This window comes from Homo sapiens, chromosome X, assembly GCF_000001405.40.
Source record: "Homo sapiens chromosome X, GRCh38.p14 Primary Assembly".
NCBI classification, from domain to species: domain Eukaryota; kingdom Metazoa; phylum Chordata; class Mammalia; order Primates; family Hominidae; genus Homo; species Homo sapiens.
The window spans coordinates 43625140-43761454 of NC_000023.11; the positions used below are offsets into that span (position 1 = coordinate 43625140).

The 136315-nt window shown below is 40.6% G+C and overlaps 1 protein-coding gene across 2 annotated transcripts, besides 2 other annotated features; it reads left to right on the forward strand.

Moving 5' to 3' along the window:
• Positions 29668–30062: a silencer, noted in NCBI's record as "fragment chrX:43514055-43514449 (GRCh37/hg19 assembly coordinates)". NCBI's record gives its function as "represses an EF-1alpha promoter that drives an FKBP-Casp9 reporter gene in an ReSE screen in HepG2 liver carcinoma cells {active_cell/tissue: HepG2}" and the evidence as "EXISTENCE:reporter gene assay evidence [ECO:0000049][PMID:32094911]".
• On the forward strand, positions 29867–121678 carry MAOA (monoamine oxidase A). 2 transcript variants are annotated; one of them, NM_001270458.2, is made up of 16 exons: positions 29867–31275; positions 32723–32830; positions 58374–58468; positions 68152–68289; positions 86733–86837; positions 87566–87657; positions 103034–103175; positions 106102–106251; positions 106555–106714; positions 107560–107656; positions 111088–111141; positions 115542–115599; positions 116811–116908; positions 118655–118766; positions 118970–119032; positions 119228–121678. In NM_001270458.2, exons 5-16 carry the CDS (start codon positions 86826–86828, stop codon positions 119372–119374), a joined length of 1185 nt encoding a protein of 394 aa, NP_001257387.1. In that variant the 5' UTR covers positions 29867–31275; positions 32723–32830; positions 58374–58468; positions 68152–68289; positions 86733–86825; the 3' UTR covers positions 119375–121678. The 2 variants fall into 2 exon arrangements, with proteins under 2 accessions (NP_001257387.1, NP_000231.1); NM_000240.4 differs by lacking the exon at positions 32723–32830 and having other exon boundaries at positions 31160–31275.
• Positions 29994–30053: an enhancer, noted in NCBI's record as "active region_29564". NCBI's record gives its function as "activates an Ori minimal core promoter by ATAC-STARR-seq in GM12878 lymphoblastoid cells {active_cell/tissue: GM12878}" and the evidence as "EXISTENCE:reporter gene assay evidence [ECO:0000049][PMID:35858748]".

Here is a 136315-nt window from a genome sequence, read left to right on the forward strand (position 1 = left end):
AAAACTCCAAGAAAAGGGGAGTTGTAAAGCAAAATAAACTAGATCTCAACCAAATTTTGGGAGATCTGGGATTCTCTGGAGGGGGACCTCAGACCTCAGCAAATTGTCCTATTGGTTTGAGCCATAAAGTTAGCTCATGCTGGTCCCAAACACTGATAGGAGATTTGTCAAAGGTCGGGGCACCCCCACTCAGAATCCCCCCATGGTTACCAAAATGTGAACCCCAAATATCTGAGACAGGTCTCAGTTAATTTAGAAAGTTTATTTTGCCAAGGTTGAGGGCACGTGCCCGTGACACAGCCTCAGGTGTTCCTGATGACATGTGCCCAAGGTGGCAGGGGCACAGTTTGGTTTTACACATTTTAGGGAGACATGAGACATCAATCAGTATGATGTGTAAGATGTACATTGGTTTAGTCTCGAAAGGTGGGACAACTTGAGGCAAAGGTGGGACAACTTGAAGCGAGGAGGGGGTTTCCAAGTTATAGGTAGATAAGGACAAATGGTTGCATTCTTTTGAGTTTCTGATTCACCAGTCCAAATAAGCCAATCAGATATGCATTTATCTCAGTGAGCAGAGGGGTGACTTTGAATAGAATGGGAGGCAGGTTGGCCCTAAGAAGTTCCCACCTGGACTTTTCCCTTTAACTTAGTGATTTGGGGACCCCAAGATTTATTTTCCTTTCACAGTTTACTTTTATTGTCTGTCTTCCCCTCTGGAATGTAAATTCTATGAGGGCAGAAACTACATCTGTCTTATCTCTACTTCCTGAAAAAGTACCTGACATATAGCAGGTATTCAAAAAGGTAGCTTGAATAAATGAACTAATCAAAACCAATTGAACAATAAACAAGGCAGAATGAAAGTGTATTTAATTACACATAAGATAAAAGCTATGAGAATACATAAGAAGGGATGATTAATTACCATTGTTAAATGATAATAGTTACAGTGAGATAAGGTTTAAGGCAAAACTAATCTATGCTGTCAGAATTTAGAATGATGTTTTGTTTTGCAGGGGGCTGCAGGTAATGACTAAAAGGGAATGTGAGTCAGGCTTCTAAAGTGCTGGTAGTATTTTGTTTCTTTATTTGTTTACTGGTTACCCAGGTATGTTCAGTTTGTGACTATAAACTTATGTGCACTTTTCTGGATGTATAATGTTCTTCAATAAAAGATTAAAGTTGGGGAAAAACATAGTTATATGGACCATATTACATCAAAGTACTATAACTGATGTTCATAATGATGGTCTAATTCATCAAAAAGATTAAGTTTAGTGTGACTATTTTCAAAAACGTCAAGTGTATAATGTAGTTTTAAAAAGATTTCCATGAAAAATAGTTAACATTATGCCACGATGTTGTGTCTATAACATGCTGACTTAGATGGAACACCTTATGTTTCAATGACACTCAAGAAGTAAGGTATTAACACATTAATATCTTTAGAACAACCACAAACACCATGCTGGCATTATTGCCCCTGATTTTGCAGAAGTACCTGAGGGAGGTAACTCGATTTCTTCAGTTGCACATAAAGAAAGTGGTTGCTCCAAGACCAAGATTCCATTTACTCTGACTTCAGGAGCAGGACAGTATGCTTCTTTCAATACATGGTAATATGGAAAAGGAGAGGCAGATCCAATGGCATTGAGCCATCTCAAGGAGAAGGGTCTGCTAAGAAGATGATCTGTGAGTGGCCCCCACCTTCAAGACTCTTCTTGAGTCTTCAAGTTTTGAACATCTCCCATGCCTCCTCCTCACTTCCTTTGAGTGGTACTTGGCATTCTTTTGAGCAGTGAAACCATGATTTTTCAACAGATATTCATGAACTCTTACCATGGTTATACCTTGGTTTAGTAGAGCCATCTTTTATTTCTAGGGGCCATTGTGCATCTATTCTCTGGTTGTAAAGAGCAACAAACATATGCAGAAATGACTCTGAAAAATGACTATATTCTGTTGAGGTCTAAAAATTTTACCCTAAAGCATGGGTAACCACTTCAGCATTCAAGTTCTACAGCTGATTGACTTTGACTCAATCAAGGACTATCAGGTCCCAATTGAGTGAGGAAGTGGAGTGTTACAGGAAAAGGAAGAAATGAGGCCCACTCTGGTATACAGTGGTTCTGAGAAGGCTAGGTTTTCCAGGCTGTCATATCTGGAGGGCTTAGTGCAGGCCTCTTCTTAAGCAAACATGGTAAGTGCATGCAGATCAGATAAAGCCCACATAGCTACAGAGCCCCATGAGCCTCAGAAAGGGCAATTCTATGGCCTGGGAAGAGCCTGAACTTGATCCAAAGCTCTGAAGTAAACTTCTAGGTAAGATCCATAATTGACATAAGACCTGAGACCAGATTAGTTGAACAAAGCCACACTTATCCTCCCAGGCCTATGAGAGACCATTGGTAGAGAGTGGGAGGCACCGTGTGGCAGAGAAAGAGTCATTGCCCCCTAAAATTCCAAGTAATGCCAGTGTTTTCAACCCTGTAGTGGATGCTATGGTTGGTCATCCCAGATTCCACCTTCAGGGCTGAGACAGTCACTCATTAGCCCAGCTGCCAGGAATGTTGGTGGCTGGTAACCATCAGCTGAGTCCCTGTCCAGGAGTTTCTGTAAGCCAAAAAGAGCCACTTGCCTCAAGGTCCTGCTGCCTGCATAGAGGTAGACATCATCCAATGACCATTTATGACAGGAGTTGAAAGCCTGGTCCCTGTGTCTCAAAGTGAGACTAAGGGGCCATCCTTGGGAGATCAGCTGAGATCTTTTCTGTGACTGTATCACAGCTCACCTCCACCCAGTCCTGCTTCCTTCACTTTCCCACTTTCAATGTTCACTTCAACACTTCCGGGTATCAATCTTTGTGTATAGGAAGATCCTTAACACACTTCCTATACACAAAGCTCTGGCTCAGAGTCAACTTCCCCAGAAACAGAGAACCTGACTTCAAACAATCCCTTATTAAAACATAAAAGGTATCGTAAGTTTAGAAATCAGAAAGGCCATGAGTATAAATAGCTAAAATATGAATGCAGCAGAAAATACCTTCCTTAGAACATTGTTTTAGAAGTGGCAAACTAGGAAACTTTGAAAAGAGGTCAGTATGAAACTGTGATTTTTTTAAAAAAGATTTCATTTTGACTTAGTTTTAAGGGTGTTTCAGCCTGCAGTTATTTCAGAACTAGAGATCTAAGCAGATGTGCTGAGTTTTCATTCGTGGAAAATTTTGCATCAATAGACCAAGGGTTGATATTTTTAATGTCTAAGAAGCTCATACACATCAATAAATAAAAACATGAATACTTCAAAAGACATAAATGTTTAATGGTGTGAGTATGCAACTCAAAAGCAGCAAATAATAACAATCTCTAGTAATAAAAAAAGTAATCAAAACTAAACAATATTTTCCCTATTAAATTAGGACACATTAAAAAATTATAAAATGTCTAACCCTGGTGAGATTTTAATGAAACATAACTGTTACTTACTGCCAATGGTGAGCAAATTGGCACAGTCTTTTTGGGAATCACTTTAACATTTGATATTAAAACTAAGAGAATAATATTACTTGTTAAAGCAATTCTATTTCTGGAAATCTATCCTAAAGAAATAATTCCAAATGTGGGAAAAGCTTTTCTCTACGTATTTTTTTTTATCACAACATTAACTCAAGTTGAAAAAAACATGAAAACAAATACATGTGAAATTTGTTTAAAAGAGTCACTATATATATATTTCATGGGCTGTTATGCAATCATAAAAAGTGATTACAATGAGTTTATGAAAATTTGAAGAATGCTTATAATTTAGTGTTAAGTGAAAGAAGACACATACTTTTTCTATTTCCTCTCTGCTGTTGAGTAGAAAGTTTCTCTTCCATTGATACCACTTTAAAACTGTTATATCCTGCATTTAAACTATGTTTTTTTATCTCAACAATTTAAGATGCTAAAAAGGTGTTTTCTGTGTCAGTTTTACTTACTTTTAAGATGATTCTTATGTTGGATATGATTCATTCACATTAGTTTTCTCTAGGAATTGGACAGAATGGTTCACTGAAACTTTGACTGGAACACAGCACAGTAGCAGGTTAAAACACTGTCCTACTGTGCAGTGGTTTACAATAATTTTAGGGCTTTTAAACACTCCTGGATCATTGCCTTAACTGTATTTGCTGTAGTAAATGCAATAAGATTTTACTTAACCACCAAAGAGATTTTGCCTCAAGGTCATTTCACCCATAAAGCCATCAACAGTAAAGCTCAAGGGCATTCTGGCAGGGATATGGCAACCTGCTGTTGTTAGCTCTGGTAGGAAGAGCTGTACTTCAAGCTGAACTTCATCATTAACTGGTCAGTCCCCACGTTATTTGAGCAGTGTCCAGCCAGAAGTGAAGGTAATGGCTTTGTATTTTGTACACATGTTCCAGAGTAAAATCCACAGTGAGGTACTGGAAACACAGAAATACTTCTACTATATTGCATTTCTCTGCATTTCTAGAACAATAGTCCTTAAGGGAAGAAATGCTCATTAGATTGCTTGGTCTGTGACTTCCTAGACCTCATTGCCCTGGATGAGTTTGACACATACAAGTCTATTCCTTTACCAGAGCAATACTTGGAAAGTCACATACATATCAGCAAGAAATGTGTCAATTTTCAAATGCTTTGAATGTTTCGGGCTTTAAAAAAATTTCAAACCCAAAAATATGGTGAGAAATATATCATCTTTCCTCATGTCATATAACTTTGCAAAAATTATTCCTAATGTGTTAAAATATCTTAGCTACTGCACATATAAAGTTAATGGTTTTCTTATTTTTCATACTTGAATGTTACTGCCTTATTCCTTCTCATTGGGTTGTAATTTTCCATAACGGGTTAATAGAAGACTGGATTTTAAGGTCAGTTAATGTTTGTTAGAACCATATTATTTGTCCCAAATACAGATAATTCATATGCACTGCTTTACCAAAAATAAAAAAATAGAAACAACAAAAAAGAGGGAGAGAAAAACTTTCCTCTTTAGGTTCAATTATAACAAATCCGTTTCACCAAAGTGACACTCTTAATAACAGAATATGCAAGGATGTGGAAGAACTGGAATTCTCATAGATTGCTGGTGGGAATGTAAAATACTGCAATCGCTTTAAAAAACAGTGTGGCCATCTCTTAAAAAGTTAAAGTTAAACATGTTTTTACATTATGATCTAGCCATTCTACTTCTAGGTATTTATTTAAGAGAAATGAAAGCGTAAGTCCATACAAGACTTGTATACGAATGTTCATGGCAGCTCTTTTTTTTTTTTTTTTTTGAGACAGAGTCTTTCTCTGTCGCCCAGGCCGGTGTGCAATGGCACGATCTCAGCTCACTGCAATCTCCACCTCCCAGGTTCAAGCTATTCTCCCGCCTCAGCTTCCCAAGTAGCTGCGATTACAAGCACTCGCCATCATGCCCGGCTAATTTTTGTATTTTTGTAGAGACAGAGTTTCACCATATTGGCCAGGCTGGTCTTGAACTCCTGGCCTCAGGTGATCCACCCACCTCGGCCTCCCAAAGTGCTAGGATTACAGGCGTGAGCCACTGCACCAGGCCAAGCAGCTCTATTTGTAATAACCAAAACCCGGAGTCATTGAAATATCCATCAGGAGGTGAATGGATAAACACATTGTGGCATATCCGCAATTGTCCAATATCCACAAATACCCAATATCAGCAATAAAAACAGAATGAACTGTTGATACACACAATGTGGATGCATTTCAAAATAATTATGCTCAGTGAAAGAAAACAGATAAAAAAGAATATGTTGTGTTTGACCTCGTGTATATAAAATTCTAGAAAATGCAAACTAGAGTGACAGCAAGCAGATCAGTGGCTGCCTAGGAGATAGGTGTAAGGGAAAGGCAGGAAAGAGAGATGACAAAGGAGCTCGAAGAAATTTGTGGGGCTGGTAAATATGTTCATTTTCTTAAATATGGTGATGGTTTCAGCCATGTATACAAATGCCAAAATGTGTCAAATTATACTCTTTAAATATGTGCAGTTCATTATATGTAAATTAGACTTTATTAAAGCTCTTAAAAAAATAATAGGCCAGGCAGGGTGGCTCACGCCTGTAATCCCAGCACTTTGGGAAGCTGAGCTGGGCGGATCACGAGGTCAGGAGTTCGAGACCAGGCTGACCAACATGGTGAAACCCCATCTCTACCAAAAATACAAAAATTAGCTGGGTGTGGTGGCGGGCACCTGTAATCCCAGCTACTAGGGAGGCTGAGGCAGGAGAATCACTTGAACCTGGGAGGCAGAGGTTGCAGTGAGCCAAGATCTTGCCATTGCACTCCAGCCTGGGCATCTCAAAAAAAAAAAGAAAAAAGAAAAAAGAATAACATTCAGTGGAACAAAGGTTGTAAAAAATGTGATAACTAAGTTTCTTTGAAAAGGGATATAAAATTTAAACATCCTGTTTTTTTTAAAGAATGGCTTGGGGGTTACATAAGGAGTAGGACTAGAACTGGAAAAACCTTGTGGAAGGGACAATCACTGAGTGACTTTCTATTCACTAACTCACCAGCTATGAGATGTAGGGGCCAAGGTCCTTGGCTCTCTGGAGGCTTGAAAGTGATATGAGGCAGACTAATAGGAGAAAAGGCATACAAATTTAGTTAATGTGCATACACAGGAGCCTTCAGAATGAAGACACAAAGATACAGGGGAAATGGTCCATTGTTATGCCTAGGTTCAACAAAGTATGGACAGCCATGTAGAAATATAATTGGAAAAGAAGGGCATTATTTCATGTTAATAAACCGTGTGGGAAGACACAGCAAGGTCTATCTTCTTGGCCTCTCTGAGCAACATTCCTTGTCTAGATTTTTCTTGGCCTCTCTGAGCAACATTCCTTCCTTCTGAGTGTGGGGCAGGGCCATCTCTGGAATGAGGGTCTTATGACTGACAAACAAGGAAGGTCAGATAATTTCTTTATGGCCAATTTTTACACAGAAAGGCAGAGGGAGCATTAGAATAATAATTTTAGGTTTTATGACAAGTTTTGTGGGGAAGGGGTTCTGGTTTCTATGACCCAGCTTGGGGAAGAGGGATTATAATTTCTATGGCTGGCCTTGAGGAGAATGGGACTGAGACATGCGGGCAGAAGGTCAGAGAGAAACTTTTGCCCTCTTTCTAACGCCTTCATTTTAGGCATTGTTTTCTGAGCCCCAACAGTAAAAATACCCCCAGAATAGATAGAAATAGTCTAGATTATTATATCAATAATTGTGTAGATTAAAATACCAATGGCCAGGCACGGTGGCTCATGTCTGTAATCCCAGCACTTTGGGAGGCCGAGGTGGGTAGATCACCTGAGGTCAGGAGTTCGAGACCAGCCTGACCAACATGGTGAAACTCTGTCTCTACAAAAATACAAAAATTAGCCAGGCATGGTGGTGCACGCCTTTAATCCCAGCTACTCAGGAGGCTGAGGCACGACAATCGCTTGAACCCAGGAGGCAGAGGTTGCAGTGAGCCAAGACCATGCCATTGCACTCCAGCCTGGGCAACAAGAGCAAAACTCCATCTCAAAAAATAAAAAAATAAATACCAATGACAACACTCAGAGATTAAGGGAGAGCAAAGTAAGATACTGAGCATATAAAATCCTGGTCCAAATATAATCCAAAGTTTCTCCACCCAAGAGAAAGGGATATAAAAAATTTAAAAGCCCTTAGAATCCACAGAAGGTATTCTCCTGACAAATTGCAGCTTATTGCATAGGCCAGAAAAGGTGTTAGGAATGCATGTGAAAACACATATTATCCTGCAAATCTCTTTTTTAAATAAAACTCTACCCATGGACCATTTTTCCAAGCATCCATTAGTATTTAAAACACAAACCCAATTGAAAAATTTTACATTTCACTTAGGGACACACCAAGGAAGGGGTTGGAGGGAGGGGGAGAACATAAAGGTTAGAGGCCTGAGGATCTGCCATTCCTGATTTAATGTGCCAAGAAACAGATACCCTAAATGAGTTAGGGTTACTGGATCTGCCTTTCCTCAAAGCAAGGAAATAATCCTATTGAATATATCTCCCCTCTGAGGCTGCTTTGGAACTGCTGTTTCACCCTAAATCTTCTCTGGATCCTCTTGGCAAATGGCTTTGAGATGACATAATGAAAATGGACTTTGGGTCTTGTTTTTAATTTCATTCATGCAAACGGAAAGATGGGTTCCATCTAAAAGTTCTGATGTGGACACTGGCAAGTGTTGGAAGTAACACAAACACAAAACAGGCAAGAAGATGAGGAGAAAAACAGAGAATACAAGAAGAGATGAAAGGAGGGAAGAAAGACCCTGTATATGATTATTTGGAGTTAGGAAAGGAAATTGGATTGCCTAGAATGGCAGACACTTGGAATAAGTGGGAACCCACAACATTTACTGATGGATACAGCTTCATTAGGAGATAATTGTTAATTTAGTCTAAAAGAATGAATAGGGAACATCCAGGTAAAAATTTATATATAGAGAGAATGAAGCCCAGGATGCAGCACAAATAAAGGTGTGACATTATGTGCTGCTATTACTAGTGCATAGAATGTGTGTATATTGAGGGTGGAGGGTGGGGCAGGTGAAGAAATGTGTAGAGGGTCAAAACCAGGAAACTGACATTGGCACAATACAATTAATTTGACTACAGATCTTATTCAGATTTACCAAATAACAGTGTTTTAAAAATTGAAGTGTTGACATTTCAACAGTGACATGTATATTAGTCAGGTATCATTACTAATGGCTTACGTGGACCGTCATTCAGAAATAACTTCAGTGATGCTGGTGAACATGTACTAACCTATATAAGTACATTTCCTGGTATGAGGCACAGATGGCCCCTGTCTTAGGGAAGTGTGCAGTCCAGTTGGGGAGCTGATGTAGGGGAGGAAAAACAATTTTCTCTTTATCCTTCGTAGTTCTTAGTTGAGATGGATCCTTGTATCAAAGGTAAATTAATAGGAGAAAAACAAAGTCTAATAACATGTATGCTTCATGTATACAAGGGATATATTCAGGGAGAATGAGTAAATCTCAAAAAGTTGGCTTTGAATTCAGGCTTAAAAAATCATCATTCTCTAAAGCAAAGAAAGAGAAGAAGACCAGTTATGGGGAGATAGCTAGGAAAAGGAAAAGCATGGTAAAGAAGGATAAGGTTTGTTACACAGATTTAAGTTGATTCCTTCTCCATTGACAAGAGTCTTTATTGATTTAGAATCATTCCTCTCCTCCTGATACAAAGAGGGAGACACCCTTATAAATGAATTATTTCCTTTATAGATGTAAATTTCCCTTACAAAAGGATAACCTCTACTCTGTTTTCAGAGTTTCCCCTGTGTCTGCCATTTCTCAAAATAATCTTTATGCCAAAAAGCTATATTTTGGGGTGGCATATTCTGGTCTCCTACAGTCACATTTTGGGGTGGTGTTGGGGTGGAGAGAACAATACCACAAAGTATAGTGCTTGGGCATGCTGAACACTTTTGAATTAAAGGAAATCGGAAGGCCTTCGAAGCTACCTCAAAACCAAGGACTTTCTAACCTTCTCTGGTTTTTCCCCGACTAGCACAGGGAGAGAATCTTTCTGGAATTTCCTCATCTGACTAAGAAATCTTCTTTCCAAATAAAATGCAATTGTCTTAAGACTCCCTCCCTAGGAATAAATAACCAAGAAAAATTAACCAGCAGGGACGAAAAAACACAAAAAGTTGTCACTATGCCCAGACAGACTTTTCATCTATTCTTCTGAGGACAGCTCCAAGAGATTACCTGGGAAACTTTATCTGCATAATAAAACAACCATTGTTCACAATGAAGTTCTGCCCCTCATCTTCCTGCTACCTCACCCAGAGCTCGGAGGAACTCTGTCACAGGTCATTGTTATTTGGGTTCATTCGTTTCCCCTGAAAATCATTTATTACCCCTCACTGCTAGGTGGGGTGTCAGAGCCCTGGCATCAGAAAGTGATCGACTCATGGGTTGGTAGGAAGAATTTACCAATGACAGTATAAGTTTGAAAAAGGAAAGTTTTATTAGAAAGAAATAATGCTGTAGACGAGTGCAACGGGGCACCTCAGAAAGACAGGACTGAGTGTGCCATGGTGGATTTTTTTCCTCAGGGGTATTTATGGACCTTAAAGCAGGAGCTTAAGGGTAATTTGGAGTATATTAGTCACAAAGGTCATGATAAATGATTACATTTGTAGACATTTTGGTGCCTTAATGTCAGCAATGGTTGCACAAGGAGTTTCAGTTTGCATGCATTCCAGGGATGTATAGAAATTCTAGTTACTTAAAAATTTGGGGGAAAGAGACCTGGAACCAGATGCCTGCTTTAGATAATAGGGAAGTCTAATTACTTCTGAATTCCTCAGATAAGGAGTTTTGTCTCTAGATGGTCTGCTTGCTGGTCACCAGGTGATCTTGCTCTCCTCATTTTCTGCCTGAAAAATATCTTGGTCAAATCTTTGACCCTTCATATTCCCCCATACTCATGTCTAGCTGCTGCCTCTTAGGGTCTCAAGAAGAAAGGGAAAATGGCACAGTGAAGAGCGGTGTCGAGTCTGGTTACCTCCTGCTGAAAGGGAGCATTGAGGGGATACATTGTGTTTTCCCCTTTCTTGCTCTCTGTCATGAAGGGAATGAAAGTCATGAAAACTTGTTCACAGGGAAGACTGGATTCCATCAAGAATCCCCTTGTAAATGGAAGTTGCTGTTGCAGGCCAGTATTGGGATTGCATAGTCATCTGTAGATGGAATCATTGTAATCAGGAAGATATAAACTTAATAAGAGCGTTTAAGAGGCAGGGACCAAATATTAAAACAAGAATGATATGGATGAAAGGTGCAAAGAACGGGGGAAGCCAAGTGATTTATGGAAACCAATCAGTAAAGGTTTTGGGCCAGTCTTGGTTACCTTGGGAAAGTGTGTGTAGCCATTTGGCTTGTTTGAAAATTTCTTGGACCTTAATTTTCACTTCTCCAGACACATTAATATAGATGCAACAGATTTTGTTGATGACAGCACAGACTTCTCCTTGCTCGGCTTGGAGGTAATCTAGAACTCATCTATTCAAAAACCATTTCTGCTAGTGAGTTTAAAGACTTTTCTAGCACCGATAGACTTGCACTAGCTTTGGCTAAGGCTATTTCAAGGGAGGCAGTAAGTTCTCGTAGTGTGATTTTATGGTAAGTAAAACCTCCCCAAGGGGCAAGAATTGCAATGCTTCCTACAACTCCAGTCACAATAAATCCTAGGGCCCTTTTTCTTCTTGAATGGAATTATAGATTGGAAGTTATGCTCAAGACAGTAATTTGGATGGGAGCTATTGTTCCCAGAGTGCAATCACCATAATGAAGAGAGAATTATCAAGGTGGTATAGTGCCAAAGCTTGAAAAGGGTTTAAATAATTCTTAGCAGTGCCACAAAGCCATAAGAGCCCAGGATGGGCAGGTAATATAGTTTCAAGCTTTTTGGACTAAGAGGTCCTCCACTGCTGAGGCTTTTAAGTGGGTGCTGGGGGGCCATCCCTAGGATACTAGGTCTAATGTTTTTGAAAAATATGCCATAGGGTCCTTAGAGAGCCCCAGATTTTGGGCTAAGAATCTTAAACCTATTCCCCTTTGTTCATGTACATACAAAAAGAAAGGCTTAGTCAAATCTGTTAGGGCCAAGGTCGGGGCTGAGATTTAAGCTTGTCTTAAAGTGTTTAGAGCATGCTTCATATCATTAGTCCAGGATAGAGGTAGTTCCTCAATTCCCTTGAGGGCTCACATAAAGGTTTTGCTATTAATCCAAAGGAAGGAATCCATATTCTGGCAAAGCTACTGTTTAGTTTCCGGAGTTGTCACATTTAAAACGAGATCTTTTCAAGCACTAGAGAAGCTCTTTGTACCAGGGGTTAAAATAAGACTGAGAGGTGCTTGTTCTTGCCCTTGCCCTTGCCCTAGTCCTTGTACTGTAGGATCCCTTTGTTGGGTAGGTTGGCAAGGTTGTGGCTGTGACAGCACAGAAGGAAGAGATGTCCCCCTTCTCATGAGGGAGAGAGGGGCACTCACTCTTCCAATGACCCTCTTGTTTGCAATGAGGACAGGGTCTAGGGGACAGCTTGTAACCCAGAGGTTTGGGACATTCTTTACTCCAGTGTCCTGGATTTCTACAGCAATGCCAGGCCCCCATTCTTTTAGTATTATAGGGACGAGCCTTGGGGTTATTAGCTAACAAAAAAGAATGTGCCAATGCTGTTGCCGTGTATTTAGCTTGGCAACAGCATTTTTTTCTCCTCTAATTGAGCCTTTTTTATTTTTGGTGTTTCCTCCTGGTTATTAAAAACCTAAAGTCTGTATTTAATAAAGTAGGAAAGGGAGTTTGTGGGTCTTGCTCTAACTTTTGGAGTTTTCGTCTGATGTGTAGGGAAGCCTGACAAAATGGATTGGCCCTCAGGGCTTTTGGAGTCTAAATTTGTATATTTATGCATGGCCTCCACCAGTCTAGCTTGGAAAAGGGCAGGATTGTCAGATGGCTCCTGAGTGATTTCTTGTAATTTAGAAAAATTAACAGATTTTATTACAGCCTTTCTCATTCCTTCCAAGAAACAATTTATCATATAGTCTCATCTGCCCCTGCCTCTGTTTGGGCTGGCATCAGCAGCCTGGTATTGCAAATTGGGTTGTGTGTTGGGGACAGCTTCTGCACCAGCTCTATCATCATTAGGATTATAAGCATGAGCGTCATCTGCCCAAGCTGGAACTAAAGACCATATGTGTGATTTTTCTTCATGGAAGCAGCAAGTAGTTAATACCACAAATATGTCTTGCCAGGTTAAATGAAAGACAATAGTTAAAGCCCCCAATTCTTGAATGAACTTAGAGGGATCCTGGCTAAATGAACCTAACTTGGATTGAATTTGCAAAAAATCAAACACTGGAAAAGGAACATAAACTCGAATTGTTCCCAAATCTTCATTTGCCACCTCGTGGAGAGACAAAACTATACTAGTGGTATATGTGACTCCTGTGTGAGTATGTGAGAGTGATAAAGTGTCTAGATATGGAAGGGGTGTTGATTAGCAGATGGAGGGGGTGTAGGTGAAGTGGGAGCAGGCTGAGGAGAGTGTGATAGGCAAAAGGAAGGATCATCTAAGACATAGAATCAGGGAGGGAGGAAGTTCCTTGGAAACATATGCGACAATTTTTATGTTATTTTGGGTTTTGGGATAAAGCCAAAAAGACCTGAACATTTGGGACCTCTGAATCCTTTCCAAGGTTCTGGCAAAATGAATCTAGTTGTAAAATAATGTTCCCGTCCAGGGTTGGTTTAATTAAGAGGCCAATTTAAATTATCGGGAAGCTTATATTGAACCCAAGCTGTATTACAAAAGAAAATCATACACTTCTTTTTGAGAGTGTGTGGGTCAAAATGGGACTAGTTTTTAAGTATGCAACCCAAGGGCGAGTCGAGTGGAATTGAAGAATGAATTGAACCCATATTGGATTTTGGTAAAGGACTACAAGATCCCTGGGGCAACCCTGAGGGATTTGGACCTCCCTTTTTCCATTGGCTTGCTCTATTCAGTGATGTTCCACCATGGATATAGGGCCTGCCCTTGCCTGGATGACCAGTCCAAGAGTGCCCTTGTTTGAGTGGTCAGCTCAAACCTAACGTGAAGGAGAACTCACCCATAACTTGGGATGAGGTGCTTGTGATGAAGGTGAATCCAAAATTGGGTCCACAACCAGTAGAGTGTGTCTGCGCAGAGTTGAGATTGCTGCTGCTCGTTTCCAAGTCACGGTTTACAGAGTGTTAAGTGAAAGTGGACTTGCCATCCTGACGGGCAATAGGGAATTCACTCTTTTGTCTTGGCCTTCCCGTAACACCAGGGAGTGCCCTCAGCCAGAAACCCTCAATTACCAAAGAATACTTAAGCTGATTAGCTGGCAGTCAGAAAACAGAAAAAATCCCTGGCCAGTCCCTCACCCCTAAAGGCAATGACAGACAGGTGTCCCTTCCCTAGGGCTTCAGGATCTCACCGAAGAGTGGCCTCCGCCAAGGATCTTCAGTTCCCGAGAGTAAAGAACCAGATCATCAAGGGAAGCAGGGAGGAAAAAAAGAAAGGAGAAATCCCAGTAAAGTCTCACTATGGGCGACCAAGATGCCGAGCAAGGTATCAGAGCCCCAGCATCAAAAAGTGGTCAGCTCATGGGTTGGTAAGAAGAATTTACCAACGACAGCATAGGTTTGAAAAAGGAAAGTTTTGTTTGTTTGTTTGTTTTGAGATGGAGTGTCACTCTGTCGCCCAGGCTGGAGTGCAATGGTACAATCTCGGCTCACTGCAACCTCCGCCTCCCGGGTTCCAGCAATTCTCCTGTCTCAGCCTCCCAAGCAGCTGGGATTACAGGGCCCTGCCACTGTGCCTGGCTAAGTTTTGTATTTTTAGTAGAGATGGGGTTTCATCATGTTAGTCTGGCTGGTCTCGAACTCCTGACCTCAGGTGATCCGACCGCCTTGACCTCCCAAAGTGCTGGGATTACAGACGTGAGCCACCATACCCACCTAGGAAAGTTTTATTAGAAAGAAAGAACACTGTAGAAGAGTGCAGCGGGGTGCCTCAGCAAGACGGGACTGACAGCGTCGTGGTGGATTTTTTCCTCAGGGATATTTATGGACCTTAAAGCAGGAGCTTAAGGGTACTTGGGAGCATATTGGCCACATAGGTCATGATAAATGATTACATCTGTAGATATTTTGGTGCCTTAATGTCAGCAATGCCTGTGATTTTTGTTGTTGACAGGTACGGCTAATACTACAGTGGTTTGTTACCTACATTCATAGTAAAAAAATATTAATTTCAGTTAGAAGTTAGCAAAAATGAGTATGTAATTTTTTTTTCCTTTTCAAGATCACAGATCCTCCTGAATTCTATTAGTTGACTTCAAGTTGAGAACTTCTGGTCTAAAAATCTGTGGTTTTATTGTATACCTCCAACACTGGATCTGCTAGTGTGTCCTGAGAAAACTCCCATTAAATAGCAAACTACATGCTCAGAGACAATTGCCAATCTTCACATATCCCTCACCTCTTCAAGTCATAGAGAACTGGTCAGGAGCATATGCAGGGCCTGGCATCTCTGCCACTTGCATAGTATCTGTTTGTGTCTTTTTATCCTTAAATCTCTCTTTTGTCCTGTCCCTGATGACCTTAGGGCATGTTCTTTTTTCTTTTTACTTTTTTTTTTTTTCAGTAATTATGGTTTCAGTTTTTATTTCCCTCTAGGGAAAACCTTTAAAAGTTTTATTTTAATGTATCACAGATGTAAACTGGAGGGATTTCCACAAACATGAGTGCTCTACACTTGTAGTAAGAGTTGTTAGCTCCAAATTTTTATTCCAAACAAACATGAAAACAATTGAAAATAATGAGACGCTAACTCATGCTCATATTTATCAATCTAAGTGGTGCTAAAGAACTTTCATCCCCATGCAAAGGACTTTGGTAACTGATAACAACTGACCGATAACAGATGTCACGTCCCACTTTATCTTTTTAAACATTCTTTTTGAGCTCAGCAAATTTACAATGGTATATTCACCATGCATATACACTGTAATTACAACTTCATTTTTAAATTTTTTTTTTTTTTGAGACATAGTCCCGTTCTGTCACCCAGGGTGGAGTGCAGTGGCGTGATCTCGGCTCACTGCTACCTCCGCCTCCCGGGTTCAAGCAATTCTCCTGCCTCAGCCTCCCTAGTAGCAGGGATTACAAGCATGTGACACCTCACCTGGCTAATTTTTTTTTTTTTTGTATTTTTAGTAGAGATGGGGTTTCACCATGTTGGCCAGGCTGGTCTCGAACTCCTGACCTCAGGTGATCCACCCGCCTCGGCCTCCCAAAGTGCTGAGATTACAGGCGTGAGCCACCACGCCCAGCCCATTTTTGAAATTTTTAAGGAACTCATTCAAAGCACAACATAGAAAGTGGACACAGATCCAGAGCCTTGCTTATCAGCTGCTGTAGTAGGTCATGTTGACATGGTCGACCATCAATCAGGATCCCAATAAGAAACACATGACAAACTCAGCTGAGATTTTTGTATAGAGTTTTAAAGATGGGAATATTCACAAAAGTATGAGCTGGGTTAAGAAAACTGACAAGGGATATTGAAGCATCCAGGGACTAGTCATGATGGGAAGCCACTACTTGACCTGACAGGATATGGGGAGGAAAAGGTGTTAGGGTATCCCAGCTGAGAGCTGGAGCTGTGGACAATGACAGGACAGAAGCTATAGTTAGAAAGGGGCAATCATGGCCATGTCTCAGCTGTGGAAGATGGGGTGAGGAAAGATGGTGACAGTGATGAAATAAATACCATGACTGTTCTCTCCTGCCCTTTAGTCTCTTGTCAATCCCCACTCCAATGCCCCAACCCAACCAGAAGCTAAAAGGCAGGGGCACCCAGGTGATGCATTCCATGGGGGTCAGAGCAGGACAGAGAAAGGTGGAAAATCAATGTGGAGGAGAGAGAAACAGAGAATAACCAGTACCTTCCCTCCACACTTTTGAACAGTGTTTTTACAAAAATAGGGTGAGGAAATTGAAGGCAGTAATCTGGTTTAAAATTCAAGTCCCTCTTAAGATGATGCTTTTAAGGAAGGTCTTGTCTGCCTAGCATTCCATATTGATCAAATTGTGTAGATAATTGTTTGTTTACCTTACCATTTTACTTTGCCTTCCTGGTCCCAGTCAGTGGGAATGCCTAGAGCTGCATCTCTTAAGTGAGTCTGATTTGAACTTAATTGCTTATCTGCTGAAAGAAGGGCACTGCCTGGTTTTTTAAAAATCATTCTTGTTCAAATTGTGTCTTGAAATATTGAAAGTTAAAAGAATGATTTAAAGAGCCTGGACTTAAAATTGCCCAGAGCTGCATGATTCAGAGGATTCTCTGACTCTTGTCTATTTAGATGGAAGGAAGAGTAAACACGTTTATAAATGTCAGACATGGCCCCTGTAGGGGCTATTGATGCAGACAGCCAGAGCCAGCGTTAAAAAAATTATCCAAAGGGCTTGATTCAATATCACTGCTGACCAGAAGTCTGGGAAAGAACTGAGGTTTAGGTGCTTGAAAGCCCTAAATTACCCTTATCCTCTGTCCCTGCACATAAGAACTTCTTTAAAGGAGCAGCAGTTCTTGTGGTATGAGCATAGAAGCTTCATCTTCAACTGTTGAGTAGCTGGGATGCTGTACCTTCCACCCCACCACAATACATCCAATACCTTGCTCTGAGCTTAAGTCACCTGTCACTTATTAAGGAACTAAACAACATACATTTATACTTCTTGAATCGGGGAGGGTCCTCTGAGGATTTAATTAGGTCCACATATATCATATCTCAGTGATACCATCACTAGTTATCACCATGATAATCAGTGAAGCCCCTTCCCATAATGGAATGGGTTATACTTCAAAGTATTATTCTGCTTGTTTTCAATGTTCTCCCCTGCTCCCTCTTCTCTCTCACTGATATACGATGGTTCAATTTCACTCTTCCAGTCTACATTGAAGTTGAAATAAAGTTACACAGAAAACATAAAAGAAACTTTTAAATTTATGTGTCAAATGGAAATTCAAATGGAAGAGGAAGGACACAAGGATGGGCGGAATGAACTTTCTGTCATGAAAACCAAAGAGCCAAATAAAAGGGATTCAGTAGGGGCTGTTGTTGAATGCAGATTCCCCTTCCTCCACCCATGCCAACTCACAGCATGTAGACAGGCCACCTTTCAATAATATTGGATATTTGTAAGTCTTCTCCACTCACACCCACCTCTGACCAAAAGGTGGAGATGGGAGGCATGAAAGGAGAACCTCAGCCCCTGGTAAGGTAGAACTGAACAGGGCCAATTGGGAGTATCCTCCTTGGGCAGGGCAACAGTAGACACACATTTACTGTTCTACATTCATTTAAAGAACTGTATCAGAAGGATTAAGTTCAGCTGCTTTTGACAGAAAACCCCAAATAATAGTGACTTCAACCAAAAGAAGCATATCTGTCATATAAAAATGTCTAGCAATGTACATACTCCTTCTAATTATTCTGCCAGCTTTCTTCTATCTCTTTGTCTCAGGTGGCAATGAAAAGAGGAAGGAAAGAAGAGAGAACAATCTTTCCCTTTAAGAAAACTTTGTGGGAGTTTCACATGACATTTCCAATTATATCTGTTGACCAGAACTTAGTCACACTTAACTGGAAGGGAGGCTAGGAAATTATGGTCTTTATTCTGAGCAGCAAAACTGTGGTTCCATTTCTAAGGAAGAAAGAGAAAACAGATACTGGGGGATAACTGTCTCTTCCACAGAGATAATCACAGTGATCTTTCATTTACAATGAAGTAGAAGATTGCGGGGAGAAAGACAGATGAAAGAACAGAAATAATGCTCAGATTCTTGGTAGTTATGCTTTTTAAGAGTAGAAGTATACTAAGAAAATTGGTGCCTCATAATGTGGCAACAGACAAATAAAAGGTAATTTTAACATATCTGTACTACATGCAATAGAAGATATAATGCCCACAGGAGGACCAGAGGCTAGACATTTATTCAGGACTGGAGACTGGACAAAAAGGGCTGCTGTCAGGGCCTGCTACATAATTTGCATGGGCCAGTGCAAAATGAAAGTTCAGAACTCCTTACTCAAAAAAAGGCATGCTGGCAGGGTGTGGTGGCACACACCTATACTCCCAGCTACTCAGCAGGCTGAGGCAGGGGGATTGCTTGAGCACAGGAATTTGAGGCCAGCCTGAGAAACATAGTGAGCCCCTTATCTCTTTTAAAAAAAAAATCCTAACACTATGCAAATAGAGCAACAATGGGATGACAAGGAACAGAGGACATGCATATTACGTGGATCTCCTCAGCTCATATGCATCCTCCATTGCCCAGTGAAGTCTCTTTGGGCTTCATTTAAAAAAAGCAAGTTCAAAGGTAAAATCATTAAGCATTTCAAGACAGAAACAGCAGGGCATTAAACCTAGGGCAAGACCCTTCTAAGAAAGGGGCCCTATATGCCCACGAAGCCAGCCCTGGGTGCTATAACAGGCATGGACATGCATCACTCATATCCTTCAAGAAGGCTCCTGCACAGATGTGAGAAGTGTGGCTAGCTGACAGCCCCTTGCTGTGATTTTCTTCAGGATCTGCCTCAGCTTTAGTGTTAACTTCACAATATTCTTGGGGAAACACAAGCCAATGACTAAACAAAACAGTCTTCATAGGAAAACCCGCAGTGAATGACTAAGCAAGGCAGTGGTATGGAGCTAGACATTTATTCCAGTTGAGTAACTCCGGGCTTCTCTGAGAAGTATCTTTCACTGGGAACTCCCACTTGGCTGGCAGAGACTTTCCAGATCTGCATCTGGATAGCCCTCTTCTGAAGTTTCCTTTCAGAAAGAGAGATAAAGTTTATTTTTTGTTTGTATGAAGATGAATTTCTTTTGCCTTCACAATTGAATAACAACTTACCTTGGTAAAGGATTTTTGGCTCAAAATAACTTTTCCTCTGAACCGTTTCTCCCCAGTGCCTAATATTGAGCAAATGTCAAGCCTAGAGAACAGTTAAAAGAATATTTTGACCAACACCAACATAGTCTTGACCTGGACTCACCAATTGTCATAGATATTACCACATTTTCATTATTTGTCTATTTTCTTTTTTTTTTTTTTTTGAGTCAGAGCTCTGCTCTTGTTGCCCAGGCGGGAGTGCAATGGCGTGACCGCAGCTCACCGCAACCTCCGCCTCCTGGGTTCAAGCAATTCTCCTACCTCAACCTCCTGAGTAGCTGGGATTACAGGCGTGAGCCACCATGCCCAGCTTATTTTTTGTGTTTTTAGTAGAGATAGGGTTTCTCCATGTTGGTCAGGCTGGTCTTGAACTCCCAACCTCAGGTGATCCACCTGCTTTGGCCCCCCAAAGTGCTGAGATTACAAGCGTGAACCACCGTGCCCAGCCTTGTGTTTTTTAATAAATTATTTAAAAATAAGTTGAAGCACTCATGACATTTCACCTCAAAGAACTTCAGCCTGCATCTTCTAGGAATAAGAACATTCTTGGCCTGATGTGGTGGCTCACACATGTAATCCCAGCACTTTGGGAGGCTGAGGTGGGCGAATCATGAGGTCAGGAGTTTGAGACCAGCCCGGCCAACATGGTGAAATCCTGTCTCTACTAAAAATACAAAAAAATTAGCTGGGTATGGTGGCGGGCACCTGTAATCCCAGCTACATGGGAGGCTGAGGCAGAAGAGTCGCTTGAACCCGGGAGTCGGAGGTTGCAGTAAACCAAGATCGCACCACTGCACTCCAGCCTGGGCGACAGTGCGAGACTCCATCTCAAAAAAAAAAAAAAATTCTCCCCATAACTATAGTACTATTATCACATGTAGTAAAATTAACACTAATCAATAATATCATCTAATATGCAGTCCATATTTAAATTTCCTCCATTGTCACAATGGCTTTCTAATTTTCCAAACCAGAATCCAGCCAAGTTTTACAAATAGTCTTTGATCATGCCTCTTTATTCTCTTAATCTTGCACAGTCCCAATACTTTTTAGTTTTTTTCACATTAACTTTTATTGAAGGATCCAGGCCAGTTGTCTTGTAAAACAGCCTGTATCTGAATTTGTTGGATTGTTCTCTCATGATTGGATTCAAGTTAAGCATTTTTTGGTAAGAATACTGCATAAGTAAGGTTGTGAACTTTTTTTTTTTTTTTGAGACGGAGTTTCACTTTTGTTGCCCAGGCTGGAGTGCGATGGCGCGATCTCAGCTCACCGCAACCTCTGCCTCCCGGGTTCCAGTGATTCTCCTGCCTCAGCCTCCTGAGTAGCTGGGATTATAGGCATGCACCACTACACCCAGCTAATTTTGTATTTTTAGTAGAGACGGGGTTTCTCCATGTTGGTCAGGCTGGTCTTGAACTCCTGACCTCAGGTGATCTGCCCGCCTCGGCCTCCCAAAGTGCTGGGATTACAGGCATGAGCCACCACGCCTGGCCAGTTGTGAACTTATTACATGACATCAAAGGACATATTATATTAGATTATTGATGATTGATTATCTTAAGTTTGATCATTTGGCTTAGGTGGTAACTGCCAGATCTCTTACCTGTAAAGGATTGTTTTTCCCTTTATAATTAATAAAATAATCTGTAGGGTGATACTTGGAGACCTTGTGAATGAACAATTTCCTAATAATCTTTCACTCCTGGTTTTTAGCATCTGCTGAGATGCTTGAATTGATTACTACAAGAGTTCAAAGTGGTCGTTTTTAATAATGCCTTCTACATTTACTACCTGATATTTTTCTGTAAAGAAAAACTTTCCTTTTTAACATCTTTCTCCTTATGTTTTATTAACTTATTTATTTTGGTATAACACAATGGGCTGATGGATTTTCTATTAATGTTTTATTATTGTCATCATTTTTTGATGCTCAAATTGTTCCAACTTCAGGCAACATTACTTATAGCAAAAAAGTGCCTCTGACTGGTAAATAGCATCTGGACTGGTAGACTTCATAAATAAACTCTAAATGCTCAATGCAAATACCATAATTTTGGGCTTCCTTTAGTGTGGTAACTGTTATAATTGGCTATGTCCCATGTGAGGGATCCTAGAAACTATGCCTGTGTAATTATTACAAAAGTTATTGGCTCCTATGGGGCATAAGGCTGCTAAATCAGGCTAAGTTCCACTGTTGTCTGAAGTGAAACTTGTTCCCTTGTACGTAAACTACCACTTGGGAAACTAATGAGAATAGCCGCAGGATAGCTAGTCTGACTGCTCTTTGATCTGCTGTAAGAACACCCATGGAAGGTAAACGCTCCATGCTGTCCTGCTGGCAAGCTGTGGTTTGTTGTATCCCTTTGAGTGTACTGATGCCAAATACAGTCCATGGTAGTTTTGTGAGTCTGAAGGTTTAGTTGGACCCATGAAGAATCCCTAATGGGAGTTGCACTATTTAAAAAAGAATACTCAGAGAAACTTCACTTCCATTCCTACTCCTTCCATCCCATTTTCATTCATTTCTCCATATATGATTTATCCTTCCTATATATTTTTGAAAATATAAGTAATATATCCTTACACAAAGATACAAATAGACATACATACATATAGACATATTCAAAGGTATGCTATATATATATTCTCTCATACCTTCATTTTACTACTTTTTTTTTTTTTTGAGATGGCGTTTCACTCTTGTTGCCCAGGCTGGAGTGCAATGGTGCGATCTCAGCTCACTGCAACCTCCGCCTCCTGGGTTCAAGCGATTCTCCTGCCTCAGCCTCCCTAGTAGCTGGGATTACAGGCATTCACCACCATGTCCGGCTAATTTTGTATTTTTAGTAGAAACAGGGTTTCTCCATGTTGGTCAGGCTGCTCTTGAACTCTCGACCTCAGGTGATCCACCCTCCTCTGCCTCCCAAAGTGCTGGGATTACAGGTGTGAGCCACCGCACCCGGCCTTCATTTTACTACTTGAAAATATATCCAGAAAATCACTCCATATTCCATACCAGTTCACAGAGATCTTCTTTCTTTTCTTTTTTGTAATGACTGAATAGTGTTTCATTGTGTAGACTTATCAGTGTTTATGCAAATGGTCCTCTATAGATGGGCATGTAAATTGTTTTGAATATTTTGCTATTCAAAATAATTCCACAATAGATAACCTTGGGCATATTTTTTCACTGTTTGTGGAAGTGTATTATTAAGGTAAATTCCTAGGAGGATTGCTGGGTCAAGGGGTAAATGCATAGGTATTTTGTTAGATATTACCAAATTCCTCACTATCAGAGGTTGTACCATTTGTACTTGAGCCAGCAATGTATGAGAATGCCATATGTGTCTATAGACCAAGAATAGCATTTTTGGCCCAGGGCAGTGGTTCACACTGTGAAATAGTGAGGAAATCATAAGGAGAAAATGCATTGAGATATACATGGCATAAATGAAAAGTGAGTTGGCTGAAATAAGAACTTAAAGTAAAAAACAAAACAAAACCTAAAATGAAATGACAGTTAAAATCTGCATTAGAAGCAGTACAAATAGAATTAGAACTTCAGAAAATTAAATCAGTAATGTGAAGGATAAATTTGATTAGCTCTCAAAATTCAGAGGAAAAGGACAAAGATGACAACAATGATAAAGGACATAGAAAGGTGATCCAACAAGATAACTATAGGTGTTTCTGAGGAAGAAACCAAATATTTAAAACAGATAAAATAATCCAAGTTATAGTAGAGAAAAACTCCTTGCCCAGGAATGAACAAAAACCCCAAATTAAAAACCCACAGATTGAAAGGATTTATGATACTACACACACGCAAATAGACACACACAGACACACACACAGACTCTTATTATCCTCACAAATTTGTTTAATTTCAGGGATAAATGAAACAATTTCTCAAGAGTATTCTGTAAACGAAGACTTATTTTAAAAGATGTGAGGGCTGCCAAATAGAAATTTTTCAAATTGATGTCTAGGAAATATCATCACAATTAAGTTAACCAGTCATTTCATTGATGAAATGATTTTGAAATTTATTTAAATATATAAGAATATATTAATAAAAGGACTATGTAAGAATATTGCTAAGAATTTGTTAAAAAAACTATTGGGAAGGGACTAATCTTTCTATCTGATAAAATCTAATAAGGCAACAATAAGTAAATCAATGTGACATTGATGGTAATGTGGCAAAAATAAGCAGGTCAATATAACACAAGAGACGGTTCAAAAGCATATCACTGTTTATGTTACATGAGGTAAAACAAATCAGTGGAGAATGGAAGGATTTTTCGACAGACAGTTCTCTTATGATTGGTTAGCTATTTGTGTGGGGGAGCAGAGAATCCATTTAGGTCCTCACCTTATAGCACATAGCAAAATACATACCAGTAGATTAGGCTTAAATAATTAAATTTTAAAATATCAGGTTGGGCATGGTGGCTCACGCCTGTAATCCTAGCACTTTGGGAGGCTGAGGTGGGCAGATCACTTGAGGTGAGGAGTTTGAGACCAGCCTGGCCAACATGGTAAAACCCCTTCTCTACTAAAAATACAAAAATTATCTGCATGTGGTGGCGCAGGCCTGTAGTCCCAGCTACTTGGGAGGCTGAGGCAGAAGAATCTCTTGAACCCAGGAGGCAGAAGTTGCAGTGAGCCGAGATTACGCCACTGCACTCCAGCCTGGGCAACAGAGCAAGACTCCGTCTCAAAAAAAGAAAAAAAGAATTTAAAATATCAAACCATCAAAAAACTATTATAAAAGAAAACAGATTTTTTCCTTCAAATCTTTGAAAGACAAAGCCCTTCCAAGTTGAAAAACAATGGAAGAAATCACTAAATAATAGATATAACCACATAAATTTATTTATTTATTTATTTATTTATTTTATTATACTTTAAGTTCTAGGGTACATATGCACAACATGCAGGTTTGTTACATATGTATACATGTGCCATGTTGGTGTGCTGCACCCATTAACTCGTCATTTACATTAGGTATATCTCCTAATGCTATCCCTCCCCCCTCCCCCCACCCCACAACTGTCCCTGGTGTGTGATGTTCCCCTTCCTGTGTCCATGTGTTCTCATTGTTCAGTTCCCACCTATGAGTGAGAACATGCGGTGTTTGGTTTTTTGCCCTTGCGATAGTTTGCTGAGAATGATGGTTTCCAGCTTCATCCATGCCCCTACAAAGGACATGAACTCATCATTTTTTAAGGCTGCATAGTATTCCACGGTGCATATGTGCCACATTTTCTTAATCCAGTCTATCATTGTTGGACATTTGGGTTGGTTCCAAGTCTTTGCTATTGTGAATAGTGCCGCAATAAACATACGTGTGCATGTGTCTTTATAGCAGCATGTTTTATAGTCCTTTGGGTATATACCCAGTAATGGGATGGCTGGGTCAAATGGTATTTCTAGTTCTAGATCCCTGAGGAATTGCCACACTGACTTCCACAATGGTTGAACTAGTTTACAGTCCCACCAACAGTGTAAAAGTGTTCCTATTTCTCCACATCCTCTCCAGCACCTGTTGTTTCCTGACTTTTTAATGATTGCCATTCTAACTGGTGTGAGATGGTACCTCATTGTGGTTTTGATTTGCATTTCTCTGATGGCCGGTGATGGTGAGCATTTTTTCATGTGTCTTTTGGCTGCATGATGTCTTCTTTTGAGAAGTGTCTGTTCATATCCTTTGCCTACTTTTTGATGGGATTGTTTGTTTTTTTCTTGTAAATTTGTTTGAGTTCATTGTAGATTCTGGATATTAGCCCTTTGTCAGATGAGTAGGTTGCAAAAATTTTCTCCCATTCTGTAGGTTGCCTGTTCACTCTGATATAACCACATAAATTTAAATATTATGCATATCTAAAATGTCATAAACAGCACTAAAATACAAATTGGAGTAAACTCTCTTCAGTGAAAATAGCAAGCAAGGGGTTACTATCTTTTATAAAGCACTTTCAGAAATCAACTGCAGAAAGGCATGAAGTGATCATTCACAACAGAAGAGATGGAAATGGCTATAATACATTTTTGAAAGATGTATTTCACCAGTAAGCAAATAAATGCTAATTTAAATAGCAACGCCATGCTGATTTTTCACCTTTCAAGTTAAGAAAGGTTAAAAGTGAACTTGTTTATTGTCGGAGTGGGTATAGTAAGAAGATAGCCATTCTTAGGCATTACTAATGAAGTATAAATTTGTATAATCTTTTGGGGAAGTAATTTGGTAACTTCAATCAAAGAGCTTAAAAATGCTCCTACTTTCTTACCTCATAATCCTGTTTTAGGATTCTATCTCAAGGAAATTGTAAAAACTACATACAATATTTTATGCACAAAATGTTCGTCTCCATGTTATGTATTATATTAAAAATTGGAAAGTACTAAACGCTTAATGTTAGAGGGTAATGATTAAGTAGACTAGAGTAGGCAATTGAACATAGAGAGTGAATATATATATATATATATATATATGGCATGAATATATAATGTAGTTTTTTAAAAATTAAAATGTGAATATGTATTGAGTAATTCTTACATGTCTGGTACTACCCTAAATGTTTTAATGCATTTGCTCACTTAACCCTCGCTTCAGCTGTGCTAGATATCTTCATTTTGCTTCTCCGGGTGCTACTACCACACTTCTCTACTCTGTTCTGGCCCCTGAAGGCTGACCTGTGTCAACTAAGGGAAAAAAATGAAGCTTTTAAAGAATTACAGTTAATTTTATACAGAAGTCTTACTGGAGACTATAGACCAAGGCTTATAGCTCGGGAGCAGTTCCATCAGACGGCTCGGGCACAGTATTTCAGCCCATTGCTTATAGACAAGCGTGGGAGTTCAGTACCTGCAAAATTGCATCAAACCTGCTTGGAAGTTACAATGAAGCAGAATCACATCTAGATTTGGGTGTAAGAGTACATCTGGCAACAGATTACGGAAGCATAATCACCAACCCCATCAGACGTTACCTTATGTGTAGGGAAAGGCAAGGACTAGGGTCATTTATCTTCTAAGGAATATAGTGACTCAGACAAGAAACATGGGGGGCCGTGTGCTCTACCCTGTTGTGTCTTCAAAGCATCCTTCTGGTGAGCTGCATATCTTCACAGAGTCAGAGGCTTTGTGAAATTATGCTGGCAAGCAGAAATGAGCAAACATGGCTTCTTGGCACTTGCTATTTTGTCTCACACCTGTATGGACTGCATCACCAAGAGTCTCCCTTGTTTTCTAGCTTCTGGTTGGGTTAGGTCTATGCAGAGGACCAGCAGGAGACTGGAGGGAGGGAGATTACGTATTTATTCTCCCAGCTTCCTACCTGCGGGTTTCCTGTGGGCTGGCTGTCTCCCTGAACTAAAGGCCACACCTTGTGTCAGGCAGCCCTTTCCTAACAGCATTGTCACTAAATTTCTGGTGACTGCTTTCTCCCCCTACCTGTTCAGAGTGATACCTTCTTGCTGTTACCAACCCAGGGTACTGCACGATTCCTTACGGCTTCTCTCCATCTTGCCCACATCTTTGAAAATAGTTCATTGATGATACGCTCTTGAAATTACTTAATTTGAGTTTGCTGTTTCCTGCTAGAACCCTGACTGATTCAACAACTTATAGGATTCTACGATTCTACGGCTGGGACAACACGCAGAGAGAAGTCTAGTAATTTGCCTAAGGTCACACAAGGGAGGAAATAATACTTATGGAATGTTTCACAGTCATTCTTTTATTTGTTTATTTAAAATGAACTTTTATTGTTTTCATACAACACAAATAAAATGAAGAGAGAAAATACTCATATTTCTACTCATCGATTTCCATCCTTTATTTAATGAAACTTCCACATTTTCATCTCCATCCAAACTCTTGCTTTGAGTCTCAGGCTTTATGTTCCGTTGCCTACTCTATAACATTCATCTGGATGTCTCAAAGGTACTTGAAACTCATCATGTCCAAAAACATGCTCATGGTCTTCCAAATTCTAGCTACAACCAAGTCCTGTCAACCTTATATGTAAATGTCTCTAAGATAGCCACATGTCTCCAGCTCCACTGCCACCACCTACCTCAGTCTAAGACACTTTCACCTCATTCTTTAAAGAATTCCTAACTTTGGTCTACCGGTACCTATCTACTCTTGCCCGATTATGCACATGGCAGGCAGATAGACCTCTCCAAGTTGCAATCTAGGTATATTGCGACTTGCCTAAAGTCTTGCAGTGGCTTTTGTTGCTCTTAGGATCGAGGCCAAGGATGCTACCTTGGCCCAGTCGGCCTCAGCAGCGTTGTCTCCCCCTTGCCCAGAGCTCCACAGAGTAACTTTTAGTTGCCTTAATGAACTATGCTTTTTTTCTACCACAGGGCCTTTGCACACATTGTTTCTTCTTTCTAAAACATTTTTACACTCTCTGTCCCAAAGTTAATCTCCAGAGGGGTCAGGACTCAGGACACCCTAACACTTTCTTATCCATGTGGATCTTTCTAATATAACATTTGTCAGAGTTTGTATTTACACATCAGATAGACAGTTGTCTATGTCCTCTATTAACTCATCCACTAGACTGTGTGTTCGATGATGATGGTCTCTGTCTTGTGTTGCCTGTGTATCCCAGTACCATGCCCTGTGCCTAGCACATACTGTGAAATCAAGTATTTGAACGAAAATAAATGAAAACAATGAGAATAAGGAGAAAGGTGGACAGAATCACATTAGAAAGAGCTGATTTCTTCATATCTAGTTTTTCTTCTCTCTATGCTCAAAGTCTACCAAGATAAAAATGATTTCAATTTAGTCATAAGTCTCAAGTCCTTTTCTAGGAAGTAAAAGTTATTGAAACAGGATGAAGAAAAGACTAAATCCATATTTCTTTACAGTTTATTCAACAAGATGTTTGATACAGAATGGGGCGAGGGGCAACAGGAGGAATGTTTATAGGTGGGAGCAGACATCATTAGCTTCCTCGAGTTCTCATCACTTTCTCTAAATTTACGTCACGATTTCACCTATTTTTTTTTTTTTTTTTGAGACGGAGTTTCGCTCTTGTTGCCCAGGCTGGAGTGCAATGGCGCGATCTTGGCTCATCATAACCTCCACCTCCTGGGTTCAAACAATTTTCCTGCCTCAGCCTCCCGAGTAGCTGGGATTACAGGCATGAACCACCACACCCGGCTAATTTTGTATTTTTAGTAGAGACGCGGTTTCTCCATGTTGGTCAGGCTGGTCGTGAACTCCCAACCTCAGTTGGTCCGCCCGCCTCGGCCTCCCAAAGTGCCGGGATTACAGGCGTGAGCCACCGCGCCCGGCCAGATTTCACCTATCTTTGAGAGTTCCAGTAATGACAAATTCAGCTTTTGATGACAAATTCAGGATAACAAAAAGTGGAAAATTAAGAAAGGGATAAAACTAGCAAACAGAAGGCTGGCTGCACAGTAAAATATGTGCACTAAATAGCACTCTTTTCAGTAGGATGGGGAAACACATGTTTTCTTATTTCATTTGTTTCTGCACCTTAGCCATCCCTTTGACCTTTTAAAATGCAGTCCCACTTAATACATGATAGGTGAGTTATTTTTCTTGCCTACTTGCTTCGATTTGGGTTAAGCGCCTCAGCTTGAAAAACCCCACAGAGAACCAACAATTGCCTGGTCTCCCCCAAGTGACGGTTCTCGCCCCGCCCCGTCCCGTCTCGCCTCGCCCCGCCCCTCCCCGCTCCTCCCCGCCCCTCCCCGCTCCTCCCCGCCCCTCCCCGCTCCTCCCCGCCCCTCCCCGCCCCTCCCCGCCCCTCCCCGCCCCTCCCCGCCCCGCCCTCAACCTAGTGAGGGCTGGAGGCTGCGCAGACCTCGACGGGCCCTACATGACGTCACAAAGGGGCCAGACCAAGTGGGGCAGCACCCTGCGACCCTGCGATCCTGCCTGGCTCAGCCGCCTTCATATATCTGCTTCCTTAAGTCCACTCTTGCCCAGATAGCTTTCAGTTAAAACTAAAGAATGAAAGCACTAGGTTGAGAGCCCACGCGGCTACACCCACGTCTACTCCCCCACTCTCGCCAGGCAACCGCGCCCCCCGCCTGCAGTGGCATCGTCCGGCCACGCCCAGTGGCAGGGTTTCCAGCGCGAGCCTGCAGGCAGGCCGGGAAGGCGGAGCCAGGCCGGCCTAGAGTCACTTCTCCCCGCCCCTGACTGGGCCGGGAGCCCGGGGCTGGTCTCTAAGAGTGGGTACCGAGAACAGCCTGACCGTGGAGAAGGGCTGCGGGAAGCAGAACACCGCCCCCAGCGCCCAGCGTGCTCCAGAAACATGAGCACAAACGCCTCAGCCTCCTTCCCCGGCGGCACCGGCACCGGCACCAGTACCCGCACCAGTACCGGCACCGGCACCAGTACCCGCACCAGTACCGGCACCGGCACCAGTACCCGCACCAGTACCGGCACCGGCACCGAGCGCAAGGCGGAGGGCCCGCCCGAAGCCGGGGGCACAACTGCCCAGGTCCCGAACCCGGACTCCAGCTTGGACGACACCTCCTACAGCCTGTCCGAATGGAGCGTCCGTTCTGAGTGGCGGTCCGTCTCGGATCCGCTAGCCAGTTCCCAGTGGAGCACGTCCTCAACTGCCGAGGCCGCCTCCTGGAGCTCCAGCATACACTCCCCAATCAGCACTACCGGTCTTAGCGAGAGTACTGACTCCGACTCCAAGAGTGGCCTCCGGGGTTTCAGCGCTTACAACCCGAGCAGTCGGATCCCCAAGTCTACCACCAGCTCGAACTCCTCCGATGGGGCCGTCACAGCCTCCAATCAGGACACCGGCATTCCCTGGGTATTAGTAACAGGACCTACCCCGCCCGTAAACTCCCCCGTAGAGTCATTGCAAGGGTCTGCCTTCTCCTCAGGGTTCAGCACCCCACGGGGTTTGGTAAAAGGACCGACCCTGCCCCCGGATTCCAACCTGACCTCAGTGTCCGACTACACTTGGATATTTGTACGGGGACCTCCTATACCCAATGACCTTTCGCAAGTGTCAATACAAGCACCTCCTACACCCAGTAACACCCCCGAGTGTCAGTACAAGGGTCTGCCGCATCCTCAGTGTCCAGCTTCCCCTGGGGTTTGGTACCAGGACCACCTCTACCCAATAACATTTCCCCAGTGTCGCCACAAGCACCTCCTGCACCCCATAACATCCCCCCAGTGTCAAGGCAGGCGTCTACCCCCACCTCAGTGCCTGACACTCCGCGGGGTTCAATACAAGAACCTCCTGCACCCAGTAATCCTTTCCAGCTGCCGACACAAGGACATTCTAAACCTAATAACTCTCGCCGAGTGTCAGTACAAGGGTCCGCCCCGCTCTCAGTGCCCAGCTCCCCCCGGGTATCAGCTGAAACATCAGCTCCGCCCCTGGGCGCTCCCGGAGTATCAGCAAAAGGGTTCGCCCCGCCCACAGTGCCCGGCTCCCCCCGGGTATCAAAAGAAGGATCGGCTCCGCCCCCGGGCTCCCCGGGGGAGTTGATAGAAGGGTCCTTCCCACCCTTTGCCGTCCCCACTCCTGTGCCTACGACCCAGGAGCGTGTCAGCCAAAGCATGGAGAATCAAGAGAAGGCGAGTATCGCGGGCCACATGTTCGACGTAGTCGTGATCGGAGGTGGCATTTCAGGTCAGTGTGGACCGTAGCGGTGGCCTGGGGGACCCTGGCCAGTGAGGGGTAGGGGAACCTACAGTAGCTCTTGTGGTGTTTGGGGGTCTCTCATGCATGCGAGAGTGTAGTGTAGCCATGGCTTGGCCCCATATCCTGCGAGGTAGGAGTGGGGGTTGTGCCAGTTTTGCTGGTGGTGTGACTGGGGGAGGCAGACACAATAATTTTACTACTACTACTATTAAATACTAATATTTAATTAGCTCTTGCTGTGCAGTTGTATTTAGCACTTTACGTGGATTTTCTCAGTCCTCAACAGTCCTGTGAGGTGGGAACTAAATTCATCCCCGTTTTGCAAAACCAAGAAACTGAGGTCTGGGGAGTTTCAATAACTCTCTTGAGGTCGAATCACCTAGCTTGTAAGTGGCTGAACGATTTTCTCCCATTTAAGACCTGCAGTACTAATTCCTGAGGTGGCTGCTTTGCCTCACTGATTTCATATCCTTTGCCCTAAACAGAACATCAGGATACAGATTTCTGTAGTATTGAGGGAGCAGTAGTGTTATTCCAGTCCTGCTCTTCTCTATTTTCCGTAGAAAATTTAGTAGGTGAAGAGGAAGGAGGTAGACTCCTTTAAGAAAAGGTTAAAAAAAAAAAGAGGAGAAGAGGGGGTGAGCTCTTAAACTATTCCTGTGTGTGTGTGTGTGTGTGTGTGTGTGTGTGTGTGTATGAACTGTGTTTATATATATATATGAACTGTGTTTATATATATATATGAACTGTGTTTATATATATATATGAACTGTGTTTATATATATATATGAACTGTGTTTATATATATATATGAACTGTGTTTATATATATATATATGAACTGTGTTTATATATATATATATATGAACTGTGTGTGTGTATATATATATATGAACTTGCAGGAAGGTGTAGGACATTTATTGTCCAAAGAGAATCCCTTTATGAAGCAGGGGCTGAGTGCCCTGTTGTATCCTCCTTCCTCCTTTCACTAAGAGCTCCCACCACCTGAATCTTGTCTTCTGATGAGCCAGTTGGTGGGCCAGGGTGCCCCTGGTCCTGGCTTGGATTTGTGGCTAACCAAGTGAGTGGTGCATGAGGCTTTCCAATATCTTCCTGGAAGCCTCATCATGATTGATATATTGTCGCCTATGTTGCCATCATTGGTAAAATGTTTGAAAATTAGGAATTTTGTTGCCTTTCATCCCTGGCTAGAATACCACACTGACCTATCCTCCCCCTACTAGGTGTTAATAATTTCTGAGTTATCCCTGCAGGATCTGATTCAGAAAGAGAAAGCTGATGGGAGGGAGTAAGTAGAGTGGCCCCACAGTAGCCATTTTTATATATAAATCTTTCGAGGAGACTCTGAACATGCTACAAATTAATGTTGGGTAGAGATAGCTTTATCTGAACCCAACATTGTTTATCCTGAACAGGCCAAGAGAAGAGATTGGCATGAACTGTTGCTTTGCCAGTTCCAGCCAGTACCAGCAAAAACATACATGTATGTTGGAGCATCAGAGGAAAGCAGCTCCTGGTGGAGAGTAAGAAAAAGGAGTATTTCAGCTTGTTTCTCTTTATTTATTTATGTATTTATTTATTCATTCAAAAAACACTTGTTGAGTACCTGCAATGAAGTGGACTGCTGTTTCCCAAAATCTGGTCCCACTAGGCAAGCCTCCTAAAAGCAATATGGTTGTAGATCACTGGAAAATAAATATGATGACAATGTGTTATATACATTGACTAGGGGTTCTGGGTCCTCTCCCATCTCCATACCATCTGTATTCTGCAATTCAGAGTTCTTTCTGGGATTTTATTCTTAGTCTTTTTCTTGTTCAGTCTCCAGAATTCCTTAAGGAGCGCGGTTTTTTTATTTTTCCTCTGCCTGATTACCTGCTCTTCCTCCCTTTCTATACTTTATGCTCCATACTTGGTCATTAGCAGAGGTGAAATTACCATGTAGCTGATAAACTTTATGCTTTATGGCCTTATAACTGTAGGTTGCTTCTGGTTCTCATTCTAAATAAATAACCAGTTTCATACTCAGTCCTGTATTTGCAATTTTGCTTTCTTATTTCTTAGAGAGGATACCCAAGTTATATATAAGTTGTAGGTCCCACAAAACCTGAATCTGTCCATAGTCACTCTTAATTATTAATTTATTTCCATTTGGGGGAAGTAGAGGGCATTTCTTGCACAGTAGTTCACACCTCTATTCCAGAGGCCAGCTTCAGTGACACTGGAAAAAGCACTTGACTTCCTCTAATGCCATCTCCATCAGTCAGATCTGAGTGATTTTAATACTCAAACTGACCAGAAACATTGCTTTCTATCTGTGGTACCTTCCCAGATGGTTCACAGCTAAAATGAAAGTAGTTGCAAGTGTGGCTCGTGTTAGATCCTGGACATAAACTGAGTGTTTCATGAGCGGGTGAGAAGCATCACTTCCCAAGCATTCTTGTGAATTCAGAAACATACCATTTTTGTGTGTGCTTGGCAGTATCCCATGAATTACTTAATAGTCCCTGTGGCAGTTTTATATGCCTTTGGATGTTCTTTATAACTTTTATTAGGACTTGTACACTTTGATAGGTTACCCACACATTCATAATACATCACCAATCCATAGCATCAGCAGTGTTATTTCTATTATATAGCACCCAGAAGAGTACATATTCTAAGTGACATTACTCAAAATTGATCCATATTAGCAACATTTTTTAAATAACTCTCTACACAGAGAATAGCAGCATCTGGATGTATCTCCTTTTTTGTCATTATAAAACATAAAATAGACTATGTCTTACAACCACAAACTCTTTTTATCTGCCTAACCACCAATTAAATAATTATATATAGTATGTTAATAGTTGAGAGGGGAAATAACCCTGCTGATTTGTTGGTCTAGTGGTATCTTTAAAATGCTCTGGTCCTTAACCATCATTCATCATCTATCACCCATTCCTTTTTGAAACTCCTTTCATGTTTTCAGCGATGCTATTGGATCCTGAATTTTTATCCCATACTGATTGCTGCTTTTCCATCCCTTTCATTGTGCTCATATTCTTGCAAACATCTGGTTTTGAAAGGTTTCACTGTTCATCACTTTGGGGCTCTTGGTACTCTCTCCCTCTCTTTCTCATTCTAGGACTTCAGCTGTCCCTTATCTATAGAAAACTCTCAAGTCTCTGATTTGAATCCTCTTCCTTCCCTGAACTCCTGTCCCATAGCTTATCTGCTCCTGGGTATTTCACGATTGAACACTTCAGGTTCAACATGTACCATAGCTACTGTGCTAGCCAATCCAGCTTCTTTTCCTCAGTTCCTTGACTCTGTTCTTAGCACCACCATCCCTTCTATAATTTTTGACATAATCTTTTCTTTTATCTTCTGCACCCTTTTAGCAGATCCTTCTCACTCTTCTTTGGGGCTATCTCTCTTCTCCTTTCTCTATGATGACCTCCCTCCCCCCATCACCAGGACAGACTCTTTTTTAAAAGTATTTTGTATAAATGTAAGGGATACGACTGCAATTTTGTTACATGGATAGATTGCATAGTGGTGAAGTCTGGGCTTTTAGTGTATTCATAACGTGAATAATGTACGTTGTACCCATTAGGTAATTTCTCATCATCCTCCTTCCTCCTGCCCCACACCCTTCCAGTCACCAATGTCTATTATTCCATACCTCTATGTCTGTGTGTGTACATTATTTAGCTCCCACTTATAAGTGAGAACATATGGTATTGGACTTTCTATTTCTGAGTTGTTTCACTTAAGATAATGGTCTCCAGTTCCATCAATGTTGTTGCAAAAGCTCTTGACCCCTGAAGCTACCTGGTTATGACCCCCTTCCCAGTGGCCACCCTTTACAATAATGGCTCTCCCTTTATGTCCATCCTGCATTCAGTGTTCTCCCAAACTTGATTTTTCTTAAACACTTCTTTCATCACCTTGCCCCTCTGCTCAGGGCCTTCAATGGTCTCCTATTAGCAGCCTCCCAAACACCTCCCTATCCCGCCCCCCATCATGACAAGTAGCATTTCCTACTATTTTCCAACATGGATCTGAGCTTTAGTCTCACCGCCTCGTGTCCTCAGGCTACACTACGTTTATTTAGTCCCTTCATGCCTTTTCTGTTTTTATCTTTCTTAACATGGAAGTGCTTTTCTCTTACATTTATATTCTATCTATCCTTCAATGCTTGGCTGAAGATCCTTTCCTTGATCACTCTGGCTCCCATTGATTTTTCTCTCCTCTTGTAGAGCTTGTAATCTGTACTTAACAAACAATTTACACTTATTTTCTATCTCTTATTTCATGATTTGATTTTAAGGATAATGGCTCAGTCACTGAATTCAGTTGTTAGTTCTTACTCATGAGCTGCCACAGATACAATAAATGACAGAAAACTAGCGGTGGAAGATTTTTAAATCTGCCCTCAACTGAGAATTTCTGAAATGGTTCTCTTTAGTAGAGAAAAAAAGGAAACAAGAAAAAAGCCCACCTCCAGGGGACAATGTATACTTCCTTCATGAGTCTGTTTGGAATTTGAGTCTTTGGGTCAAAGGGGTTTTAAAAGGCAATCTAGTCCAATCACCTAAGATTTTAATCTTCTTAACAGCACCTCGCTAGTGATTAGAGCCAGATGGCTGTAGCTTTGAACGCATTTAAGGATAGGAAATGCTCGGTCTCTCAAAGCAACTCATTACAAGTAGAGGTAGCTCTGGCTCCTTGTCTTGTTTAAGCATTTCAAGAACCTCTACCTATATACTAAGCAGTGACTGGGGATCATGGGGAAAGAAAGAGATATATAATGATGAGTAAGTAGCATCCCTGTACATAAGGTACTTCTATCTTCTGGAAGAAGTAATCAAGTGGGTGAATAATTGACATGAATACAGTGAGATAATAATTGATATGAATATAGTGAGATAAATATCAATGTGGTGAGATAAATATTAATGTTTTGAATATGAACAAAGTGCAGGGATCTTGAGAGATAAGTAGAATTTTAACAGGTAGAGATAAGAGGATGGAAAAAAAGACATACCATACAGGAGAGACTAGAGGAACACAGATACAGTCATGAGGGTATAAGCCAGATATGAGCAGTGCTTAATTTCCCAATGGTGAGAGTTCCAGGGAATGAAAATAGTTGTTTCCTATGCCTCTAGGTATGTGATCCTGGTAGCTATTGAGATGAGCCCAGTGTGCCACATCTACCCATGATTTTTGTTCCTGTGTGAGCTGTGAATGGTTAGCGAGCGCACAGTGAAAATGCCTTAGTCATAACACTGGATTGTCCTGGGTGAATAAAGTGTTTCTTCATTTTTTTTTATTTTGCAATTAAATTCCAAGTGTCACGTAGAAAGACCTCTTCATGTCCAAATAGTGTTTAAGCAATAGAACTCCTCTCTATTTTTGTCCATCAGCTGAGCTCTGCTGAAAGAATTGAGAACACTAGCTGCCCAGAATTCAGTGCTGTATAAAACCAGCAGGAATGAATTTTTCTTATCTTCTGAGAGACAGAAAAGCCATTTTGCAAGAGAAATAACTAATGTTCAGCATTCCGATGATTGAGTCCACAACATACCACAATTTCCCTTTTTGCTGAAATATATCACCTGTAAAAATTATTCTGCTAGGACCATTTTAGGCATTTTAACCCAGAACTTGGCAGCATGTACTGTGTGGTTTTGCAGTGATTAAGAAAAGCTTCCATTTAAGAAATGCCACTTATTTTTGGTGTCTTAGTTATTTAAATACTCTGAGGTTCAATGTGGGCTGAGCATTAATTTTTTGCTGTTTAGGACACTTCTCTGCCCCTAATTTATATTTTATTTTTCTAAAAAATAAACTAGGGTGTTTTTACTTCATAAACTTTTTAAATACTAAACAAAGAATACAAGAATTACATTTATTTGTGTTCTGATTTTTTTTTTTTGAAATCTTCATGGTTGAAGGAGCTTTTGGATTTATCTGGCATTAAATGGGAAATTTTAGCATTTAGTCAATACTAATTGATTTGAATTGTTACATAATCCTCAGCTATTGTGAAAAATGTATTTAACAATAGATCTAGGTATAGCATAATTGCATACATTACAGAGACCAATAATGGAGAAAAAGAAACATGGAACACCATTATTGGTGAATATTGGGTCACAATCTTTGTGCAGTTATGGCATAGAAATATTTTAACCTATGAAAAATCTTGCAGTATTTGCATTCAAGTGTACTCAGAAAGACTAAGGTTGTATTCTAGTTTTATATTACATATAGGGTGCCCAGCCCTGTGATTTAGAAAGTGTAGACACCCGATAAATAGTTGTTAAGGAATATACTTGTATGTAGGAGATGTATAGATTTCATAATGATAGGGTTTTTTTTTTCATTGTAATTAGAACTTCAAAAATTGAATCAAAACATTTTCTAAATGTTGTGAGCATTTGAGACAAATTGATTGTTGGGACTGTTTCTCCTCCTTTATCATGACAAATATTTTATATTTTTACCAGCAATTTGTATTTTCCTTCAAACAATCTATTTCTTGTTATGTTGCCATCTGTCATTGTGTATTAGGGAAATTTAAAGTCTTTGAACTATGGTTTTGTCATCCAAGAAGTTGGATTAAGTTATATGTGATATATCTTCTGGTATGGATTTTTAGTAATTAGTCAATTTCATGAAGATCCGTCTCTTTAGCTTTCTTTCTTGGACCCTCCTCAACGTTTTTTTCTTCTATGCTTTATTCTGGGAAGAGTTTGCATTATCTGTCATACTGACATTCTTCACAAACTTGAATCAGGGCCTGGGTCTCTCCACAGGTGCTCATTCACACTTTCCCCATGGCTTCTCTGAGACTTTGTTTAAAACCCTTTTCTAGTTGTTGCTAGGCAAAAGTAAACAAAGCACACTCAATAACAATATTTAATTGATTGACTAAGAGTGTTAAGAACATAAAAAACAGATGATAAGATTTAAGAGTTGAAGTAATTATATATTAACCATGTCCAAGGGTTATAGAATGGTGGCCTGTAAGAGCCCAAAGGGACTGAAACAGAGGCTCAGAGGGGTCCAGGGAATTACCAAATGCCACAAAATTCTTAGCTGTTTAACTTGTCCTTGGATGCGTAAAATACTGACTTCCAGGACAGTGCTCTTTCTGTACCTCACCTCACTGGACCTGCTTTGTCAGCTCATCCATAGATCTGCAGTAAACCTTATTATTGCTTTACTTTGAACGTTGATGCTCTAAAGCATAGTGACTACTGCTTAACAGTAATTTATATATTATAAGATATCACAAGGAATGTTATTGCTTTCTGAACATTTAAATTTAAAAATATGGGACACCCTATTAAATAAAATGACTTTCATATGACAAATCTATTTCCTTGTTGGAAAGGCCATTCCTGGTGCATTTAGGATATGTAGAGATTGTTGGGATAGTTTAGATCAGTGATTCTTGACCTTTTGGACCAAATGTCTCTTGGAAAATCTGATGAAAGCTATTGGACGTTTCACCAAAAAATGCGTATTTTTACGCATAGATGTTTTTCTCCTCTGCACCAGGCCAATGTTCTGGAAACCTCTTCTGCGTCACTGTCCTAATAGTGTAATTATTTTTAGCTGATACTGAGACTTCACGAAAGTGGTGAAAAATATTTCAGAGGATTCATTATATCATTAGACAGTTACTAGTAATGAATTTTTAAATAGACCATGATGAAGAGTCAAAACATTCAGGCTGGACACGAAGGCACCTACATTTGCTATATTAGCTCTATGATAACTAGAGAAGTGAAATTGACATGTTTTGAAAAGAAAGAATTTGGGAGAAAACATTGGTGAAGGAAATGGAAGGCTGTGGTGGTTGAGATTTCTTTTAGTAGTTTTCAAAGATTGTTTATTTAAAGTATCATTAGCCCATCGTCTATTCAGTGACTTGTGTGAGGCATAGAATCTGTGTAACCTCTGTGTCACAGGGGTTACAGAGATGAGCCTGAAATGCTCTTCAAAGTTGGTTCAGAGGTCCAATGTCAGCACAGAGGAGGGAGGAGTTAATTCCACCTGGAGGAAGTGACAAGGAAAGGATTTCATGGAGGAAGTCATACTCGACAGAAGTGTCATAGATTTTGGATAAATTCTGAAATGTAATGAAGATGACCTTTAAGGTGACCGTTTCCAGATTAAATGAGTTAGCTTGGAGCTGTGGCCTAAGTTGAAGACCATTTTCTTGCTTGTATGTATCTGTTCATTCATTCAGTAAATATTTGTCAATTGTGCATCACTGTATGCCTTGAGTAAAATTTGTGGGGTTTGCTCTCGCTTCTCTGCTTTGGGCATATTGCCTCAAAAATAAAATGCCTCTTCGAAAATCTGATGAAATCTGATTGCCTCAAAAATGAGGCAATATGAGTTGATATTTGACTATACTTTTTATTGCCCTTGGAGTGTTCAGTCCAAGAGTCCAAATGTGCAGTTATGTAAGAATTCTTTTGGCCAGAGACCACTTCACTGAATAATAGAGAATTAACAATGTATCATGCAGTGTACTCTGTGCAATTCCTAGGTGATGATGCATATCAAAGTTGAAGAAAGATGTCACTTTCGGGAATAAAGAGAAAGAACTAGGCAGGTATACACCATAGCTACACTAAAACCTTGCTCCAACATGCTCAGCTTGTGCTCTGGGCATTGTTCACCTAGGACCTTGCCTTTGGGAGTTTATTATGCTATTTGAACAATCAATCTTATGAGAGATTAAACAAGCTTTCCTAAAGTGTGTTTTCAGGTATACATTTTTTTAAAAAGCAGAGGGTGGATAAATGCTGAGTTAAATGGGTCTTTTTGCTGCAGGACTTCTCAGGACCATATGCCAGTGTGCACCAGGCATTTCCCAGAAGGAGAAACAGTATATGGTGTCTCAACTTCCATGAACATTGATACTTCTCCCCAGAGCATCTTTCTTGAGGACTCATGTTCCGTAAAACATTTAGGGAACTACAGCCCATCCTAGTGTGCAGAGTCCAAGGACAGCAATATGGAGTGTCCCTGGTGCATTTTAAGTTTCAATGAAAGATTGGGGCGAATAATGAATTAAGGGGTAATTGCATTCCCTAACTTGGGTGAGATCCTTTTATCTAAAGTGAAGATGAATGCGGAACAATAATCAAATAAATTAGGACTGTCTAGACAACCAGTCTGTTGAATTCAGGGCAAATTGAAGTTAATTGTTAGCTTTCATCTGTTTATTACTTGAGACAGCCCTATCTTTTTTAGCCTATCAAGGGGATTAGAAGATTTGGCCTTTCCTAAAGCAGAGAATTATGTATCTGAAAGGAAGTACAAAATACAGATAGGCATAGGTATAGATTAGATAGATAGATAGATAGATAGATAGATAGATAGATAGATAGATAGGAATGGTTTTATATATCAAGGGCAAGTTTGTGTGTATATTGATATTCTCTGTTGTCTTCTGCCAAAAAGCACAATGCTGGTTCAAAGATCAGAGAATGTGCTAGCAGTATTTAGAATCTGCTGACTTACTTAGGCGTAAAGGTTAAAATGACATGCCACCGTATCCTTGTCAATGTTTCTTAGTTGCTTGAGATAAATATATTCTAGGTAGCATTAGAAACTTCCCTGTTGCCCTCATCCACATAAGCATGATTTTGTTTTCTTAGTATGTGGTTCTTCTATTCATTGCAACAAGCATTTGGGCACTGCAACGTGCAGGCTCCATCCTAGGGATGCAAAGATTTGTAACACATTTCTGTTTTTTCATAACACACATATAGCTCATTTATGCATCTCAAGATTAATGCATCTAAAACAAGACACTTGATATTTCCCCATAACTCTTCTTCCCCTGGCTGTTTCCAACTTAATAAATGGTACCTCTATTTAACCAGTTGCTCAGGTTAAAAACCTTGAATCCATTCTTGGTTCCTCTCTTTTTGTCATACACCACATCCATTCCAGCAGCAAATCCTATTGGCTGTAGCCTCAAAATATGTTCTGTATCTCACGGCTTCCCACAACAACTGCAACCACAGTTATCCCCACCCAAGCCGTTGTGGTCTTTTGCCTTTGTCCAAGCCACCATGATCTCTTGGCCAGAGATCTGCCTCTTTACTAGTCTCTGTACTTCCTTCCTCTTTTGCCCCACTACAGTCTGCTTTCCTCACAGAAACCAGGATGATCTTTAAAAAAGTTAAAATAAGGTGAATCACTCCCCTACTCATAAGCCTCCAGTAGCCCCCATCATACTTAGACCAAAACCTAGAGTTTTGATGTGGTCTACAAGACACTCTGTCACTTAGTCTCTTCTTACTTTTCTAGTCTCATATTCTCCTCACTAATTTCCTTTTGGCTGTGCTAGCCTTACTGGTCTTTGAGCACATCGGCCTTTTTCCTATCTTCCCCATATACTTGCATGGCTCACTTCCTTACTTCATTAAGATCTCTGCTTTTGTTCTCACTCATAGGTGGGAATTGATCAATGAGAACACTTGGACACAGGAAGGGGAACATCACATACCAGGGTCTGTCATGGGGTGGGGGGCGGGGGGGATAGCATTAGGAGATATACCTAATGTAAATGACGAGTCAATGGGTGCAGCACACCAACCTGGTGCATGTATACATATGTAACAAACCTGCACATTGTGCACATGTACCCTAGAACTTAAAGTATATATATAAAAAAAGATCTCTGCTTTAATGTCACCTCTCAGATGCATTCACTGATGATCCTGTGTAAAAGCACTCCCCACTTCCATGGCTCACTCTCCCCTTACTCTGCTTTATTTATCTTCATAGCACTTAATATTTCCTTAATAGTTCCTAATCACTTAATCGTAATATTTATTCCTTTATTTGTCTCTCTTTCCCATAAAAGTGTAAGCTTCATGAGGACTTAGTTATATTCACCTGTATCACAGCACCTAGGATGATGCCCGGGACTCAGTAAGAGTGCAATATTATTTGATGGGTGAATAGATGAAGGAATGACTTTAGCTAGGTTTATGATACTTGTGAAGGGGTAAGTATATGTACTTGCAGAAAGATTCCATTGTTATCCATGCCTTAGATGCTTCTCATGAAGACAGCCCACATTTCATATATCTGTAGGCTGTATTTGAAACATTTTAAGGGGAAAAATAATTTGGGGTAGCAAAAAATTCTTAATGTTTGTGTGTACTAGTTTTCTCTTTGCAAACACAGTGATGTTCTACAGGAAACATATATATGCAGTACATTCAAGTGAGTGTATATTGAAAGATGACTCTTCATTCCACTTCAGCCCCAAGCACTATAACCCAAAAATAACTGCTATGATAGTTTATTGTGTATCCTTTCAGATATTTACTGTGCAAGTATGAAGTATATACATTTTTTGCTATTCTACAATGGGCCTATACTATATACAGGGAATCTCAACTTTGCTTATTTTACCTTATTTATTTCAAAGAACTTTCATACTTTTTAATAGTTGTATAGTATTTCAAAGAATGCCTCTACCACATCCTTGTATGTAGCTCTTGGAGCACATAGGTAAGTTTATATGTAAGAGAGCTTGCTAGGATTGTAATTGCTGGATCAAAGGGAGGTCCATTTACAGTTTTGATAGCTAATGACAACAAGGTTGAATCACTTTACTTTGCCACCAACAGTGTAAGACAGAATCTGTTTTTCTGCATCCATGTCAATACTATGTTTTAACTATTTTCATTCTTCAACCCAATAAGCCAAAATGGTACCTTATTTTTATATTTCTCCAGTTATGAGTGAGATTGAACAATTTTTCATTGAAAGGCATTTACATTTCTTCTGTAAAAGTTTATGTTCACATTTTTTTAACCTATTTTAAAAGCATGTCTGGTCATTTTTCCTTATTGACTTGTGAGAACTTTTTATATTTTGAAGAAATGAACTCTTTGTTGAATGTTGCAAATATTTTCTTTTTATGGCTTCTGGGTTTTGTGTCTTGCACAGAAAGCATTCTTTATTCCAAGAATATTACTTTAGAAAAATCTGCCTTACTTTATTCTAGTTTTTTAAGGTTTTTATGTTATGCATTTAAATCTTCTGAGTTTATTCTGAGTAAAGAGTTAGAGAGAGATTCTGCTTTACTTTTTAGATTTCCCCAAATCAGATGTCTCAACACAATTTATTGACTAAACCAGGATTTACCTACTGATTTGTATAATTTAGGCTATTTCTAGACCATATGCTCTTATTTCTCTGTCTCTCTAATCTTGTACCAGCACAACTCTTTCTACTGTAGCTTTGTCATACATTTTAATGAAAAGTTGAGCTAGTTATAATGCTTTTTCAGGAATTTCCTGGCAAGCTGGCCATGCTATTTTTCCATGTGAACTTTAGAATCAGGCTTTCTAATATAAAGAAAAAGTTACTAATATTTTAATTGAGATTTCATTACATTTGTAGATTTATTTGGAGGAATTAAGGTCTTTATAATACTATTTCCTTTTATCAAAAAATAAAAACTATTTTTCTGTTCAAATCTTCTATTGTGTCTTTTGGTGATTTTGAGGATATTTTTCAGGTTTATTTTTCAGAGCTCTTGTTGAGTTGATGTTGCTCTAAGAAGTGAGCTTATTTTTTTCCATCATATTCCAATTCATTGTACATAGGGTAGATATTTATCTTTTAATATTAATTTTGGCTGGGCATGGTTCTCACAGCTGTAATCCCAGCACTTTGGGAGACTGAGGCGGGCGGATCATGAGATCAGGAGTTCGAGACCAACCTGGCCAACATGGTAAAACCCCGTCTCTACTAAAAATACAAAAAAAAAAAAAAATACCCTGGCGTGGTGGTGTGCACCTGTAATCCCAGCTACTTGGGAGGCTGAGGCAAGAGAATTACTTAAACCCAGGGGGCAGAGATTGCAGTGAGCTGAGACCGTACCACTGCACTCCAGCCTGGGCAAAAGAGCAAGACTCCATCTCGAAAAAAATAATAATAATTTTTAAACTAGACACCTTATTCCTTGAATTTTCTTTTTGTTTTTCTTTCATTCATTTATTCATTCCTTCTCATCAATTTTCCAGGCTAAGTTTCCACTATCCATCCACTATGATAATTTTCTCTCTTCTCTAATTTTTATGCCTCGTTTCACCCTTATCTAATGGCATTGATTAGTACTTGCCCAATAATGTTAAATAAAATTGGTAATGGTGGAATTTCTACCTTGTTTCTGATTTTAATGCTACTGTTGTTTCACCATTAAGCATAGTGTTCAAGCCAATCACTCCAAAAGCTCTGGAAGCTCTCCTAAATCACTCCAGGCAAGCTGGCTTAAGGACCTCCATAGCACCTTTTTTTTACCTTTATTGTAATCTGGAACACAATGAACTTGAGAATGTGTTTATCTTACTGAACAATGTTGACAAATTCTGTGTACATCCTCAAAGAAGTACTTTTCCACAGATCGCCCTCTGGGAAACACAGATTTAGAGAAATACATGATCAACAATACCAACCATAGCATAAAGGAGTTTAAGGATTGAGACAAAACCATGAGGCTTAGAAAAAAGGAGGTCATCAGTGACCTTAAGGATAATGGTGATGATGATAGCTCATACTAATGGTATATTTACCAGGCATCAGTCACTTGGCTGAGTAATTATACATGTTACCTTGTTTAATCTTCACATTACCCACCAAGGCAGAACAATTATTATCTCTGTTTTATAGCTGTGGCAATAGGCTGAAGAAACTTTCTTAAGATTATCACACAGTAAATAATAAAATGTGATTTCAAATTGCACTAGCTCTATAGCAGGAGCTCTTCCACATAATACTAGGAGAATAAATCCAGAGCCTGCCCCAGGAATGTTTTGTTTGGCCAATTCATTATGGGATTTTTGTTTTGTTTTGTTTGTTTTTAAACTGTGAATGCCTTCAGTAGGCATACATACCATTGAATTTGTGAGTGTTTTTCAATTGCAGTCTCTGAAGTTTTATGTATTTAATTTTTATTTTATTATTATTATACTTTAAGTTTTAGGGTACATGTGCACAATGTGCAGGTTAGTTACATATGTATACATGTGCCATGCTGGTGTGCTGCACCCATTAACTCGTCATTTAGCATTAGGTATATCTCCTAATGCTATCCCTCCCCCCTCCCCCCACCCCACAACAGTCCCCAGAGTGTGTTGTTCCCCTTCCTGTGTCCATGTGTTCTCATTGTTCAATTCACACCTATGAGTGAGAACATGCGGTGTTTGGTTTTTTGTCCTTGCGATAGTTTACTGAGAATGATGATTTCCAATTTCATCCATGTCCCTACAAAGAACTCATCATTTTTTATGGCTGCATAGTATTCCATGGTGTATATGTGCCACATTTTCTTAATCCAGTCTATCATTGTTGGACATTTAGGTTGGTTCCAAGTCTTTGCTATTGTGAATAGTGCCACAATAAACATATGTGTGCATGTGTCTTTATAGCAGCATGATTTATAGTCCTTTGGGTATATACCCAGTAATGGGATGGCTGGGTCAAATGGTATTTCTAGTTCTAGATCCCTGAGGAATTGCCACACTGACTTCCACAAGGGTTGAACTAGTTTACAGTCCCACCAACAGTGTAAAAGTGTTCCTATTTCTCCACATCCTCTCCAGCACCTGTTGTTTCCTGACTTTTTAATGATTGCCATTCTAACTGGTGTGAGATGGTATCTCATTGTGGTTTTGATTTGCATTTCTCTGATGGCCAGTGATGGTGAGCATTTTTTCATGTGTTTTTTGGCTGCATAAATGTCTTCTTTTGAGAAGTGTCTGTTCATGTCCTTCACCCACTTTTTGATGGGGTTGTTTGTTTTTTTCTTGTAAATTTGTTTGAGTTCATTGTAGATTCTGGACATTAGCCCTTTGTCAGATGAGTAGGTTGCAAAAATTTTCTCCCATTCTGTAGGTTGCCTGTTCACTCTGACGGTAGTTTCTTTTGCTGTGCAGAAGCTCTTTAGTTTAATTAGATCCCATTTGTCAATTTTGGCTTTTGTTGCCACTGCTTTTGGTGTTTTAGACATGAAGTCCTTGTCCATGCCTATGTCCTGAATGGTAATGCCTAGGTTTTCTTCTAGGGTTTTTATGGTTTTAGGTCTAACGTTTAAGTCTTTAATCCATCTTGAATTAATTTTTGTATAAGGTGTAAGGAAGGGATCCAGTTTCAGCTTTCTACATATGGCTAGCCAGTTTTCCCAGCACCATTTATTAAATAGGGAATCCTTTCCCCATTGCTTGTTTTTGTCAGGTTTGTCAAAGATCAGATAGTTGTAGATATGCGGCATTATTTCTGAGGGCTCTGTTCTGTTCCATTGATCTATATCTCTGTTTTGGTACCAGTACCATGCTGTTTTGGTTACTGTAGCCTTGTAGTATAGTTTGAAGTCAGGTAGTGTGATGCCTCCAGCTTTGTTCTTTTGGCTTAGGATTGACTTGGCGATGCAGGCTCTTTTTTGGTTCCATATGAAGTTTAAAGTAGTTTTTTCCAATTATGTGAAGAAAGTCATTGGTAGCTTGATGGGGATGCCATTGAATCTATAAATTACCTTGGGCAGTATGGCCGGTTTCACAATATTGATTCTTCCTACCCATGAGCATGGGATGTTCTTCCATTTCTTTGTATCCTCTTTTATTTCATTGAGCAGTGGTTTGTAGTACTCCTTGAAGAGGTCCTTCACATCCCTTGTAAGTTGGATTCATAGGTATTTTATTCTCTTTGAAGCAATTGTGAATGGGAGTTCACTCGTGATTTGGCTCTCTGTTTGTCTGTTATTGGTATATAAGAATGCTTGTGATTTTTGTACATTGATTTTGTATCCTGAGACTTTGCTGAAGTTGCTTATCAGCTTAAGGAGATTTTGGGCTGAGACAATGGGGTTTTCTAGATATACAATCATGTCGTCTGCAAACAGGGACAATTTGACTTCCTCTTTTCCTAATTGAATACCCTTTATTTCCTTCTCCTGACTAATTGCCCTGGCCAGAAATTCCAACACTATGTTGAATAGGAGTGGTGAGAGAGGGCATCCCTGTCTTGTGCCAGTTTTCAAAGGGAATGCTTCCAGTTTTTGCCCATTCAGTATGATATTGGCTGTGGATTTGTCATAGATAGCTCTTATTATTTCGAGATACGTCCCATCAATACCTAATTTATTGAGAGTTTTTAGCATGAAGTGTTCTTGAATTTTGTCAAAGGCCTTTTCTGCATCTATTGAGATAATCATGTGGTTTTTGTCTTTGGTTCTGTTTATATGCTGGATTACATTTATTGATTTGAGTATATTGAACCAGCCTTGCATCCCAGGGATGAAGCCCACTTGATCATGGTGGATAAGCTTTTTGATGTGCTGCTGGATTCGGTTTGCCAGTATTGAGGATTTTTGCATCAATGTTCATCAAGGATATTGGTCTAAAATTCTCTTTTTTGGTTGTGTCTCTGCCCGGCTTTGATATCAGGATGATACGGGCCTCATAAAATGAGTTAGGGAGGATTCTCTCTTTTTCTATTGATTGGAATAGTTTCAGAAGGAATGGTACCAGTTCCTCCTTGTACCTCTGGTAGAATTTGGCTGTGAATCCATCTGGTCCTGGACTCTTTTTGGTTGGTAAGCTATTGATTATTGCCACAATTTCAGATCCTGTTATTGGTCTATTCAGAGATTCAACTTCTTCCTGGTTTAGTCTTGGGAGGGTGTATGTGTCAAGGAATTTATCCATTTCTTCTAGATTTTCTAATTTATTTGCATAGAGGTGTTTGTAGTATTCTCTGATGGTAGTTTGTATTTCTGTGGGATCAGTGGTGATATCCCCTTTATCATCTTTTATTGCATCTATTTGATTCTTCTCTCTTTTTTTCTTTATTAGCCTTGCTAGCGGTCTGTCAATTTTGTTGATCCTTTCAAAAAACCAGCTCCTGGATTCGTTAATTTTTTGAAGGGTTTTTTTTTTTGTTGTCTCTATTTCCTTCCGTTCTGCTCTGATTTTAGTTATTTCTTGCCTTCTGCTAGCTTTTGAATGTGTTTGCTCTTGCTTTTCTAGTTCTTTTAATTGTGATGTTAGGGTGTCAATTTTGGATCTTTCCTGCTTTCTCTTGTGGGCATTTAGTGCTATAAATTTCCCTCTACACACTGCTTTGAATGTGTCCCAGAGATTCTGGTATGTTGTGTCTTTGTTCTTGTTGGTTTCAAAGAACATCTTTATTTCTGCCTTCATTTTGTTATGTACCCAGTAGTCATTCAGGAGCAGGTTGTTCAGTTTCCATGTACTTGAGTGGTTTTGAGTGAATTTCTTAATCCTGAGTTCTAGTTTGAATGCACTGTGGTCTCAGAGACAGTTTGTTATAATTTCTATTCTTTTACATTTGCTGAGGAGAGCTTTACTTCCAACTATGTGGTCAATTTTGGAATAGGTGTGGTGTGGTGCTGAAAAGAATGTATATTCTGTTGATTTGGGGTGGAGAGTTCTGTAGATGTCTATTAGGTCCACTTGGTGCAGAGCTGAGTTCAATTCCTGGATATCCTTGTTAACTTTCTGTCTTGTTGATCTGTCTAATGTTGACAGTGGGGTGTTAAAGTCTCCCATTATTATTGTGTGGGAGTCTAAGTCTCTTTGTAGGTCACTCAGGACTTGCTTTATGAATCTGGGTGCTCCTGTATTGGGTGCATATATATTTAGGATAGATAGCTCTTCTTGTTGAATTGATCCCTTTACCATTATGTAATGGCCTTCTTTGTCTCTTTTGATCTTTGTTGGTTTAAAGTCTGTTTTATCAGAGACTAGGATTGCAACCCCTGCCTTTTTTTGTTTTCTATTTGCTTGGTAGATCTTCCTCCATCCTTTTATTTTGAGCCTATGTGTGTCTCTGCACGTGAGATGGGTTTACTGAATACAGCACACTGATGGGTCTTGACTCTTTATCCAATTTGCCAGTCTGTGTCTTTGAATTGGAGCATTTAGTCCATTTACATTTAAAGTTAATATTGTTATGTGTGAATTTGATCCTGTCATTATGATGTTAGCTGGTTATTTTGCTCGTTAGTTGATGCAGTTTCTTCCTAGTCTCAATGGTCTTTACATTTTGGCATGATTTTGCAGCAGCTGGTACCGGTTGTTCCTTTCCATGTTTAGTGCTTCCTTCAGGAGCTCTTTTAGGGCAGGCCTGGTGGTGACAAAATCTCTCAGCATTTGATTGTTTGTAAAGTATTTTATTTCTCCTTCACTTATGAAGCTTAGTTTGGCTGGATATGAAATTCTGGGTTGAAAATTCTTTTCTTTAAGAATGTTGAATATTGGCCCCCACTCTCTTCTGGCTTGTAGAGTTTCTGCCGAGAGATCCGCTGTTAGTCTGATGGGCTTCCCTTTGTGGGTAACCCGACCTTTCTCTCTGGCTGCCCTTAACATTTTTTCCTTCATTTCAACTTTGGTGAATCTGACAATTATGTGTCTTGGAGTTGCTCTTCTTGAGGAGTATCTTTGTGGTGTTCTCTGTATTTCCTGAATCTGAATGTTGGCCTGCCTTGCTAGATTGGGGAAGTTCTCCTGGATAATATCCTGCAGAGTGTTTTCCAACTTGGTTCCATTCTCCCCGTCACTTTCAGGTACACCAATCAGATTTGGTCTCTTCACATAGTCCCATATTTCTTGGAGGCTTTGTTCGTTTCTTTTTATGCTTTTTTCTCTAAACTTCCCTTCTCGCTTCATTTCATTCATTTCATCTTCCATCACTGATACCCTTTCTTCCAGCTGATCGCATCGGCTCCTGAGGCTTCTGCATTCTTCACGTAGTTCTCGAGCCTTGGCTTTCAGCTCCATCAGCTCCTTTAAGCACTTCTCTGTATTGGTTATTCTAGTTATACATTTGTCTAAATTTTTTTCAAAGTTTTTAACTTCTTTGCCTTTGGTTTGAATTTCCTCCTGTAGCTCGGAGTAGTTTGATCGTCCGAAGCCTTCTTCGCTCAACTCGTCAAAGTCATTCTCTGTCCAGCTTTGTTCCGTTGCTGGTGAGGAACTGCGTTCCTTTGGAGGAGGAGAGGCACTCTGCTTTTTAGAGTTTCCAGTTTTTCTGTTCTGTTATTTCCCCATCTTTGTGGTTTTATCTACTTTTGGTCTTTGATGATGGTGATGTACATATGGGTTTTTGGTGTGGATGTCCTTTCTGTTTGTTAGTTTCCCTTCTAACAGACAGGACCCTCAGCTGCAGGTCTGTTGGAGTTTGCTAGAGGTCCACTCCAGACCCTGTTTGCCTGGGTATCAGCAGCAGTGGCTGCAGAACAGCGGATTTTCGTGAACCACGAATGCTGCTGTCTGATCGTTCCTCTGGAAGTTTTGTCTCAGAGGAGTACCCGGCCTTGTGAGGTGTCAGTCTGCCTCTACTGGGGGGTGCCTCCCAGTTAGGCTGCTCGGGGGTCAGGGGTCAGGGACCCACTTTAGGAGGCAGTCTGCCCATTCTCAGATCTCCAGCTGTGTGCTGGGAGAACCCCTACTCTCTTCAAAACTGTCAGACAGGGACATTTAAGTCTGCAGAGGTTACTGCTGTCTTTTTGTTTGTCTGTGCCCTGCCCCCAGAGTTGGAGCCTACAGAGGCAGGCAGGCCTCCTTGAGCTGTGGTGGGCTCCACCCAGTTCAAGCTTCCCGGCTGCTTTGTTTACCTAAGCAAGCCTGGGCAATGGCGGGTGCCCCTCCCCCAACCTCACTGCCACCTTGCAGTTTGATCTCAGACTGCTGTGCTAGCAATCAGCAAGACGCCATGGGCGTAGGACCCTCTGAGCCAGGTGCGGGATTTAATCTCCTGGTGTGCCGTTTTTTAAGCCCGTCAGAAAAGCGCAGTATTAGGGTGGGAGTGACCCGATTTTCCAGGTGCCGTCTGTCACCCCTTTCTTTGACTAGGAAAGGGAACTCCCTGACCCCTTGCACTTCCCGAGTAAGGCAATGCTTCACCCTACTTTGGCTCGCGCACGGTGCACCGCACCCACTGTCCTGCGCCCACTGTCTGGCACTCCCTAGTGAGATGAACCCAGTACATCAGATGGAAATGCAGAAATCACCCGTCTTCTGCATCGCTCATGCTGGGAGCTGTAGACCAGAGCTGTTCCTATTCGGCCATCTTGGCTGCCCTCCAGTCTCTGAAGTTTTATAAACTCTATTCATTCATTAATAAATTATTTCAACAAATATTTCCTGAGTGTCCACTGCATGCCAGGTACTATGCTAGGCTCTGGAGATACAGCAATAAGCAAAAATGAGCAAAGACCCTATTTTCGTGTAGGCTTAATTAAATAACATACAAAAAATGTGTGTGTGTGTGTGTGTGTGTGTGTGTAGTGCCAGGTAGTAATGTGTACTAAGAAGAAAAATAAATTCAGGGTAGCAGGGACAGAGTGTGACAGATGACTATATTGATTGTCTGCATTGATGGTGGGGTCACTGGGCATTTTTTATGAGGAGTACACTACATTTCCAGGTTTATTCAAGTTAGGAAATGGAGACATCTGATCATGTGTTGTAGAAAGAAAATCAGAAATCACATAGGAGCTGAAAAGGGTGGCATGAGTCTAATTGAGGAATTTCTTACTTTTCTGTGATAGAATAATGTGAATATTCTTGAAGAAATAAGGTAAAGCAAATGGCCCTGGGAGAGGTGGAGAAGGCAGGGCTAAGTGTGGAAGCTAGGTTCCAAAGTGACAGTATGCCTGAGATTTATGCCCTGGGAAGCAAAGGGATTATTTCCTCAAAAGCTTCATTGCACAAATTAACTCCCAAGGTATGCTATGTGGATAAAATCATCTCCTATACCAGTTCTCTGGGGACAGCAACCATTTTGGGTTGTTGGAAGCATTGCAGAATTGGTGGTAACACAGTTTCTATGGGCAGTTGCTTTAAGAACCTGAAGCTTGTTTTGAGGTTGCCATGGTAACACCACTGCTGGCTGCATACAACATCTCACCCAGGCTCTCTTGATCTAATAACCAGGACCCACATTGCCTTGAACTCCCTTAAACAAAGTGTGCTTTTAGCAGACTAGCTTTTTTTTTTTAACCTCTCTGATAAATCCATCAACCTATTTTATTTTGGTTTCTGTAAATTGCAAATTACTGAGGAGAGAGAAATTAGGAGAGGAATTGTATTGTTTTAAACTCATCATCCCGATTTAGAATACTTAATGCAAACTAATTAAAGATCTGCTTGTGCTATGATCTGCTATTTTCCTGTTTTCAAGTTTTTGCATTTTGAAATCTATCATATCTCCTTGTTCACACAATAAGGCCTTAACAAACTCTTTGTGAATGTAGTTTCTCTGACCTCTCTACTCTCATAGAAAACCACAGGATACTCAGGAGTCTTGGGCTCTTTTCTTCCTAATGAGCTCTGTTTGCCATGGTTTAGGAGAGGAAGAACTCTGAGTATAGGGGATGATAGATTTTGCTAGTGTTCACTTAGACCTCTTCTCTCAAAAACATGGGTGAGAGAATCACAAATTTTTGACACTAGGATACTTGACAGTTTGGCCCAGTGGTCTTTTACCAAGATGGCTCCACATCTCCTACATCCCAATGATGATCATAAACACTTGCTGATTTAATAGACAATAATGTTAGTAGCCTGAAATCACACTAGTAGTTTGAAACCCATGATGAGGGTACAGATACACCATGGAAATCTAAATGCTGTGAAACAGTCCCCGCTTCCCACTGCTGGGCTGGTTGTTAATCATTTACTGGCATACCTGTATCAAACCCTTCCCTTATCATGCGGGTGGGGAGTGGTGAGAAACAGGCTTCTTATCACTAGATTCTATGTGGCCATTAAATGATGGAAAATAAAAGAAAGGGAGAGCTGTAATGCATAATGCTCTTCATTTTTGTTTAGTAATTTATATTACTTTGGAACAAGATGAAATAAAAGATTTAAGATGAGATTTTTCTCTTTGCATAATAAAATGTGAAAAAATATTTGATTACAAAAGCTATCTTTATAGTAGCCACATTTTATTTGGTGACTTGCCTTCAGACTTAAGAATCTTTTCTAACAATTTTATCCCATTTACAAAAAAATGCTCAATAAATATTTCGAAAGATTAGGTCAAAAGCCCTTAAACTAATCTGTAGGGTTGACAATTAAGATATCATTTTTTTTCTATAACTGATCATTGAATTTTGTAGTGATGAGGGAAGGGTAGAATGCATAGTGAGTGACACACAAGTACAAAAAAGAGTTGGTTATAATCCAAGACTTACATCTTAAAGTAGGAATAATTTTTAGGTTTTGCCATTCAAATCAGCAGATAGCCACAGTTATTACATTACAAAAGATTTCTGAGCTCCAAGTGTTTGCCTGTACTTTGACTTACTAAGCATTCAAAAATATTTTCCTAACAGCATCATACTTTTATTTTCATGTTGTATATATTTTAACCTTTAAGTTATCGTGGAAATTCCTTAACAGGGTCTTCTTCCCAGTAAACATGCAAACTGAAACATTAGCACCCATTTATTCAGCATCTTAGAAGAAATATGCTTAATATAGTAGATTTTCCTAAATAACTTAAACCTTAACCCTTCAAATTCTAAGACCTTTTAGAAACCATTTATCTGAAATCCTTTTTAAATATTTTAAACATATTTCTTATTTCTTAAACTAAGAATTTAAACTCTCCTTGCTGTGATAGGGCAATCGTTTTTCTGCAATGTAGAAACAACTACTTTCACCAGCTTTTAAATTTTATTTAGTTATATCCTTAAATGCCAAACTGCAAAATGACCTTTGTCACTGGTGTGGTCATTGTATTGGCTCAGAAGCCCTGCTCCCCCCTCCCCTTTTAGTTTCCTGAGTAGTGTTTATTTATTATTGGCACTGAAATCCATTCATAAAACTTGTTTAGAGTTACATACTAGATTCGATTTTATTAAGACTCTAAGTGAGGGTGTGAGAAGGAAAATCCTTCGCTTTTCAGAAGACTTTGTTGTGGTCATATCAGGCACTTGGAATATGGAGATAATGAAATCTACTCCAAGGGATGGTTGTGAGAGGCAACAAGGAAAGGCATATGAAATGAATCTATAGGATGCTACTGAGAGGTCCCTTTATGCACACAACTGCTACAGGCCCCACCACTGTTGTTCAAAGTTCCCCACCGCTCCATCCCCTTAGGCAGTGTGGGGAGAGCCAGTTTCCCCTCCTTACAAGAGGAGCTGCCAGAGCAATTCCAGTAGACCCTTGGGTATATTTATCTACCTAACTGGTTTTTAGTTAGGTTGATGAAAGGGAATGAGAAGAGATAAAACTTTTGCATCTGAGTTTCTCTGTTTTTAAATATGGAGTATTACTTTGAGCCTAAAAATGCTCATCACTTTCGACTTAGTAATCTCCCTTCTAGAACTTAACCCTAAAGAAATAATCAGACATAAGGAGAAAGATTTATGCATAAACATATTTTTCATCTCACTTTCATCCCATTTTTACATTAGTCAGCACAAACTTTGGCTGTGTTCCAGAAAACATATTGCGCCAAGACTGGCAGACATTGGTTTGAGTTTATTTAACTGTCAGGGGATGGCTTTTCTTTGTGAGCTGATTCCACAAATTCATTACATACTTAAATCTTTTATGGGCATCAGCAATGTAAGAGTAGTGTACTTGAAGGGCTCAAAATTGCACACAAACATTAGCAGATAGCAGTGCTGGATATTATGGTTTAGACTTAATATCTTTTAAGATATTTTAGATCTTGTAGACCCAAACTCATCCTTGATTTGGCTATGTGTATTCTATGACATTCTGTATATGAGTAAAATACTGGGTTCTGTGAGAGCAGGCATCAAGATAGAACTAGCTGTTTAAAAGATTTATTGTGGGAAAAGCCCGTGAAGGATAAAGGGGAAGGAGAGCATGAGTAGGGAATAAAAAAACAAAAAATAGGGTAGTCCTGTATAATTTCTTACAATTTGGATTTTGTTCATTTCATCCCAGTAGTATTATTTAACATGTTCCTCTGTCCCCTAAGTATCAGATACAGAGGGCTGATCACATTAGAATTTAATTTGTTCCTTCCTTCCTTCTCCCCTCTCCTCCCCTCCATCCCCTCCCATTCCCTCTCCTTTCTTCATTCTTGGAAAACTACTTCATAGGTGATGGTGTGTGCTTCCATCAAGAGTCAGATAACATTTGTCTCATCTGTTTTTCTGTGTGTGTTAGCAGCTTGATTATCATTATGCTAGATCCATTAATTCATTAGGGGTTGCAAAATGCTGACATTTGAATTATTTCTGTCTTCACTTACTAACTAGCATACTTTTATACAGAGAAACTTCCCCTCATTAGCTATTTGGTTGTTTTGAGGTTCAGCGCAAATAGGAAACATAGGATGAATACTAGATTTTTTCTTTTGCTTACCATTTTTCAAAATGGTAAGTTGATTCCTTAGCATTTTCCAAAGGTGGAAAATGAGAGTTTTTGTGTTTGTTTAGTATTATTATGAACTCATGGATTTAAGCCATTGTAGTTGTTATCTTTATTTGACACTCAAATTATTTCATCTTTGGCCAGTAGGAGTTTATATAGGTAGGCTCCTAAGTCTTTTTGACAGAATCCTAGTAGTCTCTGACAGCCTTCTTGCTTTCTGGTATGATTTAGTGTTCAGGCTCATCTTGTACATTTCCTGCCTCAGGTCTCACTAGGTCACAAGCCATAGTTCATTGTAGTGAGAATTGATTTTTTAGAAACAACACTGTAAGTGTTGGGAGTGTTCATTGCTACTGGGTAGGTTATTTTTTCTAGACCTTTTCATTGTACAAAACTAAGAAATATTTTTTTTTAAAGTTAGAGTATATCCAGAGATCATACTTATAATTCCAATTTATATCTAGGACTACAGGGTTACTACTTCATCTCATCATTTTTTACATCTGAATTTCTTTATCTCCATGCTAAAAAACCTGCTTCTCAGCAACTCAAGCCTGATTACTCACTTGTTTTATCACATACTACAAATGTAACAGCCTTGGGATAACAATGCTAATACTAGGACTAGCTAAATTGTTATTGAAAAAAAATGTGAAGTTCTTTTTTATCTTTAGGATATATACCATTAGAAATGAACTATCAAATCCGTGTATTTTAAAATCAGTTAGAATAGTTCTCCTCCTCAACCACTTGTATACATATTTAGGTATAATTTGTATCACTTTACTAATCTTGTCTCTGGTGCCATTCTTATTTCCCTCTACCCTAATATAACTAGCATTTTCTCCCTGTATTATGTTTATCTCTGTAATAATGAGAAGTCTATGAGAAGTATAATGAGAAGTATAAAGTTAACTAGGAACTAAGACAGAATTTGAAGTACAAAAATGAATGTGGATTTAAAAATAAATGTATGCACAATAGCACTATATATATATATATATTTTTTTTTTTTTTTCTTTGAGACGGAGTCTTGCTCTGTTGCCCAGGCTGGAGTGCAGTGGCACGATCTCGGCTCACTGCAAGCTCCGCCTCCCGGGTTCAAGCAATTCTCCTGCCTCAGCCTCCCGAGTAGCTGGGACTACAGGTGCCCACCACCATGCCCAGCTAATTTTTTGTATTTTTAGTAGAGATGGGGTTTCACCATTTTAGCCAGGATGGTCTCGATCTCTTGACCTCGTGATCCACCTGCCTTGGCCTCCCAAAGTGCTGGGATTACAGGCGTGAGCCACCGTGCCTGGCCTATATTTCTTTGTGAGCTGAGAGGTCTTAGAAGCAATGACACCCCAGTAGCAATGAGCACACCTAGAACCCAGATCTTGGTTTCTAATACTGTTCTCCAGTAAAAGGGACCAAAGCTCAATGAAGAAATGCCTGATTCTAAGGCTGTGGCAGAGAAAGATAAGATGAGTCGGGAGCATTGTGTAGTACTAGAAAGGAAGGAAGTGTTTAAACACACACACAAAATGATAGGGGCATGTCAAAGGGGCATAGGAGCCAACTAACAGAACTCCTAATAACCATAGCTGGAAGAATTTGAGCAACGAAATAAATGACATAGTGTTGGATTATAATCCAAAGTATAAAACAAATATCTGCGAGTCCATATTGATATATTAATAAGTAAATGATTGAAAAAGTCAGTAAGTGAGGAGAAGAGACACATCTCCAGTGCAGAATTCCAAATAATTTATATGGATACTCTACCCTCAAAAAGCTGGAACATACTTCCCACTCCTTAAGTGTAGGCTATGCATAGCCTTTTACAGTATGTTAAGATGGGAAAAAGAATAACTATAGTGGAAAAACTTGACAAACACCACCTCAGCCAGGTGATCAGATCAAGGTCAACATCAGTGATAAATCATGCTTGTAGCATGCACCCTTGATATAATGTTAATCTGCAATACTTCCTTAATTTTTCTGGTATTACTATGTTGGGTTTAAAAAATATTTTATCTATCCTGAAGGCTTTTAATTACAGGTGGAAACCTGTTCTCAGCTTTGTTTGAGCTAGTGAAAAAAGTATGAAGCATGGTTTCTACCTTATGGTAACTTAGAAACTAGTGAAGGAAACAAGATCTAGCAAGCATGTAATCAAAATATAAATCATAGGACATGATTATACAGGATTTTTAAGTTGAGAAAAGCAAAGCATAGCTATACTGAGACCTGGTGTAGCTAGAGGAAGTTTTAAAGAAAATAGTCTCTTCTGTTAATACTATCAGGATTTCTGTATGAGGGAAATGATAGGGATTGATTTAGAGGCTCAAAAATTCTCTAAATATATGATTATCACCAGAAAACAAGATATATATATTTTAAGACCATTACATTTTGTTTCTGTTGACCAACTGAAATGCAAGATGACTAAATTAGTTATTTTTGAATCCCTTATGACAGATAATAAAAATTGGTGGCTCACTTAATCACAGTGTGGTCAGAATTTATTAGAAAGACAGCAAAATCATTGGATTGTATATGATACCCTGCATTTATTTGATGTGTAGACCTGGTTAAATCTTGGATTTTAAGCATTTGAATGTTACGTTGCTCTTTTTTGTTTTTCCTTTAGGACTATCTGCTGCCAAACTCTTGACTGAATATGGCGTTAGTGTTTTGGTTTTAGAAGCTCGGGACAGGGTTGGAGGAAGAACATATACTATAAGGGTAAGTGATTTTAATACTTACATGTAATGTAATATCTCACTCAAACTACAAGTGGCACCACTGGAAATCACAGGGCTAGAGGAGGTCTTAAGAGTTCATGCAGTTAAGCCGTTTGTCCTCCATAGCCCTAAAGTACTCCCATCAAATAAGCGTCCATTCTCTTTAACATGTACGCACTGAAGACTGACAGCTTCTGAATTTCAGTGGAGTGAATTCAAAAAACATGAGCAAATAACTTCAATACAGTGTCATAATTTCCATACTAGAGACGTAAATGAAGTGTGTAGTGTCTCAGATGGGGTGATAGTTTGGCTGTACTGGAAGTGACTATACACCCGCAATACACACAGACACACACACACACACACACACACTTAGATTCCCTATTTATCCAATGACACACAACTTAATAGAAATGTGGTGGCAAAAACCCAAAAAACCAAAAACAGACAAAAAAAGAAATGTGGTGGCTGCAGTAAGCAGGAACAAATGTAGCATATTTTTGCATAACTTTTCCCTTGGCCCTTGTTCCCTAAGAAGTATGCTTCTGCCAGAGATACTCCTCAGGTCGCGTCTGGCTACATGTAAGAAGGAAGCCCAGTTCTTGCTACATCGCTGCTTTTTTTATACTTCGGCTTACATCACCATTCTGGAAAAAATGCATGCTATTATTTACTACTATTAAGGGAATGGTTGCAGGTGGTTGACTCTGTGGGTACTGATGAAAGTAGGCAGGGAGATAATGAAGAGTGGGAAGGAAATAGGGGCAAAGATGGAAGTTTTTGCACATAAAAGTGGGGGAGAAAGGGAGAAGAGTCAGAGAGAAGTAGTAGAGGCAGAAGAGGAGGACCAGACTAGACCAGCAATGGGTAAGTCAGTGGACGAAAGAGGAAGGGGTGCTCAACAGTCAACTGACACAATATGAAGGCAAACAAAACAAAACAAAACAAAACAAAACAAAACAAAAACCCTCGCATTTGACAGAAGTTCATTAATTAATGAGCCCCTTTGCTAGAGTACACAAATAGAGTGTTAAAGACTAGGGATTGAGAGTAAAGACAAAACTAGACTGTTGAAGTGACTGGAAAGAAAGGAAGCATCTATCTAACTAGAAGATGCTTCAGTTAGACTAATAACAGAATGGCGTAAGCAATGCAAACATTTGATTATTTCACAGAAGTCTGGTGGCAGATAGTCCAGGCTGGTGCTCTTGCTTTTTGCTCTTCTTTCTGCTCTGATATTCTTTCTTTTCTTTTCTTTTCTTTTCTTTTTTTTTTTTTTTTTTTTGAGACGGTGTTTTGCTCTTGTCGCCCAGGCTAGAGTGCAATGGTGCGATCTTGGCTCACTGCAACCTCTGTCTCCCAGGTTCAAGTGATTCTCCTGTCTCAGTCTCCAGAGTAGCTAGGATTACAGGCACCCCCCCCACCACGCCAGCCAATTTTGTATTTTTAGTAGAGACAGGGTTCCACCATGTTGGCCAGGCTTGTTGCGAACTCCTGACCTCAGGTGATCCACTGGCCTTGAAGCCTCCCAAAGTGCTGGGATAACAGGCATGAGCCACCGCACCCAGCCCTGCTCTGATATTCTTTGCATGTAGGTTTATTGTCTTGTGGTAACAAGATGGATGCTGAGATTCTAAGCATCAAGTTCTCATTCAAGGCTGAAAGGAGAGTGAAAGGGTGGCACTAGCCTTGTCTGCAACTAAGCTTTTCCTTCGCCAAAAGACCCCAGCAGACATTTGCTTTAGTCTCATTGGCTAGAGTTGAGTCACATGGCTACCCTCAGCTGTCAGGGATCCTGGGAAAGTAAGTATTTCACAATACTAGGCTACATAATGGAAGCAGGCATGGGAGAGGAAATATCAATGGATACTAGAATAACCTACAGACAACATTTGAATTAGGATTTCATAGCAGCGATTTCAGCCACATTGTACCATGCTACCCTTCTGTCATTTGCTTCCTACCTTTTTAGATACAGGGATGTATCTAGGCCTATTTCTGCTTTGCTCAGCTCTAAGGGTGCTGTACAGCCTTGCTATGCAAAGTGTCATCTGTGGGTCAGTAGCCCCAGAATCAACTGGGATTTTGATAGAAATGCAGAATATCAGGCCCTATCTCAGAACTGCTGAATCTGGATCTGCATTTTGACAACATCTCCAGGGGACACTATAGAAGTGCTACTCTGTGGCATTTGTTTGCTTGCTTGCCTTAAACTAATGCCAATCCGGATTAAATTTTCTGAGTGCTCCCTTAGATGTAGTCCACTGGGAAGCTATTGGTCTGGGAGTGAGGAGACTGGGATTCTAGCCTCTGTACTGACTTGACATGATGTCTTGGATAAGTCCTATTAGCACTTTACATCTCAGTTTTCTCATCTGAGTAATAAGATACTATCTAAATGTCCTCGAAGAAACTCCCTTCCATCTTCAAATTCTAATTGAAGGCAGCGTGTTATAGTGCAAATGAAGAGCTGCATCTTCTGCCTGTATGCCTTTATTAGATATGATTCTTCTGTCATTTTCTGAAAAATATTCCTCCACTTTGGAGATAGTTATTAAGTTGTCCCTTAGCTCTATTTTTCTTATCTCTAAAACCTTTTGGTTATTAAACAGGAGCATTAGTCATGTTGCGGATTTTCAGTTAAGAACAAGTTTCTTTGTATAAGGGAAATGAGAATTCCAACATACTTGTCCCCATCTGTGTTATTGGCCCCAATTACTTTGCCATGCTGTGTCATTTATATATGTCAGCACCACACAGGAACTGTTATTGTCTATTCAGCATGACATTACACCCCCCTTAGGAATGTGAGAAAGGAATCTCTGAAATGCTTGGAAATTAGGACTTAGCATTTATACTCCAAATGATGAGAAGGAGAGAAAGAGGGCTTTAAGAAACAGGCATGGAGGCCGGGCATGGTGGCTCACGCCTGTAATCCCAGCACTTTGGGAGGCCAAGGCAGGTGGATCACTTGAGCTTGGGAGTTTGAGAACAGCCTGGGAAACATGGTGAAACCCCATCTCTACTAAAAATACAAAAAGTAGCCAGGTGCAGTGGTGTACACCTGTAGTCACAGCTACTTGGGAGGCTGAGGTAGGAGAATCACTTGAGCCTGAAAGGCAGGGGTTGCGGTGAGCCGAGATTGCACCATTGCACTCCAGTCTGGGTGACAGGAGTGAAACCCTGACTCAAAAAATTAAAAATTTTAAAAAAGGAAACAGGCATGAAAATTGTATTTAATAAGAAACTGAAGCAAATATTTTTTAAATTGCTTCTAATAACATAATCAATTAGGATAATTTTGGGAGGAGATGCCATAAAAGCTACTATGGATCTCTGAGTACCAGAATGTCAAATTTGGTATTACCTGGCAAGCTGTTCAGATGCGTCTTCCATTAGTTCAGAACTTGCCCGTTTTTCCTAATGTGATTCATCCATGATTCTTCAGAGTCAAATTAATAAAGTTGAAATGCCTGCAGGGCTGCCACAGGGTTGGTGTATGTTTCCAATATTGTTGCATGTTTGTGGCCTCTTCAAAGGCTGAGTAGTGAGATCTAAATCAAGACCCCAAAGACTGAGGTGCAACACAGTAGAATACAGTGTTACCGCTTCTAGTGTCTTCATGCTGAATTTGAGGCACTTCATTTAGAACGTTCTTACTTTGTAAAGGAACATTCTGCAAAATGCCTCACTCTTTTTACTGCTTCATTTAGGATTATTTGCTTTAAAGATAGTGTCAGCATTCTAAAGACATCATGTTTGGAAACTCCCAGGAGTCCCCTTGCTGTCTTTGTTAAAGCCCAGAAATTTATTGGAGTACTAATTCCAGTTTTGTTCATTATATCTTAAAATAGTTGTTGTAGATTAGAAAAGGTTTGAAGGACAGCACTGATGGTTACTAAAAGAGAGAATAAACATTATATGAGGGCACATTAAAGAAGTCACAGAAGCACTTCATTTCTGGTATTATGGCAGAATGGAAACCCTAACTCCTCATTGAAATAAGTAAAATGCTGAATACAATATGCTGTGCTCATCTGACATGGAAGTTAGAAATTTGTAGATCTCCTGGATGTTGCATAGACATCTCAAACGTAACACATCCAACACTAGACTTCTGATCTTCCTTAAGGCCGCTGTTCCAGCTGCCCATGTTAGAAGATGGCAACTTCGAAAAAACTCAGAGTCATGCTCAACACTACCAGACCCTCATTTGTTTTGTCAGGAAATTCCGTTGGCCCTGCCTTCAAAACATATCCAGAATTCAACGCTTCCCACCACTTCCACTGCTATCCCCTGGTGGGAGCCACCATTATATCTCTAGGCCAGATTACTAGAGTAGGCTCCTGATTTTCCTGCTTTTACTCCTGCCGCCTACATTCTGTTCTTTCTTAGTGCATCAGTGAGAGTGAGCCTTTCAAATGTAACTCAGATTTTAGCATTTCCCTGCTCAAGACCTTCCAACGGCTCCCCTTCTCACTGACAGCCAAGGCCTATGTCCTTACAATGTCCTGTGAGGCTTTACGTGACCTGCTCTGCCAATAACCTCTGTAACCTCATCTTCAATTTTTTTCCTTGCTCACATTGTTCCGGCCACTTTGGCCTCCTTGCTATTTCTTGAATATACCAGCAGACTTCTGTATTACAGTCTTTAGATCCATGTTGCTAGGAGTTTTTGCTTTTTTTTTCGAGACGGAGTCTCACTCTGTTGCCCAGGCTGGAGTGCAGTGGGACGATCTCACCTCACTGCAGCCACTGTCTCCTGGGTTCCAGCAATTCTCCCGCCTCAGCCTCCTGAGTAGCTGGGATTACAGGCTCACGCCACCATGCCCGGCTCATTTTTGTATTTTCAGTAGAGATAGGTTTTCACCACATTGGCCAGGCTGGTGTGTTTTAATTTCTACACCTGGAATGTTTTTCAGTTATTTTTCGTCATCACTGCATTGTGGTCAGAGAATATTGTTTCATGGTAACAATCCTTGAGGCTCGCTTTATAACCTAGCAAGCACATGGTTAATATCCAAAGATCTTCTAATTTCTGCTTGAAAAGAACATGTAGTCTCTAAAAGCTATATGCAGTGTTTTATATATGTCCACTAGAATAAGCTTAACTGTGCTCCTTCTTTTTTGTTTGCTTAATCTATTAATCACTTTTAAAAGTATGTTAAAAATTCTCTGTTCTACTGGGCACTTATCTTTGGTTCCTGTCAAATGTTGCTTACATTTTGAAGCTATATTACTCAGTTTATGCAAGTTTAAACTTGGTTAGCCTTCTGGATCTTTTAGCATTATGTAGTGACACTTATTTCACTGAGATTTATTTTGTTTAAGGTTTTCTTTGATATTAATATAGTTATAACAGCTTACATTAGTATTTGTATATCTCTTTATCTTTCAGTTAGAGTTTTCTTTATTCTGACTTTTTTTCCTTTTTTTAAATTTTAGATTCAGGGGGTACAGGATTTTTATTTATTTATTTATTTATTTTGAGACAGAGTCTCACTGTGTTGCCCAGGCTGGAGTGCAGTGGCGCAATCTCAGCTCGCTGCAACCTCCACCTCCTGGGTTCAAGCTGTTCTCCTGCCTCAGCCTCCCCAGTAGCTGGGATCACAGGCGCTGCCACCACACCCAACTAATTTTTGCATTTTTAGTGGAGTTAATTGACAAACTTGGTCCATCTATATTTGTTATGATTTCTTTTTTAAATGTTTTAACTTTATTATATTATGGCTTTCCATTTGTCCCACTTTAACAGTTTTCCTCTTGGTTTCTTTCTTTCCTTCTTTTGGGTTAATGGTTTTCTTCTTTTTGTTTTCTTTTTAAGTTTTTTCTTCTACTTGTTCAGAAGTTATATAGTCAGACCAATGTTTTTCAGACAATTTTCCTAACTATATTAACACTCATACTTAATGTAGTCTAAAGTTTATCAACATACTATCTTTCTACTAAAAAATACAAAAGCTTTCATGCTTCAGTTGTGAGCACCCTTCTTCCAATCTGTAAACTATAAAAGTATTTCAAGTTTGTATGTTTCTCAGACATTATTAATTTTATTTTATTCTATTGTTGATGTTGCTTAATTTTCTTTAAAGTTTTGCCAGTATCTTTGTTCACTGTCCATTCTTGAATCTCAGACCTTTTATTTGTAACCATTTTCATTCTACTTGAAACACACCCTTTCCTCCAATCTGGGTCCTAAACTCTGTACACTTGTCAGCTTGACAAAAACATAGTTCTAACAGGTAACAAATTCTACTTAGAATTTCTCTTCCTCTTTTTTTTTCTCTCAGAACAGCAAAGATATTATTCCCCTATCTTCTGGCTTGTATTTTTATTGTTGAAGAGTCACTCGTAAGTCTAATTGTTGATTTTTTTCAGAGTATGTATGATTTGCCTCTTTTGTTTTCTGAAAAAGAATTGCTTTTAGGAGCTCTTTTCTTTGGTATACTGCAGTTTCTCTGTGTCTGGGTGAGAATTTCTTTTTTATTTATCATTCTTTGGACCTGTTGGGTTTCTTATCTTCCAACAATGCTGGTAAATCCTCAGCCACTATTTTTTAATACTACTTAATATTTTGACACCATCTTCCATGTCTTAACTACCTCCTCAACATATTTTCCAATTCTTTATCTTTGAACTGCATTCTAGATAATTTATTCAGATCTAGCAGTTTACTCACTCTTTAACTATGTCAAATATATGGTTTAATCCATTCACGGAGTTTTAAAAATTTTAATTAGTACATTTTTATTGCTAGCAGTTATTTTTTAATCTACTTGATAATATTTTCAGTTTCTTTTCCCCTGCTCCTAGTTTTAATGACTTATTTTATTTAAAATATATTGCATAGTACTTTTAGATTCTGTGTATAATTCAACTATTATGAAATCTTTCTGGATTATTTTTTCTGCTTATTTTCTTTTGGTGCCTTGTTTGCATGTATGTTTTGTAACTTTTGGCTGTGGGTTGCTAATTTTCCATGGAACTTTATCTGTGTGTAAATTATTTGAGGCATAGGGGAAAAGGACTTAAGTCTACTTCTACCACCGTCCTTGACACTTTAAATTTTCTGCCCAAGTTTTTTCATATCATATGGATAGCTTAAATTCAGATGGAAAACATAAATAAAGATAAGCTTTTTTTTTCCTTTTCTTTGTGACAATACTTAGAGCTGCAAAATAATGGAAAATATAAAGTCGTGGATGCAGCTAAAGCAATACTTAGAAGATGTATAGTCTAAATTCTTCCATTAGAAAAGAAAAAGGCTATATATGAATAAGCTAATCATGCAAAGAGTTAGAAAATTAAGAGCAAAATAAATCCAAAGAAGGGGTAAAAAGGGAATAAATCAATGATGTAGAAAATAGACACCCAACAAAGAGGATCAATAAAATAAAAGTTGATTCTTTGAAGAGACCTATTAAAGATACACAAGAAGTGTCTGATAAGATTTTTCCAGAAAAAGAAACACCCCAAATAAATACGAGATCAGAGCCAGATGTGGGGCTCACGCCTGTAATCCCAACACTTTGGGAGGCTAAGGCAGGTGTATCGCTTGAGCTTAGGAGCTTGAGATCAGCCTGAGCAACCCTAACCCTACAAAAAATACAAAAATTAGCTGAGTGTGGTGGCACATGCCTGTGATCCCAGCTACTCAGGAAGCTGAGGTGGAAGAATTCATAGAGCCCAGGAAAGTCGAGGCTGCAGTGAGCCATGATCATGCCATTGTACTCCAGCCTGACTGATAGAGTAAGACCCTGTCTCAAAAAAAAAAAATAAAAATAAAAAAGATGAAAATGAAGATATAATTACTGATGCAATAAAGAATAATTAAATGAAAAGAAGATGCCATGAACATTAAACCAACAGTTTTGAAACATATATGAAATGTACATATTGTGAGAAAAATATAATTCATCAAAGTTAACAGTGATTTAGTCTGGAAATAGAAAAGATGGGTAGTGCTTTAACCTAAAAATAAATTAAATGTCTAGTTTAAGATTTTCCCTAAAAAAATCACCAAGCCTAGCTAGTTCTACAGGCATGTTCTATGTAATGTTCAAAGAATGGATCACTTTATTTACATACAAACCTTTCTAGAGAATAGAAAAAAGTATGATCACTAAGGAGATTAGCAGTACTGTAATGCAAAAAACAGACAAGGCAGTAGAAGAAAGGAGAATCATAGGCCAGTCTCAATATTGCTTATAAACATAGATATAAAAATTCTAAACAAAATGTTAGCAAAGCATATCCTCCAACAGAAAGATAATATCACGTTGGGTAGCTCCAGGAAGGAAATGTTGAATAATACTAGACAATTTTCTGGAAATAGCAGATTAGGTAAATTATAACAAAATACAAAGAGACTAGACAAGTTGCACTGTATAGACACACACACACACACACACACACACACACACACACACGCACGCACACATCTTTAAAGCATTAAAGAGCCAGCGAGCTAACAAGATAGTGAAGAATCACTGGGCCAACATCTGGAAAGGATTAACCTACTTTTCCCTGGGTGGCAGGGGGAGTTGCTGACCACTGAAGAAGCTCCCGAAGGCTGAGCAGTGCTTTGGACCTAGTGCAAAGCTAGGGTGACAGGTCAAGTCCAGAGCCCCATGAAGTGTGTACTGATTTCTGGGGGAGTGTTTGTCAACTCCTTGTGCTGTGGGTTGGGCTGCATCTAAGGACCAAGGGTAAATGGCAAGAAAACTAGGCCAAATGTGCATTTCGGCCCAGCTTCAAATCCTCTCAGGTACTGAAAATGGTATAAAGTTATCTGGTACTGTGAGAGTCCCAGGCTGTGGGCAGAAGCAAACATAAATCCTCTCTGAGAAAGATATCATCTTCCTAGGATTCAAATGATTTCTACATGTTTTCAAGTGCAATGAGTGGCATTCAACAAAAAATAATCAGGCAAACAAGGAAAAAATGCATGACAACATGCTTGAGAATTGGTATACACAACAAAATAGACACAGACCCTTTATTTATTAAAAAAAAAAAAACCACGGAAGGGTTGCAGCTCACCAATATTCAATTATTGATTAAATCATTGGAACTTTCCAATTAATAAAAACAGCTGAAAAGCATGGAGAACTGTATTTATGAGGGAGGAAGTAAACAATTTTAGTTTATGATAGAGGGTTTGCATATTTGTAAATAATTTAGTGATATGTGAATCTTTTTATACCTTCTTGTATTCTTTTCCTATGACGCATTCTTTCCTGGAAGTGTTTTAAAATAGCATCTAGAGCCATCAATGTGGACTGATTTAAGATTTCACCTGGTGGAAATTAGGGAATTAGGCTTTGGGTGGCTCCTCCAGCAATAACACCAGACAGAAGCTCACATAATAATTTAAATGTTTCATAAAGGATCTAAACTGGCAGAACATACTACAGTGTTCTTTATCTTTTATGCATTGTATTGCTGAATTGGCCTTACCAATAACTTTACCAAATGATGGTGCTTAGTGATGAGTGTTAGACAGGATTGTGCCCCAGTTCTTGAGTGGATGAGGAAAGATTGCCATTTTCAGTTGCTCTTTATAGGGGAGATGTAAGGCACAATTAACTTTTAAAAAAATAAATGGGGTTATTTTTTTACAAGACACCTTTTTTCCAAGTTTTAACTAAAGTCCTCTGACCAATTTTTCTCTTTTTGCAGAATGAGCATGTTGATTACGTAGATGTTGGTGGAGCTTATGTGGGACCAACCCAAAACAGAATCTTACGCTTGTCTAAGGAGCTGGGCATAGAGACTTACAAAGTGAATGTCAGTGAGCGTCTCGTTCAATATGTCAAGGTAAGGCTGACTTTTCACCCAAGTGACTGATAGGGAAGCATTTTATTTGAGAAAACATTTGGTTTGTTTTTAGTTATTTTTCTTTCAAAGCAATTGTAAAAGTAGGCTCTTGACTTTGAAGTAGTATTTGCCTTTCTTTTCTTGTTTTCTTTTTTCTTTTTCTTTTGAAAAAAATCTCTAAAGTCTCCTGGAATCACTGCAGGATATTATGACTCAGCTTGACCTTCCTCCCTGTCACCCTCAGTGGCCCTCACAAGCTATCCTCACTCCCAGAATGGGAGGCTCTGGGTTCCCTCCTAATGCATTTGAAGGCCACAGGGGTGGGGGTGGCAGGTGCCTGCAACAGACATGTACACACACACACACACACACACACGCACACTCCCCTCCCCCAGCTACAGGCAATCCCTGAGCAACCTAGGGAGCAACCCTAGAGCTCCAAGGAACACAAGAGTTTGAGGCCACTTCTTTAGCCTTTGAACTGGTTATTCATCCTCATTCTTACCTGGCATTATTTGGAATGCTTCATTTCCTCTGTACCTGGCCTTCACTCTTGGGAAGTCTAGCTTGTTTGTGCAGTTTCCTACTGTTTAAACAAGAGATTGTTTAAACTCTAGCCACTGATTTCCACAGCTGTTGCCAGTGTTTTTCTTTCTCACTGAAGCCAAACATGGAGTGGCTGGAGTCTGGAAACATGCCTTGAGAAATCAAAGTTCCCATCTGACATTGCAGCCTACTTCCTAGAGCTAGTGTCACTGAGGAAGGGGTCATTTACTCATTCTAATGTCAGGATTCCCACACCAATAACCACATCATTTCTCAACAAATACATCCCTTCCCCTACTCCACCTCGGGCAATAACTGTGGGTCCGGAGGCTACAGGGCTTTGGGTGTGTCCTGGGAGTTGAGGATACTTGTGACATATGTACACTGATAACCAATCAGGAGAGACCAGAAACCTTTGTAAACTCTGATAGCCACATGGTTTGAGATGCTTGGGATAGTCTGGTGGTGACAGATGTGAAAAAGCAAATCAGTAGTCTTTTTATTCTTTTCTTTTTACCTTTAAGCTCTGTTGGACTTGAAAATCAGTAGTCTTTAGAAAAACTGTGGGTTCAGAGGTCAAGGGAGGAATGAAGAAAGTATAAAAAATTTCACAAAGTATTTAGGAACTCTGGCTACAACAGGCTGTGATCAAAAAGGAAAAACCCCTTTGCTTCCTCATTTTCTCTTTTCTGCACTGCACAGTGTTTCCATGGACTAGTAAGTAATAACAACAGTGAGAATAATAGCTGCTAACATTTATTAAGCATTTTTACCTGTATTCTCACATTTAATATAGGGAGAGAGACCAAACCCTTTGCGCTCAACTACTAATTAAACAGTCATGTAAATTCACTCTCCACTCCAACTGGGAAGCAAATGAGTGTGATGATTATCTTGGAATCTGTGCAGATTCATGCTGATAAGATTCAGAGGCTGAGAGGTTTTTAGTTTACCTGGAGGCTAACAATAAACAACAACTAAAAGCTTTTTATGCATGAACTCATTAAATCCTTACATCCACCCTGCTAGGCAGGCATTATCATCCCCATTTTACGTTTGAGAAACCAGAAGTTCAAAGAGGTTAAAGTGACTTGACAAGGCTATAAAACTCCTAAAAGTCTACCTAACCCCTGAGTGCATGCTCTTCATTATCCCGATATATGGCCTAGAAAATGAAACTGAGGACTCTGAATGGAGATGTGCTGGACCTCCAATGTTTGTTTGTCCTCACACACATCTACAGTAAGGTATCTCACTGTCAATATCACTGAAGTCTGGGTCATATGATGAGGAGATTCAGTCATTGAAAGACCACTTTTTTTCCTACTTTCTTACTCTTCTTCCAGTTTCATGTTCCTTTTATGTACATTTTAAAAACTGGGAAAAACTGGAAAAAACTGGAAATTTACAAGTATGTCCTCAAGCTAGGTACCTGCTAGTCTCCCAGCCACGCCCAGTCTAAAACTTGATATTGGGCTGGGTGTGGTGGCTCACATCTGTAATCCCAGCCCTTTGGGAGGCCAAGGCGGGAGGATCATCTAAGACCAGGAGTTCTAGACCAGCCTGGGCAACATAGTGAGACCTCTTCTCTATGAAAAATTAAAAAATTAGCTGGGCATGGTGGTGCACATCCTGTAGTCCCAGCTATTTGGGAGGCTGAGGCAAGAGGATGGCTTGAGCCCAGGAGGTCGAGGTTACAGTGAGCCATGATCATGCCACTGCACTTCAGCTTGGGCAACAGAGCAATATCCTATCTCAAAAATAAAAATAAAAAATAATAAAAGTAAAACATGATGCTAAGGTGATAGTTTGAAAGTGGCACCCATAGGCAGCTTTTGTAAGTAATTTAGCTCCTCATTGTTCTTGATGGAGGCAAGGTGGAGTTAAAATGATAAAGTTCTGTTTGAGAATTTTGACTTTGCCTGAAAGTGATCAACAGATCGTGACATGCTATCCAAACTTCCTAACAGGACCTTACAAATTACATATCTTAAGTGTTAGACTTTCTGATGTCTCTGAAATTTTCTGGGCTTTACTGGGAACCCTGCTTTCTAGAAATCCAGATGTAATTGTTCTGTACTTTAAGAAGGTGGTCCTGCTGCAAGCTTTAATAGAGGATGAACTAATGGAAAGACTTAAGGAGATGATGCACGTTACATTAGGTGCCTAAGTAAGGAAATGTTAAGAGTAGCATCCAGGGTCCCTTTTTTGATTTTGTTGCTGCTGCTGAGTCCCGCTGTAAGGTTAGGTCCACACTACCCTGAAAGTCCTGTTCCTAAAGAAAAAACAACTTCAGCTTTCTGGAGGGGAGAACTGCTCAACTCTACCATATTTTTATTTCACAAAAATACAAATATGGCTGTGCTATTGCATAACCTACTGGACAAAGGCATCTTGCCATGGCATTGGACTTGGTAGCCCGAGGCTGCTTTCAGGAATGTAAGGCAGAAAATAAAATAAAAACAAAAAAAGAGGCTAGGCGCGGTGGCTCATGCCTGTAATCCCAGCACTTTGGGAGGCCGAGGCGGGCAGATCATGAGGTCAGGAGATCGAGACCATCCTGGCTAACACGGTGAAACTTCATCTCCACTAAAAATACAAAAAATTAGCCGGGCGTGCTGGCAGGTGCCTGTAGTCCCAGCTACCAGTTACTCAGAAGGCTGAGGCAGGACAATGGCGTGAACCTGGGAGGCGGAGTTTGCAGCGAGCCACGATTGCGCCACTGCACTCCAGCCTGGGTGACAGAGCGAGACTCCGTCTCAAAAAAAAAAAAAAAAGAAAAAGAATAAAAAACAACCAAACAAACAAGAATGCAAGGCATTGTTAACCTCTGGATCTTTGCCATTGCATGGCCATGCACATCAACACAATGGTAATATTAGACCATAATTATTGCATATGCAGCACGTGGCAGGTGTGTGCTAAAACACATACCGTGCCTACACTTTGGACAACAAATGGCACCTTTAAATCACAGCCGCTGTGGTTGATCCCTCAAGGTCAGTACCGCTCCCATAGTAATAATAATGACTACCTCCCCTACTGAGCTCCCATTATGTTCCAGGCCCTGTGCCAGGGCCTTCACCTCCATTATCTTACTTAACCCTCACATGGATCCTAAGTTAGGGGTTATTGCGCCATTTCACAGAAAGAGTCTGAAGTTCAGAGGCCCAGTAACCTGCCTAAGAGAGTAAGGGAATTCAGATTAAGGTCTTTTGACTTTATGCTGTCTCTTGCTAGTCCAGATTCTACTGTCAGGGACTGTGGACTCCAGGAAGCTGCCTTACAGTTTGTGCTTGTCCTGGCTCTTTCTGGCAGCTCTCTTCTGATGGTCATCCTGTGTCCATCATTGTGTCCCCATATGCAGTGCTGGTGACCATTTTGCTCAATCTTTTGACCCGGAAGCCTGAAAGAGCAGTGTTAACTACCTGCTATGATACAAGCACTGTGCCTTGGTTATTGTTTGATGGATGCAGTAACTGGAAAACAGCCATTTAACTGTCAGAAAATAAAGATTGAAGCTCTATTTTGAATTTTAGTACTTATTTTCAAATAGCTACACATTTAAGATGGTAAGCATCATTCTTTTCATTGAATACTTAATCTCATCGAATGAAAAGATGAAAAATAGAAATATATATCATTAAACCATCCTCTCACATACTTTAACCTTTCAGAGAATACATATTTTCAACCAAGGTAGACAACAATGTTAAGGCAAAAAAGTAGTGGGTTGGTTAAAGTTTAGTTTATTTGATCTGAATGAGTGCCTTTTTGCTAGTGTTTTCCAATACATCATATCATTTCTGGAATGAGAAGTACTCATTGTAGTAGATGTTTTTATGATTATCAGGAAACTATATTAGGGAAAAGCAGGAAGATATTTAGTTCAATATTCCAGATAAGATGATTAATAAATTGTATACTAAAAGTAACTCTACTTATTTTAAAATATCTTAACTCTCACTGTTTTTCTCCACTTCTAGGGGAAAAGTGGGTGTTTCCCCAATGTGATAGTGTATTGGGTTAATAATACAAATTGTATTTGTGACATTTTCTGCATTGCTTTTTGACAACTTCAGCTTTCATAATCTAATACAGTCAATATTCGTTTTTGTAAATAACACTGAAGTGAAAAGGAAGATTGCCATTTTCTAGATAAACCAATCAATAATCTTTGTGGCCCAGATTGCTTCAGCTCTTAAATTTTCCCAATGCGAAACCTTAAAGAATGTTTAAATTGTTTAAACACTGTCAACAGTCTGTGGCACATCTAGTCCCAGCTTACTCTAGGATGGTTTTTACTATTCACCAAGGAACTACTCGTTACCTTTGTTAGATTGTGTTTACAGTGCAAGTTTTAGCAAGACAGTGTATAGTTCCAAGCCTGAGCCTCTCAGATGGATACTGAGGATACACCTTAGTGGTGTTTCCTCTACCTGATCCCTTCCTTTTCTGAGACTATGCCTATCTACTACGTTCATAGAGGATTCACATCGATATGCTAAATTCACTCATTGCTTAATATTTATATTTATGTATTTGATAAATATATAAGTATTTACAGAGCAAAATCTACTCTGTACCAGATATTGTTCCAAGCTGCAGATAGAGTGGTGAACAAATGATCAAAATTTCTGCCCTCATGGTCCTTCTAATCTAAAGAGAGAAGACAAGTAAACAAGAACAGTAAATAAATATTAGCTAACATTTTTGCCTGTATCCTTCATGGATCTTGTGAATAGAATCCCTCTTCTAATTCTGGTTTAGAAGATCCTGATTCTTATATAATAGGTTCCTGACTGGTTTCTACAGTGAGCAGCTTTTATGAATTTTGTGAATTTGACATGCTTTTATTGGGGAGATTATATCTGATCTGTGAAATTAACATAAATTAATCATATCATTGTGAACCTTAAAGGTAGATTCTTAAATGGCATCAGCTAGATATTTTTACACTTGATCTTAGCCAAAAAGCCAAGAAGCAGTAGCTAGATATGTTTAAAACATTCTCTTTATCGGTTGCACATGGTGGCTCATGCCTGTAATCCCAGCACTTTGAGAGGCTGAGGCAGGAGGATTGCTTGAGCCCAGGAGTTTGAAACTAGCCCGGGCAACATAGTGAGGCCCCCATTGCTACACAAAAATTTAAAATATAATTTTAAAAATAAATAAAATAAAACATTCTCTTTATCAGTTCTTCTCTTCTGCATGGCATAAAGGAAGCAGCTGGACCTGAATGCCAAGTGGATTGATTCATTACTTGCATTAGTAAATAAGATGCTCCATCATTATGAGTGTGTTTCATTGAGTTGTGGAGATCTTTTGTTAAATTTTGCAATGCTGTGTCTTGCAGAAAAAATGAAAATGTTGGATTCCATTTTTTTTTTTTTTTGCTTTCCATGAGTTTCCTGCACATCATAATGCAGGTAGGGTGAGGGGTATGGAGAGGGAGAACCCAGCCAGAAATGGAGCAAGGCATTTTGCAGAGGCTACTTCAAAGGAGAAATTGACAATTACATGCATTCTCACGTTCTTCCTGCTTTTCACGTCCTCTCTAAATAAAAGTAGAGACTATAAATATATACCACCCATTTGTTTTTAGAGAGTGGTGTGATAAAGATTTATTTAAAACAACATAGGCTTTGCTGACAGTAACAGCTCAGCAAGAATTTTTTTTTTTCTTTTTGTATTGGTTCTATTCTTCCCACAGCCCTTTACTCCAGGTTTCTATGCCAACGACTGAAATCAAAGGCTTTTCACAATGTGTATGTTCTGGAATACTAAGTAAATTTTGTTGTTGCTAAGAGGGAAACTTGGTTTTAGCCAGCAGGCCATGTAGAAAGCAGAGTTTGTCTTAATGCTTACCAGATATAACCCCTCACTTCTAATAGAATTTGACCCATGGCTTATAATAGAATTTCTTTTGGATATGCGACATTTCATTTTAAGTTTCTTTTAGTACCTTGTCCATACTAACTCACAGAAGATATTTCTTTTATCTTCAAAGAAAGATACATTTTCACTTTCAACCTCTCTCAGAAGGAAACTCAAGAAGCGGAAAGTGTGAAGTCTTTGTAGGGATGTTGCTTGTTGTATATTTGCCTCCTTTCTTTTAAACACCTAAATTCATCCCTCCTGATGCCATGCTATTAATATTGCCTTCCACCTGTAATGTACCTATACATGTTTTACCTCACTTGAGCTTCCCAATGGTCCTCAGAGTAAAAAGCATTATTTTTCCCAACTCAGAGAGCGTAGGAGCCAAAGTGTGGCTTTCCAGCTCTAAGCCCAGTGTTCTGTGGGTTACATCACCTTGTTTTTTATTCCAAAGTTAACTTGTGAACCCTTCTAGTAAACTGCTCCAAGATATGACAAAATCACTTTATCCCAACAGGCTCTGAAGTTGTAAGATGCCCCTTTGGAAACAGGGACTCCTGTGGATATGGGGGTGGTCGTTCATGGGAGCTGTATGTGACACAGTTTATATTTCACAGTTCACAGTTCATAGTTCACAGTGGTTGTACATGGGAGCTGTATGTGGCACGGTGGCTTCTCTTCTCTTGCACCCTGAGCTGTAGTCTGAGAGGTCCTCTGGCCTTCAGTGAGCACCTGGCAGCTAAACAGCCCCCAGTGTGTCCCAGTTAGGCTCAGCAGGCTGAAGACCACAGATGTATTCTATTATTTTGTTAAAATACTAAATCTGGAGGTCTAAGGCATGGTTTGAAATTGCTGGCTATATATTATTTTTGTTAAATGATCCATGTAAACTTATTATTCAAAGTATGGCCCAAGTATTGGCCAGTATTTTATGTTATACCATTATATCCTGCCTGATTTTAAAAATAACAAAAAAGGAAAGGATTTAAAGTGGTTCTTGATAAGTATTACAAATTTGGATAAGTCAGGGTAGAAGATAGAAAAACAAAACAAAACAAAAACACCAGTTAGGTAAGGATAGGCAAGTAGTTACAGGCCTGTGCTCATGATAAGAAATTCTGTTTTGATGATAGAAATGAGGTAATACAGAAGGGATTGCTTTCTTCTCTCAATCACAATTCTGAGTAGGTTTTAAAAGCAGAGAGGCTAAAAATGTTTACATATTTTCAGTTTGATCTATCCAGTATCCAGTATAAGGATATATGAAGATAGCTGGTAAAAAATAGTTTTTAGTAACTTTCATTCTTTTTTCCCCCTCACTTTGGAAAGACTTCATTTGCTGCTTGTGAGTTCCCAGAGAGCTTAATGGCAGAATTCCTCTTAAAGCTTTGCACTGTTTAGAGAGCTAGGTCAGCATTAGCCATCTCCTCTCAGAGGCTCCTTCTTCCTATAAACTCTCAGGATTACATCTCAGATTTGGTTTCAAAAATATAAAGTTCCTACTCAGTGACAACCCAATATATAGCAAAATAAGTTAATTATTAGATTTTTTTCTTAAAAAATGGTAAAGTACACTAACATAAAATTTATCATCTTCACCAATTTTAGGTGTACAGTTAATTCAGTAGCATTAAGTACATCCACATTGTTGTGCCACTGTCGCCACCATCCATCCAACAGAACCCCTCTCATCTTCCTTCCATTCATTTCTAATAGGGACTAATTCACTACAGGAATTGTTTCTAACCATTCATTGAGAAGTAACCTAGCATCACCCTCCCACTGGCAGCACAGAAAGGGGGTTAAGTCAGACACAAAGGATTTCTCTCACACTCAGGCTGAGGGACTTTGTGATCACACATAATCATGTAGTGCCTCAGTATTTGGGTTAATGGCCAAAAGAACTTTGTGAATGGAATTAAACATTATATGAGCAGCTTCCTCAAGAGAAATTGCTCTAGTCTCCATAATAACTGAACTCCTGGAGGTTCTGACCTTTCAGGTTAAAATGTAGTTGCCTCTCAGAGGTTAAAATCTCCTCCTTCTTCCTTGCTTTCTACTTCCTTCCTATTTCTTCTCAGCAACCCCTGTCCTCACCTCAGTGGCATGCACATTACTCCAATCAAAAGACTCAATCATTGATCTTTAATTTTCAAACTTTTGCAAAGTAGCCTTCTAACAGTTGAAATCTTAAACAGCCTCTAACGTCCAATGAATCCCATATCTAGTCCATTCTGGGCACTTCCTGAAGAAGGGAAATTCAGTTGTCTCATGATCACATGTTGAGCCAGCTAGAAAACCTTTTCTGTCATTGCCTCATCCTGCTGCCTAATAGGATCGATGCTGCCATGTAACCCTCTGTATCACGTGCAGACTCAAACCTTTTTCATTTCTATGTCAAATTCAATGAACAGATACCTTTTGAAAACCTGCTGGGCCACAGAGTTTTAGTAAGTGACAGTTATTCCTACTTTAGAGATAAGAGAAAGTTATAATAATGAGAGTGGTTCAAGGTCCTACAGAAGTGAGAGAGAAAGAGGGACAGGCATAAAAGCCTAGTTAATTACTAACCTTTGCAAACACAGAGCTTCAAACTGAAAAGAGACAAATAATGATAATAATGTCAATACCTGATATTTGACAGTCCAGTACTATTTTCATAACACTTCATTTTAGTTTTTGCTTTGTGTTTGGGTTTTATGTAACCAGAAGAAGAAAATTCTTGATGGAATCACAGAAAACTTGAGAGTTAATTATAGTTCAGTGTAGTGAATGCTTTGATCCTGAAGGCTGTGAAACTGAATCGTTTTCATTCAGAAAATTTCTCATGTCAGGTTTTTCAAACAAAAAGAATGATTAGTAAACTATTCTATTACCTTTCATTCCCATAGCTCTCCTGTAATTTGTAAGACTCAAATGATACACACTGAACCTTGGGCTGAGATTTAATTTTGTATATTTGCCAAAGTACACAGTAGCCTAGTTTCCATAGCCATATCTAGCAGATAAATGTCTCTGAAAAAAAAAATCAGGCTTCAGAGACAATGGGAGGAAATCACTGTGGCTCACACTTGCGGACCAGCAGTGGGTGACAAAAGTGGACCCTGGGACACAGACATGGGTGCAGTCACTAATTGACATAATTATTTGAGCATCCACCAGTCGAGTAGTCCTGAGTATCTGTGACTTTTCCTAATCTGTAGATTAAAAAAAAAATACTATTCTGATGTTTAAATGCTGGGAAGATGGTGCTAAGAGTATAATGGCTCTTAGTTCATCCACCCTTTCATTCCATGCCATCACCCTATCTCTGCCATCATGGTTATAAAGCCATCACTGAAGTAACTTCATCTAGTAGTAGGGGGCAGGGCCACATCCTCCCAGACACTGTGATACACAAGGTGGATGCACTCACTTAACAGCTTAGCTGACAAGAAGTTCTGCTTTGCCCTTTGCCCCTCTCTACCTGCTCTTATGTACTTTCTCACTGCACTGTCTTGTTACGAGGAGGACGGGCTAAGGGCAGAAACTCAGCATGAAGCCCATGATGCACTTGCAATTTTAGCTAGATATACAAGCAATTTCCTTCCTTTCTCCTCGTTGTTGTGGAATGATGTGCCCTTTTGTCCAGAAGGGATACAAATGACATTGTATTCCCATGTGTAACATTTGGAAAATAAACATTCTGGTTGTCACAGCTTCTATTTCATCGCATATTTTCCTGTGTTATGTCATACTTCTGCCAGTGCAAGCCAGAATGTGAAGAATGCCTAGGGGAATATTTCTCAAGTGTTTTCTAAGCAACATTAATCTTAAAAATACTTTGCAAAAACAGGGCATTTGGTGGTCAGATAAACTTTGGAAGTGCTCCATATCCTATCCCTGTCTTTGATAGTCAAGATGCCCATTAACAAATTAGGAGTCCTAGGAAGCCTGGCAATAAAAAAAGACTATTGAACACAAACCAGGATTTCCCAGACTTATGACCATGGAAACTATTTTCATATAACACCTATAAAGATCAGAGTAAGAGATGCTATCACAGGAAGTGTTTTTAGAGATTTAGGTTCACAAATTACCAAAACTACTCGGGAATAAATAGAAAATTGAATAGACCTATAATAAGGAAAGAGATTGAATTAGTAATTTAAAATCTCCCACAGAAACAAACCCAGACACAAATGGCTTTACTGGTAAATTTTACCAAAAGTTTAAAGAAGAATTAATACCAATTCTTTATAAACTCTTCCAAAAAAATACAAGAGGAGGAAAGATTTCTCAATTCATCCTATGAGGCCAGTATTATCCCGAATAACAAAACCAAAGACATCACAAGAAAACTACAAACCAATATCCCTATATAGAGATGCAAAAATCTTCAAGAAAATACTAGCAAACTGAATCTAGCAATATATTAAAAGGTTTATACACCATGACTAAGTAGGATTTATTCCAGGAATGAAAGGTTAGTTTAATATACAAAAATCCAATAATGTAATGCACCACCATATTAATAGGATGAAGGACCAATAGCACGTGATCATCTCAATAGACGGAGCAGAAACATTTGACAAAATTCAACATCCTTTTATGATAAAACCACTAGAAAAACTAAGAATAGAGGAGAACTTCCTCAACCTAATAAAGGCCATCTACAAAAAACCCACAGCTACCATAATACTCAATGGTAAAAGATTGAAAGCTTTCCTTCTAAAATCAGGAGCAAGACAAAGATATTTACTCTGGCCACTTGTATTTAACATTGTACTAGGGATTTTAGCCAGGGCACTTAGGCAAGAAATAAAAAAAAAAAGAAAAATTGTATTTGCAGATGATGTGATCTTGTATATAGAAAATCCTGATACTGACTAAAACAATTCATAGAACTGTTAAACAAGTTCATCGAGGTTGCAGGATACAAGATCAATATTCAAAAATAAATTTTATTTCTAATACAGTAGCAATGAACAATCTGAAATGAAATTAAGAAAACAACTTCACTTAAAATAGCATCAAAAAACAATAAAATACTTAGCAATAAATTTAACCAAAGAAGTGCAAGACTTATATACCTAAAGCTACAAAATAACATTGAAATAAATTAAAGATGTAAATAAATGGAGGCATCCTGTGTTCATGGACTTAATATTGTTAGGGTGACAATACTTCCCAAATTGAACTACGTTTTTAACACAATCCCTTTCAAGATCCTAGCTGACAGTTTTTGCAGAAATTGGGAGATTGATCCTAAAATGTATATGTAAATGTGAGAGACCCATAATAGCCAAAGCAGTTTTAAAAGAGAAGAACAAATTTGAAGGACCCACACTTCCTGATTTCAAAAATTACTATGAAGCTAGTGTGCTAAAACAATGTGTACTTGTATAAAAACAATGTGTACTTCTATAAGGATAAACATATAGGTAAATGGAGTAGAACTGTGATTTCAGAAATAAACCCTTACATTTATGCCCAATTGATTTTTGTCAAGGGTAGCAAGACAACTCAGTGCAAAAAGTAAAATAAGTTATTTCAACAAATGTTGTTGGAACGACTGGATATCCACATGCAAAAGAATGAAGCTGGACTTCTTCTCACACTATACACAAACATTAACTCATTTTAGACCTAACTATAAGAGCTAAAAATATAAAACTCCTGGAAGAAAAAATAATAAATCTCTGTGAGTTAGGCAGTGATTTATTTGATGATACTGAAAGCACAAGCAACAGAAGAAAAAATAGATAAATTGGTCTTCATCAAAAAAAGTTTTTGAAGTGTTGTCATTTGTATACCATCAAGAAACTGAAAAGACAATCCATAGAATGGGAGAAAATATTTGCAAATCATATATCTGATAAAGGACTTGTATTCCGAACATATAAAGAACTCTAACAACTCAATAATAAAAAGACAAACAACCCAATTCAAAAATGGACAAAGGACTTGAATAGATACTTTGCCAAAAAAAAGATATGCACATGATCAATAAGCATCTGAAAAGATGATCAATGTTATTAGTTATTAGGGAAATGCAAGTCAAAACCACAATGAGATATCCCTTCACACCCAACAGGATGGCTGTAATAAAAAAGGCAGACATTAATAAGTGTTGTGCAGGATGGGGCGACATTGGAAACCTCACCCATTGCTGGTAGAAATGTAAAATGGTGCAGCCACTTTGGAAAATAGTTTGGCAGTTCTTCAAAATGCAGTGTCAGAGAAAGAAGAGTGACTACTAATAATTAAGGGCTTCTTCTCAGGGTAAAGAAAATGTTCTAAAATGAGATGTGATGATGGTTGCATGCTCTGTGAATATACCAAAGACCATTGAATTGTACACTATAAATGGATGAATTATAGGATATGTGAATGATATGTTAATAAAGCTGTTAAATAGCTATTTGTCCTCACAATGTGATATTTTCATCTTTTTTCACACTTCCTGTTTCTCCTGAGTTAATGGCATCTGTGAAAGAGGAAAACTATTTTTTTAAAAAACTCTGTCAATTATCTTTAATTACACAAAAGCCGCCAGAAGAACTCATTATTGTTTCTATCTTAACTGTTTTGTTTGTAATTTCTGTATATAACTAGAATCCCTTGGAGAAGATGACATAAATTTCTTTTAAAACCCTTCACTGTTGGGGCCAGGCACAGTGGGTCATGCCTGTAATCCCAGCAGTTTGGGAGGCCAAGACAGGAGGATCACTTGAGCCCAGGAGTTCAAGACCAGCCTGAGCAATAAAGTGAGGCCCCATCTCTACAACATAAATAAATAAATAAATAAATAAATAAAAATACAAAAATTAGCCATGCATAGTGGCACACACCTATAGTCCCAGCTTACTTGGGAGGCTGAGGCTGGAGAATCACTTAAACCTGAGAGTTTGAGACTGCAGTGAGCTGTGATCACAACACTACACTCCAGCCTGGGTGACAGAGAAAGATCCTGTCAAAAAAAACAAATAAAACCCTTCATTATTGATGGTATGGCATCATTTATATCTGAGTTTAATGGTTCTATTTTTCCAGAGATAGGACTACACAATTCAGGCGCCCATTGCATTGGTAGCTGTACAAGTCTTGAGACAGAGGCTGAGAATATGAAGTGTCAGGTCATAAGCAAACACATAGGAATGTGCTGCCAGCCCTTGAAATGGTGTGAGAGGTTATAGATAATTTGGTATTCATAAACATGGAGCAGAGGCATGAAAAATGTAAACCATAAGACTGTGCCAATATAATAACAAATTTGAGGGTGGATGAGTTCCCCAGGGAAATGGGAAAGGGGTGGGCAGAAGGAAAGGAAAAGGCTAAGGATCAGACTCTGGGGGATTCAGTGGATCATAGAAGGAGGGGTCTTGGGGAACTAGGCTGAGGCTTGGGACAACTAGCACTATCTGATGGGGTGGTGTCAGATGCAGCCAAGTGCTAATGGGATGGATACATCCCTTCATATCTGGCTAAAAGGAGCTCATTGGTGACCATAGAGAAAAGGGCATCCACGGACTTTTGAGGATACAAGTCAGATTTTAGAAAACAGAAGGATATGAAGGCAATGGGGGCATCATTTGAGTGGGACTGTTAAAAGAATGCAAAGAGGATGACAAATGAAAAGGACAGACGTCTCCATGTAGGGTATGAAGGCTTTTTCTAGATAGAGTGAAGCTATGTATGTTTGAAGAGAGCTTGGATACCTGCATTTGGAAAGAGGAAGATAATGCTTTTGTAAACTATTAATACAACACAAAACTACCATCCTATTTAATGGGTCTCTTCTTAGATGATTTTAAAATTTAAAGCATTGTTATAAACTATAGAAAAGAAATCATCAAAAGATTCATCTTACAGGCTTTGTCACAAAACAATGGGACTAGAAGGGTCTCAAGGTATTCATATAAGCTGTACAGGCATGTTTCTAAATTAATCTGGAAGATAACTCTTTTATTTTCCAGATGATTAAAGAAGGCTATTTGGCAGCTTCCCCAGTGACTTATGATACTCTAATAACACTCACTTCCTTTTGCTTAACTCAAATATAAAAGTACAGAGAGATCAAACTCTCCAACGTGCCAATCAGGAAATGCTATTTTGCTTACTATAAACTTAGCTTATCTTATAGGACCAACAATAAAGAATTATGTGGGAGCCATAAACTGCCATCTCCTGGCAATAGTCTCCTGTTATTGTGAACATTAGTAGATTGAAGATGTAGTTTCTCAAAGTCACTTAAGTGTTTTGGGGCACGGTTCCAGGGACATTGCGTTCTGCTTGACATAAACAATTTCTGCTGTATCAAAGACACTGCCCTTTAGAGATTAAAGGCCACTTTGGAAAACTAGTAAGCTTTCAGAGTGTAGGTACAAAATGAACTTGACCATTACACTAGATTTTTCTCCTTTAATTTTAAAGAGCAGTAATCATTTGGAAGTATTCCCAGAGCCCCTGCTTCACCCTCTTAGGTCATGAAGGCATTCCTTACTGAGAAGTGGCTTAGTATTGAGAAACTGCTGACACCTTGGTGAGAATACTATAGAACCACATTTTGGAGACTGAGAGGGTCCACACTGTCAGGCAGTTCTCACTCAGCCAAAAGACATCTTCCAGGCCCCCCTACTGCACTACTTTAGGGATTCACACATGCAAAAGTGTTCCCCACATATGTGCATTTCTTTTTAGCAGGTTTGGGTTTTCTGTGAAACGAGAACAGAGAAGCCAGAAACTGATAGGGGTGAAACTAATTGATGAAATCCTTTATCAACAGCAAAGAAGTTTATGTTATGGGCCTTTATGGTCTTCTTGTTGTTTTTTTTTTTTTTTCTTTTGAGACAGTCTCGCACTGTCGCCCAGGCTGGAGTGTAGTGGCACGATATCGGCTCACTGCAGCCTCCGCCTCCAGGGTTCAAGCAATTCTCCTGCCTCAGCCTCTCGAGTAGCTGAGATTACAGGTGCCTGCCACCATGCCCGGCTGATTTTTTGTATTTTTAGTAGAGACGGGTTTTTTTGTTTGTTTGTGTGTTTGAGACAGAGTCGTGCTCTGTCGCTCAGGCTGGAGTGCAGTGACGTGATCTCGGCTCACTGCAACCTCTGCCTCCTGGGTTCAAGTGATTCTCCTGCCCCAGCCTCCCAAGTAGTTGGGATTACAGGCACCCATCACCACGCCCTGCTAATTTTCGTATTTTTTTAAGTAGAGACAGGGTTTTGCCATGTTGGTCAGGCTCGTCTCAAACTCCTGACCTCAGGTGATCTGCCTGTCTCAGCCTCTCAAAGTGCTGGGATTACAGGTGTGAGCCACCGCCTCTTCTTTTAAAATATTCCGTGGCTCCCATTTCTAAAATGATTGCCAGGCCAGATTTTCCTCTTTCCTTGAACTCTTTACTTCTCCTGCCACCACTGTTTATCAAGGCTCAGATCAAGGGGTCTTTGGACCTTGTGTGAAATCATACTCAAGTTGGCATCTTTCTGTGAAGAACTTCGTTAGGAATGTGGGACACATTTTGTTGAGTTATATTTATAATTCTTTTCTTTATGTTCCCAGACTATTGAGAATATTTATTTATTTATTTATTTAAGACAGAGTCTCGCTCTGTTGCCCAGGCTGGAGTGCAGTGGTGCAATCTCGGCTCACTGCAACCTCCGCCTCCTGGGTTCAAGCAATTCTCCTGCCTCAGCCTCCCGGGCAATATTTATGTTTTTTAATAAAATTTTTTTCCAAAGCAAAGATCAGTTTTGCATTAGACTATTCCTTGACTATACGTACATTTTATGGAGGAAAATGTAGATTTTTCCAGATTTCAGTTAAAGGAGGAATTATAACAAGGACCAGCTGCTCTGAGGCTGCCCCTGAGCTATTACTTAACCTCAGCCCCTCTCTTCTCCATAGCTATTTTTGTTTTCTATGTAAAATGTCTTTGCCCATTTCTCTCAGAGTATGTATTAGCATTTTCCAAAGCTGTTTATGTTCCCTCAGTGGTCGTCTTCCACCCCTGAAGCTTCTTAAGTCTCTATTTTTACTCCTTAGAAACAGAAAAGGTACATGTGGAAGATTTCTAAGTTTCACATTTCAAAGTTCTCTTTCTTTTGGGAAAGAAAAAGTTGGAAGTTTAAAAATGCCTCTAGAACAAACCTATCTCCACATTCCATCAACTGTATAGGAGGCAGGAAAGCATGTTTTATGAGCAAAGGCTTTGGGAGCAGGAAATTTCCATTCTATGATGTACTAGCTACTGCCGCTGGGCTTTAGTTTCCTTATTTATAAAATGGAAATATCAATAGCGCTTGCCTTCACAGGGTTGGAGTGAGCATTGCACGAGATAATGCATATGAAGGGCTTTAGCCAGTGTCAGGCATAGAGAAGGATCTCAATAAATGTTAGTGATGATGGTGGTGATGATGATAAAGGATTTGGAGTCTCAAAAAGTTGTATTGCAGCGTTACAACATAACATTTTCAGATAAGAAACGAGATCACATATTCTGCCAAGGTTATTTGAATTTGCTATGTGGAAGGGAAAATTACTTCTCTGTCACTTAATGGCTGCCATATATTCTTACTCAGTTAGGAGGTGTGCTTACACGTGTTTGTGATGTCTTGTGTCCTTGCCCTGATGGTCAGAAGTTTTGTTTTAGCCCTTTAAAAAATCCAATACAGCTTTCAGTATTCTGCAGTGCATGCAGTAGACTTTCTACAAGTAAATGTTTTAATTAAAAAAATCAAATTATCATGCAAATTATACTGGTAGAAAAGATTTTGGCCTTATGAACATTTACAAGGCATTGATTTTTAAAGTAAAATAAATTAGCAAATAAGGCCTTATAAACTACCTATTTCTGGTCTATTTCCTAGGGACTCACCTCTACTCACCATTGCTTCTCTTAGCACTTTGGCTGTTACACAATGAAATGAAGTTAATGGTTTCTAATAATGAATGAGCCATCTTCATATTAGAGGTCTTGGTACCAAGCAATAGAAACCAACTCAGGCTAACAAGAGGGAATGTACTGAAAGGAAATGAGAGGACCTACAGAACTGATGTGAGGCTGGAGGACCACACTTGAGGATGAGCAAAGAGCATGAGAGCTCTGGCAAGTTAGGGGCAGGAACCATAGCCATAGTCTTTGTAGCAGGAAGCATCTGCTCAGCACTTGGCCATGGGGAAAGAAAACCCACAGTCTACTTTCTTCTCTATGTGGGTGACCCACTCCATGGTCAGAGTCCTCTGAGAGTGTATGACTGGCCAAGCTCAGATAACAGGCTCACAGCCAGGCTATACCAGGAGCTGGGGGTAGGGGTGTAGAGATAAAAAAAAAAAATCTATCATTTTCTGTAATGGGAGCTGGTAGCTGGGACCATCCTGCCTACACAGCTATACAGAAAAGAAGAGAGACAATTTCCCAGAAAGAAACCAGGATACTACCAGGAAAGGGGAATGGATGCTCGGCAGGCCCACAGTGGCAAGTGCCTGATATTCCACACTGCTAATAATCTGATTCTTTACATCAGGCATAGTCTGTAGTCTAGCCAGTCTTTATTAAGCCTTTGTAGACTTTAAAACACAGTATAAGACATTCCACTTTGCTATTCTTGTCCTATATGTGGTCTAAAGACAGTCCTCCACGTCATCATCCTGCTCTCGTCTAAGTGGGAACAGCTTTCTCAAGAGATTAGATGGGAATTCAGGAGTTGAGAATATTGTAGCACCAGTATTAGATACTAGGATATGCTACCTTTATTTATGCATAATTTCCAAATAAATAGAAATAAATTTAAAGCTATTATTTACTGTAAATTAAAACCAGCCAACACAGCACCAGGGAGATTCTGCACATTTTATTAAATTGGGGCCTGTATAGGTATAATGTATTCAGTTGCCATCAAAGGTAATGTTTCTGACACAGTAGAGGGTCTGGTTACTTTGCAAGTCTTAGGTTGGTTGCTTTTTTGTTGTTTTAGAACACCATTCAAATTTAAGATATTACTCTTTTTGATTGATTCTGTTTGCTTTTATGTTCTAGGGGAAAACATATCCATTTCGGGGCGCCTTTCCACCAGTATGGAATCCCATTGCATATTTGGATTACAATAATCTGTGGAGGACAATAGATAACATGGGGAAGGAGGTAAAATGTGTGTTCAGTTTGCACATGACCCATTACTGAAATAACAATGGCAACTGTTTAATATCCTTCCATAGTGCAGGGAACATTGCTCTGGACACCAATGCATATCATTTCCCATGTACCCAAACTGCAAAGTTGGTCGTATTTCCACTTCACAAATGGAAAAATGAGTGCCCAGAGATTATGTAATTTACTCAAGACCTCATAGCAAGGGAACCAGCATACCAACCCACTCTCTTATACAAATGCCTGTGTGCCTTCAACTCTATGCTACTGAGCATTTATATGACATATTTTTGCCAAGTATCTCTACTTACAGTTGTCTGTCTGTCTGTAATGCCATTTTAGATAGTAAAGGAGAGAAGGACTTGCTGCCCCAAAGCTTCTTTACTTAGTCTTAGGCTCTGTAATATCAATTTGGGACATAAAATGGTTATTAGCTTTCAATAACAATGATGATGATAATTGTCATCATTATAATAATTACATATAAATTTGTACATAGACATATATAATATTATCACTACTATTATTGTTTTGGCAATGGCATTAGGACACAGAATCCAAAGAACTCTACCCCACTCCCTGTCTCTATATAGAATTCTATGCCAATCACACATTTCAACACAGAGACCAAGAGACCCATTTTCAGAGGTTTTCATGAGGGCCTTCCCGAGAAGAGGTGGCAGTTACCATCAAACCTGAGAGGGGACTTCCTTTCTCTACAGATTCCAACTGATGCACCCTGGGAGGCTCAACATGCTGACAAATGGGACAAAATGACCATGAAAGAGCTCATTGACAAAATCTGCTGGACAAAGTAAGTAGACTTGACCATTCAAAATTTACTTTTTATCTTCCCTTCTCGTCTTTTATATCTTGCCTTGAACTGCAGTGCTTTTCTTAACAACTTACAGAAAAAAAGAGGAAACCTAGTAATCTTTCAGTCAATAGCAATGTTGAGGGCACCTCAAAGTAGGTTAGAACAGAAAATGAATCTAAAAATTAAGAAAAGTGGGTGAATGAAGTAGAACTTCTTTTAATGAAAGCATTGTGTGATCTGCAATAAAATCAATAATTGTGTTTTCATATTATTGAAAGGTTGCCTACAAAAGCAGTTTGAAAAGATATTTTTTAAAAATGTGGTACATTTACACCATGGAATACTATGCAGCCATAAAAAAGAATGAAATCATGTCCTTTTCAGGGACATGGATGAAGCTGGAAGCCATCATTCTCAGCAAACTAACACAGGAACAGAAAACCAAACATCGCATGTTCTCACTCATAAGTGGGAATTGAACATTAAGAAGACATGGATGCAGGGAGGGGAACAACACACACTGGAGCCTGTCAGGTGGTGGGAGGAGGGAGAGCATCACGATAGATAACTAATGCATGTGGGTCTTAATACCTAGGTGATGGGTTGATGGGTGCAGCAAACCACTATGGCACATGTTTACCTATCTAATAAACCTGCACATGTACTCCGGAATTTAAAATAAAATAAAATGGTAATCCCATATAGATGTGGAATACTAGGAAATGAGAGGAAAGCTAGTCTGTAGTAATAAAAATGTTCAATTAGACCATGTCTTATTAGTTTATGTGGGGCTTACTATGTGAAGGCACCATACCAGGCACTGAGGAATGGGGGTGAACTTCTTAGGAATAGCCCCTACCCTCATGGAGTTTATGTTTTTCTAGCAGGCAAGACTGACCTTGAGCACAATTACATAATGCTAGGAGAGTTCCTGTAACAGGGAGAACCTTACATGGTCTGAGGGTACAGGAAGCATTCTTTGATGAAGCAATCTTTAACCTGAAACTAAGGAGTTAGTGCATCAACTAAGAATGAGCCATCGGGGCAGGGGGGAGTCAGAAAAGGTGAACAGTGTAGGGCGATGGTATCTTCCAGGAATGATACACAGGGACAGGAGAGAGAAAGGAAGAATGGATGAAGTTGGGGGGATAGTATCTGCCAGGAATAAGTCATGGGGCAGGAGAAAGACAGGAAGGGTGGATGGTGTGGTAGAAATCGTACCTTCCAGGAGTAACCCATAGGGTTGATAGTAGTGGGGCAGATGGTATGATCTAAGAATGACACACAGTGTCAAAGGGAGAGAGGGAAGGTTGGACAGTGGTGGTGGGAGGAGGGAATGATATCTTCCAAAAATTACCCACAAGGGCAAGAAGGGAGAAAGGGATAATGGAGAAAGATGGGTGGTGTTTTAGGAAAGACCCACAGAAACAAGGCGAGATGGGGACTGGAAGGGTGGATGGCATTGGGGGATTTTGTCTTCTAGGAATGAGCCACAGGGATTAGGGGGAGATAGGAAGGACTGATGGGGCAGGAAGATAGTATGTTCCAGGTATGATCCACAGGTTCAGAGGGGAGAAAAGTATAGTGGATGGTGTTTGCCATGGATGAACCACCAGGATAGTGGGGGAGACAGAAAAGGTTGATGGTGTGGTGGGATGGTATCTTTTATGAATGACCCAAAGGGGCAAAGGGAAGGCAGGAAAGATGGATGTTGCGGGGATATCATCCACCAACAACCCAGAGGTGTAGTGGGGAGACAGGAGGTGTAGATGGTATTACCAGGATATGTCTTCCAGAAATGAGCCACAAAGGCAGGGATAAGATAGGAAGAGTGAATGGTGTGGCCTGGTTGCATCTTCCAGGAATGCCCCCACAGTGTTAGGGAGTGGGGAACAAGAATGGATCCCTGTGGGGGTATGGTATCTTCTAGGAATAGCCCACAGAGTCAAGGGGAAACAGGCAACATTAGGTAGTGTGTGTGTGTGGTGGGGAAATGGGGCGGGGGTGGGGTGGGGAGAATGAAATTTTCCAGCTATTTCTCTCTCTCTGGGGAGAGAAAGGGAAGGTTGGTTTGTGTGGATGGAGATGGTATCTTCTAGGAATTACCCAAACCAGAAGGGTGGATGTCTTAGGGGAAGGGGAATTTTCCAGCAATGACCCAGAGGGATGGTGGGGAGACAGGAAACATAGATGGTGAGGCAAGATGATGTATTCCAGAAATGACCCACAGGGCAAGGGGTAGATACAAAGGTGGATGGGGTGAGGGAGATGGTCTCTTCCAGTTATGACCCACAAGGGTAGAGGGGACACAGATGGTGTAGATCATTTGGCAAAATGGAATTTTCCAGGAATGGTCCACAGGGAAGAGGGTACATAGGAAGGTTTGGTGGTGTGGCAGGATGGTATCTTCCAGGAATGAGCTACACTGGCAGTGGTAGGGGGGAGAAAGGAAGGGTGGATGGTGAGGGGTCATGGTTTCTTCCAAGAATGACTCATAGGATTGTACAGGAATGACCCAGAGGGGTAGCGCAGAGAGAGGAAACATGACTGGTGTGGCAGGATATACCTTCCAGGAATGGTCTACAGGAGCTAGGGGATGCAGGGAAGATGGGCTTGTTTGCAGGCATGGTTCTTCCTGGAGTAACCCAAAGGGTCAGGGGTGAGACAGCAAGGGTGGATATTGGGCCGCGGATAACTTCCAGCAATGACCAAAAGAGATGGGAGGAGACAGGAAGTGTGGAAGGTGACCAGGATGGTATTTCCAGGAATGACCCTCAAGAGTTGGGAGAGACAAGTAGGATAGATGATTTGATGGAGTGGTATCTTCCAGGAATGAACCAAAGGGGCAGAAGAAAACATGGTACATTGTGTTTAGAGAGATGGAATCTTCCAGGAATGAGTTACCCTGGTGGTGTTTTCGGGGACATGGAAAGGGTGGGGATAGTATCTTCCAGGATGACCCACAAGGCCAAGGGGGGAGACAGGACAGGGTGGATACTGTGTTTGTAGGGGGAGGGCATGTTACTTCTCAGGGATGTGACACAGGCACTGTGGGGACACAGAGAAGGGTAGATGTTTTGTGGAGGAGGTGGTCTCATCCCGAAATGACCCAGAGGGTTTAGAAAGGTGTAGCAGGATGGTATCTTCCAGGAATGAGCCACACGGTTGGTGGCGGGGGAAGATGGGTGGTATAGAGAGATGGTATCTTCCAGGAATGACCCACAGGGGCAAGGGGGTGACCTGAAGGGTAAAGGTTGTGAAGGGGGATATCTTCCAGTAATCACCCAAAGGGGTAGGGGGAGATAGGAAGAAAAGATAGTGAGGCAGGATGATATTTTCTAAGAATGGTCTTCAGAATGTGTGGGGTTAAGTAAACAGGAAAGGTGGATGGTGTAGGAAGATCGTATCTTCCAGGAATGAGCCACCGAGGTTGGGGTGAGACAGGTAGGTGGATGGTTTTGTAGAATGGTATTTTCCAGGAATGAGCCACAGGGCAGGGGGTAGATATAAAGGATGGATGGTATGGGGGAGATGGTATCTTCCAGGAATGAACTACAAAATTGAGGAAGGAGGGGAATGATGGATGAGCTAGGTGGATGGGATCTGCCAGGATGGCCCACAGAGCCAAAAGAAAGACAAGGCAGAGTGGATAATGTAGGGGAAATAGTATCTTCCAGGAATATCACACAGGCAATGCAGGGAGGCAGGAAAGGGTAGATGTTTTGGTGAGGGAGTGGTATCATCCCCAAATGACCCAGAGTGGTAGAGGGGAGATAGGATAGTTGAATGACAGGATAGTATCTTCCAGGAATGAGCCACGGTGACAGTGGTGGGGGTGGGAGACAGTAAGAGTGTATGTGGATGGTATCTTCCACGAATGACCCACAGAAGTCAGGGAAATAAGTTTAGGCAAATGGTATCTCCTAGGAATGTGCCAAAAGGGTAGTGGTGGGGGGAGATGGGAATGGTGGATATTGTGGAAGTGATATCATACAGGAATGAGCCAGAGGGGGTAGTGAGGAGTCAGGAATCATGAATGGTGTGGCAGGATATATTTTCAAGGAATGACCCACATGGGCTAAGGGGACACAGGGAATGTTGGCCTGACTGGGGACATGGTATCTTCCTGGAGTGACTCAAAGGGTTGGGGGAAGATAAGAAGGGTGGATGTTGTGGGGAATACATTCCAACAATGACACAGAAGGATGGGGCGAGACACAAAGTGGTTAAGGTGAGGCAGGATGGTATTTTCCAGGTATGACCCACAAGGTTGGGAGAGTAAGAAAGATGAGTGATGGTGGGGGGAAATGGTATCTTCCAGGATAACCCTCAGGGGTAAGGGTAAACAGGACAAGGTGGATAGTGTTGAAGGGGTTATATCTTTCAGGAATGTGACTAAGTCTCTGGGGGGAAACAGGGAAGGGTAGATGTTTTGTGAGGGAGTGATACCAAAATGACCCAGAGGAATAGTAGGGAAATAGGACAGTTGCATGGCATGTCAGGATGGTATCTTCCAGAAATGAGTCACACTGGTGGTGGCGGAAAGAGACAAGAAAGGTGGATGTTATCATTCAAGATGATATCATTCAAGAATTACCCAGAGGAATAGGGGAGAGACAGGAAGCCTGACTGGTGTGGCAGGGTATATTTTCTGGGAATGAGCCACAGGTGTGGGAGAAGACAGTCAGGGTAGATGGTTTGGTGGAATGAAATCTTCCAGGAATGACCCACAGGGTCATGGGGGAAAATTGAAGGGTAGACATTGTGGATGGAGATATCTTCCAGCAATGACCCAGAGGGATGGGGGAGACAGGAAATGATAATGGTGCAGCAGGATGGTATCCTCCAGGATTGAGCCACACTGGTGGGGTTGTGGGGGTCATGGTATCTTCCATGAATGACCCACTGGGGTCGAGGGAAGACTGGTAGGGTAGATGGTTTGGCGGAATGTTATTTTACAGGAATGACCCACAGGGCAGAAGGTAGATAGGAAGGATGGATACAGTAGAAGAGATGGTATGTTCCAGTAATGAGCTATAGAATTTGGGGAGGGGGGGAATGATGGATGAGGTAGGGAGATGGTATCTTCCAGGATGACCCACAGAGCCAAGGGGGAGACAAGGCAGACTGTATAATATAAGGGGTATAGTATCTTTCAGGAGTGTGAACCAAGCACTGCAAGGAGGCAGGGAAGGGTAGATGTTTTAGGAAGAAGGTGGTATCATCCCAAGATAACCAAGAGGATAACAGGAAAATAGAATGGTTAGATGGTGTGGCAGGATGGTATCTTCCAGAAATGAGCCAAATGACAGTGGTGGGGGTGGCAGAAGGTATGGGTGGATGGTATCTTCCAAGAATGATTCACAGAGGCAGGGGGTGGCAGAAGGTATGGGTGGATGGTATCTTCCAAGAATGATTCACAGAGGCAGGGGGAGACAGGGTACATTGGGTTTAGAGAGATGGTGTCTTCCAGGAATGAGACACCTGGGTAGTAGTGGGGGAGACAGGGTACATTGGGTTTAGAGAGATGGTGTCTTCCAGTAATGAGACACCTGGGTAGTAGTGGGGGAAAACAGGAAGGGTTGAAGTGTGGGGGGATGATATCATCCTGGAATGAGCCAGAGGATTAGTGTTGGGGGGGTTATATCAGGAATGTGACAAAGGCTCTGCGGGGAAACAGGGAAGCCTAGATGTTTTAGGGACGGTGTGGTATCACCCCGAAATGATCAGAGGGGTAGTGGGGAGATACAACGGTTGCATGGCGTGGCAGGATGGTATCTTCCAGGAATGAGTCACACTATGGGTGGTGGGGGAGACCATCAGGGGGATGTTGGCTGGCATGGTATCGTTGTGGAATGACCCAGAGGGACAGGGCAGAGAGAGAAAGCATGAATGGTGTGGCAGGATATATTTTCCAGGAATGAGTCACAGGGGCAGTAGGGAAACATGAAGAGTAGATGGTGAGGTGGGATGGTACCGCCCAGGAATGGTCCACAGGAGCTAGGGGATGCAGAGAACATTGGCTTGTTGGCAGGCATGGTTTTTCCTGTAGTGACCCAAAGGGTTGGGAGTGGTGGGGGAGATAACTTCCATCCACGACCCAGAGGAGAGGGAGTAGACAGGAAGTGTGGAAGATGACCACGATGGTATCTTCCAGGGATGACCCAAAGGGGCAGAGGGACACAGGGTGGATTGTGTTTTGAGAGATGGTGTCTTCTAGGAATGAGCCACCCTGGTGGTGCCTGGGGGGACACAGGAAGAGGTATGTGGAGATGGCATCTTCCTGGATGACCCAAAGGGGAAAGGGGGAGACAAGGCAAGGTGGAAGTGTTGGGGGAGGTGTGACAGTATCTTTCAGGAATGTGGTATAGTCACTGTGGGGAAACAGGGAAGGCTAGATGTGGTTATATCATCTCGAAATGACCCAGAGGGGTAGAGGGAAATAGGAAGGTTGCATGGTGTGGCAAGATGGTATCTTCCAGGAATGAGGCACACTGGCAGTAGTGGGGGTGGAGACAGGATGGAAGGTGGATGTGGATGGTATTTTCCTGGTGTGACCCGCAGGGGCAGTAGGTAACAGTGGATTGGGTTTAGAGAGATGGTGTCTTCCAGCAATCTGCCACAAGGGTGGTTAGAGGTCCGGGGGATACCGGAAGGGTGGATGGTGTAGCAGGATGGTATCTTCCAGGAATAAACCCTGGCAGGTGGGTGTTTTGGGGGAATTGTGTCTTCCAGGAATGGACCATAGGGGTAGATGGGAGACAGGTAGGGTATGACAGAATGATATTTTCCAGGCATGACCCACAGGGCAGGGGATAGAGAAGAAGGATGAATGTTGCATTGGAGATGGTATCTTCCAGGAATGAACTACGGAATTGGGGAAGCGGGGGAATGATGGATGACGTAGGGGAATGGGATCTTCCAGGATGGCTCAGAGATCCCAGAGGGAGTCAAGGCAGGGTAAATAATGTAAGAGGGGATAGTATCTTTCAGGAATATGACACAGGCACTATAGGGTAGACGTTTTGGGGAGGAGGCGGTATCATCCTGAAATGACCCGGAGGGGTAGTGGGGAAACAGGAAGGTTGGATTGTGTGGCAGGATGGTATCTTCCAGGAATGAACCACACTGGTGGTGCTTCGAGGGGGACACAGGACCGGGGATGTTATCTAACAAAATGACTGACAGGGAAGAGTAGATAGTTCTGTGTAGGGGTATAGTATCTTTCAGGAACGTGACACAGGCACTGCGGGGAGACAGGGAAGGGTAGATGTCTTAGGGAGTGGGTGGTATCATCCAGATATGACTCAGGAGTAGGGGGGAAATAGAAAGGTTGGATGGTGTGGCAATATGGTATCTTCCAGGAATGAACCACACAGGTGGTGACTGGGGGAGGCAGGAAAGGTGGGTGGTGTTAGGGGATGGTGTCTTCTAGGAATGACCTACAGGAGAAGGGGGAGACAGGGTGGATTGGCTTTGGAGAGGGCCACAGGTGCGGTGGCTGGGGAGACAAGAAGGGCAGATGGTGTGGAAGGATGGTATCTTCCAGAAACAACCCACAGGGATACAGGGAGACAGGGGTTTAGAGAGATGGTATCTTCCAGGAATGAGCCACATGGGAAGTGGTAGGGAGAGACAGGAAGGATGGACGTTGTGGGGGGTGGTATTCGGGAATGACATAGCTGGGAATGGGGGAAACAGGAAACAGGAATGCTGTAGCAAGATACATCTTCCAGGAATGAGCCACGAGGGCTTGAGGGGAGACATTATGATTGGATAGTGTTGGTACATGGTATATTCAAGGAATTAGCCATAGGTTTAGAGGGGAGACAGCAAGAGTAGATGGTGTAGAGAGGATGATATCTGCCTCTAATGGCCCACAGGTGCACGGGGGAGATAGGGGAGATTAGATAGTGTTGGGGGAATTATATCTTCCGGGAATGTGACACAGGCTCTGGAAGAGATGGTGAAGGTGGAATTTGGTTGTGGGGTGGGGGAGGGGGGAGGTAATGATATCCCCAAATCACCCATAGTATTAGGGTGGCAATAGGAAGATTGGATGGTGTAGGCAGATGGTATCTACTAGGAATGACTTTCAGAGTCAGTGGGGACATGTGAAGATAGAAAATGTGTTTGCAGAGATACTGTCTTCTAGGAATGAGACACACTTGCTGAGGGGAGGCAGGGAAGGGTGTATGTTTTGGGGGCAATGGTGCCATCCAGAAATGAACCAGAGGAGTAGGGGATAGACAGGAAGAGTCAATGGTATGTGGCAGGATGCTACCTTCCAGAAATGACCCACAGGTATGTGGGGAGATAGGAAAGGTTGGATGATGTGGGAAGAATGGTATCTTTCAAGAATGACTCAAAGTTCTCAGGGGAATGGGGAGACAGGGACGGGTAGATGATGTACAGTGATGGAATCTTCTAGGCATAGAGGACAGGGACAAGCTTTTGTGAAGGCCTTGAGGTGAGAAGGATATTGGCATGTTTGAGCAACTGAGTGGACAGTGTAGCTGGACCATAGTGATGACAAGAGCAAGTGGTATAAGGGGAGTTTGCAGGACTGGTCTAGAGGCTGATAGTGCAGGATCTATGGGCCACATTGAATATTTGTCCTTTCTCCACTGAAGATCGTTGAAAGGTTTTAAGCAGAGGGTTTTTTGAGTTTGGCACTTTTAAAAGCCCTCATTGGCTATAGTGTGGAGGATACAAGAGGAGATGCAAGATGACCAAGTAGGAGCCACCACTGCTATAGCCTGGACATATTGGTAGCCTGGACCAGGGCTGTGGCAATGAAGATGGAGAGGAGAAGATGGGTATTGAAAGAAGCTTATTGATGCTTAGAGAGAACCTGGATTAGCATACTTGGAGCTAACTCATAATTTCTTTTTTTTTTTTTAATTATACTTTAAGTGCTGGGGTACATGTGTACAACATGCAGGTTTGTTACATAGGTATCCATGTGCCATGTTGGTTTGCTACACCCATCAACTCGTCATTTACATTAGGCATTTCTCCTAATGCTATCCCTCCCTGAGCCCCCCATCCCCTGACAGGCCCTGGTGTGTGATGTTCCCCTCCCTGTGTCCATGTGTTCTCGTTGTTCAACTCTCACTTATGAGTGAGAACATGCGGTGTTTGGTTTTCTCTTATTGTGTTACTTTGCTGAGAATGATGGTTTCCAGTTTCATCCACGTCCCTGCAAAGGACATGAACTCATCCTTTTTTTATGGCTGCATAGTATTCCATGGTGTATATGTGCCACATTTTCTTCATCCAGTCTATTATTGATGGGCATTTGGGTTGGTTCCAAGACTTTGCTATTGTTAACAGTGCTGCAATAAACATATGTGTGCATGTGTCTTTATAGTAGAATGATTTATAATTCTTTGGGTATATACCCAGTAATGGGATTACTGTGTCAAATGGTATTTCTAGTTCCAGATCCTTGAGGAATCACCATACTGTCTTCCATAATGGTTGAACTAATTGACACTCCCACCAACATTGTAAAAGCGTTCCTATTTCTCCACATCCTCTCCAGCATCTGTTGTTTCCTGACTTTTTAATGGTTGCCATTCTAACTGTCATGAGATGGTATCTATTGTGGTTTTGATTTGCATTTCTCTAATGACCAGTGATGATGAACATTTTTTCATAAGTTTTTTGGCTGCATAAATGTCTTCTTTTGAGAAGTGTCTGTTCATATCCTTTGCCCATTTTTTGATAGGGTTGTTTCTTTCTTGTAAATTTGTTTAGGTTCGTTGTAGATTCTGGATATTAGCCCTTTGTCAGATGGGTAGATTACAAAAATTTTCTCCCATTCTGTAGGCTGCCTGTTAATTCTGATAATAATTTATTTTGCTGTGCCAAAGCTCTTTAGTTTAATTAGATCCCATTTGTCTGTTTTGGCTTTTGTTGCTATTGCTTTTGGTGTTTTAGTTATGAAGTCTTTGTCCATCCCTATGTCCTGAATGGTATTGCCTAGGTTTTCTTCTAGGGTTTTTATGGTTTTAAGTTATACGTTTAAATCTTTAATCCATCTCGAGTTAATTTTCGTATAAAGTGTAAGGAAGGGATCCAATTTCAGCTTTCTGCATATGGCTAGCCAGTTTTCCCAGCACTATTTATTAAATAGGGAATCCTTTCCCTGTTGCTTGTTTTTGTCAGTTTGTCAAAGATCAAATGGTTGTAGATGTGTGGTGTTATTTCTGAGGCCTCTGTTCTGTTCCATTGGTCTATATATATCTGTTTTGGTACCAGTACCATGCTGTTTTGGTTACTGTAACCTTGTAGTATAGTTTGAAGTCAGGTAACGTGATGCCTCCAGCTTTGTCCTTTTTGCTTAGGATTGTCTTGGCTATGCGGGCTCTTTTTTTGGTTCCATATGAAGTTTAAAGTAGTTTTTTCCAATTCTGTGAAGAAAGTCAGTGGTAGCTTGATGGGGATAGCACTGAATCTATAAATTACTTTGGGCAGTATGGCCATTTTCGTGATATTGATTCTTCCTATCCATGAGCATGGAATGTTCTTCCATTTGTTTGTGCCCTCTTTTATTGCGTTGAGAAGTGGTTTGTAGTTCTCCTTAAAGAGGTCCTTCACATCCCTTATAAATTGGATTCGTAGGTATGTTATTCTCTTTGTAGCAATTGTGAATAGGAGTTCACTCATGATTTGGCTCTCTGTCTGTTATTGGTGTATAGGAATGCTTGTGATTTTTGCACATTGATTTTGTATCCTGAGACTTTGCTGAAGTTGCTTATCAACTTAAGGAGATTTTGGGCTGAGACGATGGGGCTTTCTAAATATATAATCATGTCATCTGCAAACAGAGACAGTTTGACTTCCTCTCTTCCTAATTGAATACCTTTATTTCTTTCTCTTGTGTGATTGGCCTGGTCAGAACTTCCAATACTATGTTGAATAGGAGTGGTGAGAGAGGGCATCCTTGTGCCAGTTTTCAAAGGGAATGCTTCCAGTTTTTGCTCATTCAGTATGATATTGGCTGTGGGTTTGTCATAAATAGCTCTTATTATTTTGAGATACGTTCCATCAATACCTAGTTTATGGAGAGTTTTTAGCATGAAGGGCTGTTGAATTTTGTCCAAGGCCTTTTCTGCATCTATTGAGATAATCTTGTGGTTTTTGTCATTGGTTCTGTTTATGTGACGGATTACGTTTATTGATTTGTATATGTTGAACCAGCCTTGCATCCCAGGAAGGAAGCTGACTTGATCTTGGTGGATACGCTTTTTGATGTGCTGCTGGATTTGGTTTGCTAGTATTTTATTGAGGATTTTCGCATCAATGTTCATCAGGGATATTGGCCTGAAATTCTCTTTTTTTGTTGTGTCTCTGCCAGGTTTTGGTATCAGGATGATGCTGGCCTCATAAAATGAGTTAGGGAGGATCCCCTCTTTTTCTATTGATTGGAATAGTTTCAGAAGGAATGGTACCAGCTCCTCCTTGTACCTCTGGTAGAATTCAGCTGTGAATCCATCTGGTCCTAGATTTTTTTTGTTGGTAGGCTATTAATTACTGCCTCAATTTCAGAACCTGTTATTGGTCTATTCAGAGATTCAACTTCTTCCTGGTTTAGTCTTGGGAGGGTGTATGTGTCCAGGAATTTATCCATTTCTTCTAGATTTTCTAGTTTATTTGCATAGAGGTGTTTATAGTATTCTCTGTTGGTAGTTTGTATTTCTATGGGATTGGTGGTGATATCCCCTTTTTCTTTTTTTATTGTGTATATTTGATTCTTCTCTCTTTTCTTTATTAGTCTTGCTAGTGGTCTATTTTGTTGATCTTTTCAAAAAACCAGCTCCTGGATTCACTGATATTTTTGAAGGGTTTTTTGTGTCTCTGTCTCCTTCAGTTCTGCTCTGATCTTAGTTATTTCTTGTCTTCTGCTAGCTTTTGAATTTGTTTGCTCTTGCTTCTCTAGTTCTTTTAATTGTGATATTAGGGTGTCAGTTTTAGATCTTCCCTGCTTTCTCTTTTGGGCATTTAGTGCTATAAATTTTCTTCTACACACTGCTTTAAATGTGTCCCAGAGATTCTGGTACGTTGTGTCTTTGTTCTCATTCGTTTCAAAGAACATCTTTATTTCTGTCTTCATTTTGTTAATTACTCAGTAGTCATTCAAGAGCAGGTTGTTCAGTTTCCAAGTAGTTGTGCGGTTTTGAGTGAGTTTCTTCATCCTGAGTTCTAATTTGATTGCACTGTGGTCTGACAGACAGTTCGTTGTGATTTCTGTACTTTTACATTTGCTGAGGAGTGTTTTACTTCCAATTATGTGGTCATTTTAGAGTAAGTGTGATGTGGTACTGAGAAGAATGTATACTCTCTTGATTTGGGGTGGAGAGTTCTGTAGATGTCTGTTAGGTCCACTTGGTCCAGAGCTGAATTCAAGTCCTGAATATCCTTGTTAATTTTTGTCTTGTTGATCTAATGCTGACAGTGGGGTATTAAAGTCTCCCACCGTTATTGTGTGGGAGTCTAAGTCTCTTTGTAGGTCTCTAAGAACTTGCTTTACGAACCTGGATGTTCCTGTATTGGGTGCATATGTATTTAGGATAGTTAGCTCTTCTCGTTGCATTGATCCCTTTACAGTTATGTAATGCCCTTCTTTGTCTCTTTTGACCTTTGTTCGTTTAAAGTCTGTTTTATCAGAGACTAAGATTACAACCCCTGCTTTTTTTTTTTGCTTTCCATCTGGTTGGTAAATATTCCTCCATCCCTTTATTTTGAGCCTATGTGTGTCTTTGCATGTGAGATGGGTCTTCCAAATACAGCACACCGATGGGTCTTGACTCTTTAGCCAGTTTGCCAGTCTGTGTCTTTTAATTGGGGCATTTAGCCCATTTACATTTAAGGTTGATATTGTTATGTGTGAATTTGATCCTATCATTTTGATGCTAGCTGGTTATTTTTCCCGCTAGTTGATGCAGTTTCTTCATAGCATCAATGGTCTTTACAATTTGGCATGTTTTTGCAGTGGCTGGTACTGGTTGTCCTTTCCATGTTTAGTGCTTCCTTCAGGAGCTCTTGCAAGGCAGGCCTGGTGGTAACAAAATCTCTCAGCATTTGCTTGTCTGTAAAGGATTTTATTTCTCCTTCATTTATGAAACTTAGTTTGGCTGGATATGAAATTCTGGGTTGAAAATTCTTTTCTTTAAGAATGTTGAATATTGGCCCCCACTCTCTTCTGGCTTGTAGGGTTTCTGCTGAGAGATCTGCTGTTAGTCTGATGGGTCTTCCTTTGTGGGTAACTCGACCTTTCTGTCTGGCTGCCCTTAACATTTTTTTCCTTCATTTCAACCTTGGTGAATCTGACAATTATGTGTCTTGGGGTTGCTCTTTTCGAGGAATATCTTTGTGATGTTTTCTGTATTTCCTGAATTTGAATGTTGGCCTGCCTTGCTAGGTTAGGGAAATTCTCCTGGATAATATTCTGAAGAGTGTTTTCCAAGTTGGTTCCATTCTCCCTGTCAATTTCAGGTATACCAATCAAACATAGATTTGGTCTTTTCACATAGTCCCGTATTTCTTGGAGGCTTTGTTTGTTTCTTTTCACTCTTTTTTCTCTAATCTTGTCTTCTCGCTTTATTTCATTAAGTTGATCTTCAATTACTGATATCCTTTCCTCCACTTGATCGATTCGGCTGTTGAAACTTGTGTCTGCTTCACGAAGTTCTTGTGGTGCATTTTTCAGCTCCATCAGGTCATTTATGTTCTTCTCTACACTGGTTATTCTAGTTAGCAATTCGTCTAACCTTTTTTCAAGGTTCTTAGCTTCCTTGCATTGGGTTAGAACCTGCTCCTTTAGCTCGGAGTAGTTTGTTATTACCCACCTTCTGAAGCCTACTTCTGTCAATTCATCAAACTCATTCTCTGTTCAGTTTTGTTCCCGTGCTGGCGAGGAGTTGTGATCCTTTGGAAGAGAAGAGGCGTTCTGGTTTTTGGAATTTTTCAGCCTTTCTGCACTGGTTTCTCCCCACCTTTGTGGTTTTATCTACCTTTGGTCTTTGATGTTGGTGACCTATGGATGGGGTTTCTGTGTGGATGTCCTTTTTGTTGATGTTGATGCTATTCCTTTCTGCTTGTTAGTTTTCCTTCTAACAGGCCCCTCAGCTGCAAGTCTGTTGGAGTTTGCTGGAGGTCCACTCCAGATGCTGTTTGCTGGGGTATCACCAGCAGAGGCTACAGAACAGCAACTATTGCTGCCTGATCCTTCCTCTGGAAGCTTTGTCCCAGGGGGGCACCCACCAGATGCCAGCCAGAGCTCTCCTGTATGAGGTGTCTGTTGGCCCCTACTGGGAGGTGTCTCTCAGTCAGGCTACACGGGGGTCGGGGCCCACTTGAGGCAGTCTGTCCGTTATCAGAGCTCAAACACTGTGCTGGGAGAACCACTGCTCTCTTCAGAGCTGTCAGGCAGGGACATTTAAGTCTGCTGAAGCTGCACCCCCAGCTGCCCCTTCCCCCAGGTGCTCTGGCCCAAGGAGATGGGGGTTTTATCTATAAGTCCCTGACTGGGGCTGCTGCCTTTTGTTCAGAGATGCCCTGCCCACAGAGGTGGAATCTAGAGAGGCAGTAGGCCTTGCTGAGCTGTGGTGGGGTCCGCCCAGTTCGAACTTCCTGGTGGCTTTGTTTACACTGTGAGCATAAAACTGCCTACTCAAGCCTCAGCAATGGCAGATGCACCTCTCCACACCAAGCTCGAGCATTCCAGGTCGATATCAGGCTGCTGTGCTAGCAGCGAGGATTTCAAGCCAATGGATATTAGCTTGCTGGGCTCCATGGGTGTGGGACCCACTGAGCCAGGCACCGGAGGGAATCTCCTGATCTGCCAGTTGTGAAGACTGTGGGAAAAGCGCAGTATCTGCGCAAGAGTGTACCGTTCTTCCTGGGACAGTCTCTCACAGCTTCCCTTGGCTAGGAAAAGGAAATCCCCCAACCGCTTGCACTTCCCAGGTGAGGCGATGCCCTGCCCTGCTTCGGCTTGCCCTCCATGAGCTGCACCCACTGTCCAACCAGTCCCAATGAGATGAACCAGGTACCTCAGTTGGAAACACAGAAATCACCCACCTTCTGCGCGGATCTCACTGGGAGCTGCAGACCGGAGCTGTTTCTGTTTGGCTGTCTTGCTGGACCCTTGGCTCCTTTTCAACTCATAATTTCTTAAGCAGGAGAAAATGTTAGTTTCTCCAAGAGTTAAAGAATGCATTCCTTCAGAAATTGAATCCTTGAGAGTTTTTTTCAATTGCAACAGAAAAACTTTCTGAACACACTAAATCGTGTTGTAAAAACATGACATTCTCTGACTCCTGTACATATTGACACCTGACTTCCACTTTTGTTCTATGAACAGGACTGCTAGGCGGTTTGCTTATCTTTTTGTGAATATCAATGTGACCTCTGAGCCTCACGAAGTGTCTGCCCTGTGGTTCTTGTGGTATGTGAAGCAGTGCGGGGGCACCACTCGGATATTCTCTGTCACCAATGGTGGCCAGGTATGGTGTGTATGTGTCTGTTCTGAAACAAGAGCTTCATCTGTGATTTTGCTTTCTCCCAGGGCAGTGTCTTTAATAGTTGCTTCAGGATTTTGAAACATGAATAATTAGCAGCATGAAATGATCTCAAAAGATTTTCTGAAAAAAAAATTTCTCATTTCCTTTTGTCACTCCTGAAAAGGAGTTCACAGATAAAGAATGTTTCATTTTGAATTAATTAGGTTTTGAGAATTAAGTTCCTTCCTTTTGGTAGCAGGTAAAATTAGGCTGTTTATGTAGGAGAAGCTAAATTCCTAAAATAATTTCCAAAAAATTCTAGAAATTGTACAATTATTGTACTTAAAATCATCTCTGTTCTAGACACAAGGTTTCTGTCCCATCTGTTTATCAGAGTGATTCTTTTATGTTAACTGCTACAGAAGGGAAGTGACTGTTCTTCCTTCTAATTCACGCAAGTGATTATGGCCACTCTTGCAATAGTAAATTCTGCCTTTTGGATTCTTAGTTTTTGCTACCCACTTGAATTTGCCCAGTTTCCATATCATTTCCTTTATTAATAAGTGAATTCATTTCGTTCATTGGCTGGACACATGGCGAAGCCAGAATCCTAATTCCCCAGACTCTGAGATTCTCTGCTTCAACCCTTTCTGTTATCCAAAGAGAATGGGTATCTCTGTTCTATAAATGTTGTGCTTGGATGGTATGAGGTTTAATTAGTAGCAGTTTACTTCTAACTTAGGTTCTCTGAGTTCCTGAATTCTGAGTGCACAGTACAAGGTATAGAGTCTTTCTCTGCCAAGTGAATTATTCTTCTCCTGAGGAGATCACCGGAAATCCCCAAGTTCTTGTGACACCAAGACTCATTGCCCATTTGACCCTTAGCCTTGACAAATGCAGGACAGTTGCATTTTTTAAATGTCTTTACCTACAGGCAGAGATGACAGATTACTCCTTTTAGCCAGTATTTTACTTTCTGAGGTATTTTGATTTACATTTGATATTTGTTTCCTTCATTCAGAGGAGCCAGGATACTTCTAGCCAAATTCTACATGACCTTTTGGAAAATATGGTTCAGATGATTAATCTCAAACCATGGTCACAATATTTTTATAAAGAACTTAGGCTTATCCTGTAATTTAATTCAACAAATACTAGACCTGGAGGGGTGGACAGTGAACAAGACAGAAACAGTTCGTGGTCTTTCCACCACACTAAAACTCAAAGTACCTCTTAGAAAACAGACCAGATTATAAGTTAAATGGTCTGGGTTTCTTGAGGAAAGACAAATCATGAATTTAGGTCTGAACCACTCTGGGAATTTTTTTTCCTTTTTTTAATTTAATTTTTGAGACAGAGTCTTGCTTTGTTGCCTAGCCTGGTCTCCAACTCCTGGGCTCAAGCAGTCCTTCCGCCTCAGCCTCTCAAAGTGCTAAGATCACAGGCATGAGCCACCATGCCTAGCCAGGAATATTTTTTATAAAGAACTTTGGTGTTGTTATTAAAACAGTAGCCAGTTACAAAAGTGCAAAAATCACTGCGTGGCTGCTTATGCAGTTTTCTGGAGGAGTATGATTGAGGAATCTGTTAGGAATCTTCTGGCTGGGCGCGGTGGCTCACACCTGTAATCCCAGCACTTTTGGAGGCCAAGGAGGGTGGATCACCTGAGGACAGGAGTTTGAGACCAGCCTGGCTAACATGATGAAACCCCATTTCTGCTAAAAATACAAAAATTAGCCAGGTGTCATGGCACGCACCTGTAATCCCAGCTACTCGGGAGGCCAAGGCAAGAGAATCACTTGAACCCAGGAGGCGGAAGTTACAGTGAGCCAAGATTGCGCCATTGCATGCCAGCTTGGGCAATAAGAGTGAAACTCCGTCTCAAAAAAAAAAAAAAAAAAAGAATCTTCTATAATAGGCTAAAAATATCCTTCTGGTTCTTACCAAAAGCATTGTGTTAAGGACTTACCTTCTTAGATTAAGCTGGAAACATTTCCATGGTGATCGTAGCAGAAGGCAGAGGGTAGAGCACTTCTGGTCTTATAAGGGCCGCTCAAGAGAACTATTTAACAATATCTAAAGGAGCAAGCAGATGCTTAGCCTTCACCCTCTGCCTCTGCCTTGAAGCTTCCAGATAGTTTTGCAAAAAGTTACTCAAGATCTGATATTCCGAATCTTTTTTTTTTTTTTTTTTTTTTGAGACGGAGTCTAGCTCTGTTGCCCACGCTGGAGTGCAGTGGTGCAATCTCGGCTCACTGCAACCTCCGCCTCCTGGGTTCAAGTGGTTCTCCTGCCTCAGCCTCCCGAATAGCTGGGATTACAGGCACGTGCCACCACGCCTGGCTAATTTTTGTAATTTTAGTACAGCCACAGCACCCGGCCCTTCTTCCCATTCTTAGAACATCATTTGGTGGTGACTAGTAGGACTAGTAGGACGTGACTATCCCTAAAAGCACCCTGTAACTTTGTCTATAATATGGCTCTATCTGCATCCTTACCTGCCTGGACAACCTCAGCCCAGAACACAGGAATCAAAGGAAATTAGAAACTTCATCCTCTGGAATAAGCCCTGTGCCTGCCCCTTCTCAGGGCTCCCTCCACACCCTGCACTCTTTGACATTTGAAGCCCACAGACTTGCTGATATTCCCCTTGGTCAGGGCAGCATTGGCATAGTGGAACATTTCTTCGGGTTCTGTGATTTTTATAAACTTGTAATGGCTTTTCTTTGCCAGAAGCTGTGCAGGGAATGATCATTGAATTGTCTTGGTCAACTCTGCCTCTGTCCTAATGAAGTCTTCTGACAGTTAAGTGTGCAGACGTTAGAGGTGTGGCCTGTGACTTTCTGGAGGTTTTCTAATCAGTAGCCAGTAGGATTTTCCTTCCTTGGGCTTTCATAATGTTTCCTTTCTTACCTACCTCCTCCTGTAGGAACGGAAGTTTGTAGGTGGATCTGGTCAAGTGAGCGAACGGATAATGGACCTCCTCGGAGACCAAGTGAAGCTGAACCATCCTGTCACTCACGTTGACCAGTCAAGTGACAACATCATCATAGAGACGCTGAACCATGAACATTATGAGGTAACTCAGTTTAGTCAAAAGGAGCATATAGTAAATAGGCCTTGTGTCTTTTGCAGTTTCTAACCAGATATAATTCAAGCAGTAGCATAATTAATGCTGACATGTTTCCGCCTCAGTCTTCCAAATTACCAGCCTTGGTTGACCTACCTTGATCTGTTTTGTTGCCTCACAGTTGCCTCATTTTCTCATTTTGTATGTTTTTACTGCTCAATGTTGTTTAGAAGTGATAAAGATGATTTTTCACGCCTGCCACAAAGACTGCAGCTCACATTTGAGGTAATATTTTGCTTGTGTGTGTTTTAGTGCAAATACGTAATTAATGCGATCCCTCCGACCTTGACTGCCAAGATTCACTTCAGACCAGAGCTTCCAGCAGAGAGAAACCAGTTAATTCAGCGGCTTCCAATGGGAGCTGTCATTAAGTGCATGATGTATTACAAGGAGGCCTTCTGGAAGAAGAAGGGTAGGCTGCTATTATTCATGTTTAAACTGTATTATATGAAGAAATCACAGTCTTTTAGGATTATTGAACAGAAGGTATTGAACAGAAACAAAGTATTTTCAAACTGGTAGAAAAAGGATTAGAAATCTTGGTCTGTCAATTTCCTCATATCCTTGGCCACACATAATGACCCCAAGAGCACTTGTTGGCAATGGGAGGGAAGAAGGAGATCACATCAGTCATAAGGCCACCATTGCCCTGACTCCTGGCATCTGTCCTGCTTCTTACTTTTTATGAGCAGAGTGAGGTCAACAGGCACCATGGAAAGAGCACTGCGTTGAAGTTACACATTCCGGGACTTCGCTTGCTTGCTAGCATCAGTCTGTAGCTGTAAAGTGGTGACAGTAATACCTACCACTACGGTGTTGTGAGAATTAAATGAGGCAGGATCTTGGACTTAGAAAGCTGCCCAGATATGGTGGCTACTGTTGATAAGCATTCTGGTTATACTCATCGGATTCCCTCCTCCCACCTCTTCCCTGGATTGGGTCATTCCCTCCAATGCAGCCCTTCTCTTTCCTCATGTATGCTAGGAGCCAGGGTTATCTTACCATTTTTGTCATGCATTGGCTGGTCATAAGCCCTTTATGTAAAGGTGATGGAGATGGGTCATTTTCTGTCTGTGGGTGAATAGACATCCTTATATATTCAGTGTGTGTATTTAACAAGACATGTAGGGTTGGGGCCAAGACCAAGAGTTTAAGTTTTTACTTCCTCTTAAAAAATAGTTTATATATATTTATGTGTGTATGGGTGTCTCTGATGAGCTTGATCTCGATCTCCCATTGATTTTTCTCCTGGTTAAGATTACTGTGGCTGCATGATCATTGAAGATGAAGATGCTCCAATTTCAATAACCTTGGATGACACCAAGCCAGATGGGTCACTGCCTGCCATCATGGGGTAGGTTAGAGCAGGGTGTTCTGCATTTTCCAAATTGTGTTGATGTATTGGTGTGGATGCTGTCAAAGTATATTACTTTGGAATTAAGTTCAAGCAATGATGAATAATGCTATCAAAATATATAATGTTTCCATGTGTTAAAATATTGCAGTAATGTTTCGTATGTAGCACAAGAATACTGGGAAACTTTACTAAAATTGACACCATTTTGAACTTGTACCCATGTATGTCTTTCTCTCATACAAAGCTTACGTGTTGAGGATGGAGTGAAAAAAAGCAGCTAGACAGGCAGTATGGTAGCCACCCCTGCCTACAGGCAGAATGTCCACAGCCATTCTGAAATGAGAACTAACCGCTTTATTCTATAAAAACATTCTAAATGTGGGGTTTCTCGGTTTTATCCTTTTCTCCATTCCAGATATCTGCTACATAGCAAATGTTAGTTGTTACCCTGAGATATAAGACAGCTGACCAATTAGGAGGCCCAGTTCAGAATTGAGCCAGGCCTTGATTGGATGGCATGGCAGTTTTTCTGGTGGGTCACTCTAGTTATCCTTCACCAGTGGTGCTTCACTTAACCTCTAAAGTGTGCGGATGACCCAGGGCCTGGTTCTGTGTAGGGAAAATGAGAGCTTTTCCCCTCTCTTCTCATTCCGGCACATAGCTGTCCTACTCGTTGGGGGCTGGGGAGTCCAGAGAAGGAAGTGGTGTCCCCACAAATGAATTGCTAAGGAGTTCCACAGCCTCCCTCTTGCCTGCCTTTTGGCCTCCTCAAAAACTATACAAATAAAAGGCGATTTATTCTACCACACTGTAACAAAAGAACATAGCTTCAGTAGCAATCAAGTGACTTTTAGAGACCAGTGGTCTCCCCTTTACCCCTAGGAAATGCATAGCTCTTGCTCAGAGGGAAAGGTGAACTCATGCACATCATGTCATTGAAGGAAAATTACAAAGGCAAAAGGAGCAGACCCACATCCCAGGGAAGTTAGAAAGCAGGTTGTGCTGCTGGTTACTAATGAGACATTTTATAACCACTTCTCTCATTGTAACATATAAGAACACCAGCCTCCCTGAGAAAGGCAGGTGCTTACAACATAATGACTGTTGGAATAACACATCCTCTTCATCTCTAACCCTATTGGGCAGAAGAGGATATAGGTTGTTTGGGTAGTTTGACATCATCTTCTATATGCCAGAGAAAAGCAGGAGGTTCAGGTACAGGTTTCAGGAGAATGTCGGTTAAGACAAATCCAACTATGAATGGAAGAGCAATTGATATTTTTCTTGCCCTGGGAGTTAGATATAGTGATGTCTTCTGCTGTTTTTGGGCTTTCTTTTTTTTTTTTTTTTTTTGGAAGTGGAACTCAATATTTTAATGATTTTACTTAAGATAAATAGTATAAAAGGAAAATGTTAAACGGTTGTGTTCTGTGGACAGTGGGGCTAAAACAAATATAAAATAATAATAATTGGTTATAGAGGACCAAGTACAGAAGATGAGAGTTTCCTTGGAAACTGGGGAATACCAAAATAATCTGTTTCTTAACTTGGCGATGTAGTCTTAAAAATTAAAGCTACCATTTATTGAGCATTGGTTGTGGGTGCAAGTTTTTATGTGTACAATGCTTTTGGGCTTTCTTCAGCTTTATTATTAACTAGGTTAGGGCTCAAATAACCTTCCAGGTGTTAATGGAGTTATTTAGGCAATTCTTAGAAAGTGATATTCTAATCTCTTTCATCTTGACACTTGCCTCCACCCTGCTCTTTGCTGATGGCCACAGCCACGAAAACCTTGAAGATAGGGGTGGTAATTGCCCAGCACTGTGTTTGTAATAAACTTTTGGAAACTAGAAAGGACCTTGTACTTTAGAACTGTGAAATGTTTCCAACACAAAGCCAGCATGTTTAATTTCCTCAATAAAACACCAAAGTAAGTTAAAGCTTATTTATCCATAGTTGGGATTAGATCAAAGAGATTATTTCATTCATGACTTGAGATTTGACAGAAATAACCAACACTAACTGCCCTTTGGGAAGGGAACTGTAAAAAGTATACAAGACAAGTTGACTAAAAATGTTTTCAGATAAATCATTTAATCTTTTATCAGATATTGATGATTAAAAAAAACTATATACATCTAAACTTACTGATTCTTGCATAAACCCAGAATCTAACTAAAATAATTAATAACAAGCTATAACTTGAGGTGTTAAATCATGCAAAATTATGACTATATCCCATAAAGTTCAATAGTTCAGATTTCCTAAATAGTCCACAGCTTTCTCTGAAATACTATTCTCTACATTAACATACATCTTTGCTTCTCAAAGTGATCTCAAATAACAGCCCTAAAGGAACTGCCAATCCAATTTGAGGAACACTTTAATTTGTGGGTAGGGAGAGGAGGAAATATCTGTTTTTTGCACTGATCTACCTGTCCTTTTGGTCTTGAATAAAAGAAATACAAATTTAAAAATTTTTTAATGGAAAAATAATTTCATTGTCCTTTAGCTCATTTGGATTTTTGAAAGCTTTCTAATAATAGTATAACTAAGGACTTCATGTCACAATTCAATTCTTTTAAATATACATGCAGTTAGTAATATCAGTATAATAAATAGAATATATTTGATTAAAGGGGAGCAGGCAGGTTATAACTGAGTTTTATTGAGTTACTTTATTTGGGGACTATATTAGGTCAGTTTCCAGGGAAGCTGACTCAGAGCTGGAGATCTGGGTGCTGGAACTTTATTGGGAAGTGCTCTGGGGATGACTACCTATGGCAGAAGGATTATGCGGAACTTGAGCTCCAATGTTGTCCCAACAAAGGCCTCTGCCATTCCCTTGGAAGTTCTGGAGCTGGGTGGCCCTTCAGAGTTGTCTTCAACCGCATCTAGGTCAGAACAACTCTAGGGAGGGGTGGGACCTTGAGCGAGGCATTCTCTGCTGCCCCGTCCAATTACTGGGGAAGGTTTCAGCTGTGAGGTAAGAGTAACGAGTGCCTGGTCCCAAAGGGAGCCTGGGGGGCCCACCGTGGCCTCCACTACAGACACATGTTTATATTTGTTTTTCCAGCTTTGATAAAGTATTTGGCAGAAGGCAACAGTCATTACCAGAATAATCATTTAGCACAACATTCATTCATTCAACATTTGATTTCCTACTATATGCCAAAAACCATGTTAAACTTTAGAAGTAAAATATTGAATAGGAGGTCACCTGTCGTGTAGGGGATCACAGCCTAGCAGGGGTTTTGGACACACAGGCAGACCAAAGACAATATGGCATTTGCCCTACTAGAGGAGGAGGGTCTGAGAGAGTTCATTTCATGCTGAATAGCTACAGGTTAAGAATACTTCAGAAAGAAAGGGCAGCTCTTAAAATAAACAGCTGTAACCTGATCATTCAATGTAACCTCTCTCTCCAGCTTCATTCTTGCCCGGAAAGCTGATCGACTTGCTAAGCTACATAAGGAAATAAGGTAAGAATTTATAACTGAAAAATAGATGAAAAAGTTAGCTTTGTATTTTGTTTTTGCACTGACAGTAGTAGAATAACATGAGGAAAAACACAGTACTTCACAAATATTCTCAAAATTCCAACAAACCAACCTTTTGTATTTTGCTACAGCCCTCTTGACCTAGCCCTTGCCCGTGTGCATATATTAATTTTACATGTTCGTGTTTATTTTACAGTAGTTAAGAGGTAGGATTTCCCTGAGAGATGGATGGATAAAAATCATAGAAAATATTAGCTGTGAAAAATGCTGTAGAAACCGAATCCCAATCCTCTTTCAAGGCCATAATCTTTTTCTAAGATTCTCTGACATGGACTTTCTAAAAAGTATATTTTAACCTGTAGCAACTTTTGTACATGAAAATATTCACTACTGCTTATCTGGGACACAGTTCTGATGTTCCCTTATCTGAAAGCTTCCTAGTATAAAATTTATTTTAGGACAGTGGTTTTTTTTTTTTTCTTTCTTTCTCCCTTTCTCTTCCTGTCATGGTATATTTGTTTTGTTTTGTTTTGGAATCCTTTGTTCAATTAAAGTCTTACCTGAAGAGGTAAGCCTTTTAACATCAGAGTTATTTGGCTGTTGGAGGGTTGCCTCTGGGTAGCCCTAAATCCTCTGCTAGCTTTTAAAGAGGTCCAATACATACACAAAAATATAGACTTTTCTCTGAATGTAATTTAAAAAATTAAACAGCTAACCCATTAGCAGCCGTTGCTTTGGGAGTTACTCTGATGACTTTAGAAGTGGGGGAAAGGCTGCAGAATGAGTTCCTACATGTGCACACGGATTTGTTTATTTGAATCTCATGGTTTGCAGGTAAGCTTTACATGGAAGAAACTCCCAGTTTCAATTAGCAGGTTCTTCTCTGTTCACTGTAAGTGGTAAATGGTTGAATCTCAACAATCATGGGATTCAAACAACCATGAGATTGTGGAATCTCATGGTTGTTAAAAATAAACTCTACTCACTCAATGGAGGAGGGATTTGGGGTCCAGTGATGGGGAATGATTTGTTCAAGCCTCCATAGCTAGTGTCTTAGTGCATTTGTGATACTGTAACAAAGTGCCTGAAACTGGGTAATTTATGAAGAATAGAAATTTATTTCTCACAGTTCTAGAGGCTGGGAAGTCCAAGATTATGATGCCAACAGATTCAATTCAGTGTTTGGTGAGAACCTGTTCCGTAGGTAGCACTTTCTCATGGTGCCCTCACATGGCAGAAAAGGCAGAAGGAGGAAGGACAAAAAGTGATGAAGGTGGTATCCTCACTTGGAGGAAGGCAGAAGGGCAGAAAGGGCCTAGCTAGTTCCCTCCAGCCCATTTATAAGGGCACTAATCTATTCATGAGAGCAGAATCTTCCTGATTTCATCATTTCCGCAGAGACCCCACCTCAAAATACCATCACCTTGGAGGTTAAGTTCCAACATTTAAATTTTGGAGGGACACATACATTCAAATCATCGCAGCTAGCTTGTGACAAAAAGTCTGGAGTAGCATATAGCGCATACTTTTTCATTACACCACACTAAGCTGACATTTTCTTTTGGATTTCCTGCTTTCCCTCCTTATTAATAGTAAAATAAATACCAGCCTGTAGGTAGACATTTGGTTATGATTCCACACAGTGGCTGAACTTCTCAAAAGTTCTTGTAAGGCAAAACCCTTACTAAATATGTCATTGACAAAAACAGTGGTTCCCAGATCTGACTGCATCAAAATATCCCAAAAGATGTTTGGAAAATATGTTTTTATAAGACCTATAGATTGTGATTGAGTAGGTTTGAGGTGGGGCCTGTGTATTTGTATTTTTCAACAAGCTTTTCAGGTGATTATGATAAGCAACCAGATTTAGAAACCAGTGAATAAGTTCAACGAGATGATTTGCACAGTGGCCTCTTTTATTCATCACTTAGGTTCTGTTATTTTTAGAGCCAAATTAATCAATCAGTGCATTGTTTTAACATCCTTGCCTTACATATCTTTTCCAAAAATTTTTAATTTTAAAGGGAAGAAGGGAAAGGGAAAGATAATTTCCTATGTTTGTGTGAACACATCCTTGGCTCTTCTAATAATATGAAATACAGTAAATAATGACTTGTAACTATTATAATTGTTTTTAACATTCATGAATGAAAACTAACTACAATGTGGGTTGATTGGATTTCAGGTTTCACTCTGCTTTAATAAAAATTTTATTACACATCCAGAAAGTAAGTTAAGCAGGCCTGGCGCATTGGCTCACACCTGTAATCCCAACACTTTGGGAGGCTGAGGCAGGCAGACTGCTTGAGTGCAGAGGTTGAAGACCAGCTTGGGCAACATAGAGAAACCGTCTCCACAAAAAAATAAAAAAATTAGCCAGGCCTGGTGACATGTATCTGTAGTCCCAGCAACTTGGGAGGCTGAGGCGAGAGGATCACCTGAGTCCAGGGAGGTTAAGGCTGCAGTGAGCCATAATCGTGCCACTGCATTCCAGCTTGGGTGACAGAGTGAGACCCTATCTCAGAAATAATAATAACAGTAATAAGTTAAGTACTGTTGAGCTTTTTTAGAATAATCATTGCCGATACTTTCATTTTCTAATTAACTTGAAATGTCTGAATTATTGCTTGTAACACCCTTGTGAAGTAGGTGTTAGAATCAGTCATCTCTTCATAGACTAGGCAAAGAGTAGGCTGAGGATGGGTTTTGACTGAACAAATATTTATTGAGTACCTACTATGGGCAGATTACTCAGAAGGGTAATAGCCTTACCCTGCTATTAATTAGCTGAGCAAAATCAAACAGATCTCTGCAGCTCCCTGAGCCTCGGTTTCCTCATCTCTGAAATGAGGGGCTTGAATCAGGCTGAGAGAGACAGACAGACAGACAGTAGTCTTGAGACTTCTTCCCATTCTTCTTTTCCTTTATGACTTTTTATGTATAATGTGAGCAGCTCTTTGAAGGAAGCCAAACTTCCTCTGACTATCCTGAAATTTAACTATCCACCTAAATATCCATCTAATGTTGCATGACATCATCTCAGGAGTGGCATTTGTCTCTCCCTTAAACCTTCCATGGAAAATGGTAACAATAAGCAAAGTTTATAATCTGCCTCCTCCTCCTGATTTTATACATATGAGGTGAATGTTCTGGAAGTTATAAAAATGGTTTAAGTGTGAGGATTTAGATAAATTTATAAGGTTACACTTTGTCCCATGTTATTCAGAGAAATTGGGGGCATGTCTTTAAAATATTTTCTAATGTAATTGGCAACATAAAATTGTATATTTCTAAATCTCTATTTCTTTATTACCAGTAAGCTTGAGCTCCCCCCGCCCTGCATAATTTTGTCTCTTCAGCTTTTAATACTTGTCTTACAGATTTGACTCAAACCTTTTGCCACATTTTTAAGCAAATATTTTTCCAGTTGCTTGTTATCCCTTAACAAATATTTTAGAGCATTTTCAAATGTTTAAACTATATTAAAACTATAAAAGGTAAATAGGAAAAGTATATAACTGGATCAGTGTGAACCTATGCAAACAAATCCAGAAATAAAACCATTAATTTCTAAAACAGGTGATTTTAGTAAATTAGACTTTTAAAAAAATTCACCATGAGTAGTTGTGAGTTTAAAATGTATTTCGTTTCAAAAAGAGTTTATATAAGTACAACCACTAACTTTTTCAGACATGAAAATACCATGTTCTGGGCTAGTCATTTAGATAATGAATTATGAGAATAACCAAAGGCTGTGTTTGAGGTAACATTAGCATATTTTGCCCATCCCTCAGATACACTTTGAAATACTGTGGTCCACAGACCATTCTATCAAGTGACAAATTCCTAGACTGAAATGACTGTAGATACTTTCTGTATAGCATATCTTATGTTATGCTTAAAAGATGAAATGAGCTTTATATGTTTGTAGGTAATTAAAACACAAGTATAGGATAGTTAAAAGACACCATCACTTATACTATAGACTTATAAAAGGGATCATTTTAGAACTCTACGTATTCCAGAAAAGTTATATAGAATCAGTTCCTAAGACTGGCTAAACTTAATTGAATTCATTTTTCCCATTTTTATCTCGAGAAGATATCATATTAGGTAGTGAAAGAGGCAAAAATGTAAAAAAAGAAAAGAATAATTCCATTGAATCCTCAAATTAAATGACTACTGAGGCATTGAAAGTTAATTTGAGTGCGGGGATTCATGGAAATGTTCATTTGTGCAGTTACAGAAGGCCATGGATTTTAATTTATCTGTAATAAATCTGGTTGATACCAAGAGCTCTAGAACTCACTGTATTTATTCTATACCCATCAGTTACTCCTTCCCTAACTTTATTTTTTTTTTTTTTTGGCTCTGTTTTATAGGAAGAAGAAAATCTGTGAGCTCTATGCCAAAGTGCTGGGATCCCAAGAAGCTTTACATGTAAGAAACTCCCAGCTTTAATCCCTAGCAGGTTCTTCTCTGTTCACTATAAGTAGTAAAGCAAAGCATATTCTGATTTTTTGACAGTCTTATGAAGAGAGTATAAAGCGATATGCTTAACTTGGAGGATAAACTTCAGCAGTCACAAAAGGTCATTAAAAGCTGGTATTAGGCGCATGGAATTTCTGACACAGCAACTTCTTTGGGCTGTTTAAATGTTCACTAGATAACTGGCAGCCAATTGTAATGAGAGCCTAGAGCTGCAGGGATTATGTCAAGAATGGGTGAGTTGGGTTCCTAGAACAGAAGTCCTGCCCCCAGTCAGTGTCACTTACCTGCTGCACAATTAAATTCCAGATATGTTATCATTTGTTGGTGAAGGCAAAGTAGTATGTACTTGACAAGATAGACTGAATCTAGAGTCTCTTCCCAGGTCAAAGTCATACTAATTTGTTTTTCCATGTGTGAACTCAATTCACAACTCATTTAGGAATATCAGTGCTTTCAATCCACCACTGAAAGCAATTAGGAGAATGAAATTACGTCTTTTTGAAAAAAAAAATAGAATGGCTGAGCGCTCTTTCAGGGGCTTGTCTCTAAACTGTTCAAATAATAAACTTTCTGAATGTGCCAGGGAAATTAGAGAAGGTTCTCTCATGTCCCCTAGGAAATAGTTTTCATCTTAATTGCCGCTTTTTCGTGGAATTCCCATCATACATGTTTCCAGCTTAGAAAAGTGGCTGGGAAAAAAGCCTTTCTTAGACATTTGTTTGTCTTCTGCCTCCTCCCTCCCACCCTTTCCTTAGCAATAATGCCTGATAGATGGGGAAGTAAAGTCTGTTATTAGGGACTCCAGAGATTTGAGCAGACCTTTCCACAAGCTGAATTGTTGATGGGGTTTCCTATAGACTTAGCTCTAAAGACTTCAGAATCTGCATGGATGGATGGATACCCCTCTCTCCCAGATACTGGAATACTTCATGTCTTCCCTAATCAAGAAAATGGGAAGAGCAAAGTATACATGTTTTGCCACATGGTACTTCACAAAAGGCCATTGCTTGGTACTATCATGTTTCCCCTTAAGTGAGTTAGAAAAACAGGATTTTCTTTATTTTCTTAATGTAAACTTTTTGTTAAAGCAACGATATTATTGACTCGCAGCATTTCAGCTTTGTTTTCTCTTTTGTATTTTCTTCCCCACTGAACTGCAGCCAGTGCATTATGAAGAGAAGAACTGGTGTGAGGAGCAGTACTCTGGGGGCTGCTACACGGCCTACTTCCCTCCTGGGATCATGACTCAATATGGAAGGTATTACGCAAGCACTACGCCAATTAATCCAAGACCTGTGCCAAATTTAAAAGGAAAAGCAGAGTTCAATGCAAATTCTAGAAATAGTTGTCAAAATCCCCATTTCTTATGTCCTAGATAATACTTGTATATTTCTGGATGTCCATAGAAAAATAAGGATGTCATTACATAGAACAATAGCTGTCAGCATACAGAACAATAGCAGAACAGTGGGGAGGATTTCAGATGTGAACAGTGCTTGTGAGAATGAAGCAAGCTACAGTGTCCTCCAAGGGGACTTCGTGAGCTCAACTTGACATTTAGTCTCACATGACTGCCTTAGGCTCCTTGGCACCAGTCAACACAGAAGGACATTGGATGTGTTTATCCAACACTTCTGTCTTGCCAACAGAGCAGCATCAGCAGACAGTCCTCTTCAGGGGAAGAGTCCTCACTGTATACAGTTGAGATGTGAGGAAATGACATCCACGTGGGGTGGGTCCACCTTGACCTAGAAGCCCCTTGCTCCATGGGAGCCATTATCTCTATGCTTCATAGGCATAGTGTCCGGTACCTTGCTCAGTTATAAGACTTGCTCAGTTACAAGAGACACCACACTCAGGGAAGCCCAAAGTGATAGCCTCCTACCAGGTATTTACAATTCATTTAGAGTCCTCCCAGCCTGGATGCAGTTCACTAATGTGGGGATGGGAGGGGAGGCACTTTTAGCATAAATGGTGTTGCCTCCATAGATGGCATTACACCTTCATCTGGTTTCCAGAGAAACAGAGCTAGAAAGTTAATACAAGGTCACATTTGTCCACTGAAAAGGAGGAAGTATTTATTAACCTTTTCGTTACAGGAGTTTTTAGTCTGTTTTTTTTTCTTCTTAATTGAGTCAGATCGCCTTTGTTAACAATAGCAGGATTGATGAACTGGATTAGTTCTGGTATCAAAGTAGAAGTCTAGAAGACAAGACTAAGATGAGGAATAGATGAAACCCAGGGTTCTGGAATTGGAAAAAGGAGTGCCAACGGGTTGAGATGAAGGCCATCAGGGTGGGGGGCAGGACATGCAGCTTGGGAGAGTTCATGAAACTAGCTGTGGACATGGCAGGAGTCAAAGCCAAAAAGTTGGAGGGGACAGCTGTCCATTCAGTCCAGCCCTTCTTTGTAAGAGGAGACCCATTTCCTTGCTCTCAGCCAGTCCCCAGAGAAGTTCAGAGAAGCTAACTGTACAGAGGTTGTTTTCTTAAAGAGACACACCCATATAATGTCTCAGGTCTCTCCTTTGCCAGAAATGATAGTTGACGTCCCTGTCTTCCCACCTGCCACTGCAGTTCCTCCTGACACACTGGGAGTGCCTGCAAAGCTGGATCTGTGGCTGTTTTCAAGAAGAGTGCACCTTCCCCCGAGAAAGACAGGACAGGGAGAAGAATGGACTGCCAACAGGAAACAGCAAAGAAATCTGATTTGGGGATTGAATACATGTTCTTATATTCCAGCTCTGGCTGGCTTGGAAAAGATCAACATCCCCTTTAATGATTGATGATCTGATGGCCTGATTCTCCCTGACTTGAAAGTTCAGATCCTCTATGCAGATCCAGAAAGCAAAAAGTGGCCTTTCACCTTGGGCTAAGTCATACGGGTGTTTTTTAAACAGTCTGAATTTCTGTGCCTTCTGCAGACTAAATGAGGGCAGTGATTGGCTCATTTACCCTGCCCACCTTCCCAAGTAACTCTGTGTAACCTCTTGGTTCCCTTGAAGGGTGATTCGTCAACCCGTGGGCAGGATTTTCTTTGCGGGCACAGAGACTGCCACAAAGTGGAGCGGCTACATGGAAGGGGCAGTTGAGGCTGGAGAACGAGCAGCTAGGGAGGTAAGCAGGAAAGCCCAGGCTCTCTCCCTCCCGAGTCACGGCAACGTTTTTGGCATCTGGTCTTGCTAGTTCTTGACACTGATAGAATCTGTATGTCCATTTCTCTGCCCCTCACTCATGGGGCTCATCTGTGGCTAGCAGGGCCTTGAATCTGTAGAAACTATACAGCCTCTTTTCATAATACCATGGTGACTTTCTTTCAGGTCTTAAATGGTCTCGGGAAGGTGACCGAGAAAGATATCTGGGTACAAGAACCTGAATCAAAGGTAAGTTTGGTGACTCTGGGCACTATCTCTCCTTAGACCAATCATGGAACATAAAACTCACATCTCCCTTCTTCTAGCCTCCGATTTAATTATAGATGCAACTATCCCAGGGGTCTCCATGCATGGATCTTGCAGTGTTTTGTTCCTCCTTGTCAGCATGAGTTTTTTGCTCATGATCTGTGTTCCTTCATCTAGGACGTTCCAGCGGTAGAAATCACCCACACCTTCTGGGAAAGGAACCTGCCCTCTGTTTCTGGCCTGCTGAAGATCATTGGATTTTCCACATCAGTAACTGCCCTGGGGTTTGTGCTGTACAAATACAAGCTCCTGCCACGGTCTTGAAGTTCTGTTCTTATGCTCTCTGCTCACTGGTTTTCAATACCACCAAGAGGAAAATATTGACAAGTTTAAAGGCTGTGTCATTGGGCCATGTTTAAGTGTACTGGATTTAACTACCTTTGGCTTAATTCCAATCATTGTTAAAGTAAAAACAATTCAAAGAATCACCTAATTAATTTCAGTAAGATCAAGCTCCATCTTATTTGTCAGTGTAGATCAACTCATGTTAATTGATAGAATAAAGCCTTGTGATCACTTTCTGAAATTCACAAAGTTAAACGTGATGTGCTCATCAGAAACAATTTCTGTGTCCTGTTTTTATTCCCTTCAATGCAAAATACATGATGATTTCAGAAACAAAGCATTTGACTTTCTGTCTGTGGAGGTGGAGTAGGTGAAGGCCCAGCCTGTAACTGTCCTTTTTCTTCCCTTAGGCAATGGTGAACTGTCATTACAGAGCCTAGAGGCTCACAGCCTCCTGGAGGAAGCAGCCTCCACTTTGGATCAGGAAATAGTAAAGGAAAGCAGTGTTGGGGGTAGCGGCATGCAGACCCTCAGACCAGAATGGGGACATCTTGTGGTCTGCTGCCTCAGGAATCTCCTGACCACTTGTAGTCCCTCCGACTTCTCTAGACATCTAGTCTCAGTGCTAGCTTATTTGTATTTTTCCTCTTTCACTTCTTATGGAGGAGAGTGTTTAACTGAGTTAGAATGTTGAAACTGACTTGCTGTGACTTATGTGCAGCTTTCCAGTTGAGCAGAGGAAAATAGTGGCAGGACTGTCCCCCAGGAGGACTCCCTGCTTAGCTCTGTGGGAGACCAACTACGACTGGCATCTTCTCTTCCCCCTGGAAGGCAGCTAGACACCAATGGATCCTTGTCAGTTGTAACATTCTATTTCAACTTCAGGAAAGCAGCAGTTTTCTTTTAATTTTTCCTATGACCATAAAATTAGACATACCTCTCAACTTACATATGTCTTCAACATGGTTACCTCTGCATAAATATTAGCAAAGCATGCCAATTTCTCTTAAGTACTGAAATACATATGATAAATTTGACTGTTATTTGTTGAGACTATCAAACAGAAAAGAAATTAGGGCTCTAATTTCCTTAAAGCAAGCTCACTTGCTTTAGTTGTTAAGTTTTATAAAAGACATGAAATTGAGTCATTTTATATATGAAAACTAAGTTCTCTATCTTAGGAGTAATGTCGGCCCACAAGGGTGCCCACCTCTTGTTTTCCCCTTTTAAAAACTCAGATTTTTAAAAGCCCTTTCCAAAGGTTTCAACTGTAAAATACTTCTTTTTACAATGTATCAACATATTTTTATTTAAGGGGAATTAACAATTGCCAGGGAAACCAGCCAACCCAAGTTTATTATATCATTAACCTTATCATAAATTCAAACCTAAGTTGCTGGACCCTGGTGTGAGGACATAAATCTTCCAAAGTTTTGCCTATCCTAAGAGCTGCATTTTTCTACTGCTCTTTACCTTGCATTTTAGCTAATTTAGGAGTTTTGAGAATGTATTGGATACGCTCCAGTACATAAGGAGTTGCCGCATATTATATCAGACTGCTTTGAGAAATCTCATCCCTAGTCTATTGCAGTTGTTTCTATTAGCTTACTGATTAACTCAGTCCTGACACACCTTTTGGGAAATGCTGATTTAAACTTCTTAACTGGCAACAGTTGGAACAGTAATCAGTTTGCTAACATATTTAAAGTCTTGAATGTTGAAGAACTCATGTGATTTACCCTTTTCAACTTTTTGGAAAACGATTTAATTTATTCTAATTAGATTAACCCTATTAATCTATGGATTGGGTATCAAAATGAATGCCAGTCCAGATGTGCCTAGACACGAAATTGGAGCTGAGGACTCTCACGATATGCAAGTTCATCCAACGTGAAGATACCATAAGCTTTTTCTCTGAACCAGAGAAATGAAAGTCAGTTTAAGAGGCTGATAGATCTTGGCCCTGTTAAGGCATCCACTTCACAGTTCTGAAGGCTGAGTCAGCCCCACTCCACAGTTAGGCCAAGAATTAGATTTTAAAACTTCATCTGTCTGTCCCAGTTAACTGTTAAATAAGGCCTCATCCTCCACTGAAGAGTATGGATTGAAGGATTGTGAACTATGTTTAGTGTGATTGTGAACTTGGTGCCTAATGTTCCATGTCTGAAGTTTGCCCCAGTGCTACACGTTGGAGTATACCTATGTGTGTGCTTTGCCACTGAAGTAAGATTTTGCCTGTATGGTACTGTTTTGTTTGTTAATAAAGTGCACTGCCACCCCCAATGCAGACTCGACTCCTGTATTTAGTTGATGGCTCTATGCAGAAAGTTCAATGGCTTCTTATAGCAGGAGGTCACAATGAGGCATTGTCCATGGAGGATAGGCTTAGGAAATTGTTTAATACCGACTGCAAATTCTCAAAGTTGAGTTTGACTCTCATGTGTTATTGAGGTTTTCTGGGAACTGATTAAACACTGAAATACTGTAGCCTGCCTAACTGGGCCACAGATGTGGATTCTGGTCCAAGTTTTCTCACCTAGTAGCTTATGATAACTTGAGCAAGTCACTTTGGTTCTCTCGGTCTCCACATCTGGAAAAGGTTGGGTTGCATTAGATGACTTCTGAGCATTCTTTTCACGGCAGCATAATGTGATCTATGCATTTTGTTGCCAGCACTGTAACTGTTTTTGCCTATTGGTATGCCAGGGGCAAAAAAATCAGTCTTTCTGTACCCTGGTTTACTCCTTGTCCTAGATTGGGTTCCCTGGAAACAGACTCTAAGATACAGAGTCAGGGCAAAAAGTTTATTGAAGACAATCCTCAGGAAATACACCTAAGAGGGTGAGGAAGGTAGGATTGGGCAGGAGAGTCGACCTACAATGCAGTTGCAACTACAGGTTCTAATGAGGAGCTAGGAAGACCCTTCAGAAGTATCCCTCATTGAGACAAGGAGGTCTGGACTCTGTGACCCTTCATCAGCCTCCCCCTGAGAGAGGGTGTTACCTTGAGTAAGGCAGGTTCAAGGACAATTTCTAGTGAGGAACTGTAGCTGGGATCTTCGACCAGCCTGTATTCCCTGCAGATCCAGGGTGGAGCACTGCATTATCTACTTTATTCTCATAGAAAGTTGCCTTGTCATGTAAAAGACATTGTGGACTTGAGCTTTGGCTTTATAGATAGAATGGAGCTCTCGCTGTGAACCTATCCCTGTTAGGTAAGGGAACTTCCTTTAGAGGGTTGTATTTCTGCACTATTCTTTACATGGAAGAAAAAAAAATCAGAATTGGAAGGAACCCTGGAAATAATTCAATCTCTGTCTCAATGAATGAGCCCCATCTACAGAAAACTAACAGAAAGATCAAAGGGAAAAATAAGCATTTCTAAAGAGGAGTCCTAAATTCAATGTCTTCAGGAGTTGGGCAGCTAAAAACGAACAGCAGCAGACATAAGACATTTGGGAATACTGAGGACTGGCTGACCTAGGAAGTATGTGCCCTTCTAAAGAGCATTTATATTCAAATTCCTTGAAAAGATTGCTGATCAATTAAAACACATTTGGGGTGGGTGCAGTGGCTCACACCTCTAATCCCAGCACTTTGGGAGGCCGAGGCAGGTGGATTATTTGAGGTAAGGAGTTCAAGACCAGCCTGACCAACATGGTGAAATCCTGTCTCTACTAAAAATACAAAAATTAGCCCAGCGTGGTGGTGCATGCCTGTAATCCCAACTACTTGGGAGGCTGAGACAGGAGAATCACTTGAACCTGGGAGGCAGAGGTTGCAGTGAGCCGAGATCGCGCCATTGCACTCCAGCCTGGATGACAAGAGCAAAACTCTGTCTCAAAAAATAAAAGGCCGGGCACGGTGGCTCACGCCTGTAATCCCAGCACTTTGGGAGGCCAAGGCGGGCGGATCACGAGGTCAAGAGATCGAGACCATCCTGGCCAACATGGTGAAACCCCGTCTCTACTAAAAATACAAAAATTAGCTGGGCGTGGTGGCAAGTGCCTGTAGTCCCAGCTATTCAGGAAGCTGAGGCAGGAGAATCGCTTGAACTAGGGAGGCGGAGGTTGCAGTGAGCCAAGATCGTGCCACTGCACTCCAGCCCTGGTGACGGAGTGAGACTCTGTCTCAAAAAAAATAAAAAAATAAAAATAAATAAAATAAATAAAAATAAAATAAAATAAAAAATAAAACACATTTGAAGGCTTGGTTCACATGTCCAAGTTGTCTTCAAGTCCTTGATAAAGAAGTGCAAGGTTTGGTTTTGCATCACTTAAATGATGTATTTTCCATCACTTACAAGTTCTTTTTGGATGTCTGATTTTCTGAGAAATAAGCACAAAGATCAGCAACCACTTTGTAAAACTACCTGGAGTGAGTAGGAGAGGCCTGGGTTGGAATGGCAAAAAAGAAAAACAAAGACAGAAAAAAGTCTTCTTAGACCAGAAATCTCCCTTAAGAAATTACCCTTCCCCAGCCCAGCATACCGTGGCAGTGTTTATCTCCTGCTATGTGAATGTCACGATTGACGAGAGCAGTGTCAGACTTTATTGGAAAAACCACATATTTGCAGTGAGATAGAAATCACCGCTCTTCTATTAACATTTATTCTGTGCTATGATATAATTTCAGCAAACAGGACATCAACATTGAGTGTATTAATTTTTTCAAACTATACTCCTTGCTTTACACTGAGGTGGTGGTAAATGTGCAAGGCATGCCCCTTAGCCTAAGGAAGCTGACTGAGACATTAGAGGAAGAGGATGAAAACAAAGGAAGGTACTAGGTAATAGTAACAGTTCTCTTTCCTCTATCAGAGCCCAGGGCTTGGCTCTCTTCCTTGATCAAGGCCATTCTTTTCAGAGTTTGAAGGCAAAAGCAGGTCTCAAAGTGACAGTAGATGTGAACTGGTTGTCTCAGCCTGGAGCCAAGTTTCTGAAAAGCAGCTTTGGAAGCCTCATGTGAAAAAGCTGGCTTGAGGAAACTTGCCATTCATTCAAGGTGGGCTGTGGGCCCTTCAAGTAAGACCTCCCCTTAATGCACGTGTGATCCATCAAAGGCTACTATTTATTTACACTCCAAACAGTAACACCTCAATGGGAACCAGGTTTTCCTATTAATGGGCCTCATATATTTTCCACAAACCACCGAGGTCTATGGGTGAAATAGAGTGGAGGAAAGAGGTGTGGGTGTGTGCTGGGGGATGGGGAGGTAGGGACAGGGAAAGAGACGAAGATTGGCGGGGGTGGGGTGCTTAAAGGTCCACAGAGTAGTGCAGTAATGAGAATCTTGATGGATTGATATAGGGCACCCCTGCACCTTGTGTCATTTACTTTTTACATGCCCCTAGATAAGTACTGTGGCTTGAAGTACCTGTCTTACAGAATTGATGGGAAAACAGAGATAATGCAGGTAACGGCTTAATGCAGCAAGCACTCAGTAGGCATCAGCTCTTCTCCATCAACCTTTTAGAATAGCAGAAAGGAAGCACTGCTTAAGTTTTGCGAGCAGTTATTACCTTGAATTTCTTACAATCATTCAACACCTACTTATTGAGCACCTACTATGTGGTAGGTAGGCACCATGCTGTGATTCAGCAGTGTACAAGACACAGCCCACCTCATGGAGCACACAGTTGATTGTAGATACTGTGGAACACATTAATTGTGGCTCTGGTCAGTGCTATTACAGAAAAGCATGAGGTGCTAGGAATGCAGGGGAAGCACGATTTAAGAGGAAGTTACCAGAATCCTCAGGCCTCCATAAGCATCACTGTGTGGCAAGAGACTAAGGACACCACATAGTGAGACAGGAAGTAAAAAATAGAAATGGCATGACTAAATGGTAAAGAAAACCACATCTGCAACTAATAAGTGCTGACTGTTAAGTCCTATTTGTCCCATTGACCGTAGTTCACCCCATCAGTCTTTTACTGTTCCCCTGTCTGCCCAGCCCTTCTCTGCACTTGGAGCTCTTTAACGACTGTGATTGACTATCTTCCAGCACCTGTGCTAGGGGGCGGCCCCAATTTGTTTTAAAAGAGTGCCATCTTCTGGCCAATTAGTGTTGTTTCCTTCTAGTGGAAATCCTAAAGTATTCAAGACAGCCTCGCTCTTGGGGAAACTAAGAAGCGTCACCTCCACCCAGAATTTCCTCCAACACATTTGCCTGCACTCTCTTACTTTGTTTTCAGTTGTGACATGGATCAATATTGATATCTAATATTTGCAGCCTTTCCTCTGCCCTAATCTCTCAGGAAGGTTTTTTGTTAGAACTTCTTGGTTTTTCAGCCTCTGTTGTGTGCATCTGGGTAATGGGTGAAAAGAACATCGATGGGAGATGAGACAGGTGGAATTGCTTTCACCTTAGAAAGGGCAGGGAAGTAATCTGGGGAAAGCAGGAGAAGGGAGCTGGGGAGAGGAGAAAGTTTCAGAAAGGCAACTTGGGGCTGTGGAGGAGTGCAGCTGGACAGAAGAAGGGGTTTTCTCTTTCGATTTTATTTTAAGTTCTGGGATACATGTGCAGAACATGAAGGTTTGTTGCATAGATATACATGTGCCATGGTGGTTTGCTGCACCTATCAACCCGTCATCTAGGTCTTAAGCCCTGCATGCATTAGGTATTTGTCCTAATGCTCTCCGTCCTCTTGCCCCCTCAGGCCCTGGTGTGTGATGTTCCTCTCCCTGTGTCCATGTGTTCTCATTGTTCAACTCCCACTTATGAGTGAGAACATGCAGTGTTTGGTTTTCTGTTCCTGCGTTAGTTTGCTGAGAATGATGGGAGAAGAAGGGGCTTTCAAAAGCTGTTTTGACAACCTAAGGAGATGGAAGGAAAGAAGGAAAGAAGGAAGGAAGGAAGCTTCCTAAGTTTGGCTAGGAGTTTTGTGGTATAGTAAATATTTACATTACTTTTAAGATTTGGGCGTCAAAATTGTGTTTCTTTTAGGCACTGTATAGTGCTTGGACCACCTTAGAGGTCCTCAGAGCACCCTAGATTATTTGGGGCTGTACAAATTCAGAAAACATACACCTAATAGTGGCTGGCATCTGGAATGGTACATAAGTGTCCCGTGGGTTCACTATATGGGATTTCAGTGGAACTAAACCTTGGCAACTCTGTCTTCAGCAAGATCAACATCTAAGCTGGTAAACTGTGTACCCCATGCCAGACATACACTAAATATGTAATACATCTGGCAGTGAATTAGGTTTACATTAAGAAAATGAGCAAAGGAGGTCTGTTTGCCTGGTGTCGTGTATTCATCTGGCTACTATAGACTATTCTATCACATCAACTAGCAAACATGGAAGATGCAGGTATGAGGTCCCTAGATGAGTCCAATGAGGCAGCTGGTATTAGATGGGCCTTATATTTAGACTGTGTAGAGCTGGCTGGAGGATACATCTGAAAGGTAAGTCCACTGAGAGATGGGGCCAGTTCAGACAGGCCAAAGGGAGTGAGGGTAAGTCAGCTTCTCCCTCAAGCAGCCTGACCACCTTTGCTATATCAGCCATTTTAATTTTGTTGGCTGTATTAATGTCCTATTGCCCCTGTAGCAAAATGGCACAAGCTTAGTAGCTTAAAACAACACAAGCTTATTATTTTACAGTTCTGGAAGTCAAAAGTTCAAAATGAGTCTTACAGGGCTAAAATCAAGGTGTTAGCAGGAATGGTTCCTTCTGGAAGCTCCAAGGGAGAACTCATTCCTTGCCTCTTTCTGTTTCCAAAGGCTGCTAGCATTCCTTGGCTTGTGGCTGCATCACTCCAATCTCTTGTTTCCATGGATGCACCATCTCCTCCTCACTTTGAGCCTCCTGCCTCCCTCTTAAGAGAACCTTTGTGAGTACATTGGGCCCATGAGGATTATCTCCCTATTTTATAATCCTTAATCACATCTGCAAAGTCCCTTTGCCATGTAAGGTAACATATTCATTTGCCCCAGAGTTAGGACGTGAACATCTTCAGCCAGGCTATTGTCTAGCCTACCATATGGGCCTCAATATTTTTGAAAACCAAGAGTTAAATGCCACAATTGGTCTGTCCTTAAATCCCTGCTGTTCCAGGCACCTGAATTTGGAGCAGCAAGTAGAACTTTTAATGATTTAAAACCACATGGCTCTGCCCTGCTTCCACCAATGCCTACCCTCTTCCCTATCACACACACACCCCAATATAGCTTCTATCCAGCTTTGTCTTCTACAAAGCCTGAAAAGGCTTGCATCTGGGATCCTGAGAAGCAAATGTATTTGTCTTACATAAGCACGAAACTAGATTCCAAGTTTGTACCTTTAATAAACGACAGAAGAGAAATTTCTATTCTTTAACCCCAATAACTGAATTTCTTTCAGACTCTGCACACAACTGAATACTGGACTTTCACATGAACCTGCTCAGGCATCCCTTTAGATGGCCAAGCCCCAAAGCAAGAGTATCCTACCAGGCACTTGCCAACCATTGACTTCCCAAAAGATCATCAGAAAACATGTCAATCAAGAAAAGCTAAGTTTATCAGACACATTGCATAAGGAAGAACATCGCATTGACAGTCTTACTAGTGTCTCAAAGTGGAAAAATTGGGGGAGGGTTCACAGGGTTTTCAATTTGGGGGTTGTTTTTAAGGCAGATCTTGCAAGGCAAAAAACTGGTTGGAATTGGAAAAGTTTATGATAGAGTAGTTGTGGATTGGTAGGCAAAGTAAAGTGGTGTCTTAAAGCAAGTCTTGATGAGCAAGCTGTTAGTCTTGATAAATAATCTATTTGTGTTACTTCAAAGCTTTGTATTCCAGGAGCAAGTATTTCCTGGGACAAGTAGCCAAGTTATTTTGACTGGTTCAGTATTGTTTAGCTTAGGGACAGGAAAGTCTGTTGGTTTCAGCTTCCTACCTTTAACACACAACTAGGAATACTTATTATTTCTAAAGGCACGTTCTGATTTCTTAGCCCTAAGAACTGTCTTTAGAAACAGATACTTTGTTAAGTCACCCTGTTTTGTAGGAAAGCGTAAATGTTAAAAGCTCAGGTTTCTGGAGCTGGCTAGGCCTGGGTTTGAATCTTGGTATTGAACATGCATTTTCTTATCTGTTAAATGGAGCTAGCTGTTCAGTTGTTCTGAGCATTCAATAGGATCACATAAGTGAAGTTGTTACAGTACTAACAATAAATGATAGCTTTAAAGAAATAAAGGATCTCTTTGTGGTCTACTATGATTCCTACTTCAAAAATACATCTCAAATTACTTTTCTCCACTAGTAACTCCTCTCTGATTAGTCATCTCTTGCTAAAATGCCCTGGTTTCCCTTTTACTACACCACCCGAGCAGCCCAAGTAGATCTTTTAAAACTGCAAATCTGATCCTGTCAGTCCAGACTCAAGCCCTTTCAATAGCTGCTCAATGAACTTTGGATATGACGCACTGTGGCTCCCAAGGCCTTGCATGCTCTTTTTTCTGCCTGTTTCCCTACCCTCGTCTCTGGTCACTCCACTCTCCCTCAGAACCTTCCAGCCATCTCGTTCTCATAAATCCTCAGATATATCCAGTTCTTTTCTGTCTTGGTTCCCTCTCCATGGAAGGTTATTTTCTCCATTCTTCAGTTGGCTAAATCCTTTAGGTTATTTCCCAAGGGATGAAATAGCACTTCCTCAGAGATGCATTTCCTGAGAAACCCCCCGGACAATTAATTCTCCATTATAATCTCTTATCACTGCTTTAAAAAAATTATTTTCCATAAGTGATTCGGGTACAGGTGGTATTTGGTTACATGAGTAAGTTCTTTAGTGGAGACTTGTGAGATCCTGATGCACCCATCACTCGAGCAGTATACACTGCACACTATTTGTTGTCTTTTATCCCTCGCCTCCCTCCCGCTCTTCCCCGCCAAGTCCCCAAAGTCCATTGTATCATTCTTATGCCTTTGTGTCCTCATAGCTTAGCTCTCACATATCAGGGAGAACATATGATGTTTGGTTTTCCATTCCTGAGTTACTTCACAAAAGAAGATATACAAATGGCCAACAAACATATGAAAGAATGCTCTTATCACTGCTTTTGTTTTCCCTCCATAAAGATTCACAATTACATATTTTTTGAAATGCTTGTTTAATGTCTCCCCAAATGACAGACCCCACCACGAATGGGTTGTATCTATGTAGAGATCTGGAGGCCATCAGTTCTCCAGTCAGAGGAATAGGAACTTGGGTGGCCACAGCCCCTAAGCTACTAGCTTCCATGCATTCAGTAACTGTATCCATTTACCCAGTGTGCCAAAACAAATGCAATCATTTTTTTTCTGTGTAATGTGATGTGAAAAAGGTTGGCAAGCACTGCCTTATGCCACTATTTTTGGTATAGATAGAGAGATAAGCAAGTAGCCATCAAGGATCCAGGTTTTACTACGAAACATCACTTGCATGAGAAAAAGTAAAACCCACTGTCATTTCCCAGGACCACAATTTCATATGGTGCCCAGTATCATAATGGTAATGACATACCTTCAAACATATCCAACTACAAATTCAAGTTTTCTGCTCTTTAATTATTTCACTTCCATTGTAACATGCCCTCAAAAGAATGAATTTAAATGAGCCAATTAGTAACCGAAGGTCAGTCTGGAAGAAATAATTGACAGAACCAGTCCTCAGATCTCACCAGGGCTCTTGGATTTAAACTGGAATCCAAGAGAGAAGCATTTATTCATTATTTATTTCATCCGATCATTTATGACAAGCCTGGCCTCTCAGGGAAGCTGGATATCTGGCTGAAATGCAAAATTAACAAATTAAAATTAACAAGCACAGAAAACAAAAACAAAAAAAATCCAGTCTCTCTCCAGCTTACTCCAAGGGCTAGGACTGACACCGGGTGTACCCAGGAAGGGTGCTCTTGGCTTCTCAGAGTTGGGCTAACCTTCTCCCCACCCCCACACATGAATCCATGGTAAAAATTTCCAGTTAGGTAAAGACAGAAGACAGTATTGGGATAATGTAAGCGTCGTTTGGCATCAGGTGGGTGCTTTTGAGCACTCAGCAGATCACATCCTTCACGGATCGGCATTGAGGGAAATGAGGGTTCTGCACAGCAGTCCCTCTGAGACAGGGAGAAGGGGCCCATGTATGGCACAATGCCCTCTCCTGGGACAGGGACAGACTCAGTATGGTGGGGTGGCCAGGGTGAGCAAAGGGAAACGACAGCCTTAGTGGTCAGGAAACAGTTAGCGGAGAAGATGGGCTTGCCGCACAAGGACTTAGCCATCCTCAGTCTGGGTTTCAGGCAAACAGGTCCAGGGTGTCTTTGTGGGGATGGGTTGGCAGAGGATAATAGCAGGAAATCTAGGAAACACACACTTTTAGGCTCAGACAGGAGAGCCCTACACATAAGGAGCAGAGGATAAGGAATTGCTAATGGCTACTGGGCATGGAGCCTTGGTCCTGTACCCTGAGGCAGACCCATCTCTGTGAGAGGATGGGATCTGAGATCTAGTCCGAGGCCTGTGGTCTGCACTGGGCACCTTAACTACCCTGTTTTCATCACAGATCCCTTTGGGGCAGGGATATGGCTGGCACCCAGGTGCTGCTGATGTCTTGCTCCCTGGTTGAATATGACTTTTTGCACGCCTGCTGAATACTGGGCCCTTGAATCCACCTGGATTAGCCTCTGCAGAACCTTGATTGAATAATCTGCCAGCAACACTGGGACCCTGCTGCTCTTCCCTGCCCGCCTATCTGGGTCACCCTACTAAGCTGTGCATATGGCGTTTTTGGCACTGCCAGCCTGGATGGGTTGGGGTGGAGAAAGAGCCTCACTGGACCCGGGTGACTCTCCTCTCCTTGGCTTCTCAAAGAAGGAAATCCTGGAGCTGAGTGGCTAAAGACAAAATGTAGAAATTCTCCAGGCTGACAACAGGGTAGGACACCTAAGGCAGAGGAAGTAGCACTTCCCGCAGGTACAAGCCCCAGGGAAAGGTTCTTGGGCCATAGTCTGCTGGGTGGACCAAAGGCCTATAGAAATTATCAGAGCCTTCCCCGCTTTCATATCTTTATTCTAGATTTTTCACCCATCCACTTTTTCATAGAGCCCTTTCAAATAGGGAACCCAACCTTCTGAGGTCAAGCTATGAAAAGCGTCATTTTAGCATGCCTGCTGACCCCTGGGAAGCACTGGACATATTTGGAGTCCTCTTCTTACCATCAGCAGGATCTTGAAAAAGGAGGCAGTCACCCACTGAAAGCACTCCAGAGGAAATCAAGGAGAAACATGAGGAAGAGCTGACATTAAGGAGGCCGGCAGAAAGAAGAGTTCAGAGGGTGATGGGGAAGGAAGAATCATTGAGTCCCCCAACATCCTGAAGTCACCTTGTGCTAGTGTTGCCCAGAATTTCATCTTTGGAGTAGACTTTTTCCCTGAGTTGACCACAACTTGATAAAGCTTATTTACACTAAAGTGAGACGTGCCAGGAATCCATTTGGTGGGCCAAAGGTGCATTTTGATAGACCCCAGTCTAAGAGGATTTCTGATGTAACATTTCAGACAGTGCGATAAAATGAAACAAAAACATTTTCAGGCCTTGGTCAATGGGTCTTTGCTGGAGTCCCTCAGATTCCCTACCTAGACAGCAGTCGGCCTTCCCTGTGCCCACCTGCTTGTCCACATTCTCCTCATCCACTTACTGCTCACACACCATCTCCTTTTGTTTTGTTTTGTTAACTTAGTGTTTAAATGTGTTGCTGGATGTTGTCTCAAATTCTCTGGGAAGTAGCAGACAATAAGCAAATACATAAATACAGCAGCAGATTGTTTAACCAGGTGTCCAAACACCAGAAATATAAAACACAAATGTTTTTAAAAGATTTTAAAACAACTATTACTCACTTTTTTACATCAGCTTGCTATAATCACTGAAAAGCTGCAATAATGGAGATTATAATGAATGATTACAGTGAAATCACTGTAATCTGAGTACATAATTTGTCATAGCTCTTAGATATATATTTCTTTTGGGGATCACTGCTGTTTGTAATTGAGTAAATAGATATTGAACATTTCACATTTAATGGTTGGGTGTCTCGGGGCTCATCTTCAAATATTGCTCTGTTTACACTCAATCCCACAGCTCCCCAAATTATATCACCAGCCCCAACCTCTCCCTGGAACTCTAATGTACATAGTCAAAAGCCTACTCAACCCCTCCATTCGGATCTTCATGGATCTCCACGGATCTGTATCTTTATTACTCTAGACCAAGCCACCAGAGTCTCTGGCCTGGACAACTAACTTTCCAGGCCTCCTAGATAGTCTACTGCTTTCAGTCTTACCACACAGAAGCCTGCTTTCCACATCACTAAGTGTCTCACAGGGTGGAATTTCCAGGAAGCAGACTCTGTGATGGAGATTTGCATGCAAGAAGCTTATTGGAATGTGCCCTTGGGATCAATACCTGCGAAGGAGTGAGGGAAGCAAATTGGGCAGAGGATGAAGCAGAACTCTGAAGCAATTGCAATAAAGGTTTTAGGTGATTCCACGGGGAGGTCTGGAACTAAAATAGTTCTTTGTACCCACTCATTGGATTTCGACTACTCCTAGGAAGGGGCATGCTTTGGGACAGGGGGTTTCCTTCAGCCCGCAGAAAGGGACACAGCTATGAGCTGTCAGCCTCCCAACTTCGAGCAGCTGCGTGAATGAGTGCATCATTTCCAAAGGAAGATTTGAGTAGCACACTACAGTATCCACGACAGACTAATTCTTGTAAAAATTTACCAGACTGTCTACTACCTTACTAGAAACACTCCAGTGAATCGTCTTCACACTTAGAATAAAAGCCAAACCCTTTCCTGTGGCCTAAGACTTCCTACATGATCTGGCCCCTGTCTATCTCTCCAACCTCATTTTCTAGCATTAATTTGTTGTTACTGTTGCTCCTGCCATACTGGCTGTTTTGCTATTCCTTTAATACTCCAATCATGCTCTCACCTCTGGGACTTGCAATTGCTATTTCCCCTGCAAGTAGCATCATGGCTTTTTTTTTACTTCATTTAGGTCTCAGTTTAGTAAAAGTCACTTTCTCGGTAAGACCTAACCTGACCACTCAATCTGCTATAGCCATCCCCTGCCACCACATCACTCTTTATCCCCTTTCCTTGCTTACTTTTTCTTGATGATGGTTTTCATCACCTGAAAGTATAGGTTACAACAATTTTTTATTTATTATTTATTTATTTATTTATCATCTCCCCATTAGAATTTAAGTTCCATGAGGGAAGGGAGTTTCTCAGTTTTGTTCACAACTATATTCCCAACACCTACAAAAATACCTGAAATAGAAAGTGTATTCAATATATATTTGTTGAGTTATTGTTGAATGGTTATCATTCTTTAATCCTTATAATGGAACAGGCAAAATATCGTATCCAGAAGATATTGGGGCCATATTGAGTGGTAGAAGCAAATAAAAATATTTTTGGAAAGAAAATACCTAAGTTTTGGAGATAGCAATAATTTAGAAAGATCAGGTGCTAGGTATTCTGGATAAGTAATCTTATAAGGCTGACCCAGGGAGTAGAGACAGTGAAGAGAACACTCACAGGTTTAGAGCAACTCTCATCTGGGTTTGAAGCCCATCTATACCTCTTACTGGTTATGGGAACTTTGCCTTGTCTCTGAGACTCAGACTCCTTATGTGTAAAATGGAAGTGATGGGAGTGGAATCAGGATAAAATAAGATGATGTACAGCATCTTGTAATTAATATTTAATAAAAGTAGCTGTTGTTATAATAATATAATTAATAATAAGCATTATTGCTATCCAAAGGCAGTCTTATAAGAAGGTCTTAAAATTGTGTCAAGTGAGGTGGATCTTTTAGGATGTTTTGGACTGTAACAGAAAACCTGTATTCAAAATGGTTGAATTTATTTCTCATATGACCAGACTTCCTAAAATTGGGTAGGCTGGGAGAAGGGTATATCAGGGCTGATGTTTGATTTCTTTGTAACTTTTTTGGCCTCAACCTTCTCTGTGTATGGACCTCATCCTTGGCCTGGTAGTTAGATGGCTGCAGCAATTATAAATGTCACATCCAGATACTTGTAACATCCCAAAGAAGATAGAATGTGTCTGTTTTCTCATGTGTCTGTTTTTAAGAGTGAGGAACTCTTTTCCACAAGCTCCAGCTGGCCCCCTAAGAAGACTTCTCCTTATGGTCATTGGCCAGAATTGCATAACATACACCAGTAAGCCCGGGTATGTTTATTTTTTCTTTTTTCTTTTTGTCAACCATTGACAAAATAAAATAGGACCACCATGATTGCCTTAGGCTAACCAGTACCCACGTCTTGGGACTGGCGATGTGGCCAGCCTACCTTTTCTGAAGTACAGTAGTGTGTAAATAGCTGAACAAAATCAAGGTTCTATGTTGAAGGAGGTGGAAGAATGTATAGTGAGTAAGTCTAGTACCCAACATTCTGTCCTAACTTTTGGCTCAAAAAGAGATGGCCATTGCCAATGGGAATAGTCTATAATACTTACATCTTCCTCTGTGAACCCTACTCCTATACTGCTCCCTTCTGTGGTAGGTTTAACTGCCTACATTGTCCTTTGCTTAAAGCAATGCCTCTGGAATTGGGCACCTAAAAGAAAGGGGGCTCAGCTTGCATGGAGAGGGCATGCAGGGAATTGGCAGGAAGGCTTTTATATTATTTAAGGACATATACTTTATGTACTGTTTTCACATTTAGCAGGCAGCTTTTAGAAGATGTTATTTTGAAGACAATCCTGCCCTTAGAGTGCTTCCAAAACATCAGGATGCATAGCCCAAAGGCCACCAGCCCCACCGAACTTTGGGCTCCAAAAGGAATTATATTTATCCAAAGTAAGCCTTGACCAGTAGACCAAAGGCCTGAGCATTTGGCAGCACTGGAGATAGAAGAGTAAAAGATCAGGTAGAGCACAACAGGAGGCCAGAGAAGATGGACGAGTTGTGGGGATGAGGAATTTATGGCCCAAGACAGCCCTCACTCTCTTCTGAAACAGCTGGTGGTCTTCTTCCCATTGCTCCCACACAACTCCAGGACTTTCTCCATAATTTTCTATAACCCAGGGAATATTCTGGTATTGAAAACATTTTGACAGCAGGCTAGGGGGGAAGAAAATATAATGCAATGAAATGGCCTGGAGGTAAGAGAGATATGTCAAATTCAAGAGCAAAACTCAGTGCCACTCAGCATTTTGCCTGGCAAGGAAATGGATTTTCAAGGAGAATAAAGTGAACCAGAATGGTTAAGGAAGAAGTGGTTGGGGATTAGAGATGTAAAGAAAGGTAAAAGAAGAGTTCAAAGTGATCAGGGTTGGAGGCCAGGGACTGAGATGTCAGTCTGCTGGAGTGGTATATGACTTGTTAGTAACTTGTCATGTGGTCTTAGCAGAAATGACAAGAGCAATTACATCAGAAAGTAGCAGTCCAGGGTAACTGTAGGATCTGATTAGATCAGTTATTTCTAATACCAGAGCTTGGCTTCTAGTGTCTACAGGCTGAAATGTCATTAAGATCACTCGCCAGGAGGATTTTCAAGTCAGATGATTCCTTATGAGCACTTAGACAAATTAACGGGAAACAAACAACAACAAAAAACCCACCAACACATTTCACCAAGTTGTCTACACATTCCCCTACAGTCCAGAACATTCTAGATTATTCTATTTGGTTGCAAGATTGATGGCTCCATTATTGAAATGAGGAATGGGTGAGAAAACTACCATTGCTTTCGAATAGGACCTGTCCTTTTTAGTTTGAGGCCAAGGCTAAGAAGAAAGTAAAGGGATCCTAACATATTGGCCAGGAGACAAGATCCTAAAGGGTATGCAATGACAGAGGACTAGTAACTGGGGACAAGCAGAGTTAACGTTTTAAAGGAAGCAGATAGGAGGGCAGG

Excerpts from the sequence above, each read along its gene's own strand:
- MAOA (NM_000240.4), top strand. The coding sequence starts at position 31,203 with ATGGAGAATCAAGAGAAGGCGAGTATCGCGGGCCACATGTTCGACGTA. Across the intron at positions 58,469-68,151 it reads GAAGAACATATACTATAAGG|AATGAGCATGTTGATTACGT; the intron begins GTAAGTGATTTT and ends CTCTTTTTGCAG. Across the intron at positions 103,176-106,101 it reads CTGTCACCAATGGTGGCCAG|GAACGGAAGTTTGTAGGTGG; the intron begins GTATGGTGTGTA and ends CTCCTCCTGTAG.